The sequence below is a fragment of the Primulina eburnea genome, chromosome 6 (genome assembly GCF_022965805.1).
Source record: "Primulina eburnea isolate SZY01 chromosome 6, ASM2296580v1, whole genome shotgun sequence".
NCBI classification, from domain to species: Eukaryota; Viridiplantae; Streptophyta; class Magnoliopsida; order Lamiales; family Gesneriaceae; genus Primulina; species Primulina eburnea.
The window spans coordinates 38,194,158-38,328,398 of record NC_133106.1 but is presented as its reverse complement, the minus strand read 5'-3'; the positions used below and the strand labels follow the sequence as shown (position 1 = coordinate 38,328,398).

The window sequence follows — 134,241 nt, the reverse complement described above, 5'->3', positions numbered from 1 at the left end:
TCCGGTCTTGTACATATCATGGCGAACATCAAACTTCCCACTGCTGATGCATACGGTACTCGAGACATCTCCATCCTCTCTGCTTCACTGCTAGGACACATCTCGGAGGATAACTTGAAGTTAACAGGAAGAGGGGTCGAAATTGGCTTACTATCTTGCATGTTGAAGCGTTGCAAGATTTTCTTCAAATAATTTTTCTGGGAAAGCCAAATCTTTCTGTTACTTCTATCTCGGTGAACTTGCATCCCTAGAATCTTGTTTGCTGGTCCCAAGTCCTTCATATCAAATTCCCTAGCCAACTGTGCCTTCAATCCTTGGACCTGATCTTTGTTGGGGCCTGCTACCAACATGTCGTCCACATACAACAGCAAAATGATATAATCATCACCAGACCTCTTGAAATACGTACAAGGGTCTGCACTCAGTCTGTTGTATCTAAGGCTCATGATATAGGAATCAAATCTCTTGTACCAACACCTCGGCGCCTGTTTGAGACCGTACAGAGATTTCTTCAACCTGCAAACCAAGTTCTCTTTGGTTTTTTTCGCAAAACCTTCTGGCTGGAGCATATGGATTTCTTCTTCAAGATCTCCATGAAGAAATGCCGTTTTTACATCTAGTTGTTCTAGATGTAGGTCAAACACCGCACACAATGCCAGCACCACTCTGACTGTTGTAAGCCGAACCACAGGAGAAAATATCTCATTGAAGTCAATGCCTTCTTTCTGAGCATACCCTTTTACCACCAATCTAGCACGATACCGCTCCACTTGGTTATTGCCATCACCTTTGATCTTATAGACCCATCTGTTTCCAATGGCTTTCCTTCCTCGTGGTAGTGTAACAAGATCCCAAGTTTTATTCCTGTCTAAAGCCTCCAACTCTTCTTGCATTGCTATCATCCATAAGGATACATCCGAGCTTTGAGTAGTCTCGTGGAAACTCGATGGATCACCATCCTCTGATAATAGACAATATGCAATGTTGCTTTCAGTGACATAATCTGAAAGCCAACCTGGTGGTCTTCTGTCTCGAGTTGACTGCCTCACATTGGAAACCTCAGACTCAAGATGTTCTTGTTCTTCGTGCTCTGGTACTGCTTCACAAGAAACTTGACTTTCGTCCGTCTTATTTTCCACCTGAAAAATAGTAGTTTCTGAATTCGGTGTGCCTTTGTCTCCCTTTACTTTATCTTCCTCGAAGATAACATCCCTGCTGATGGCAAGCTTGTGAACAGTAGGATCCCACAAGCGAAACCCCTTTACTCCATCAGCATATCCCAAGAAGATACATTTTCTGGATTTCGAATCCAACTTTGATCTTTCTTGATCATTGTACAAAACGTACACCGGACTTCCAAATGTATGCAAATGAGAATAATCTGTCGGCTTCCCGATCCACGTCTCCATCGGAGTCTTCAGATCAATCGCCACTGAAGGAGAACGATTGATAATATAACAAGCGGTTTTGACTGCTTCAGCCCAAAATGACTTTTCCAGACCTGCAGTCCTCAACATAGCTCTTGTTCTGTCCAACAAGGTCCTGTTCATCCGCTCTGCCACTCCATTCTGTTGGGGTGTGTAAGCCGTCGTGAATTGTCTTTTGATGCCCTCATGTTGACAAAATGCATCAAACTCGTCACTGGTATATTCTCCTCCATTGTCAGTCCTCAGACACTTGATTTTCTTTTCAGAATCAAGTTCAACCCGTGCTTTGAAATCTTTGAAGACCTGGAAAACCTCTGATTTCTTCTTGATTGGATACACCCAACATCTCCTAGAGAAATCATCAATGAACGAGACAAAGTATCTCGCTCCTCCTAGGGATACAACCGGTGCTTGCCAAACATCCGAATGAATCAGCTCCAATATAATTTTGCTCCTGGCAGTAGAAGTGCCAAACTTTAATCTGTGTTGTTTACTGGTAACACAATGCTCACAAAAGGGTAGTGACACTTTTGTAAGTCCTGGCAGCAGCTTCCGTTCTGAGAGAATTTTCAACCCTCGTTCTGACATATGCCCGAGCTTTCTATGCCATAACACCGTTAATTCTTCTCTTGAACCAATTGATGCAACAGCTAGTTCTGCCTCTTTGTGTGTTTCTCCCAAAAGAACATACAGATTTGCAGCAACTTTTTCCGCCTTCATAACCACAAGCGCGCCTTTCACTATTTTCATGATCCCGTTCTCGATCCGAGTTTTGCACCCGATGTCATCCAATTGCCCCAAGGACAAAAGATTTTTCGTCAGTCCTTTCACATGTCGTACCTCCTGTATGGTGCGAATGGTGCCATCAAACATTTTAATTTTTATAGTACCGATCCCAGCGATTTCCAAGGCATGATCATTTCCCATGAATACAGATCCTCCTGAGATTGGTTCATAATGATCAAACCATTCTCTCCGAGACGTCATACGCCACGTCGCTCCTGAATCCATTATCCATGTGTCACAAAATTTGTGCCTGCCTTCCGCAACTGTTGCTGCTTCGCTGAATAATATTTCACCACTGCCTGAAGTACTGGCCACATTTCCTTGAGAACTTTTATCGATACTCGTACACTCTCTCTTGAAGTGCCCTTTACCGCCACATTTAAAGCAGTAAATATTTTTCTTCTTACTTCTCGACTCTGATCTACCTCGCCTTTGGCTCCCACTGGAGTCACGGTCCATAAATCTTCCTCTTATCATCGGCAAAGCCTCTGCCTGCTTTGAAGTTACCAACATGTCTTCCTTATTCTTGCGCCGGCTTTCTTTTCCGAGAACCGCCGTTAAGACATCGTCGAATCTTAGAAAGCCCATAAGAATATTGTTGGTAATATTGATGATAAGTTGATCATATGAATCTGGTAGACTTTGAAGTAGAAGCTCCGCACGTTCATTTTCCCCTATTTTATGCCCCATGGAAGTGAGTTGGGCAAATAGAGTATTTAGTGTATTGATATGGTCGGTCATCGATGAGGATTCCGCCATCCGAAGAGTATAAAGCCTTCTCTTTAGGAAAATCATGTTGTGTAGCGACTTGACCTCGTACATCTTTGTCAGAGTATCCCAGATAACTTTGGCTGTTTTTATCTCAGAGATACTTGACAAAACTTCGTCAGCTATAGCCAAGTGTAAATTGGCAACAGCATTGTCATTCATCTCATTCCATTTTCCATCATCCGCAATCTCCACCGGTCTATCTCCAATAGCCGCCAAGCAATTTTCCTTTCTTAAAACTGCTTGTATCTTTATTTTCCACAACATAAAATTGCTTCCGTTGAACTTTGCTATCTCGTACCTTCCCGCCATTATGTCTACAACAATTTTAGTAGACCGGACAAAATAATCCCGCCTTAAATAAAAAATCTCGAAAAATCTTTTCTGATGTGGAAGATCAGTCTAGGCTGCAACCACAGATCATACTAAGAATTTTAAGAAATTTTAAACCAAGGCTCTGATACCACTTGTTGGTCCCACGTGCGGAATTTGAGATAATAAAAGCCGAAAATAAAGAATAAACTGGACACCGAGATTTACGTGGAAAACCCCTAAAAATAATTAGGGTAAAAACCACGGACAAGATGAAAAGAATTTCCACTATAATATTTTGTGGTGTACAACTCACTCACTGTGTTTCCAAAGAGAACACACACTCTCTTAATACAGGATAACAAACACCTCACAAATATTATAGAACTAAACACTCAAATGCTTATAAGATGAGAGAAAACTCGAAGAGGAGATGAATTCAGAATGAAAGGAGGAGCTCTATTTATAGAGCCCCTGGACCGTGTGAACAAAGAAATTGCCTCGCAATTTCATCACGCAATTTCATCTGAAATTCTTCTGCGGCTGCAAATTAATACACGTTTTAATTTTTTTTCCTTTGACAATTCAATAGTCTGCCAAGCCCCACATATTAAAAATTCTTGTCGACAGCAATCCCTGTTCTTATGATAGTTTTTTAAAATCCGGGTTCACTTTTTATGACTGAGAACCATATGGTAAATATTAGCCGAAGGTGATTAAAAACTTTGCAAGTATGTAAAACTTATATCTTGAAAGATTTTACTAAAAACAAAGATCATAAAATCGCAGAAGGTATTTATTTTTTATTAACAATTATTGGGTCTTATAATTTAAAAATAATTTTGTTAGATGATAGCATTGATGCGTTACAAGTGTCAAAAGAAATAATATAAATCCTTGTTTTTTAATGATTTAAATCGGATCTAACATGATTCGCAGTCACACTAAACATGCATTATCAATCACTTTTTATACTAGTTGGACAATAATTATTGCTCTAAGTGTCCATTTGATTGAAAAGTTATGGGTTCTATACTAACAATATGTCCTTTATTTTTGCATTACGCCACCTAACCTTTTCTTTTCTTTTATTTTTCATTTATTTCCTTTCTTCTTCTTCTTCCTTTTTTTCATGGATCATTTAATTGCACAAAGCCTTTAAAACTTTGAAATTTTTTATTCTTAATTACATATTAAACTATAATATAGTGAATCAATCAGTCCCATCCCCACAGGAAGATTTGGAGTGGGCCTTGAAGTGTCCACAACTAGGCATGGTACATGGAGTTAATACTCGATGACCACTTTCTACACGTACCACAACACAATCCACTGCGTAATATAAGTTTCAAAACAACAAAACGGACAAATATTAAAGGTGCAATAAAAGCTGCGATAAAAGGTTCAATAGACCCCAAAATGACAGTTCATAGACTCGCTCAAATCAATATATCTATCACAAATATAGGTTGTACTCCCACTGACAACACAAAGAGAGGGTGGCGGGGGGGGGTGGGGTGGAGGAAAAAGAAGCAATAATAGCGATAATATGATGGAGATGATCAAGATTCATGCATCAAGCACCACCATCATGGTGATGATTAGATGCAACAAAATCTTGATTCTCATTGGTGCAATGAGTTTGATGGTGTTTTTGGGAAGATCCTTTGCAAAGTTGAATCGGGTACTTCAATCCGTTTAGTTCCAACTTTCGAAGTGCAGCTTTACCCAGATCAATGCCACATATATCTGATAGTCGAACAAGATAAAGCAAAACATCAGAAAGCTCTTCTCCCAAATGTTGCTTCTCCTTTTCTTGCCAATCTGGCAGCCCTCTTGGGACCTCGCCTTTCCACTGAAATATCTCAGATAATTCTCCCACTTCCCCCACCTGATTTGATGCACGTCAAAAGGTTACAAATATTTCATAATTTTTTGTTTTGGTGATGGATGGAGTTGAAAAATACAAAATAAAAGATAAATGGGAAAAAAATTAGTTTAAATGATAAAAGAAAACAACCAGGAAATCCTCTCCAGACCACAAGACTACTAGAAGGTAGATTACCAATTACCCAAAGTTAGCAGCAAAATTTTGGCAAAGAAATTAGCTGCCTCATTTTGGCCATTACCAATTTACCATCGCTTGAGGGTGAGAACATGTTCTCTTCTAGAAGGAGAAATAAGATGTTGGGTAATTTACCCTCAAAGTGATGCCAACCACGATGATAATATAGTGCCGAAAAATTGCGGAATAAAACAACCAACAAGAACACAAAGATTTACGTGGTTCACCCAATATAGGCTACGTCCACGGAGCTACTGCAGATCTTTTATAACAGGAGAAATATTACAACAAGTGTATATAACAATACACTAAATATCTCACACTCCCAACCCGAGTATAACCGAAAAAATATTTTCTCTAACTCACACAAGAGAACACTCAACACTCAAATGCTCTCTCTATTCTTCCAAGCTTTGTTAATGCTTCTGTTTTTGGGATGATTTTGAAGTGCAAATGATGCACTTATTTATAGCTGCAATCCTCCCGTGTGAACAAAGCGAATGAATTGCTGCCGTGTGAACAAAGCGAATGAATTTCTTCTTTTGCCGGCCACCAATCAATCCTTTCAAATTGACACGTTTATTTGACAATTCCATGTGCAGACTAATAAAGACAAAGGTGACCCACTCACCTAACATTTCTCCCACTTGAAGACTTGATTTTAATCACGTCTTCACATCATCATTGCAGCAGCTCATGTATCCCTTTTATACTTGCAGTCCAACTGAAGTTGAACACAACTTCAGTTTGTCCATTGTTACCGTCTTTGTGAGCATATCAGCTGGATTTTTGCTTCCAGGAATCTTCTCAAGCATCAAGACTTCATTTTCCAGTACTGATCTGATGAAATGGTACCTAACCTGTATATGCTTTGTCCTAGCATGATAAACAGGATTTTTTGCTAAATGAATAGCACTCTGACTGTCACAGTGTAACGTGCTATCTTCAAGCTTCTGACCCAATTCTTCCAGAAAGGATCTCAACCATATCATCTCCTTGCTAGCTTCTGTAATTGCAACATACTCAGCCTCAGTAGTCGAAAGCGCAACAATCTTTTGCAGCTTAGACACCCAGCTTACAACCGTACCACCTAATGTGAATACATATCCAGTAGTACTTTTCCTGCCATCCAGGTCACCACCCATATCGGCATCGACAAAACCCTGTAAGCCCAATTTTGACCTCCTGAAGCATAAAGAACAACTAGCAGTACCTTTCAAATACCTGAGAATCCACTTAACTGCTTCCCAGTGTTGCTTTCCTGGATTACTCATAAACCTGCTCACGACTCCCACTGCATGTGCTATGTCTGGTCTTGTACACACCATTGCATACATGAGGCTTCCGACAGCAGAAGCATAAGGAACCTTATTCATATAAGCCTGCTCCTGCTCCGTCGATGGTGATTGTGCTTTGGTTAGTTTGAAATGACTAGCCAAAGGAGTACTCACAGATTTAGCTTCATCCATATTAAATCTGCTAACCACCTTTTTCACGTACTCTTCTTGAGATAACTTCAAGATTCCATTCACCCGGTCTCTAAAGATCCTCATTCCAAGGATTTGCTTTGCAGCACCCAAATCCTTCATGGCAAATTCCTTTGATAAATCTTTCTTGAGTTTATCAATTTCTTCCAGACAAGCTCCAGCTATCAGCATATCATCTACATATAGCAGTAGTATGATATAAGAACCGTCAAACTTTTTCACATAACAGCAGTGATCAGCTTGACACCTTAGGAAACCATTTTCACTCATGAATCCATCAAACTTCTTGTACCACTGTCTTGGAGCTTGTTTGAGACCGTACAAGCTCTTCTGAAGTTTGCACACCATTCTCTCTTTTCCCCGTACTTCAAAACCCTGTGGCTGCTTCATATAAATTTCTTCATCCAGGTCACCATGAAGAAACGCAGTCTTTACATCCAACTGCTCCAAATGTAAGTCTTCCTTCGCCACTAGTCCAAGTACCGTCCTGATAGTGGTTAATTTAACCACCGGAGAGAAAATCTCGGTGTAATCAATTCCTTCCCGTTGTTGGAAGCCTTTTACAACAAGTCTTGCCTTGTACCGCTTGCTACCATCATGCTCTTCTTTTAACCGGTACACCCACTTGTTATGTAACGCCTTGTTGCCTTGTGGAAGTTCTGTCAACTCCCACGTCTGATTGGATGACAGTGAATCCATCTCATCCTCCATGGCCAACTCCCACTTGGTTGAATCATCATTTTGCATTGCCTCTTCATAGGTCTCCGGTTCACCTTTGTCTGTCAGCAAAATATAGTGAAGAGCAGGGGAGTATCTTTCAGGTGGTCTAATGGTTCTCAAAGATCTCCTGAGTTCAATCACCGGAGTTTGTGGGTCATCATCTTGTGCAGTTTCTTCTTCATTTTCATGGTTACTGCTTTTCGATTCATTCACAGGAATATGTGTCAATGGCACTTCATCAGTCTTCTTGACTTCAGGACATTCATCTCCAGCTCCAATGTCTGACTTATCCTTGTACAAAAGTTTCTCATTAAATATTACATCCCTGCTCCGAATGATCTTCCGATTTTGGTCATCCCAGAAACGATAACCAAACTCATTATCTCCATAACCAATAAAGAAGCACTTCTTTGATTTCGGATCAAGTTTTGTTCTGCTTGCTGAATCAATATGAACATAGGATAGACATCCAAACACTTTCAAGAAAGAAAGGTTTATTTCTTTGCCGCTCCATACCTCTTCGGGTATTCTGCAGTGAAGCGGTATCGAAGGTCCTCTGTTGATCAGATATGCTGCAGTGTTAACAGCATCAGCCCAGAATGATTTTGGCAATCCAGAATGCAATCTCATGCTCCTTGCGCGTTCATTCAGGGTCCTGTTCATCCTTTCAGCTACACCATTCTGTTGAGGTGTACCAGGAATGGTTTTCTCCATCTTGATCCCGTTCTGTGCACAATATTTCTTGAACTCGTCATCTTCATATTCTCCACCATTGTCAGACCGTAAGCACTTCACCTTCAAGTTGGTCTCATTTTCCACCATGGCTTTCCACCTTTTAAAGGTCTCGTAAACATCGGATTTATTTTTCAGAAAATAAACCCAAACTTTTCTACTCGAATCGTCAATGAATGTGACATAGTATCTCGAGCCTCCAAGGGATGTGACAGGAGATGGTCCCCATACATCAGTATGAACCAGCTCCAACTTTGCTGCTTTTGGTTCTCTACCGCCTTTTGAAAAACTCACCTTCTTCTGCTTTCCAAAGATACAGCTCTCACATAGTTGGTGTTCAACAGTCTTTAATTCTGGTAGCTTTCCTTTTGACACCAACATCTTCATTCTCTTCTCACTCATATGTCCAAGTCTATAATGCCATAGACTTGAATTGGCTCCAGCATCCACAGCTGCTAATGTATCTCTGCAACTGGAAGTCATATACAGTGTTCCAGTTTTCTTTCCTCGAGCAACGATCATGGCTCCTTTGTTTACTTTCCAGGAACCATCACCGAAGGTCACATTGTGGCCTTCATCATCGAGCTGTCCCACCGAGATCAGATTGCGTGTCAATTTTGGTACATGCCTGACTTTGTTTATTTTCCAGACAGATCCATTTGACATCTTCATACGTACATCACCCATACCAACAATTTCCAAGGGTTTTCCATCAGCCAGGAAAACTTTTCCGTAATCGCCAGCGATGTAATTGTCAAACACATCGCGATCACCAGTGGTATGAAACGAAGCTCCCGAGTCCATAACCCAAGAATCAACAGGGCTTTCCATGGATAATAGCAGAGCATCATGTACTTCCTCAGTGACTGCATTGGCATTATTCTTTGTTGATCTGCAGTTCTTTTTCAGGTGACCAGTCTCACCACAGCTCCAGCACTTCAAATTCTTTTCAAAGTTACTTTTGTCTTTTCCATTTCTTGACTTGGACCTACCGCGCCATCGGTTAGAATTCTTTTCGCTACTCCTGCCCCTTTCTCTGTTCTCGAGATTTAGAGCAGATCTCGATGATGTTCCTTCACCCGAATCCATCCTGCGAACTTCTTCAGCAAGAATTTGATCCCTGACATCATTGAATTGTAGCTTTCTTTTTCCAACAGAGTTGCTAACCGCTGCCCGCATTGGTTCCCAAATATTTGGTAAAGACGCCAAAAGAATAAGTGCACGAATCTCATCATCAAAATTAATTTCAACCGATGTTAGTTGAGAAACAATCGTGTTGAATTCATTGATGTGTTTAGCCACCGAAGCACCTTCTCCCATCTTCAAGTTGAATAACTTCTTCATGAGATGCACTTTGTTGTTAGCTGATGGCTTCTCGTACATGTCCGATAAAATGGACATCATCTCTTCCGTGGTTTTGGCCTCCGCCACGTTATGTGCCACATTCTTTGTTAGGGTCAATCGTATGACACCTAAAACCTGTCGGTCAAGGAGCTCCCAATCATCATCCTCCATCTTTTCCGGTTTCTTTCCTGATAGAGGTTGATGCAGCTTCTTACTGTACAGATAATCTCTTATCTGTAACCGCCAGAACGAAAAATCTGTTCCGTCGAACTTGTTGATTCCCGGTCCAGATCCATCATCTCCGGCCATCACTTCTTTAACCTTAGCAAAAAATCTAAAAAATCTTTTCTGATGTGGAAGATCAGACAAAGCTGCAACCACAGAGCATACTCAGAATTTTTAAGAATTTTCACAACAAGGCTCTGATACCAGTTGTTGGGTAATTTACCCTCAAAGTGATGCCAACCACGATGATAATATAGTGCCGAAAAATTGCGGAATAAAACAACCAACAAGAACACAAAGATTTACGTGGTTCACCCAATATAGGCTACGTCCACGGAGCTACTGCAGATCTTTTATAACAGGAGAAATATTACAACAAGTGTATATAACAATACACTAAATATCTCACACTCCCAACCCGAGTATAACCGAAAAAATATTTTCTCTAACTCACACAAGAGAACACTCAACACTCAAATGCTCTCTCTATTCTTCCAAGCTTTGTTAATGCTTCTGTTTTTGGGATGATTTTGAAGTGCAAATGATGCACTTATTTATAGCTGCAATCCTCCCGTGTGAACAAAGCGAATGAATTGCTGCCGTGTGAACAAAGCGAATGAATTTCTTCTTTTGCCGGCCACCAATCAATCCTTTCAAATTGACACGTTTATTTGACAATTCCATGTGCAGACTAATAAAGACAAAGGTGACCCACTCACCTAACATAAGAACATTAATAAACTAAAACAATTCGGTATATGGATTATAATGATAGAGAGTCGACTAGGGGCGAGCCGATTGAAAATTGCTTTCTTGGTAAAACATAATTAACAGCTAGCCAGTAACATGTCATAAAAATTGGCGACGCCAAAAATTCTTGAAATTTGAGTCAGCACTGGGTATAAAACATCATTATTCTCACTACTTCCCTGTCCATGTATTATATTATACACTAGAAAAACAAGGCATGCAAGGATATAGCATTTAACTAAAAGACACGATATGATAGTGCCAAAGCAACTGCACTTTTGGAAAACTTTATTTTTTTTAGTCACACTCTCGGATAAATTAAGTGTGGCTAAGCAGAAACATATTATTGTTGGTGGCAGTTCTGATGTTGCTTCAGACAGTGTTTTCTGACAATAGTGCTATAATGATATTGTGGGAAACATAAAAATCACACAATACTAGCCAGTTTTAGGTACTATGAAAGCTGTTGAAAATAAAGGGGTTTTCAGGTTTTTCCTTTTAGATATGATGTCTTTGAAAAATTGAGCTGATTAAACTTATATCAAGAGCTAAACATTTACGGCCAAAACAAAAAATGGCGGAACTTTTTAAGGATATACACGCCAAAAGAGAGAGAGAACTTTCGAGGAAATTTTTCGGAAAAAGGCCTGTCTTTTTTATGGGCAACCAAGAAACAAACTTTACACTTCTTCAAGAATTCCCAAGAAATAGATTCAAGTAAATGTTAAAGTCTGTCAAATTAGACCCTTTTCGTTTATCACATCACTTTTGTTCTCAACAGAAGGACCCACGAATAAATTTGAAGTGCAATATTTAAAAATGTAAATTCTATCAAAAAATTATTGAGTTAGCTTTTATCCTGGCCCGTCCCAATTCTCGACTCAGACCCTAATGATAATAAAAGCTACATCTCCATCAAAAAAAAAAAAAACAACTACATATAGATACATACCATAAATGATATAAAACATAGGAGAAAACAATATAATCTTGTTGAAAGGATTGTAGAAAAGAAAAACAATTTATTCAATATTTCAATGGGATTTCACAAGGGATAAACTCGGAAAACATAGAGAATGATTATCAAGAATCAGAAGTGAACAATAGCAAGATCAAATGAGAAGCGAAAACCGTGAATAGAGAAGACCGAGAAACCTACAGTCTCGTATGTGCATGGTAATGGTGTTCACAAATTAAAGAACAGAAGGAAAGATAGGTGTATCACCATGTTAACTTGTACTAGCTAGCATTCAACCAAGAACCAACACGAACCCCTACCATCCCGGTGAATCAGTTACCGACCATGTAAAGGAAGAGAAGAAACAACAGAAAAGTTTATTCAAAATAACTCGAAAAGAAAAGATTTTTCCCCCCGAGAGATTGATCTGATGAATAGCCCCCAAAAAACCCACGTTGAAGATAAAACCAAAAACAAAGAAACGTATCAAAATGGACGCCGACACGAGATTGGAGGCAAGATTCTGAAAATTTTAATGGCTTGAAAAGGGTACAGAGTGAGGTTCAAACCAGGGCCAAAAGCAGATTTCTTGGGCTATGAAACTGATCCCAGTCTCTTTCCTTGGCGAAATTCGCCATCTTGGTCTTCAGATCATCGAGGGTCACCCCCCGTTGCTCCGATTCTCCCTTGTTCATATTGATATCGTTTTCAAACCAGATGCAACTTGCTTTTTGTTTGTTGGGTCGGATTATATGCGTCTGTAAATGATTTTTAGGGTATATAAATAAATATATATATATATATATACACACACATATATTCAATTTTGCCCCTCAATCGAATCTTTTTTTAAAAAAAAAAGACAGTTAAATGTCAAAAAAAAAAAAAATTGAAGTAATTAGATTTCAATTTTAATTATGTATCATTGACATTATATTTTCAATAATGTATTTTTGTTGAATCAGCTATAATTAATTATATATTTTTTTTTATCAATTTTATTTTTTCATCAAAATCATACGACTAACTTGCTAATATCTTTGTTTAAATTTATAATTTATATGTTGTTAAACACATGTGCATATCATCAGAAATTTTTTAGCCACATATTTACAAAAAAGTGACAATAAAATTTAGTCATTTAATTTGGACATAATGACTAAAATTGGTCAAAATAATATAATTATAATTAATTCAACGAAAATATATATAATTAAAAATATCAAATATCAATATATACGACCAAACTGATATTTAGCCGAAAATTAATTCCAACTTCTGTTATAAAAATTCGATCCTATGAAAAATAGATTCCATGATATCTTGACGAATAAGACATTCCTTGCCCATGGTCTTTCGGTCAAATATATTTTTAAGGATTTATATTATATTATAATAAGATTTCAATGTTTTAAAAATCAACTTCAAAATATTTCATAGGTAGGATACATTTAATAAATTTTATCTATTCGAATTCTACAAAAGTATTTATCTATTTTAGTTTATCTATAATCTTTTGATGAAACTATTGCATATATCCAAGATTTTACCCGATACATCGTGTGGACACGACCAAAAGAGTATGAGTATTCAATGGTTCGATTTTCATAAATAAATACTTGGTTATATTTCTTCGTTCTAGTTTTATTTTGATTTTTAAAAAATGTTTCAATTGTTACATACCCAAAAAAAATTTATTTTTTAACATAATAAATTAATTTATTAAGTTAAATATGTGGGAATTTAGTTTCTTCAAAATAGTTTTTTCTGATTGTAATATCCCAAGGCAAATTGAGGAGTGAAAATGTAAAAGGAGCATATTTTTTATTAGGGCAAATGAGTGTGTGCGTAGAGTAAGGGAGGGGCCCAATTGGAATTTTGTAATAAGGGAGTGGTTTTTCGTGGGAACCATGGTTGTCATATGATTGCATATCCGTACGATTGATTCTCGTCCCACGTTCGGGGGCAGGCTGCCTACGACTCCTCAGCTTCTAATTTTTTTTTATTATTATTATTATTTAAAATCTTAGTAGATATCTCAATTTTTTTGCCTGAAAATTTAGAATGATCGTCAGCTTTTTGTTTTATAATTATTGATAATTACTTATCATATTCAGATAATTATGTGCATTTAATTATTAACTGTGTAATATTTTATATTTAATAAAAACATTATATAGAATCTTCTGTAAAAATTAATCTATCGCCTCCAATTTCCTGGGGATGGCTCTGCTCATGTTCAATCCTTTCATTGAGTGTGCCTTGATTTTTATCTTTAATAATAAACTTTATCAATTATACTTCTACTTACTCCATAAAGAATGGGTCTTATGTGAGACCGTCTCACGGATAATAATCTGTGAGATGGGTCAACCTACCTATATTTACAATAAAAAATAATACTCTTAGCATAAAAAATAATACTTTTTCATGGGTGACCCAAATAAGAGATCCGTCTCACAAATACGACCCGTGAAACCGTCTCACACAAGTTTTTGTCCTCCATAAAAATCTAGTATATATTCAAAATAGACTTTCATAAAGTTTTAAAAAGTCAAATGATATTCAACAGCAACTTTTAAAAACTCTATAAAAATATATATGTATTCAAAATTTCAATAGATTTTTAATAATTTCGTGAAATTTAATAATATACCAACATTAAAGCCTAATATTCAATATAAAATGTCAAAAATTGTCTTTGATTCAACTTTAAGTATTTTGATAGATTTTTAAAACTTCTGACTCATGCACAAACTTTTTCTCTTTCTCTCATCTCATCTCACATCACTTCTCTTCTCTTTGTATATTTTCTTCTCTCATTTATCTTTATCACTATTTAATTTTCAAAATTCATCGTTACATACATTTTCTTTTTTCTTTTCAGATTTTTCATTTTTTATTGATTGCTCATTTAATAATTGTTTATTTTAATATCATATAAAATTTTGAATTCTATAATTGATTTTTAATACAAGATTTATACAAATGATGTGATATTCGATACTAACAAAAGTTGATCCAAAAACATAATGTTATTTAATTCTTAATAGTTAAATAATCTCACAACATGCATGACAAAAAAAATAAAATAAAATTAAGATTTTATGATATAATTGATAAAATAATTTATTTCTTTTTTCGTTTAAAAATGACAATTTTTTTCTTTATTTGTTGATTATTAATCTTGAAGTTCTACCACATTTAACATTATAATTATGAATTTTTAATAAAATTATTACACTAGTTATAAAAATTAAAAAATCATAAAATTTTATTGGTTCATAGAATTGAAATTAATATTAATTTTTTAATAAATAAATTTTAAAATAATTTATATTTTTTTTACTAAAAATATATTTTTTAAACAACGAGCATTTTTTAAAATTTACAAACATACGCACAAATCCACATACATATAAAATTAAATGATTTAACTTTTAAATAAGTAATTTTTTTTTAAAAAAAAACATTTTCAAGTAAATATCTTGTTTATGTCAATTAATTATTAGTTCAAAAAATTAATATATGATATTCTGTAAAAAAAAAAAAAAGTCTACAAAAATTCATATAAATTTGTTTTTAAATATACGAGATTCTGTAAAAGTCAATAAAAATTTATAAAATTCACAAAAGTCCATCATTTAGAAACTTTGGATTGAGTACACAGCATTTAATTAATCGCATAGTTAAAAGCGCTCCTTGATATTTTTAATAAAAATTTATTATTATTAATTATTCGAATTTATTCATTATCCGAAAAATCTCGAACAAATAAATGCTTTGCAATATATTGTCGTGTGTATGTATACATCTCGCTATAATCATACTGGTAACTCTTGCACATTATATTTTATCACAAAAATATATATACTTTTTTTATAAACTAATAGAACTCATGTATATATTTTATTATTATTTTCCTAGCATTTCTAAAATTTGGATCACATGTTCATAATTGGGCTGGGAGACTGATCTTTTATTGTGATTGTTGGGGTCCAATACAGAGAGCTATACAATTAAAGTGGAGGCCCAAACTAGAACCATTGTGTACAGGCCCATTGAGATAAAACAAAGTCTGGCAAATAGGGAGGTTTAAGCTCATTAGCCAGATAAAAAAAAAGTAGTTTAATCTTCTCTTTAAAAAAAAAACAGAATTATAACCTATTCTTTTTAAATTTAGTAATGATATATTATGTTAGTTTAATAGTACCTCGTAAGATTTAAACTCTCTTTCTTTTATTTTTATTTATGAGTATGTATCTTGTGAGACGATAAGATCAACTTTACCAATATTCATAATAAAAAATAATATTTTTTCATGGATAACTCAAATAAGAAATATATCTCACAAAATACGATCGGTGAAAATAAGTGGAATTTTCACAAAAACGAAATCATAACAGGAATTAAATTATATTATTTGTATGAATTGATTTAATAATAATAATGACGATGATGAACGATCCACCGTCACTCGGAAGCCTCCACGAATCACGATCGGTGAAAATAAGTGGAATTTTCACAAAAACGAAATCATAACAGGAATTAAATTATATTATTTGTATCATTGATTTAATAATAATAATGACGATGATGAACGATCCACCGTCACTCGGAAGCCTCCCTTTGTACCTAACCACGTGAGACGCGGAAAAGCATATGCATGTCTCAGCAGATCTTCGGACAATTTTGCAGTACGAATTTTTCTGCGTGCATGTTATTTTTGGGATTGGATTTGTAGTCCCATTTATACGCTGATTTATTTCATGCTTGCTTGTTTCATCTCGCTTTTTCTGTTGTTTTATGTGTATGTACATTTGTATGGGTTTATACGCAACCATTTCCCCCTGTCCCTTTGTTCTCTTTAGCGTTTGTGTCCCGAGAGAGCCTTTTTAGGGTTCATATCAAACACCCATTTGGCAGGTTCACCAGAGGAAAGCAATCATGTTTGTGGAAACTTTGAGCTGCCTATTTGATAGCGTTTTACTTCATTTGGGATTTGATTGGCAATTTCGTTGTTTTAAGGAGCCTTTAGAAGTAAAAGTATTGGGTTCTGGAGCTTTTTGAGATATTTTTAGTAATGGATAAGTCTCACCATAGTAGTGAAAGCTTACTACCACCTTCGTGGAGGTATTCTGCTTTTTCACCATCTGGTAGTCTTTATAATGTGAAAACGGAGGTATCAGGATCTTCAAATTTACCTCCTTTTGGAGTTTGGACCAGACAATTCACTAGAAACGGGTCCTTTTCGTCACGGGTCACTACCTGATTCTAGCCCTTTTAGTTATGATATAAGCCGGATGCCTGATAACCCACTAAGAAATTGGGGCATCGACGAGCTCACTCAGAGATTCTTACCCTCCCAGATGATATAAGCTTTGATAGTGATCTTGGGGTCGTGGGCGGATTTGATGGACCATCTTTTTCTGATGATACGGAGGAGGACTTACTCTCCATGTATCTTGATATGGATAAATTCAATTCACCTTCGGTGACTTCCGAATTCCAAGTAGGCGAAGCTTCTGCTTCTATAGTAACTGAATCACATGTTCGTCTTGCTCGGGCATCGGCATCAGGCAGCGTGTCAACCGATATTTTGGCTTCTGGTTTCAATGATAAGCCAAGAGTTAGGCATCAGCATAGTCAGTCCATGGATGGATCGCCTACTGTCAAATCTGAGATGCTAATGTCTGGTTCGGAAGACTTAGCTTTAACTGAATCCAAGAAATGTCTGCTGCTAAGCTTGCTGAACTTGCTCTCACTGATCCAAAGCGTGCTAAGAGGTAATATTTTCAGTGCTAACACATTGTTAACTTTGAAACCAAGTTAGTTCTTTTGCTCTTTAGTTGTATTTACCAAAGCATTGGTTGATCAATAAGTATGGTTTGACTCATTGGGGCATTGTGATGATTTTCTACTTTATTTGTAGTTTGCAATAGCAGGATGCATTGAATGCATACTGGTTGATCATCATTTAATTTTTTCGAGGATTTCGAGGAATGCCATAAAAGGATGCATTGAAATGCGAGGAATTAACGCCATTTTGTCAAGATCCAAATCTTGAGTTGTCTCTGTGTTTATGTTTTTAATCAGTAGTAGAAAGATCTTCTTTCTTCTCATGCAGTGCTTTTAAATTTTTATTTGCGTGCTGCTCTAAAAATTTTCATAGATTCCTCAATTTGAGCGGGATTGCTTAATTTTATTCTGGGAAACTGTCGTAAAATCAAGAATTATGTATTTCGGTAGTTTCTGGGGTTCTTCACTTATTCCAGTATGATTTTATGGTTATTTCATTCTTAACAGTTGACAAACAACTCTTCAAGATACCTTTTATATTTTCTATTTTCAATATTTGATTCTATTCTTATCACTTTTAGAATTAGCAAGTTTCTTGGAAGCGGCTGAACTCAACTGATGGCAATTTATTCTTTGATGCCAGCTATTCGAATAATGTCTATTTAGCAGTGGTATTGCTGAAGAGTTTGTGTTTAGAATGTTAGTTATCAGGCATGATTTTTTTTCCTGGCTCATGTGTAGAAACTTGCACATCATGTCTTGACACTTGGGTGTTTTCCTTTTATCAAGCCCCTGTATCCAATATTTGGCTGAAGGTACTTGACTTGATGATGTCTTTCTACTTTCAGATTTCAGAAGGTTCAGAAGTGTTTCTACGTAATTTTTTACCAGATAACATAAAATCCATTTAAAAAATTTAAAATATTATGTTAAATACTGGTAATATTCTGTTGTAGTTCTTGGGTTTCTGGTAGTAAAAGCTATGTATATATCTTTATCTATTGCCAAGACATATTATCTATCAATGTCTCTGTATGTCATTCTTCGGATTGCTATATTGTTTGTCTCCTCCATGCATGCACAGTCACATTCTATTTAGGCCATGATTCTTTTAGAAGATTTACTCCACTGAATTTAAAATTATAATTATATCCTCTATTTCTTTCTTGTTGTTATTCGAGTTTTAATTTCTGGGTAATATGATTTAGAATTATTTGCCTTTTTTAACTTGAATATGTACTCTTAACCGTCTTTTATTCTCTTGCTGCTTTTACTAAAATTTCTCTGAACATTTAGCTTGTCTTATTCCTGTTTAGATTATTGTCGAGAGAGAGGGCACATCATTAACTTTTTTTATTTCTCATATGTATGTTGCACATCTTGAACAGGATTTGAGCAAATAGGCAGTCCGCAGCAAGGTCAAAGGAACGGAAAATGAGGTATATATTCGAGCTTGAAAGGAAAGTCCAGACCATGCAAACGGAAGCTACTTCCTTATCTGCACAGTTGACCTTGTTACAGGTTCTTGTAAACCTTAACTTGAAGTGATAATAATTGTTATTGTTGGATGGATGCCATAAACAACACTTGCCCTCCATCCAATTCCATACTTTGACAAAAGAACTAAAGAAAATCATGCATACCTTCCAAAAGACTTACAAGTATAACGTGCCTCAGGGTCTTTAGGGGAAAGTAAATTAGAATTAGTTGAATGAAAATGAAGTGCAAATGATGAAAAAAGAAACCTAGTAAAATGAAGAATTTTTTGTGTTTCTTTGCTAGTTTTCGCAATTGAATTGAGGTTCTCAACTTTTTGGGAGTTCGGTGCAAGCTGAGAAATTACGGACCCCATCCCTGTGTATTTTACTTAAACATTGTCCACCCATGTGGTATGTAGGCATTTTATTTTCTTCAAGAAACAGGACGAACATGATTTGGCTTTGCTAAGCTAACAAAATGGCATAGTTTATGGGGCAGTTGTGACATAATTATCTATTTCTGCTTTCTGAACTACTTCCATATCTTTTAGCTACATTGTACCAAGATCGAGACAGCTTTATGCGGACTTCATCCTTTTCTTTTTAACCAACAGAGAGATACAAATGGTCTTACTGCCGATAACAGTGAACTCAAACTTCAGTTGCAAACAACAGAACAACAAGTACACTTGCAAGATGGTAAGACTGCTTCGTTGGCAGGAACTTTCAGCCATTTCTTTTCTGTTTACTTCCTAGTAAATAGTCTGTGGGGAATACCGGGATAATTAACTAGAATGATGTGAAACTGATACTGGAATTTACGTTATATCATTGCTCTTGATTGATGATTAAGTGGATTAACTAGTGCCATTTGCTACCATTTCAAAAAACTAATAGAGGTTAGGATCATTTAGTTATTCTTATTCTCTTGAATGATATGAGGATCAGAGCAGCATTCTCACTTCCATTGAATTCCTCAGAATAAAACTTCACATTGTCATTGAAGGATATTTTTCTTATTACATTGGATGACTTTTTTCGTACTTAAAAGTGAGGTATTTTTAACATAGTTTAATATTTATTATCGATTTACTTCGTAAATTTAACACAGATTTTCTTCTGTCATCATGATATTTCATCTACCATTCCCCCAACATCACCGAATACTGATCAAATTACATGTTTTAGTGCCTAATAAATAATATCCAAATCCAGAATTCGTTACCTCAAAACTCGATGCAAATAATTAAAGGGGTGAGGGTAAAATTTGTATATACAGATTTCCTTCAGCTTCATTTAAGCTATGTTATCATCTTTGATTCTGTCGTGGAAAACATTTTTTTTTGTGTTCATTCAAAAGAAAATTAAAGAAAACAATGTAAACTAATTCACGTGCTATTTGCTATTCTTTTTAGTTATACCTGTATAATTTTATTTTATTTTTTAAAAACAGTTATTATTATATTTAATGCAAAGGAAAATGCAATATAATTTCATTTTCATTCATCTGATTTTCTTTTTCACTTCCCTTTACTAACTTCTGTTCAAACGAGGCGTTAAAAGCTTTAAATCTGATGTTCCTCCTGTTTAAACCAGCTTTGAACGATGCATTGAAGGAAGAGATCCAGCATCTGAAAATGCTGACAGGTCAAACTATTTTTAATGGTGGAGCTAAAATGAGTTTTCCTGCGTCCTATGGTGCAAACCAGCAATATTACTCCAACAACCATGAGGCACAAACGTTTTTAACTGCTCAACAATTGCAGCAGCTCCAGATACAACAGGGTCAGCAACAGCCACACCTGACTCAGCATGTGCAATCCTTGATGCAGCAGAAGCAGCAGACGAGAAATTCTGCACCATCTTCTGTTCTTAAGGACCTTGCTCCCAATGCATTATCAAAGGATTAGAAGTGGGAAAGGTGGGTGTATTGTTTTCGATGTTGGAGATCTATATACGCATGAAATCTTGGTTATCACAAAGTTCGGAAACTCGCGATCAGTATGTTTAGATATTGTATTAACGCGATATGTGATTTTTTGTCTTGGTAATATGAAATTTAGGTGAATGACTTGTCAAGGTATTTGTTCAGTTGCTGCCTCCGGAGCATGAGGTTCCTTGGTTTAATCAGTTACTTTAGTATTACTAAATGATACTTTAGTTTGTCGTTGTTTCTGTGTTTTGGTGAGTTATAAAATATTTTTTTATTTATTTCAGTGAACAGTTGTGAGTAAAATAGTCATTTCGAATATTGCATCTGATTTTTTTGGGGCAGATTGCACCTACCCACTTGTGTAATCGCTTAAGATATGCAATATTTATTGTTTATTTAACCATTGCGTTTTCTAATAAGGTGCATTTCCCCTGTCGTGATTGTTCATGCGCCTAAAGTGCATGTATTTAAGTATATTTTGTACCTTTTTCTCCTTAAATGTATTTAGGCACAGAATTTTATATATTTATATCTTTTGGGTTTGTCATATGAAAATTAATATCATATGAAAATTAATATAGCAGAATGAATTTCTTTTCAGATTTTCTGGATATGATTTATTTTTTAGTTTTCTAATGCATTTATGTTATTTTCTTATTTCAGATTTTTAATAAATAAATTTATTATAACGCTTGTTTACTCCACAATTTTTAATGGAGGATGATAAGAAAAATACTCTATGTGCTGATCAAATAAAATCAATCATTAGATAATTTAAGAGTTTCATTAAAATCATTATATAAAAACCAGTTATTGTCACATTGTAATTTATAAAATAATAAAAAAATAAATTAATAATCTAATGATATGAAAATCAAAGAACGAATTATAAAGTAAGATTGACAGAATAAGGAGATACAATGCCATATTTTCTCTAGTAATGGTCACCAATCTTGGATCAAAATTAATACATATAGCTAAATTTGTAGAGGATAAGGAAGAGTTGTAATATGGTTGTGAGCCACAGTTCCAATCCACAACTTCCCATTTACCTCTTTCACTTCGCTCACTAACTTCATCACCGCACCTTTCTTGTCTTCAAGAACATCCAGAACGTCCCCTTCATCATTCAACTTTGATATCACAGTATACATTCTCATTCCTGCCATTCTAGCCAGATATCTCATCGGGATCGGTAGCCGAAAGTACACACTTCTCAGCCATGGGTTGTGGACGAGAATCTCTTGTGCACGAGTCCTGCAGCAATCTATGGCCACCCAAAACTCGTTTTTATCGTTTATTCTCACGTTATCAGGGAATCCTGGTAGATTTGCAACGAGTTGTGTCGTGCCCGTTTTCGGACCCTTTAAGAAGTATTTCATGATCCTGTAACATGGTTAGAAGTCAGATCACATCATGTTTATGTACAAGACCACACCATATATCATAATAACAAAGAACTTGATTATACTAAGTACAGTGCTTGCCTGCAATTTGTAGTCTCCGTGTAGAGTAGAAAAGATTGGTCTTTTGAGAATTGGACTCCATTAGGAAATGCTAATCCTTCCAATACAACATGTGTTGTTTTTGTCGGAGGGTCATATCTAAGAAGTCTCCCACTTGCTTCCCCTTCCAACAAGATGAAGAAATGGTTCCTGCTTCAAGATTTTGGTTACTCGTAAAACTTGAGGTACCAAATCCGTCTAAGTGGTGAACTTTAGGGTCATATATATAATTCAAACATCTTATAAATTGTATATGGAATATGTAAATGATCGAACGGTTCCATTTACATGAACTTACACTCTATTGTACTTCTTGCTAGTATCTGTGAAGAAGATGGATCCATTGCTATGAATATCAAGGTCGTTTGCAAAAAGAATAGGTGTGCCATCATTGACTTGCGTCGCCAAAGGCGTGGCCAGGCCTCCTTCGGGACCTACCACAAGTAGTCCATAATAAGCATCTGCAATATACAGGTTTCCGCTTTTGGTGTCGAACCTCAGGCCAAGGGGACGCCCACAATCTGACTCGAACTTCCATTGCTTCGCTGTTGTTGAATCGACACCTTTTGCACACAGTTTCTCAGACCTGCGACGTGGTTGCATAAAAATGGTAACTTAATTGTCCATGCTTTTTGTGCTTATATTTGATACATTGTTCCCCAAAAATGAGCTTACCAATTAGGTGTAACTAGTGCAAATGTTTCCCACCCAGCACCTTCCCCCATCCACCTAACCACACGACCATCAGCTAGACCAGCATATGGACCACGACCCCGAGAATCAAATTCCAATGATTCGGGCCCAAAAACGTCGTCCTTAAACTCCAATCTCCCAAGTCCAAGCCGGCTCCGGTTATCCCCTGGCCAACTCTCCATGACTTGGTGGTAATGTGCGATGTCATTCTTTACGGGCCTAAAGTTTTTCCCACCGACCGGACTCAGTCCGAACGGGTCCATAACCACAAAGCTTAAAGCTAACACAAATAGTACTAGATAAGGATGCTGCAACAGAATCCCATCTTTTATTTGCAATGCTCTTGTCTCCATTTGGGAGGAAGGAAAGTGTGTTTTGTGCAGCAATTCATGTCGAGTAATGTAGTGAAATGGTATTATAGGATTCGGACTCTTTAAATTCACGTGAGAATTGTGAGGCATTTTGTGGTTTGGGAGTAGATTCTTCATGGATTTGGTGTTATTTTGGTTTTGTTGAGAATTTGACATACGACGTGACAAAAATATATATATTTAGGATGACCAACTAAGGATGGGTTTTGGCCAATTTCAGTACTACTCGTCTAGCCAAGGATCCGTCCCACTCCACCCAAAATTCAATTCGGGTTGGCTTGACTTCATTTAAGCCAAAAATTAGAGAAGTAAATAACTTTTTAAAAATATTAGATAAACTAATGAAAATATTGTAATTTCATTCTATTTATTATTTACAAATTAAAATAAAATAAAATACTCCCTTATTCTTTACTTTATGATTGGTATGACACTGTAATAAGAATGATAATTCTAATATTCATGGAAATAGTCAGCCCATTTCATTCAAACTACTCGTTTACTCATCTTATTTCTATGTTTATAATTTTCTTCCTTATTTAGCTTAACTAAGTATGAATATATGTCTTCATAATAATAATAATAATAAAAGGGAGTTAATATTTACAGTCTTAACTTTTTTTATTTGAACTCTATTTGTGAATAAATTTGACATATTTCACACATAAAATAAAATATAGAAAATGCGAAATAGAGTATAAATATCAACTTTCATAATAATAATAATATATTATTATAATTATAATTATTATAATAATTAAAAACCAACATAATATATATATATATAAATGTAACTCTTCTCGAGAATCCATATAATCATTATATGAACATCTATTTCTCGAGCACAAGTTCGACGACAATGAAAAAAAAATGACACGCCTAATAATGCATCTTCACATATCAAGAGTCATGAGATGGAATAATTTTATGATAGCTGATAAAATATCAATATTTATAATATATTATTTTTTTAATAATAATAATAATGATAAACAACATTTTTGAGTACTTATTATTTTGAAATTTCATTTTATTTTATTCATATTTCATTTTTGACATCAATCAAATAATCTTTATCATTATGTTAATCTAAAATTAATTTTATTCCAACTTTATTTCTTTCTAATTTTAGGTCTAGTATGTATGTATGCATATCGTGTTTGCTGAGTACAAGTCTGAATGTGTGATCCACTTTGCGTGATGATGTCAACTTATGTTTGATAATTCAAAGAAATTAAGAAACATCGCCTAACATATTGCAATCTCACGCACGAATCAAACCAAGAATTCGGTCCCTGCATCGATCCCGACGTGGCTATTTGATTTCAGTGATCGGAACCCTAATCTCGAGAATCAGTTTTTTCCCAGCTGGATTAAGGTTTAGTCTCGCAAGTTGGTCTCCGTCCCTCTATTTTTTTTATCATGTAATTATTTACGTGATTAATTTTATTCTTTGCAATTTCGCTGTTTGGGCCTGTGATTTTTTGCCAATTTTCCCACGCAGATCATTTATGGGTTTGTGTCGTGTTATTTTTGCTTTCCTGGGGTTCAGGTGTTTTGCTTGAATCGTGTATGTGAATGAATGATTGGATTTTTTGGTATGTTTTCACCCTCCCTGAAATATAGTGTCTGTTCGACTAGCGTCCCTTGATGGCCTGACTAAAGAAGCGGATTGAAAGTTCAGTTAAAATTTATTTCTTATCCCATTTTTTTGTATGCTGTTTGTATTTTCAATTGAGAGTGAACAGGTTATAATGAATGCCTATAAGGATCGTGCAATCACTGTCAAGTTCAAGTGATAATTAGGCTTGAATTTGATTATAATGCTGCATGAATTTGTGAAAAGTTTTGATTCTCTATTTCCCCCTTTTTTTGGTTCATGGTATGCACGTTTGTTTTTGGATTGATGTCCTTGAAAATTTATATTCCTTCTTTTTTTTCCTTGCTACCACTTTTCGATTTCTCCCTCCATAACAATTTCCTGAAAGGTGATTTATCTTAGCATGGGGTATTCTGAAAAGAACCAGGATCAGGAATGGATTGAGAGAGTTAAATCAGAAGGTGATATCCCTCTTCTCGAGCCAGATAACTGTTCTAATGGCTGGGCTTCTCCTCCTGGAGACATTTTCTTGGTTAGAGGACCAGAATACCTGAAGACGAAGGCTAAGATCCCTGGTGGGGATTATTTGCTGAAGCCTATAGGTTTTGACTGGATCAAAGGAACGGCAAAAGTTACTGAGCTGTTAAGAAATCCCAAAAATCGTGTTAGAAGAATTCTTGATGTGGAGTTTTCAAAGGGTAATAAGCCTTTTGTTTGGGCTTTCAACTTACAAGTTCCGAGTAAAGACAACTATAGCGCTGTTGCATATTTTGTGGACAGTGAGCCTAGACCAGAAGACTCGCTAATTACCCGATTCATTAACGGTGATGATGGATTTAGAAATTCAAGATTAAAATTGATAGCAAATATTGTCCAAGGCCCTTGGATTGTCAGAAAAGCTGTTGGCGAGCAGGCTATCTGCATTATTGGTCGGGCTCTTACTTGCATGTATAGTACTGGAGAGAACTTCATGGAAGTTGACATTGATATTGGGTCTTCAATGGTTGCAAATGCAATTGTTCATCTAGCATTTGGGTACTTGACCACCCTTACAGTTGATTTAGCTTTCCTTATTGAAGGTCAAACTGAATCAGAGCTCCCAGAGCGAATATTAGGAGCTGTAAGATTCTCTGAGCTGAATACTGCATCAGCCAGGTCAGTTGAACTGCCTTCTGAAGAAAGCGCTGGAAATTTGCAGTCATCTCTGCCTACCAGTTTCTGGAAATCAGTTGGGCAGGGATTTTCACAACTTCTGAATCCTAGTGGTCAAGGGAGTGATTCCAATTCAATTGCATCGTATGTCAGTGGGGTCATTGATCATGACAAAAATAGTGAAGATCTTAAGAACCAATAGGTACAAATCTTCAATCTCTAACGTAAATTACTGTCATAAGTCGTATACTTCTAAATCTGTGTTTGGTGATTACCCTTGTAAAATTTTGATCACTGTGACATGTTTCACGGCGTCGGTCCTTTTTGGATAAGTTTCCCTTGTTTTCATATGTTTTTTATGGGCTATTGTTGTCTAGGTCCGTACCAGGATAAATACTGACCATTGTTCCTTTTTAACCAAATGATGTTTTATGGTATTTGATCCTGGGAAAATGTGTCTCAAACTCTCAATGTGTTTTTTATTTTTGGCGCCAGCAAATCAGGTCTACAAGGAAGCCCTTGATAAAACATTATATTCATTTTGTGAAACCCTTGATAAAACATTATATTTCATATTGAGAAACAATTTTGGAGTGGAGTGGAGTGGAGTGGAGGAGTGGAGTGAGAATGAATAGTACCCGAATGACTTCTTATCGCTGTAGCAATGATGTCAGTTTTTTGGATTTGATTATTTGAATGTTGAAAAGGCATTCCTTTTTCTACCACGACCTTCAAAATAACTACTGCTATTTCATCTTGGCCATTGTCCTCTAATCTATCAGTGTTTTCATGTATATGCCATCCATGAAGCTGATGCTACATAAACTCCTGTTGATGCTATTTTTGCAAGTATAGATTCTGATATCAAAATGTCAACTAACTTGTAAACTATTTTTATGCATGCTAAAGATTTGAAGTCATCTTGATGTGTCAGTATATTTTATTTGGTAAATTAACAATGGCTAATTATTTTGGCCGTTGCAGATTGGATTTTTCATTAAACACAGGGTGAATTTCGTTGCAATTCAATGAAGCATTTGAGCTGGATGGTCCTCGGTGGTTTTGGTCCTCTTTCGTGCTTTCTTCTTCCTTTTTCGTATTTGTTGCTGTATATGATAAAGAAATGCACTGCCGTGTTGTTAAAAGTTCATTCCTTTAGCATTTGACGCCAGCTTTACCTTGATTACAATGATTCATAATTCTTTCATATGTCAATAGAAACAACCTTGCTTTTTCGGAGAACAATTTGCGCGATCAACGTTTTTGGGCACCTAGTCGCAGTATAATGATCGAATTGGAACTAAAATTGATAGAATAACCAAGTTCATGATTCAACTCCCAAAGAGTTGTGGGAATAATGGGGAAGGAATATTGTTGGATTACAATACATTAGAATCAACTTTATTCACGTCCTATATGGTTGCCTCTGTGTCACAGTCAAGTCGTCACATTTATTATGTTTCCCAATTTTAAAAAATTAATTTTATTATAGAATCGGCAACAGTTCATAACGTAGTATCTACATTCAAATCACCTTTGAAATCCTCAAGACTGCACGTTATTATTAGTCTAAAATGCCTTTAGCTTATTTATCAGTACTCTATTCGTTCTGGTACGAGATTCATAAAAAAAATCATGCACATCATATGTAAGAGTAAATATATTTGGAACAGTAGGCTCAACCTATGAGGGTTATAACAATGTCAGAGTAATGAGCAAAAGTTGAAAAACATATGGTAAACTGCGGTATAAGAAAATCATGGACATCATATGTAAGAATAAATGTTAATTATTGGATATATATTTGAGTAAGTTTTCATCGACATTCATATCAAACGTGTACATTTTTTGACTTGATTATGATCTAAAAGAGACTAGATAATCCACCACAATATACTACAAACTTGGAAGCCTACACTCATGCAAAGATCATAGTGACCGAGCTATGCAAAAATTCGACCTCGGAAAGTTCAGGAGGTACTAATGCCATCAACAACAAAAATTATATGTTGGTGTATGCATAACTATAGTCAATCCATTTGTCATTCAACCAATGGCGTTATACCAAATAATATGTATACGTATGAATATATATTTGCTCGTGCTCAAAGACCTTATTTTCCCTCGAACCACATTTAACTGGGAAAAAATATCAAATACAAATGAATCCTCACCTTATTTTCCTCTCGCCAAATTCATTTTCTAACTAGTAGAAGAAAGAAAATCATTTCATATGAAACATAAATATTGTCTCAGGAAATGAAAAGATGCCATGAGAAAATGACCTGTTTTCCATTGATCATTGTTGAATCGATATATATATCAAAGCAAAGATTATTGGCATTATTGTATTTCCTGAGGAATCAATCTTAGCTGCATAATATCATGCGAAATTCGTTGCATAAGCTACACAAGATTGGCACCAACAACAGGCGACGAGCTCATCTGCAAGGTTCTACCATTTCCAGAAGCAGGAAATCGCACAGAAGGCAATGAAGGATCTGTTACTGATTCAATCACAAGAAAGTTGAAATCATATGTACCAGACTTCTTCAAACTATAAACAAATACAAGAACAACCCATCCAAACATAGATATTGCCCAATAATTATTCATCCCGTGTATCAAACCCCAGGCGATAGAGTACCCAACAATGATTCCCGATAAATGGCCAATAAAACTAGCTTGCGGGACAATTATAGATGTGAAAATCAGCGACTCAAATGGCGCAAAACTGATAGGAAGTGACAGAAACCCAAAAAGTTCCAACTTTGAAGAGGGTTGCTTTGCAGACAAAATAGTCATCCACCCAAAAACAACACAAGAGTACCCAACAGCAGTTACTCTCCTAAAATAGTCCAGCTTGAATTTCTGAATCAAGACATGGTAGATCCCAAGAACCAGCAATCCAGATAGAACAACCAACAGCAACGAATAGTGTAGATAATATTCTACCCCAAGACCGATGTCTCCTAATTTTTCAATAATCCCCAAGCTCCAAAGTGCGCTCATATTGAAAACAAGATGAAGGATGCTAATATGAGAAAATGCAGAAGTTATTATCCTCCAATGATGACTGTCTAACGCAGTTTCATAACTCAAACCAACATGTGAATACCCAATATTCTTCTTCTGAATATAGAACCAAATCAAACTACATATCCCTATTACGCAACTTGTAGCTGGCTTATCCCAAATCTCATAAAACAATGGCTTCCCCATCCCAATAGCCTCAATATATCAACTAAAAAGACTTTAACTTCCGATAAATTAAGTATACTCGGAATAAAGCGGCCCAAAATTGTTCGACCAATAAGCTCGTCTACTAATAAACCAATACAACTTCAAGAATCTTCGCAGAAACCCACCAACGCCGGCAGATACGACGCAATAGAGCAAATTTACCCGCACAAAATACCAGCAAATGCGAAATATGGAAAGACCTAAATATCACAATCCGGTATGCTTTATACAAGGAGAAAAATAACACCTTCAAAGGCTCTACAGGACACAAAATACTACAAAAAAATGGAAACTTTAACACCGAAGAGGAAAGAACGATAGTAGCCGAGATTCAGAAGGGAAATTGATTATACCTAGTTTGACGGCAGAGTGACGATTTCTCTTTCGCCCCTAAAAGAGTCTTTCTCTGAATATCAAAGCCTTGGAATATTTATTAATTACATTTTTTGTTATTTTTAAATTAAAGAATTTTTTTATCAAGATTGATAAATTATTTAAAAAATTTAAAATATAAATTTAAAAGTAATTGAATTTAAAAATAAAACTAAAATAAAATAAAATTAAAGATGTTAAAAGAAAAGATATTTTAGAAAAAATTCATCAAAAATGTTATAAATTGAAGCTATAATTGTAGTTTAAACAAACCTCCATAAATTTATTTATAACATTATCTCGATGCATCACCACGACGAACTGAACTAGTATCTAAACTTTATCACGATGCAGAGAAACGACAGAGAGACAGCAGCCGGTAGGAACAGCAGCAGCCGAGAGAACAGAAAAAGCAAGGCTTCGAAAATAGCAGAATGTAGGAGAATGTGCTAGATGTCTTTGAAAGACTTGAGACTGCCTCTCTTCATAGGCACTCGTTAGACAGTTACGGCTGACCATCTAAAAGGCCAAAGGACAGCCCAACTGGAGCATCAAAGATCGTTTCAGTTTCGAATCAGCTGAAGCACCAAGATATTCCAAACAAGATGTAGGAAATCTGATATACAATCAGTTTTCCAGAGCTGAAGCTCTCAAAGAAAGATGTCCCAGAACTGCGACAACAGGGAAAGATTGGTAGGAGCGGTGTTCCGCAGGACCCAAAGCAACAGCAGTTCCCAATCATCGAGTCCGAGTTTTAGCTCAAGTCCTCCACAGATTAAAAAATCATCATTTGAATAATAGAACTTGTGGGATTTCCTAGTACTCCATGTTGAGTAACTCTAACGTCAGCACATTATGGGATGGTACATACGTTAGAAGAGAAATAAACATTGATTAATGGTACGATAAAGTTTCATATATTTATCTTGTTTTTGTATACGATAGTGGCGAGAAACGAAAACAACAAGTTGGCTATAGAATCTGTATGCGTCCATATCATCCAATTTTGATAAAAGTTTGTGTTTCATCGGAACAAGTTGGAGGCACTTTGGTATTGAACTGGCTCATCCGACTATTGACAGAACGATTTCCAAGACGAGAATTCGAAGAAATGTCGGTGGCTGGAGCAAAGGAACTTCAAATTGAATGGGGAAATGACTCGAGTTACTGGAACTGGACATCTCATGCTTATTCCAGGTCCATCATATGTCTTTGACTATCCTCTATCATCGTTACACAAGCAAAAACTGAATTTTTTACTTCTTTTTTATGTATGTATATATGTTTGCAGATTCCCTGAGGTTGCAGAGCTGAAGTCAGTATTGTGGTTTGATATTATAGGCAATATCAAAACAAGATTTCTGTCTCCAGAAACTACTTGCGCGGCTTTTCTGGTGTTTAAATTAGTTGAGGGCATCAGGGCCTAGAGGTAGCTAATACAGAGGTTAAATTTGTAGAGGATGAACGAGGCAAACAAGTTGAGCCAGAAGAAGTTCGACCTATGGTGGTTCACCTTCAACCAACGAAGGAAACTATTAGAAAGGTTGCGGTACACAGAACGGATGGATGGAGGTGGATATTGGAAACTTCATTTTTCAAAACGGATATGAAGGAGAGGTGAATGTACGGTTGCGTGATACGATGCCCCGGATGAAGACTGGCCCGATCATTGATGGCATCGAGTTTCGGCCAGTGTACACCGAGGTTAAATTTCTTCCAAACACGGTTTTGAGAAACAGAAGAGGAAGGGGAGGAGGAAACTTTTCAAGGTTTACTAGTTCTCAGATCAATGAATCATTTGCAGTAGATTGGGAGAAGTTTGTAATGCCGGATTATCAAGAAATAGCATCGTCATCGGCTTATTGGGCAAGTCCAGCCTATTCAAGGAATTCCTTGTTTAATATATTTTTGTATAACAGTGCTTTTACTGATGCAATTTGATAACCTGACAGGGATTTTCCCTGGATGGAAGGAATAGAAAGATATGTTATATGCTTGGACCAAGGCGTCTTTATATTGCAGGGGGCGATAACCCAATAAAATGGGAGTGGAGACCACACGCAGATTCAAGGTCCATCATCATATTAACCCATTATTTCAAATTTTGACTGAAATTTTTTTTCGGGATATTCAGATATGAGGAATCTCTCCCTCTCTTTTTCTTTTTCTTCGTAGTGTTTGCAGATTATCTCATGAGATAGCAGAGCTAAATGATGTTTGGTGTCTTGAAATCCAATGCAAAATCGACATAAAATGTTGTCTCCAAGAGCTATTTATGCAGCATATCTAGTTTTTGGATTACGAAAGTGATTTAGGAGGCTTAATGTAGGCAACACAACAATCAGATTTGTAGGTGATGACTCGGAAGAAGATGCCGATAAAAGAGCGAGAGTTGTTCACCTTCACACGACGGAGAATAGACACGGAGATAAGGCCATCACCAGAGATGATGGATGGGTGAAGGTAGAAATGGGAAACTTCTACTTGACCGATGCCGAACAACTAACAAGGAGAGGTTGAGGCACAGTTGTTCGAGAAGACGTCCAAGTCCGGCTTAATTGTTGAAGGCATCAAGTTTCGACCTATTTGTATTGAGATTTCTGATACTATAAGCTTGGATAAGAAAGCAGTCCTTCCAAAGAATAGGATTCAAGGGTGACAAAAGAAAACAAGTTCATACCTTCATGTGTGTATTTGTTTCTTTAATAAATTTTGATTTTACTGGAGAACGGTATTTTCAAAAGCTAACAATGCCACCGTGGAGTAACCATTAAAAAGCTAGATAAAACCAAACATTTAATTCACTAGTCAACTCATGCTGATTATTTTACATGTCTGTATAAAAGAAGTTTCTTTAATTAAATGCATTATTTTGGCCAACCAGGGTGCTTCGACCTTGCGGTGGGAGTACTACACCGTCCCGGCCAACCAGAGGGCAGAGGATTGGTAAATTCATAATTCAATCCATCAAATAAAATATGAAGCTGTGGGTTTTTTTAATAAAATAAGATAAAAAAAATTACAAGTTGGTAGGTAACGAGTTACCGGTCACAGGAGAATAGATCAAAAAAATTTACATGTTGGTAGGTAACGGGTTACCTAGTCACAGGAAAATATATATACGGCCTTCATAATTAATTCCTCGCGAGTCACGGGCAACGCACATGTGGTTGAGTCCACAGATTATGTGTTGTCTTAATTCTGGCCAAGCATTTGATTCTCAAATCGTCCGCCAGCCACTTCTCTGTCTCGTCCTTGGCAGATTCTTCTTTTTTCTTCCAACTGCTGTGCTTTTCGTCTCGTTTTCTTACATTATTGGCCTCATTTTTCATTCATAAAGACATTTGTCCTGGTTCATTCGAATTACAATCAAGTGTTTGTGTCAGATATTTTATTCAACAAATCGCGTATTTTGACAAGGACCCTTCATACCAAAATTTGATTTTGTGGTGTATTTCTTGAATCTTGAAAAAAAAACCAAGATAATTGTTTTCTGATAAGGGTTATGGGATCTGATATTATTGGTAGCTGATTTTCGCTGTACGTTATTCTTGGTAGTGAAAAGAATTGAGACTATTATCATCATCATCATAAAATGAAGATTCAGTGCGATGTGTGTGAGAAGGCAGAAGCAAGCGTGATATGCTGCGCAGATGAGGCGGCACTGTGTGCGAAATGTGATGTTGAAGTTCATGCGGCAAACAAGCTTGCCAGCAAACACCAGAGGCTGCATCTCCAATCCCTCTCCAGCAAGCTCCCTCCCTGTGACATTTGCCAAGTACGTGTTTCCCCTTCTTTTGTTTAACGATAGTTGTTGCATTTTAAGCTCATCGAGTGGGACTAAAAGGATTTTGGATCACCATACTCTAGCCATATCCTTTAGCCTGTTTGAGAGGAATAAAACTTGCATCGTCTTTTATGTTTGAAGCCTTAAGTTTATTTACTTGCTCATCCCCACTGGGATCCTCTCGACTTTGGTGCTTGAATTTTGATGATTACTTTGTTTTGTGGTCATTGATCGTGTATAGGAGAAAGCAGCTTTCATTTTCTGTGTGGAGGACAGAGCACTCTTCTGTAAGGACTGTGATGAACCTATTCATGCAGCTAATACCCTTGCTGCAAACCACCAGAGGTTTTTAGCCACCGGAATACGTGTGGCGTTGAGCAGCTCCAACTGTAACAAAGAAAACTTGAAAAATTCGATTGAGCCGAAGCCCCCTCGATCAAATTCACAGCAGAATGTTACAAAAATACCGGCACATCAGGTTCCGGGCATAACATCACCACCATCTTGGGCTGTTGATGACTTGCTACAATTTTCTGATTATGATTCATCCAACAGGGTAAAATATTAACTCTTGTATGTATACATATCTTCATTTGATGCATAGATTCTTGTCTTCCAAGAAAGATTCAAGGATGAGAAGGCAAAACTAGGGAGTTTCAAGGTGGAAATCATGGAGCTTTATAAATTGAACATGAATATCTGGCTCTTGTTGCCAAAATTCACCGAGATCAATTCTTGTAGCATAGCTTTTTGTTTGATGCTTTTTTTCTCTGAAAAATTCGAGTTTTGGTCTTCAAACTAAGTTTTTCATCACAATGGGTATCGTATAGTTTTTACAACATATCATTAACCTCCTAGACAATGTTTTTTGTTTCTGCTTATTTTCAAACTATTCTAAAGCATGCGTACATCTGTGCAGAAGGAGCACCTCGAGTTTGATGATCTTGACTGGTTGACAGAGATGAATCTGTTCGGTGAACAAATACGGCATGAGGCACATGCTGCAGCCGAAGTCCCTCAGCTGCGCATGTCTCAGCCAAGTTACACAACTTCTCACCGATCAGGCAAATGTCACATGCCTAACAAGAGGCCTAGAATCGAAATCCCCGATGATGATGAAGAGTTCTTCACAGTTCCTGATCTGGGTTGAATCTTGATAATCACATGTGAGAGAAACACCTAGCAGTTCCAAAACTAAAATTGCTTACTAAATTAAAGTGGCTAGTTAAACGTTTGGGAGTTTGACTGCAGTAGTTAGTTTACTGATATTTGTTGCTTGATAATTACAAATTTGGCAGGTCTAAATTTTCGTGAATGTTTTCTTTCCCATGTAGTTGATTTCTGTCCCTTTCCCCCTTGAATTGAAATGTTGGATTTCAAGTACGCAAGAAAGGATTGGTATATCAGATGCACCAGGAAAAAAAAAAATTATCGGACTGCAAGTCTTTTCTATTACAATTACTCGATCCTCTTCTTTTTTTTCAAATAAAAAACGTTCATCAGTGGAAGGTTATTGCGGTTTTCAGGGCACTGAATTCAAACATGTCGAGCTTCGATGCAAGTCGTACCTTTTCCTGCTAAAACCTTATAAAAGCATATAAATATATGTAGACATTAAACCCATATCTCTATTATCATCCACACTTGAGGAAAATAGGTGTTGCATTATTCAGTTCTACCAACACTTGGGGGGAAACTCGAAAATCTCAACACGAGAGATTGGAAAGTGCCATCTCGCATTGCAAAGATTAAAAAAAAAAAAGAAAAAAAAAAGAAAAGAAAAGAAAAGCAAATCGAATTTGTCTTTGCAATATGTTGTCATTAATTAAGCTCCCCTGATATAAGATTGACGACATCCGTGTGCCTAGGAAGAGCCGGAATTGCTCCCTTCTTGGTGGTCGTTATAGCACCACATGCGCAAGCGTACTTGAGCACTTCCTTCAGTCTCCCTTCATCCTGACACGTAATTAATCAAACAATATCATCAGTAACAAGACAGATTCAGAAGGGAGTCGAATTCCCTCGGACAAAGAACATCCAAGATTATAAATTGTTACATGGATAATGGAATGGTCATCGACAATCTTGCACAGAAGGGCACCCACAAAAGAATCTCCAGCTCCAGTTGTGTCCACTGTATTCACACGGTATGCATCCACTGATCCGCGAAAAGTCTACAAAGAATTTTAATATGAGTCATGCTTTTCAGAAAATATTTTTCCCACCCACTGTTTGCGAAGATTTAATTTAATACGTGACAAAATCCCTTTTTTTTTCCCGGGTCCATTGCCTTTTTCTCTAGAATAATGCATGCTTCATTCAGAAACGGGGGAACTAATCAGTTGACCGCCCGCCTCGTTTTAATATTATCTCTGCTTAAAAAATCCCACCACCTACCGAATTACTCGCATATTAAAATATATTTTTAAGATGAATTAACTTTTTACTTTTCACTGCTAAATAATATTCAAATGAACTATTATTAAAACTTTAGATCAATTACCTTGGTGTAGTATCGGCATCCCTTTTCTCCAAGGGTGACTAAGAGAAGCTTCAAATCATCGTGCCATAAAGACAAGGCGGATTCATCGTCGATCTTATCGCAGCCAGTGAGGAATTCCAGTTCAACATCACTAACTTTGATCACATCTGCCTTGTTCCATATGCTCATTATTTGAACTCGTGCCTCCTTCTCCGAGGACCAGAGCGGCAGCCGGAGGTTCGGGTCGTACGAGAGCAAAGCCCCGGCTTGCTTCGCCACTTCCATTGCCTTCAGATGAGCCGATCGGCATGGCTCAACGATTAAGCTTATTGATCCATAATGGAACACCTTAGCCTATGTACATAAACAAAAAACTTTAAGAATAATGAATTACTTGATCGATCAATATTAGGATACCCGTCAAAAATCGAAATGTAAAATTGATTTCAACACATTCATAGGCTTCAAGAATCAGACAAACCAAACTTGGCAAAACTATATCTAGTTGATGTACACGTATTACATCTTCACCGTGTTTTTTTCCTCACCTAAACTATCCTACTATGATAGTATATGAGAAATAATAATTTCAAGTAAGTTCAATATATCGAATCTAACATTAAAACTGTGCAGTAAGTTAATTGAACTGTTACCTAAAATAAAAGTTTGGTGGACGCTGATTGCTGGGAGTAGGTAGGCTGTCAAAAAACCTCAGTGAACCCACGATTTGACTTTTATTCTCTCTCACACACAAATACACACAAAAATATGTGCACCATGTCGTACGTTATATAGTCTAAAGTAAGAAACTCGACTAGATTCGAACGCCACACTGGGATTCCCGCGTGTTATACACGTCAAGTGTGGGACTCACCTCTTCAGCGTCAACTTGTCCCACAATTTTTTAATGTAAGAACATGATATTTCAAGACATTAGTTCGATCCCGACGAATAAATCTAGAAAATAGGAGGTGGGTAGATTTGGTTTAATGGACGTAATTTCCAGTAAATCCACGCTTTACAGTGGTATCAACATAGTCCAGACAGGAACTTTTCGAATCCTCACTCCTATAACTCTCTTTACATGAATAACTCTGTATTATTATGCGTGATTAAACAGAATCTAACTAATCTTTTTGTTCAAACAAATCACCCCATTTCAGATGTTAATTTTCTATGTTAATACCCTTAATTTCCAATCATATCCGGTTTAATGTTGTAGCAAGTTTTAAGGAAAAAATCCCGTCATGGGTCCACCTCCAGCTAATTTACTTATTACCCATTATTCAGTGCCTATCTACAAAATTTAATTTTTATTAATTAGCATCGTTTATGTCACGCCAATCCAAATAAAAGTGGAAAACTAACGAAACAGAACAAATAGCAGATGCGTGCTTCCATTTGGAGGTCAAAACTAATGAAGTGAATTTTTTTTTATAAAAGTAAAAGCTTTGAATCAAATCAAACAAAAAAATTGGACCAAAATTGCCCATGTAGAGAATTAATTTGGATTTTGGTCTATGAAAAAAAAATGCGCGCGTGAGATGCACCAAAAAATAATTCAGAGTGAATACTGACAGATCTAATAAGGTCGAGGTTCAACTCATCGGGGGTTAGCAGCATATCAGCACTGGGATTCCTATAGAACATGAACTCACGCTCCCCGTCGGCGCGTAGGGTCACGAAGGCCAACGCTGTGCGTGCTCCCTTATCGAAACTCACTCCCTCCGCCGTCACTCCGTTCTCCGTCAGGATCCCGGCGAGCATGTGACCGAACTCGTCGTCTCCGAGCTTCCCAACGAAGGCAGCTCTCCCTCCCAGCCTCGCCACCGCGATCGCCACGTTGGCGGGGGCTCCCCCGGGTGCCTTCAGAAACCCCGGCGCATCCGCCAGAGACACTCCGGAGACTGTCGGAACAAAGTCTATCAACATCTCACCAAAACTCACGATCAAACCACCGCCGGGACCGCTGTTGACCGCTCCTGTCATCGATGCAGTCGAAAAGTAATATACAAAAGGGAAAATTGGAGGGATGAGGTATAAATAATAGTGATCTGAATCTGTGTGCGCAGAGAAGAACGGTAATGCAGTTTATATAGAGAGAGAGATGAAGGTGGTGGGGACTATTTAAGTAGAATTAGAATGGGAAAAAAAGTATTTTTATCAAAGATAATAATATTAATCGGATTTTAATTAATTATCCAAAAAGTAATAGATGGAATGATATTTGTTGGTGATTTTATGGTTGGTAACTCAACCAATCAAAATTAAGGGAAAAAATTTAATTGGTCAATGATTAATTCACAAGTAAAGTAAACATAATTTTCCTTACCAAAGATTTGGATATCTTCACGTGTGATTCTTAAATAATAAGACTTGCGGATCGAGCATAAAAACCGTGTTGTTTCGTAAAAAAATAAAATAAAAATATTATTTTTAAAAACTTTAAAATAAAAGTTAAATTTTTTTAATATAAATAGTAAGAGATAAAATAAAATAATATAATAAAATCATGTAGACAGTGCGATAATATGAGTGTTTTAGGCAAATCTAAACTTACATTGTGATTATATATAATTAATGCACAAAGACTCACGACAATTTTACGAGATAATTTTTTGAGGCAGATATTTAATCCGACATGATTCATGAAAAAATATTACATGTTACGCTATTACTTTTCATTTTAAATATGAGTCGACTTGATTTGTCACCGTCTCATAAGAGACATACTTTTAGTAATATATGGTGCTTCTCTTAGTAGTATGGGGTGCTCTTGTGTTACATATAGTAAAATATTATTAAGGTTAAGAATAAGGAAAATGTTATTGAAATTCAAAAAAATTCATTCTCACACTCCACTTTTACCCACACAGAAAAAAAAAAGCATAAAAACTGAGTGTGAGAATAAATTTTGGAGTGTCCCGAAAAATAATTACCTATCATTTTAAATTACTAAAATATTATTATTCATCTACACTTTTGAATTTGTGAAAATATATTATATATTAATTTCAATTTTAATAATTAATTTATTCTAAAAAATAGTTCACGCAATTAGAAAAAATATATATGTCAAACAAGCAAATACGCAATATAATTGAAGCAATTGTTTATCTACCACCAACAACAAAAAAAGTGAAAATTGACTTCCCAAGAATTCCATCATCCACGATATTTGACTATAACTTTGCTTTTGAAATTAACATTTTATTTGTATGGCCAGTGTTCCAAAAAAAAAAAAAAAATTAGTTGACAATAATCATTCAAAAATACGAGCCCACAAAAAAATTGAGTACTACTGAAATAAAGTTAGAGGATAATTTGAAATATTAAGATAAGTATCAATTTATTTTGAATAAAAATGGAATTATCATTGAAAAAACACAAATTGGCACTCTTTTTAAAAAAATACTTTTACACGATATAGGCATTGTAGTTTTAAACACTATAATTTTTTTTTTGAAAATACAATCTCTTGTCAGATAGAGTTGAGCCGAACATTCTCGTGTCACATAAAGTTTGTTCAAGACATTTTACTTAACTAACGTGATTTACAAGGTATTGTGTAATCTCAACTTCATAATTAAAAAAAGGTTAATAATTTTTAGATCTTTACACTAATTTGTGAGATCTTCTACCTTGATTTTCGGGGTTTAGCATAAATTGATGATTGAGCAGACTTTGTCTAAAGGGCTGTATTTCGTGCTGCGCTTTGCATTCATATATCATCCTTCTAAAGACTGGATAAGTAAAGCACAAGGCCTAGTGAAAGCCCATTTAAGACAATGCGGAGCAAAAGAGAATAAAGTAATCGAGAGAAAATGCAAAGAGAATAAAATAAAGCAGATTCGTACTATTTTTGTGAGGGAAATTATCCGATCTTACCTGTCGAATTTATCAAGTTGCCTTAAAACAATACTGTTCAATTAAGTTTTTAAAATAAAGTCCAGGTCCTCGATGAGCATATCATCATCCTCGTAATCTGAAGAGTCGTTATTGTCTATGTTAATATCCTCAACTTCAGAAAGTTCTTGATCAACAAAATCAGACACTGATGATGAACATCGTTCTAAACCATCTCCAGCAGCAGAGATGTTATTTTTCACCGGGTAATTTTTATTACGTGGTTCGTCTTTCGTCCTTGGTTGATTGAGTATTGATTTGGGATCCCTGTCGTTTGGATCGCCATAAAGTGCAACGTGCCGGAGATATAGTTCCAGCTCCTTCTCTGCTATGGCAATGAAGCGTCTTACAGAGTCGAGGGATTGTTCGTATTTGGATTTTTCCAGTGCCTTCAAGAAACTTGAATAAGTTAACGCGAGATGAACTAATTTTAAAGCGAAAATCAAAAGCTAACTGGTGATATTCAATCAAGATGATCATCTGTAGCAGAGTACTAACAACTCTTGAACAAGAAACAGTAAAAGAATGATTAAGATAATGAAATTGATGCAAGGAAACCACAAACTAAAGACAGACACAAACTGTCGATGAACTGATTTACACTTTTGTGATCACGTCTTTCATGAAATATTTAGCAGCACTTTATAAGTTCCATCCAGTTCTCACCACCATATCATGGCAAGATTGGTCGTACATATTAATAATTAAATGATACATGTCTTTATACATGATATCAAATTCATCAAATACTGCTAAACGGAGAGACGTACCCGTTTCTTCGATAATGTATCAATTGGTGACATAACCTTTGGCTGCACATAGTTCTTTCCTCGATAGAAAACTATGGTATCATCTCCGATAATTTGGATTGGAATTCCACCACTTAACCTAGCAATGTCATCGGCATATTCTTGTACTTGGCCAGGCTTGCAAGGTTTGCAGATGACCTTGACCGTTTCATGTTTCTTCCAGTGCAAATGCATATTAAGGATAACACCACCAAAGATCCCTCTTCTGCCAACCGGACAATAATTGGAACTTTTTTGGGCCATCTTCTTCATATAAAATCGCTCCTCGCCGGATAATACACAGGGTTCAACTACAGGACCCTGAGCTTTGGATACTTCATACCGTTTCAGCCTTTCTATCAGTAAATTTTCCTTGATTCTGGCCTGGAAGTGAATTAGAAAATGAAATCAACAACTATATTTAAGAGGCAGTAAATACAACTTTTGTAGATTGGCATATACATTTTCAAGCTTGTAATTTATCCTGTCCTCAGCATTAGAAAATCTCTGCCTCTTTTTCTTCCCTTTGACCCCAAGCCACCTGGGGTCTCTCTTATTGGCAGCCTTTCTCATTTGTTTCTCTCTCTTCCTCTGTAGCTTCAGCCTTTTCTTTGTCTTCCATTTCTCCTTCTTTGGAGGATCAATTTCGTGAGTCTCAAACTTGGGCTTTCCCTCTGGTGATATGACCAGATTCACTGACCCGTGACTCAAGCTTCTCCTCTGCAATAGTGGAACCACCTGCCCACAATTTTGTGGGTTTCGAGGCAAGTGTGATAAAGGCCTAGGGAGAATGAAAATGGGTCCTTGAGCAACAAGAATTTGCCTGCCAAATGAAGGAAATAGTAGATACAAATCTGAATAGGAAGTCTGGGGGAGCCAAATCTGAATAGGAAACTTAACCGCCTCATTCAAATTAGTATTACTATAATCGCTACATATGAACATGTATAAACCCAAATCCGGAACAAAAGAAAATAAGGAGTTACCTGAAAGGAAGGGCGAAGCTAAGAACTGAAGGCAGTGAGACTCTGCGCAGACCTCGGAGCAGTTTATTCGCCATTTGAAAGAAAATGTTGTTCTTTTTCCTTGTAAGGCAACCCTGAACATGGTTCTAATGCACTATCGTCGCTTGCACATGTTGTATATGTTTGTATGTCTCCTACCTGCAAGTATTCAAAAAAAATTAATAACCAAATAAATTGTTACGATAGGAACTCAAATTTCAACTTTTTGCAGAAATAATCATTGACAAATCAACAAAATTATAAATGAAAACACCCTTTCGCACAAAGTAATCAGACTGCTTCAATTTTAGCACCAATGATCACTACTATATGTAGAGATTGTAGTGGCGCGACCGAAAAGAAGATATTGTAGCTGCACTTGAATCTTCCGTAAACGGATTCAGCTCAAAACCCAGTCAGCAGAGCAAGTAGTAATAAGTACATAAATAAACCAGAAGTAAGCAGAGGGCCAACATGCTATACAAACATTTAGCACCATAGTGTGAAGCAGACGATAACAATTACTAACAAAGGTGAAACGTCTGGCTTCCAACTTCAATGGACTTGTTTTTAAACAGAAATGCAAAAAACGGTAGGCGTGTCCAAGAAAATATATTTTAGAAAGAGCAGAGATTGAAATGAAACTACCACAAAAACTGATACAGACACTATAACAAACACCTTGCAAGCACGGATCTCATTACACCAAAAACGATAGCGACTTCAACCACACCCACGAGTAATGAAAAAGGATCAACTGAAAAATTCTATCGTGAAACGAAGAAAAGTTATCCCGCCTTAAAATTTTGTTCCCTCACCTGAAAATTCAGACGAGAAAACACCCAAAATCTATATACCTATAAAAGTGTGGATGAAGGGCATTATTTTCCAATTGTGCAATGATATAATTAAACTTCTATGCACACTTCAAGATTAGAATGTAACTCCTACATTAATTTTATCAAATAACTCATCTTTATACTACATTTAAATATTTTATCTTTTTAATTCTCTTTACATGTTTTTCCAATGATTTTATTGTAATTTTGTAATTATATTTTTATTGAAATTTATAATTAAGTAATAAATTATAGTATCACAAAAATATATATGAACGTCTACTTCTTTTGTTATATTTCAAATTTTAATGTTTAAAATCATATAGTTTCAATTCTATATTTAATAATTATTATATGAGTTTATTTGATATTTACCATATAATCTTATTTGAATGTGCGTTTTTTTACATATATTGATTTATTTATTATCTTAAAACTTATTTAACAAGAAATTAACAGTCATCTTAGTCTACGAAAGATCGATATATAGAATTTATTATCCATTATATATAGAATTGTAAAAATAAAAAGTAAAAAAAAATTTAAGAGGTTAAATTAATATACGGGGTGCATACTAGAAAATCATACTAATAGTTTAAAATCTATATCTAATAATTATTAAATGATTTTATTTGATATTTACCATATAATCTTATTTGAATGTGCATTTCTTTACATATGTTGATTTATTTATTATTTTAAAACTTATTTAACAAGAAAATAATAGTCATCAATATTAGTCTACTAAAGATCGATATATAGAATTTATTATCCATGATATATAATTGTACAAATAAAAAGTAAAAAAATTCTTTAGGAGGTTAGATTAAATATTATGAATTATATTTTGCAATCAATATTAATATTTCATTTGTTTTAATATTGTTTTTATGAGTTAATCACGGTGATTTTAAATTTATAATTGGAAAATTTTTCTATCTTCCACACATTTATATGTATATAGAATGAAATAATTTTTTTTAAATGAAATATGACATAATTAAATATTATATGAAAAATTGATAAGGGAAAAAAGTCATCTTTACATATATTGATTTATTAATTATTTTAAAATTTATTTAACAAAAATTAATAGTCATCAATGTTAGTCTACGAAAGATCGATATATAAAATTTATAATCCATGATATAGAATTATAAAAATAAAAAGTAAAAAAAAAATTTAAGAGGTTAAATTAAATATTATGAGTTATATTTTACTATCAATATTACTATTTCATTTGTATTAATATTTTTTTTTAAGAGTTAGTCATGTTGATTTTAAATTGATAATTATTTGTCTTTAGTACGCTTCGTTTTTTTAGATTATGATTTATACATTGGTAAAATACATAATTTGGTTGATTTTTAGGTTATTATGATTTATACGTTGTGTATGAATATATAATTTTTTAAAAAAAATTTGTTTCAATTCATTTTGTTATATATATTATGTTCATTACAATTTATTATATAACATAAAATTAACTGCTTGAATTTTAATTTGGGAAACAATTTTGAAAGTAAGTTATATAAGTGCTTATAAATCGTCTAATATGATAAAAAATTAAGCCCAGATAAATAACAAAATGATTCAAATTATTTTTAGAAAATCATATTTTTTTAATTTTTATAATATAATTGAAATTACGTGCAACGCACGTGCATCATGCTAGTACCTATAAAAGTGTGGATGAAGGGCATTGTTTTCCAATTGTGCAATGACATAATTAACCTTCTATGCACACTTCAAGATTAGAATGTAACTCCTAAATTAATATTATCAAATAACTCATCTTTATACTACATTTAAATATTTTATCCTTTTAATTCTCTTTACATGTTTTTCCAATGATTTTATTGTAATTTTGTAATTATATTTTTATTGAAATTTATAATTAAGTAATAAATTATAGTATCACAAAAATATATATGAACGTCTACTTCTTTTGTTATATTTCAAATTTTAATATTTAAAATCATATAGTTTCAATTCTATATTTAATAATTATTATATGAGTTTATTTGATATTTACCATATAATCTTATTTGAATGTGCGTTTTTTTTACATATATTGATTTATTTATTATCTTAAAATTTATTTAACAAGAAATTAACATTCATCTTATTCTACGAAAGATCGATATATAGAATTTATTATCCATTATATATAGAATTGTAAAAATAAAAAGTAAAAAAAAATTTAAGAGGTTAAATTAATATACGTGGTGCATACTAGAAAATCATACTAATAGTTTAAAATCTATATCTAATAATTATTAAATGATTTTATTTGATATTTACCATATAATCTTATTTGAATGTGCATTTCTTTACATATGTTGATTTATTTATTATTTTAAAACTTATTTAACAAGAAAATAATAGTCATCAATATTAGTCTACTAAAGATCGATATATAGAATTTATTATCCATGATATATAATTGTACAAATAAAAAGTAAAAAAATTCTTTAGGAGGTTAGATTAAATATTATGAATTATATTTTGCTATCAATATTAATATTTCATTTGTTTTAATATTGTTTTTATGAGTTAATCACGGTGATTTTAAATTTATAATTGGAAAATTTTTCTATCTTCCACACATTTATATGTATATAGAATGAAATAATTTTTTTTAAATGAAATATGACATAATTAAATATTATATGAAAAATTGATAAGGGAAAAAAGTCATCTTTACATATATTGATTTATTAATTATTTTAAAATTTATTTAACAAAAATTAATAGTCATCAATGTTAGTCTACGAAAGATCGATATATAAAATTTATAATCCATGATATAGAATTATAAAAATAAAAAGTAAAAAAAAAATTTAAGAGGTTAAATTAAATATTATGAGTTATATTTTACTATCAATATTACTATTTCATTTGTATTAATATTTTTTTTTAAGAGTTAGTCATGTTGATTTTAAATTGATAATTATTTGTCTTTAGTACGCTTCGTTTTTTTAGATTATGATTTATACATTGGTAAAATACATAATTTGGTTGATTTTTAGGTTATTATGATTTATACGTTGTGTATGAATATATAATTTTTTAAAAAAAATTTGTTTCAATTCATTTTGTTATATATATTATGTTCATTACAATTTATTATATAACATAAAATTAACTGCTTGAATTTTAATTTGGGAAACAATTTTGAAAGTAAGTTATATAAGTTCTTATAAATCGTCTAATATGATAAAAAATTAAGCTCAGATAAATAACAAAATGATTCAAATTATTTTTAGAAAATCATATTTTTTTAATTTTTATAATATAATTGAAATTACGTGCAACGCACGTGCATCATGCTAGTATATAATAAATTAACCAAAATATCAAATTAATTTTTTTGTAGGGCCCTTTTAATAATTAATTAATAAACTTTCGAATTTTTTAATACTCCAAAGCTAGAAAACACGAATAATTATCTAAAGAATTATTTGGATATATAACTTGAATATCATTACATGCTTCCTTTTCAAACGAGTCTCGTCAAATGTTAAGCAGCCGCTGTCGTAATTATTACACTATTATATATACAAGATATAGAGATAGGTGATGGACAACACGATTTATGGAGGAAAACAGCCCATCCATCTAATGTTAGTATGCACTAAACAATCAGAAAACAATGGGATTGCTAATCTTTGGATTCCAACTTCTTCACATTGTTTAAAGCAGTTTGAATCTTCTTTGACAACGACTGATTATGCTCTTCGATATGCTCACAAATCATATCCAGTTGCCTCTTGTAGGTCGCCGCTTGCCTTTCAAATGTTTCTGCTTGACTCTTCACATTCGCCAGCTGCAAGGACAGCTCCCGGATTTTTTCGGCTTCACTCTGCACACAAATGTGAAAGACGAAGAAACTGAAAGGACAAATTATCTGAAATTTGAGGCAAGTTAGTCTTTATAGCACAGCACGGATTCAGTGAAAATATACAATAAATATCATGATTGTTCTTCCTATAACTCAGATAAATTATAGCATAATTTTTCGAACCAATGCACTTTATCATCTAATGATGAAATAAGAAAATTTTGAATGTATGACTATTGAATCATTATGGGACTTCATCAGATGCAATCACAAATAAATGATGGCATTTGAACAACCCGACCAAGCATCAATAGATAAATAAGCTTTCGAGCATGGGATGGGACATTGGCAGTGGAACCTACATAGTGAGGCAACAATTTAACAAATCTACAGCAGACAAAAAAGATTCATCTTTTGGAAGAATTTTCTTCTTTGTATTCTTATATACGATCACCAAACAACTGATATCTGAACACCAAGATATAATAGATTCAACTGTGTTCAACTTCAACATAATTTGACAAATACTCGATACGATTTTGATCCTTGCCAGAGGCCGCAGTGAGTTAGTTCCAAATATTGGTTGAAAAAACAATATCCAACGTGAAATACTCACTTGATTTACAAGAAATTGTCGAGCTTTAGTCCTACACCCAAGGAAGCATCTCATAAAATCCATTTTTCTAAATCTTGGTAACTTTAGTTATAGCGGAACCTTATCCACATGTATAGCATTAGATTTATTACAAAATGGATCGTATACACTTCATTGAATTTTGAAATGTAGTGCCAGTATAGTACCTCTTAACAATTTTTATACTCCAACACGTTTATTTCAACAAGAGTTTAAATTTAAGTATGCAAGTATGAGTAAGCGAGATATTTACCAGTGAATCTAATGCACCACCACTTCCATAAGCATTTGAAGCCAAAATTGCTTGTCCAGATTTCTTTGAGGGCTTAACATATGGCGGGGCCATTTCATGATTATGCTCCTTCTCAAATCTCGAGACCTTCCATTGGCCACTACCATCACACAAGAAAGATATTGTTGCTTTGCATCCTGTTCGAGTTTCCGCCTTTTTATAACCCAAACCATTGGCATCTGCTTTGTCATCTTTGACCCCTTCTTTCGAACAACAATACGTCTTTGATCTAATCCGTCGAGTTCCCATAAAATAGTACTGCTTTCCTCTACGAACATTAAAACCCATAGCTTGGGCATAGTCGCAATATAACATGTATGCCTCTTCCTCACAATAAACAACTTGTTCTGACAATTTTTTTTCTAGTTCAAGAATACGAGATTCACGTGATCCCTCGTTCATATCAACCACTTCTCCACCAGATCGCGGATTCATGGCCACCTCTTCATCACTGTCTCTGCACACCGCTTCATGCACTTGCAACAATCGTCCAGACATTTCTGATAATTCCTACGAACCAAAATCCTAAAACCAACTGCGAACAGAATTCAGCAAAAATTTCACTTGGAACAAACAAATCCACACTTTGAATTTCAGAGATACGAAAAAAACTCCAAATATATTATGGATAACAAGCTCCCTACCGTGATCCAGTTGGAGTAGCACCGTGCAAAGATGGAGTAGTCCTGCGACAAATTAGACAATAAAACAATGTAAGTGGCTGCTATGATTTGCAGCAGAAAGTGATGACGTTGAGCAGAGCTGCACATTCATTTTACTTAAAAAATAAATAAAAAAAAATCCTCCACCTCTATTTTCCATGAAAATGTGGAAGAGAGCCAACAGTTCTATTTATTTCTTCTCTTACATTTCAATAGTAAAGGCATAGAATCTGAATAAACAGTGGCGGTTACAGATTAAATACGAGACTTCGGAAGATTCAAATTTTTACGGGTATCCGAAATTATGACTCTCACTCCGAAACAGAGAAAATTACCCCAATTTCCCTAGCCCCATCATTGGCTCCCCAATTCAATTCCTGACTGCCTCTACGTACAGGCCTCCGCTTAAATGATAGGTATGACAAGCATGTGAAATTACAGAGATAGAAATAACATCGAATTACCAAAATAATCGGAATACTAATCGTCTTCCGGCATTTCGAGACCGAGTCTCGCTTCTCCTTAAACCCAGATTTTGTGCAATAATTCAGTCGTCGATAGAAAAAACACACATAAATGAATTCAATCATAAAAATACATGGATAGAAAAGAAAAGGGAGACAAACCTTTAACCTGAAGAGAAATTTGACGTGCGTAAAGGCTCAATTGTTGAAGCTAGCACCGCAACGGCGGTGGCGGAGGAGTTAGCGGTGGTGGAAGTAGCGAAACGATCAATGAAATGAGGTGGCGTCTCCTGATTCGCGAGATCCAAAGGTCCGGCTTTGTAGACCGGTTCCACCTAGGAAAGTTTTTGTTTTTTAAAAAAATAATAAATAATAAACTTTATAAAAAGAATTGTAATAGAACCAGAGCCGGGATTTGAAAATCGGGGGTGAATGAATCAAATCGTTAGTAACTTATATCTCACCCGGCTCGATAAAAAGTTCGTTTAAGTACATTTGTTAATCATATGAAGCTAAGCTCAATCTCGACAATTTATTCAAATCAAACTCAAGCCTAACAATGTGTTTGGCAACCAGAATTTGGGAGGATTTCATGGGATTTGGAATTGGATTTGGAATTAAATTTGAAAATTCAAGTATTTGAAATTCTATTTGCTGTTTGGTTTAAAATTTTAAAATGATATTTACAAATACATTTTTTGTATGTGGAAGAAAATATTCGAATTTGGAATTTTAAAATTTTACTGAGCTACTTTTATAAATCATATAAACATAAATAACCCAAAAAAATTTACAAATTAATAATTAATCTCTATTATTTGTGTTTGTAAATTCAAAAATTAATTATTATTTATTAATCATAGTGCACATAAAATATTAATTAAAAACCATCAAACAACTTCAAACTGTAACACAAAATTAATTATTAAACGTAAAAAGAGGTTTTGGTAATTACTATAATTTTTATTATATTAATCAGTAAATCACACACGAAACTTATAAAATTTAAACGAAATCTTTCAACTTCTAAAAAAAGTTAAAAAGAAAAAAAAGCCTTAACTTTGTAGAAACTTTTTGTGGAGAATGATTTGTTGATGAGAATGATGTATTGGATAAAAAATTAATTTTATATTTTTAAAATCCAAATCTTATCAAATTCGATACGATTTGGATATACTCATGGAAATCCCATGAAATCCCATAAAATTATAAACAAATCTGAATCTTTTTTTTGAATCGCCTTGCCAAACAGTAAAAATAGGATTTTGAAATCTAAATCCCATGAAATCTTGGTTGCCAAACACACTGTAAGGATATTTCGGGGCTCGTGAGCTCGCTAACATGTTCGTTAATAGGTTCGTGAGCTCGAGCTCGGCTTGTTTAGATGGCTCGTAAGCTCGAGCTGTAGCTTGATTCATTAATATATTTTTAATTATGTTTTTCGTTTTGATTATTTATAAATAGATTTACACTTTTGTGTTTGGTTTAAAATTAGTATATATATATATATAAACAAGCTCAAATTGTATGTTTTACAGGCTCGAAAACGAGTCGAGCTCAAGCCAAGCTTGTTAAACAGATAAACGAGTTATTAATGAATCAAACTGGAGCCTCGCTTGATTAACATGATAAACGAGCTTTTAACGAGCCGAGCTCGAGTTTATCGCGAGCTTAGTAATTTCAAGCCAAATTGAGCTCGAGCATGATAATAAGAACTCGAATCGAGTTCGAGCCTCTATCAATTTTAAACGAGCCAAGATTTGAGCCAAGTTCGAACCTGATACTGTTTAGCTTGTATTGGATCATTCACATCTCTAACCCCAACTCCTTTGATTTATTTTAAAAATATTAATATTTTCCATTGTTTAAATAGTATAACATACTAACGCTAATAAAAGGAATATTAATAAATCATATTAAATAAATTAATAATCATTTAAAAATTAGCTTTTTAAATATTAATTTTTTAAAATGATTTAAATATTAATTCGTGTTTAGGTAAAATAGTAAAAGAGTTCTTTGTGATTTTAAATTGTATTGAATATATATATATATATATATATATATATATATATATATATATATATATATATATTATTATTGATATGCTGTACACCTACCGTGCATACCCTTTGTGAGCACCGATGATGTGTCACTCACCCATTGGATGCACAATTTTTCTATATTTCATCACATCCAATAGGTGAGTGACACCTCATTGGTGCTCACATAGGTGTGTACGGTAGGTGTGCAGGATATCAAAACTGATATATATAACATAATAATTTATAAATTTAATTTTTTTTATAAAATTCCAAATCAAATATTAAATAAAATTAAAATATATTTATACATGTAATTGGAGTGAAAATGATAGATGTCGTTGAATTTTTCTCATTAAATAAATTTCAAAAGTAACACTTCCGAATTAAAATAAAAGCGAAATATATAACTTTCATACTAAAACGCAAAATATATACAAGCGCAGTCTTCATCTTCCGGACCATTGCATCTAGCTCCGCCGAAGCTCTCGCAGGTACAACGTGATTGCTTTGTGTTGAATAATCAACGGGATATACGTAATCATCTGAAGTTCAAGAGTTTTTTAGATATTTCTTCAATACGAATCCTGCCGAGGATGACATGAAATCCACAGATTTCTGCTGAATTATTTGAATTTAGCTGCTGTAAGTTTGCTATGATTGGATTTTTATTCGTTTTCTGGATTATTAATGTGACATCCAATTGTCAGGTTACTTGCTCCAATTTTGTTTTCCTTATTTCTGTGTTCTGACTGAATTTATTTCCAAATCGAAGTTGTTGTTCGTTCTGCCGTAGGTTAGCCTTTTCCAATAAACAATACGAGGAAAATTTAAGCTTTTGAATTCTACAGGAGTCAAGTGTAATATTTAGTTCTTGTAGCTAGATCTATAAATTTTTTATCCATACATATACTCGTTTTCCACGTATATGGTTATGTCAGTATGTGGTTGTGTAATTGACTCGATCTGGTAATGAATAGAGTATTTGATGTCAGTACGGAAATTTTCTATGTTTAGTGACAAACTTCTGTCATACAAGAAGCTACAGATGGCTTTTATTGCTGATACTTTCTTTATGTAGTCTGCTTTTTAAATGATTTTATGTAACTTTTCAATTCTTTTGGGTAACGATTAGATGTGTTTTTGTTGTCGCAACTTCTTGAAATTTTTCCTAAAACGACACGTTCTTTCTTTCTTTATTTACATTGCTGGCCATTTCTATGTGGATTATTGTTCAGGCTTCTCTGCACGAAATCTGTCAACATACAAGGTTGGTCCCAAAGCTGTCTTTTCTCATTTTATAGACAGAGGTTGTATTATTTATGCTTGTCTTTAATAGTGCTTTTGGGAGTGAACAGGAGTAATTTCGGAATATATTTATTGCAGGCAGAAGGGTCTGCAGTAGTTTTAATCCAATGAGTAGATTATATAACATCGGGGCCAAAGGGCTACAGACAAGATAGAGTTTTTTGGGGAATGTTCAAAAGAGTAAACTAAATTTCATCTGTTCCAGAGCAGTCAGTTTGGCTAGTTGGTTTTAGTTTTTGGCTTGTTGTTTAAGTGGAGTACCCGTTTTTGGGTACGGAAAAGGGCCACAAAAGTTTAGCTCTTTCAAAGGGTCGTATGGAGGGTAAGCATGCAGAATTGATGGACAATGGTATGCGGAGCTTAAAGTGGGAGGAAACATTCGGTAATGTTGCAGAACTGATGAATATTGATACGTATGCTGGGTGGTATGATGGCCACAATGGGTTTTCTGAACAGATGCTTCCCCATTTTGCCTTCTCTGCTGGCTTGGCATCCACAAATTTTCCATCCTTCGATGGATTGAATTTTGTGGATCAGTATACTTCGGAAATTTCAATGGTGGGAGGTGATGCTATGGGAAATTCATTCATAAGCGATGGTAGATTTCATGATACAAAAGGTCATTTTGCGATACCTATTAATCCTGCTGATGGTGGGGTTAATTTCACTGAGAAGGTCGAGAAAAGCTCAAGGCAGCATAATGTAGTGGGTGATGAACGGAACAGTGTGATCCCAAGGCTTCCTTTGCAATCCCTGGCTGAGAAAATGCTCAGAGCTTTATATATATTTAAGGAATGGTCTGAAGTGGGTATTTTAGCCCAAGTCTGGGTTCCAATGAAGAATGAGGATCGTTACATCTTAAGCACTTTTGAGCAACCTTATTTACTAGATCAAACACTTAGCGGATACCGCGAAGTTTCTAGATTTTTTACATTTTCCTCGGAATCAAAACCTGGATCTGTCCTTGGGCTTATAGGTCGTGTATTTACTTCAAAGATTCCCGAGTGGACCTCAAATGTAAAATTCTACAATAAAGCTGAATATTTACGGATACAATATGCCATTGATCATAAAGTCCAGGGCTCTATTGCTCTACCTATATTCGAGGATGATTCCCTTCAAAGGACATGTTGTGCAGTACTAGAACTAGTTACCACAAAGGAAAAATCTAATTTTGATTTGGAGATGGAAAATGTTTGTCGTGCACTACAGGTTGGTTGGTGGTTTCTTAATTAGTGTTATTTCTATTCTTATTTTGTGGCATTTTTCCTCATCTCTTGCTAAAAAGCAAAAAAATGCCCTTTAGTAGCAACTAACAAGTGTTTCTAGGTTATGGAGAAATATTTCTCTGTTTCCAAATTGTCCTTCCTTTTCCTTTGATGTGGTTGAGTATGATATGCTACGTGTAGAAACGGAAGAAACAACTGAGAAAGCAATCACGTGATATAGCAATTAATAAAGTTCCATTCAGATATACTGACTGTATGAGCAAAAATCGTGTATATGATTCTCAATTATCTCTTTGTTTAACTCCAGTGTTTTCAATTTTATTTTATTTTTTTTATCTTATGATTGCAATGAGACAGAGAAATAATATAAGAGAAATTATCTCTTTGTTATTTTTCTTGGTTGTAGAGTCGTTTAACCCGAAGTTCTGCGACTTCTTGTTTTTTTCATTACCCAATCACGAATAATATTTTGTTAATTACATGGGAGATTTTATTCACTGTTTGTCATGAACATTTCAGGCTGTGAATTTAAGGAGCATTGTACCTCCTAGACATTATCTCCAGGTTGTCCTCAAAATTTTTTATAACTTGATTTATCTTGTCCTTTAATTTATGTCGATTCCATGGTTACCATAACACTATTTAAATTCAATTTTTCTGCAGACTCTCTATAAGGATCAGGGGCTAGCTTTAGCTGAGATAACAGATGTTTTACGTGCCGTTTGTCATGCACATCGACTGCCAGTTGCTTTAGTATGGATTCCATGTATTTACATAGAAGGTTCTGGTAGTGAAACCATGCAAGCATCTGCTACAGGACCTAGTATGAGTGCGAATAAAAAGTGCGTGCTGCAGATCCATGATACAGCATGTTATGTGAATGACAAAGATATACAGGGTTTTGTGCATGCTTGCGCACAACATCATCTTGAGGCTGGACAGGGTGTTGCTGGGAAAGCTCTTGAATCGAATCACCCATTCTTCTTCTCAGATGTGAAGGAATACCATGTACATGAATATCCACTTGTACATCATGCCCGTAAATTTGGACTACAGGCAGCTGTTGCAATCAGACTAAGAAGTACTTTCACTGGGGATGATGACTATGTACTTGAGTTTTTCCTTCCTCTCAATATGAGAGGAAGTACAGAACAGCAACTCTTGCTTAACAATCTCTCAGGTACCATGCAGAGGATCTGCAAGAGTTTGAGGACAGTGTCGGATGCTAAATATCTTGGGACGGAAGATACAAATGATAAATTACACGGTGCCGGTGGGGAAGGGAAAAGCACACCGCCATTATCACGGAGGAGTTCTGAGCATTCTCTTGTCAGTGGGAATTCAAACTCCCCTGAACATGTTACTCAAAATATACCGGATTCAGTTACTATGAAAATAGAAACGGATGGTCCTCATGGACAGGTACTTCTGCATTTTCTTATTCACGTTCGCTATTAAATATATATATATATACTAGCACACGTGTTGCATGTATGAGATAGTGGCCAAACCAAAGCTCTAGACATTTAGTCTTTAAAATCCAATCTATAGGCAAGAAATAACTTAACGATAAGATGAGTATTAACAGTAAGTAAAAAAAAAATAAAAGGGGTGGAAGAGGGTTCAATATAGGAAAAGCCATTTTTTTTTTCAAGAGACCAAAGTGTCATTCCATTATAAATAGGTACAGATGTGTGTGTGTGTGTGTGTGATTATATACATGAGGTAACTGATCATGTTCAAATAATAAAACTCGAATTGTGATTTTTGTGGTGACTTTAGTAAATACTAACTGCCTCTGCTTCTTTTGCGTGATTAACTATACCGTAACGATCTTTTAGAAATATAGGCTCTCTTTCCCTATCAGGCCTTTGACATCTCCGTTAGGTCTTATTACATTGAATAAGACACTAATACAGAAACAATCTTACCAAGTATGGATGTATCACAGGTTTTTACTGAGTCAACGGACAATTTCTCTGGTATTGTACATACAAAATTTAGGAATGATAACTTTTCCGTGATAATGGCTTAACAAATAGGACTCTGAGCCCTCTTATGTTTGTTTTAGGTGATAGTTGGATCTAAGAAACTGGTGGAAAAGAAGCGAAGAACTGCTGAGAAGCATGTTAGTTTACACGTTCTTCAGCAATATTTCTCCGGTAGCCTCAAGGATGCTGCAAAAAGCATTGGCGGTGAGTTTCATGCCCACACATGGCTGAAAATGTTTTCCTGTTGATCACTTCTCACACACAAACATGCGAATAGATCTAATTATGGGGAATGGGGAAGTTATGTTCTAGATGACTGAAATGTGGCAGAGATGAACATATTGAAACATTTCCATACAAGGGAAAATGACTTTCATTCCACGTTTCTTGTTTTTATAGTGTGCCCAACAACTCTCAAAAGGATATGCAGGCAACATGGCATTTCGAGATGGCCTTCTAGGAAAATAAACAAAGTGAACCGTTCTTTGAGAAAAATACAAAGCGTGATAGATTCAGTTGAGGGGGTTGAAGGAGGATTAAAGTTTGATCCAACCACAGGGGAAATTGTGGCTACTGGCTCAATCCTCCAAGAATTTGATCCTAAAAAAAGTGTTGTTTTACCATATAATAATCCCTTGGCAAAAGCTTCAGATTTAGTTATCCAGAACACAAAAACAGTGCCCCAATCAGCTTATATCGACATTGAGACCACCATTGAAAAAATGGAAGAGAAGTGCTGTTTAAATGGAAATGATTTGACAGGTTTTAATTTGATTGACAGAAATTTCTACAGGGGAGATTGTAAAATAAATGCTCCTTCCGGAAAGCACGAAGAATTACAGTTGGCCGCGTCAGATGTGAGGCTTTCATGTCCTGCTGGTCTAAACACCATGCCTTTGACAACTTATACGAAATTTCCTCCAAATAATTTTCTTGCAAGAGAAGAATGCAGTAGATGGGCATTGGAAAATGACTATGCGAATCCAGAGCCTTCCGAATCTCGTTTCCTTTCTGGAATCTCGAGTTCTATGGCAGCTGACTATAAGATAGACTCCAAATCAAAGGGTAATATAGAGACTGTCAGAGATGACGGAGCTGTTGAACACAACCAACTTACATCCTCTGGCATGACAGATTCGTCAAATGGGTCAGGTTCAGGGTCATTGATGAATGGAAGTTCATCAAGCATGAAAAGTTATGATAATATGCATAATTCAAAAACCGAGGCAGCCTCTGGTGATAATCATAGTAAACTTATAGTTAAAGCTGCATATAAAGAAGATACCGTTCGATTCAAATTCGACCCTATAGCGGGTTGTTTTCAACTGTATGAAGAAGTGGCCATGAGGTTCAAAATACAAAATGGGCAATTCCAGCTCAAGTATCTTGATGACGAAGGAGAATGGGTGTTGATGGTAAGTGATTCAGATTTCCACGAATGCCTCGAAATATTGGATAATCTTGGCACTTGCATTGTGAAGTTCCAAGTTCGTGATGCACCAAGTACTTTTGGAAGCTCAGGCAGCAGCAACTGCTTCTTGGGAGGCGGCTCCTGATGATAGATATCCACTTGGGTACTGCCAAAATCACCAGTATTTTGTTTAATTATGTTGGTGATTGATTTACCCTTGGTTGATCTCATAAAAATAACGAGAAGGTCGGCTTCCAGGAGATGCGATAATGTTCTTTGTTTCCTATTTTTGGCTTCTCTGGAACGAGGATCAACTTGGGGTCTTTTTCGAATAACGATGTCTTCTGCCACTCGTAGTGTACATGTTGGAAGAATTTGTGAAGGTTTTAGCGGTTAGAAGAAAGTAACGTTCTGTGTATAGTGAGTGCCTCATGCTAGTTTCAGTTTGTACAGTAAAATGTAGTAATTATGGGAACAGGATTAGAATTTTGAAAGCGTAGAAGTTGTTTTACCTATGCTGTCAGGTTCAATGTTTGCTTTTATCATGAAATTCAACAGTTTGGCCCAAATTTTAATCAGGGCATCCTTTGTTTTACTTGGCAATTTTGTTGTAAACACTTTTCCTCAATCTATGCAAAAAGAAAAACCATTCTGCGTCCACCACAGTTGTTATATTTTTCCTAATTTTTACATATTAGGAAAATAAAATTTACTCTGTTTTTTTTATTTGTTCCACTCCATCATTATTTATGCGAAACATTTGTCAAATTTTTATTTTTTTACTTTATTATATTTTAATATATGTTTTCTTTTCAAAGTTTTCAAAATATGATATTACCGTTATTATTTAATACTTTCACTTTGATAAATAAAATCTCATCTTAATTGTACGTCTTAGGCGTGCTATTTTAAAATGAGATTAAAACTAAATAAAAATATTATTTTTATTAGTATAAAAAGCATTTGATATTTGTAATTTTTAAGAATTTTAAGAATTAATTATATTTTAAAACTTCGTAAAATAATGACTGTATGAAAACTTTTATTTTGAGTTTTTTTTAATAATTTCATAAATAGGTAATAGAAATACTTTCTTGCTCAGTCACTCCAAGCTGATCTTATTTTTGTGAATTGTGAAATTAATTTTCACGAGAAGTGTATGGTTTCTGAATCCCTCGGTCGTAACAGTAAATACCCACGATTGTTTCTCTTCAGATGCACAATTTATTTGGGAAAAAAAAGACAAGAAAATTCGAAATCGGGCTGGGATTCCAAATTTTGGAGTGGAGAAATTGCAGAGCGCTAGCACCCACAGTTCGTACTGTAGAACCCCCTTCTATTTTCTTGTGTATGAATGTGTTTGTGTGTGGATGTGCGTATTTATGTAGCTCAGTTTATTAAATTTGAATTACTCGGTTGATTGATCCATTCTCTTTCAACTTTGCTAAGAGATACTTGTGATTGTTAGCACGTATGGAGAAATCGCGAGAAGCTATCAACTTCTTTATTAGAGGAGTTGACTTCTTCTGAAGCTAACATCAGTGGTTTTGTTTCTCTCCGTACAAGAAAGCTAAAATGTTATTGGGGTGATATTTTTGTGCCATGTTTCATTAGTTTATCACTCTGTCTGTGGGTTTTGTTTCTCTTCTTGCAAGAAAGTTTAGATATGGATCTTCGAATGAATCCCTTTCTGCTTATAATTATGTGAAAGTGTGATACAATTTGAAGTAATTATCAGTTATCTTTTGGGCTCGTGCATATTAACAAATGACAATCATCATACTAGACTGATATAGTGCAACATTTTTTCTCAGTGGATGTGGAACAAATTTTGGATGTAGGCAACGAAAGGATCGAAGCATCTGTACTTGAGGATTTAACTACTTGTGAAGCTGACTTAAGTGGGGAACCCTATGAAGGTATGATCTTTGATTCAGAAGACGCTGCTAGAATGTTCTACGACGAATATGCTGGGCGCATAGGTTTTTGGACCCGCATTTTATCGTCCCGTAAATCAGAACGTGATGGGTCAATCATATCACGTGGACTAGGGTGTAGAGGCAATCGAGATGTACAAAGTCCAGGTAAACTATCCAATGACATGGGGCAAAAACGAAGGGAAGGTTGTACTTCAATGCTTATAGTGAAGAGAGAGAATATAGGGAGGTGGGTTGTTAGGAAATTTGTGAGAGACCACAATCATCCGTTGGTGGTTTCATCGCCTAAGAAGCGTCAGACTTTTGTAAGTTTCTTTTAATCCTTTACTACATAGGCTCCTTCTTTATAATGTAAGTCTTGAGCCTTTTCTCGTTCTTCCTTTTTTTTTTTGTGTCCATTGCTTCAGTTTTCGATCCCTATTGCATTTGTTGCAAAGAAAAACTCACTAGATAGAGGAAAAACTGAACTAATTTGGTGAGAGAATGCCATTTCTTTTGTTCAATTTCTTGGGTTCGATTGAAGGCACTTTGAAAAACGCAATTTCTTTGTTAAAAAAAAGATGCAATTTCTAATCTGGACCTCCATATGATCCTTGTGCTTTAAGGATGACATTATTTATGCATTTTTGTAGTTCAACATCTCTGATCAAATTATTCAATTGTTGTAGGATGAGAAAGATAAAAAGATTCAAGATTTGACTGCAGAACTCCGGCTGAAGAAACGTCTAAGTGCAGCATATCGAGAGCAGCTGCTTACTCTCGTGAAAGATGTTGAGAACCATAATGATAATTTAACAACTAAATTGCAAACCATCCGTAGCAATTTAAAGGAAATTGAAGCGAAAAGGCACGAGCTTTCAAATCACTAGACCAAGCTCATTGGATTAGCATGACCTTCTTTCTCTCAAATGATTTATTATGCCTTTTACTTTCACATTGATGGTTACATTTCCAACTTGTTACTGAGGTTATTTATCCATTAAGAAATCTTGAATTTCTTGACTTTTGTTTCTAGGCAGGCTCCTCGCTGTTAATCTGTTTGCCAGAACTACATTTAAAATCATAATCTCATTTTCCCAAAATCAGCTGGAGCCTTCAATTTGTCTCGTTTTTGACCTTGTAGATGTCTTTAAAGGATGGGCCATTTGCTGAATTGTCTAAATCATGGCCTTGCAATAATCATTTATATCAACTTTGAGTTCCATTTTTGGCAAAGAGATGATTAAAGCAAATAGTTGCTGAAGGAATTCGTTGTTCTTGGAGTTTACTGTCCGTATAAAAATGATGCATGTACTTTTTGGATCCAATGGAGGAGCATTTGAAGGAAATTAGGCTGTGAATTCGACCCGTGATCTCCCAAGTATTATGCTCCGAAATGGAGGGTTGTCCCCATGGCCATTGACATGGGAAGAAATCAACAATTCTGCAGCTGTAGATTAGCTTGTATCTTTTTCTTTTGTTACCATCAGTTCGATAACATTATCGAGGAATAAATTGTTGTATGAGTTTTTGTATAATTGTGCTATCTCGTAATATGTGATAAAATGAATCTGAACTGAAACATTGATCATAGATTTGATTATTTAACTATGCTGCTTCTACTGTTATACAAAAAAAGAAAGTTAAAGAAGTCAAAATTCAGTGGAAGGCTGTTCAGTAACGTTAAAACCAATATGGAGGAGCATTCGGAGAAAAGTAGGCTCTGAATTCTAGAACAAGTGAAAATTCGGAAAATGAAATACAACGAAAGGCAGAAAAGTAGCCATCTTTTCACCCGCTTCCATTTCGTTAAGAATGAGAATTAGTTCTAATTGAATCTCAAAAGTTAATTAGATGGAGAGTATTGTTTGAGTACATATATTATGCAACTCTCATTAATTTTATCTAATTGATGTGGACAATTAACATAACTCCTACGTCCATGAATATTTGGTGTGTGAAGTTTACAGGTAGTCCAACTATTGGCAGTTTGGTAGGCTTGAGCTTAAAATTAAGACTTGAACATATCTCAATCTCAAAAATTAACTCAAACGGGAGGATTATCTAAGTCCATATATGCAATTCTCATGAATTTTATTTAATCGATGTGAGACACTATCACAACCTCTCACGCGCAAGAATCAACATATGAAGCGTGAAGTTTACAGATACTCAACTATCGACAATCCAACACATAACGGTACTGGATGTAATTGGACCACCGGTAAACTTTACGACACTAATTGGGCCACCAGTAAACCAAGTTCCAATTTTTTAATACATATCATCAAAAAATTCTTCTTTCCATCTTTTACATAAAAATCTCGGAAGAGTTCCTACGATGATAATCAACCGTGGAAATGCAGCAATCTTCTTTGAAACAAAGCTTATTTACAACAGCAATCTTCTTTGAAACAAAATAATAGACAGCACGATTGACTCAACCAAAATATTCCTTGGAAAGAAGAATTCAAATTTCAGTAATATGCTCACAAAAATCCAATCTTTGCCCGAAAATACATCGAATGGTGTCCACCCCTTCTGTTCCACCGACTGGATCCTTGATCCAACGCAGTAAAGATTAATGAATAAATCAATTGATGATTCAAAGGAATCCTCCCCCTTTCATCATCATCTGAAACTCCTTAAAATCGACCAAACCATCTCCATCCACATCCACCTTCATTATCATCTTCTTGCAATCCTCGACACCCCCTCCTTGCTTCAATCCAAGGGATCCCAAAACGTATTTCAGCTCATCAACGCTGATAAAACCATCTCGATCCCTGTCGAAAACGTCGAACGCCTCTCTCATATCTTCCTCCTCATGCCTCTCATCCACAATGTTTTGATACAAATTCCCAAACTCATCAATATCAACACATCCATCTAAGTTTACATCGATCTTCTCAATCATCAGGCTTAGCTCCTTATCCGGGATCAAGATTCCCATGTTCTCCAATGACTCGTTCAGCTCCTCCTTCGTGATCCTCCCGTCCCCGTTCCGATCAAACATTTGGAACACCCTCTTGAGCTCACTCGCTTCCATCCGACGTGAAACGTTAGCCAACGGTGACACCGGGCTTTTCTTGGTATATTGTTGTTGCTCCTGCTGCTTTTGAAGCGAGAACAGGTGCCAAGAAAAGGGGAAGCAGGCCCTCAATTTCTTGGGTATCAAGTACAAGATAACTGTGTTCAAGAGCTTGTATACGAGGAAAATCCACAACAAAATGGTTGGCATTGCTGAAAGATTTTATTTTTAGCTTGGGAAAAGAAACCAATCCTATGGGTTTGTTGAGGAAAAATTGGAGAGCTAGGAACTTGGGGAAGATGGATGGAGTAGTGAGAATGATATGTGTAGAAAAACAGACAAAAGGGTAAAATTTTCAAAGTTGTTCCTTGGACAAGAGGGATCCCTATATATATGGTTTCCCTATATTATATATGGTTTAGGATTGGAGTGGAGCAAATTGGATCTACGCGCTATTGGTAGAGGAGTGGAAGTGGTGATATTTTTTTAATCAAAAGCGCGTTGTTATAATTGCTCCTTTTGGTGATATTTAATAACGGCAACTTTCCAACAACGGGTGGGAGAGGGCGACTTTTAATCTTACTCTTAAAATAAAGAAAGAACTAGCCGTTGACAGCGGAAGACACGGCCAAGCCAAAGGCCGGCCGACGGGAAACAAAGAACAACAAAAACGCGTGATTACATGGGAAGAAATGATTTTATATTACTATATGTAGTAGTCAGCAAACTAAGCATGAGCCGAGGATTCAAGAATTAAGTATGATGATAATTAATTAATTACAATATTGGTCTCACGAGTTTATTTTGTGAGACAGATCTCTTATTTTGGTAATCAATAAAAAAAATATTACTTTTTATTGTGAATATAAGTAGAGTTGACCCGTCTTACTAATAAAGATTCGTGAGACCATCTCACAAAAAACCTACTCTAAAAAAATTGAGTTAAATGAGTAAGTAAACATAATGTAAAATAGTTAAATGAGTAATTAAGCATAATGTAAAATATTGTTATGGGCAAAGTCCAAGCTCCCAGCCGAAGTAGACAGGTATAATAATATTTAAACATATAAAGAAAAGGTCTTTAGTCATAGAGTTGATTTGGTCTAGAATATTATATTATATTGTCTAAATTGGGTTTTGAATTAAATCCAAATTTTTAAGTCGGCCCAATTTCATTTCAATTGAAATAAAGCCCATATCGAATAGAAATCCAATCCCGGCTTGGAACCGGGCTAACTACTTTGTCCCTAGATTTATTAAACAATTGGAAATTTTACCAAAGAATTTTTTTTTGGAAGGCAGTAATCAACAAGTTCTTAATTTTGATCACGCGATTATATGATTCCCGAAAAACTCATTTTCGCTTTGGATCTCTGCCTCCAAAATCATGTTTGCGTTTCGAAATCATTTGAATCTCGATCTTTTGATCATCCCCATACTCATTCTACACTTGTCTTCCCCAGCATCAGCAATTAGGTATATCAGAGTTTCATGGGTTTTTCTTATTTGGTTGTTATTTGTGGTTTACAATTTACTTTTAGTCGCCCGTGTGTGGAACTTTGATTATTTATCAGTATATTTGATTGTGCATAACTTTATTCGAGTTTTATGGCGATCTGTTAATGATCTTGGTTCATTGTTTATGCTTTTACTCCTGGAAGGATGGATGTGAGCTATCCGGAGAAGCGTCACTGTAGAACTACTGTCCCAGGAAGATTCCTTCTCACAGACGATAATGGTATTGTATTTTGTCTGATTGAATCTAGATTGCGATGATTCTTTCTTTTTCTTGTCGCGAATTTTTTAAATTTAGATTGATATCTATCCTGTGACAACGAGGTTTCATTCTTGCAGGCCTTGTATGCGATTCACTATCAGTTGACCCACTGTCTCGCTGCTGCACAAAAAAAGGAGATCAATTTTCTTGTCAGTGAGTTAGCTCTTTAAGTTCTTTAATAGGCAATTTATACTCCTTACTTATTGCCAGCGAGTGTGAAATGCTGAATTCCAAATAGTAGCTATTGATTGGAATATAATCTATACATTTTTTATTGCATATAATCTGTACATTTTTTTTATCACAGCACGTGCTAAAGGTTGGTCATTGTAGTTCTGTGGGTGAGCTTTTTACGAGAATGAATTTTTTTTAATGATATGAATTTATTGATTATTAAACAAAGCAAATCTATTCATTATATTCACATTTAGAGAATCTTATTTTTGTCTGTTGAAAAGAAAGATGATAGTGTGTATAATTCTCATGTGGTTCTCGTAACATTGTCTAATAATTATGTTAAAATGTATAAATTGTCCAAAAGTGATATAAAAGCACATTTAAGCTTGTAAAACGAAGAACATAAACACCTTACATAGAAATGGCAGTACCTTTTTTTAAAAATTTCTAGGTTGATTCTGTTTATTTCTTCTTCTGAAACTAGTGTTTCCAAATTGAAATGCACGTCTTGTTTATTGTTTTTGAAGAAACGATTAAACTGAAATAACATGTTTATGGTTCTCAATTGGCACAATCATCATTTGCTTGAAGCTTTTTATAATGATCTATTTCTCTCTTATTCTCAACAAGCAGTGGATGCAATCTTCTTTCACAGTGTTGCAACTCATATGAGTATTGTGTTTCATGCTGCTTGAATCCGGCCTCGGTACTTTTTACTCTTCTTTTTTTTCTTTTACTCTGCTTTAGTAACATGCTTTTAGAACAATTGTAATTTGCATTCTACTTGTTCTTCAGACTGATAAAGAATCAGCCCTAAAAGTCAAAATAGCCAAGCCTGTGACTGCTGGTAAATCTGAATTCAGATTGACATTGACTATAACTATTGGTTGATATGCTAAATCAGCTGCTCTTTTCAAGATTTACTTTAGCTTAACAAGGTTTTTTGAGTTAACATTCATATCTTTTGGAATATTCTCAATCGGGCGAGCCTTGGCTCATATTTGATTCACATTCATTCTGAATGTACCTAAAGTCAGCTATTGCTGCCCTTTGACCGTGTGAATGCATTGTTGTAAGTTGTAACAAACATTGCAGGCTTCTTATAGTGTGTATAAATGATTATCTTTTTTTTTTTTGAAATTGAGTTATGAGAAGATTTTGACTTTGATTTCTGCCTCGCAGGATTCTATGGAAGTGTTTTTGACTTTTGTGCTGGGAGATGTCGCCATAATTCTGAGAGTGTGGTATGCTTTCATTTTAGATTGTTTGGTCTAGTTAACCATGTTAACCACCTTATTCAAGGCATTTAAAGAAGTGATAATTGTATTTGACTATCTCATCCTGATGTACTGAGATTGGCCTTAGTCAAACCATTCCTGAAAGCAGTGTCTTTGGATGGTGCGGTAATAGTTACTGTGAAAAGGGCGATGCCTTTGAATCTTGATGTTTTTGTTCCACCCAAAATGTATTTTTTTCTTTTTCATTCATACATGCTTCTTCCTTTATCTTCTACTTACTTTTTGACAATTAATTCACCATTTCATTCTTCATTTTTAAAAATGTATCTAATCAATCTAAAATGGCATTTGATATTCTTTTGTGATATTTCAGGTGCATGAAAATGCTTATTTGAGTGAATACCATCATTGTTTTACCATTCCATCAAATTCATCAGGTTTGTGCATATATAGTTTAACATATAAGGAACTGAAGTTTTCAAGTACCTCTTTCTGATGGTTGACAATTAATTTGTCTCCCCCATTTAGGTTCTTACATGTGATTTGTTTCTTTTCCTGGTTCTAAGTTAACACAAATCCGCTGTATTTTTTTCCTGTACTAAGTTCAGAATGCAATGTGCCAAAAAGGGTATTTTTAGCCCTGGTTTTCAACATCGTCCTCCAGTGGATCAATTTTAGGTTTCTTTTAATTTTACCATACTTGGTTGTGTCTGATTTTAAGACTTTACGAGGGGATTTTTTTTTCAGATTTTACATTTATGCAATTGATTATTTCTGGTAGTGTTAATTTTATAGCTTTGATTGGGGGGATGTTATGTGATTTTTGTGCTCTTTTTGGGGTGTTGGTGTACTTTCTAAAGTCAAGCATGAGATTGGGATTATTATGTATCTTGTATTTGGGGCATTAAATTGCTAAGCCAATAAGCTTCCATTTTATTTTGAAAGATGAAAATGCCTTGTGTAGCTTTGGTCCAGAACTCTACAGATTTTCTTCAAATCTGCTAGGATTGTACGGAGTAGATGCTAATATTTTGAGGACACAAGTCAGTGCTACTGGCCAAAATCTTTCTCATGGCAAGAGTGTTTGAGATGATAACCAAAGCTGCTATTTTTGTCCGCCTATGGTTTACTACAGTACCTGTTTTTCTTCTTAGATTTCATTTATTTCTTTGAGCCATGTCGTGTTTTGTGCTACTTCAAGTTGCTTTATGTTCAAGGAAAGCTTTTGTGGGATGCTTGGGGTAATTTCAGTATCGGAATATTTTGAAGTTTTGTCTATTTCAATGTTTGGCTCTGCTCCTTCATCCAATTCCTTTATGTGTTTATCACCAAGCTATTGTGTTCGAAAAAATTATTGCATGCGAGGTTCTACCTAATCCTGAACTATTCATACTAAAGGACACTTTTAATCACAGGATCTTCTGGTACACAAGTAGAAGCAAGACTGGTTGGGATCAATATCATTATAGGAAGGTAAGATAATGCGTTTTTAGAGTAAGGAAATGACCTTAAAGATAGCTTATCCTAACCTGTTATTTTTTCTCCACGTCATAGTCAAGGGGAATCATGTGATTCAGTTTGCAAGTCTAATGGACAATCTTGTGTGCCCAACAAATTGGCGCTGCTTAATCAGTGTGAAATGTAAGCTTAATCCTTATAAATCTTGTTACTTGAACTCAGAAGTTTATCTTGGTATGATGATTGTTGTTCATGAATCTTTATTTCATTAACGACTTAATTGTTTCTATCTCAGTTAAATACTTGTAACTCTATGATATCCTTTTTGACAAGTAGCATTCAAAAGTATATGAGCTGCAAAGGTTCCTGTTTGTCAAGCGTTGGAGCTGATCAACCGGCTGAAGTTGTAGATGATGCTCCAAAACATCTGGTACCATTGTTATTTTTTTATGTCCACGAATCAGTCCTTGACAACTAGCATATTTTAGAATTTGAGTCCAGTAAGGTTATCTTCAGATTTGAGTGGCAAAAAAATTATTTGTAATTACTCGTTTTACTTGTTTATTTAATTTAGAGTTGCTTCAAGAATCTGGGGGACATGAGAAAGCAACATCTATCTTTAAAAATTCAGTTGCGAAACTAATATTTCGTGCATTATTTAACTCTGACAAAATTTTTATTTTTCCTAATTGGTTTCCCGCATATCCAGAATCCAGGAGCTTGCTTGTACACAAAGACACCATCTGTGCTTTCTTGCAATGGTTCACATAGGCATACAAAGAGGCTTTGCCCTTGTGCATAACGAGTCTAGCAAAGTAATTTTCCCTCTCCACCATAATCCAAGTTATTTGTTTTCTCGAAGTCTATACCATTTGCGAGCATGCTTGGTAAAACTCTCAAGTATTTTTGTCCCCTAACATTTCATGGTTTTTGTTCTATCAGGCGACATCACTTTTCTTTTCTTTTCTGTTTTCAGTTGATTTGAGGAATGAATCCATTAACAAAGGGGCTAGAAATCAACCATGGCAGAGAACACGAAGGCCCAAGGTGATGGTTGACCCTATCACCATAAAGTTCCTTTAATATTTTTATAATTTTGGTTAGGAAACAACGCATTTTTTTCAACTTCATATGCTTTAACAACGCATTTTTTTCAACTTCATATGCTTTAACATCTTAGTTTCGAATCTGATCACATTACAAAAAAAACGGAATATCTTCGAACAAGTCTGTGTGAACAGTGACGAAGATGCTTATGAAAGAGTCGGAGGAGGGGTACTGTACTATGAATACATTAAAATATTTGATAAATATATTTGTTCGGTTTACATTCTAATTTAACAAATTAAATTTTAAATAATAGACTCGGATTACTGCGTTACAACTTAGATGTTCTGGGAGATTCTATCCATGTAGTATAAAATTTCCAGATGTTGTGGTTTGTAAAGCCAACAATGTTTTTGTTCGATAACAAGAAATACCATCCTATGCTTACTAATCATCCTAGTACGAAGCTAATATTCATACTATATATTGTCCATTTCGTATGATGATAGATTGGGAACTGGGATTAAAAACAAAAAACTTAATTAATTGAGTTAGGAGTTTGGGATTCTAAGAAAGAAGTTAAACAAGAAATTATAATATATTAATTAAAAAAAATATGTGAAAAAAGGATCACGACCCGAGAAATGAAAATATATATATTAATATATAGGCGTGGATGTAATTAAAATACTTTATCGAATAAAACGCGAAAAAACAATGTTAAAAAAATTACAATGTAATATATAGTGTTTGTTCGTTCCTTTGCAGCAGATTCTCTTCTTTCTTAAAAAGAGTAGCTTGTCTTAAATGTTCTGCCCAACGGTTTGCTGCTAAGTCTCTCTTCTTCTTCTTCTTCCTCCTCCTCCTCGTTTTCTTCGTCTTCAAAAGCTTTGTGATTCAGAATACAGTTCAGAAGCTGCGTTCCTCTGAGTGCATTCGTTAATGGCAGATGACCCTCCACCACATTTTCATCCATGTCCCACATGAATTCTGTAGGAAAAGACCTGTAATTGTACTGTTCAACTTCAGTTTCAAGCTTCTTCATCCACACCACTTTGATGAAGAACTTAGTGAAGTCTTTATTCACTTTCTTCCATATCTTCTTCTGGACACTGTATCCGAATTTGTTGTCGCTGTACTTCCTCCAGAGCTCGTCGATGGTCTTGAGGTCGGACTCTGGGATGAACTGTACCTCAGAGAAGAAGACATAGCCTCGCTTCTGCGCTGATTCTCCTGCGAGGACGATCAGCAAGCGGCGGGTCTCCTCGTCAGCTTGCCGGAAGTTTTGGTCGGAGAGGTGTTGTTGGAGGAGGTCGAATGAAATGTTCTGGGAGGTGGAGGGGTCGGTGGTGGGTGTGGAATAGGTGACGGAGGAGATGGGGAAAGTGGTGGCGCGTGATAGGGTGGTGGTGGTGGTTGGTTTAAGGAAGAAACAAATGTTGGCGTCGGCGGTGGGGAAGGAGTCTGTGGAGGAGTGGCGCCGGCATGGAGAAGTGTGGTGGTAAATGGACTTGAAAAGATTGGTGGCCATCAGAGGTGGGATCAAGATTTTGAGGGAGAAACTAAAACTGTTGGATTTGAGAGAAGAACAGAGGGAGGGAATGAAGTGAAATGAAACGAGGAAAGATAGATAAGAAAGGAGTGAAAATTGTAATGTCATCAAGAAAAATAAGAAGGAACAATGTGATTGGCTAGAGATGGGTGAGGTTGGATACTTCCCAGTTCCCACTAGCATAATATATATATATATCATATTACAAATTCATGTCTTTTTCTATTGTGTTTAAATCCAAAACAAATGGACCTTACAATTTATAACAATGGCTTTCATTATTATATTAGGTAAAAGAAATTAACTAAAGTACATAATCTTGTATTCGTTTTGAGTTTGGTTCAAGGTACCCTTTTGTTCAACGTGTCTTTTTTTTTTTGCACAATGCTTCATTAGGAGCACCATTTATATTTCCCCTTCAAAAGAACTATGTTATTTATTTTCACTTATTTTTCAAGTTTTAAATCAATACAGAAAATCTTTAATGAAACATTTACGAGCTGAACGTATATTATTCATTGATGACCAACCCTGATGTTTGACTCCACTACAAAGTGTTAATTTCAGTTGGAAAAAAAAAAAACAAATCAAGTATGGTTCCAACACTTTTCCCTGCTGTATTCTAATTTTATTTATTGCGTGCATAAAAAAACCTTCATATGTGGCATAAATGATAAAGAAATCCCAATCCCAGGAAAAATTTCATTGTACATCAATGAACAATGGTTATTAAAAAAACAAAATTAACCGTAACTTCACTAATATTTTTCCCTTGTATATATCCCAAAAATATGAGCTCGAAAACAAACGAGATCAGGGTTTGAATTGGAAGGACTTGTCCTTGAAGAGTTTCATACTTAGTGCATTGAACATAGCTCTAGAGTACTGTCGAGAAGCCATCTTCCAATCTATTCCTGTTGTCATCATGACCTTGAACTCTGGAAAACTTATGCGCCCATCCTGTACTTGAATACATACATTAATGTTAAGTTTCAATCACAATGAACACGAACTACTGTACGTCTATGGTGAACTGCATGTGCTGCCTAATGGGTGAACTTTCATGATCCAACATTGGACTCCGCTTATTGGCAGGAATATGTAGATGAACTTACATCATTTCTTTAAAATTGAATCAAGAACACATATTAGTTACTGAAGTACATACAGAACACGATGGAATAGCATTGTGAAAAAGATCCAACAATATATTGAAAATCAAAGAAACACCATAACGTGTGGAAAAACGAATTAAGTTTACCTTGTCTACATCAGCATCAAAGATAATGTCTTGAACAACTTGGTCATTGCTAGGGCCAAGATGCTCATCTTTCAAAGATTGTTGCAACTCCTCGAACTCGATGTATCCGCTCTCATTCTTGTCAAAGAACACAAAGGCTTGCTTGAGATGTTCGTCGTTACTAATCCTTTTCATATGAACAGCTAGTGCCAAAAATTCCTCACAATTAAGCGTACCGTTCCCGTCAAAATCAGCCTACATTCACATATAAAGAAAAGATTCAATTTCATTTGAAACAAGGAAATTGAAGCAGTGCATCAGTGTTATGACAAAATAATTAATAAATATACCTACAGCATCGAAAAGTAGTTGCACATCAGGATCAGGAACTGGTTGTCCAATCATATTCAGACCATCTTTCAGTTCTTCAAAATTAAGGTTTCCATTTTTATCCTTGTCCATCATATGAAACATTTGTTTGATTCCAAATACTTTGTCATCAGGCAAGTTGTCTGCTACAACCTATACGTATAAAAATGCAAAACACAAACACAAGTCCTGTGTTATACATGAACTCGTCCTTTATCTGACCACTAATCAATTTACAATAGAAATCATGCAGAAGTTCGTATTGTTCCGTGAGATGTTTGGGAGTTTTCTAAAATATTTGTTAATTATTTGTCAAAATAAGTATGACTCAAATATTTTAAAGCATTTAGACGGTTCGTCAAATCGATCAGAGGAGGCTTCGAGGAGGAGAGGAGCATTTTATATATAACTTGGGTGTTTGGAACTTGTATTTAGAGAAACTTATCTATAAAATCTAAATGGCTATGGAATGGATTACTTACTCGGAGAACCCTTTTCTTGAATTTATTCATCAATGAGAACTGCTTGATTCTTGTTCTGACACGTTCTCCCAAAGGAGTATTTGAGACCTTGTCAGCGTTTTGTATCCACTGGTTTTCTTCATAAAATATACAAAATTTTAGAATTATCTCAGACCCATATATAAATTATTGCATAATGAGTTACATTATTATCTACTACTCAATACTCAAAAATCGATATCAAAGTTTCTACTATATTAAATACATTAATATGGTATCCAAGAGTCTCACACATTGCTTAGATGTCTCACAATTAAATTTGTGTGCCTACCAAGGACTTCTTCAACTGTGAGCCGTGAGTAGGGGTTTGGCTCCAGCATCCCTTTCACCAAATTCTTAGCATCTTCAGAAACTTCTGGCCATGGATCCCTTTCAAACACTAACCCACCTTTCACTATTGCATGTGCAATCCCTTCTTCTGTTTCTGCACTAGACAATTAATCCAACCCCCTCTTTTATTTTAGAATAACAATTATATATATTGGAGCAATATATGAGATAATATCCATCCTGTTTGGTGCCATGTGATCGAGCGAGTTTACGGAAAAAAAACACCATGTATACCATCAAAAAATATATCATCTCTGATATGATTTAATTATCTCATAAATTCTTGACATCGTGACTTCTACAGTAAGATAATATCTCCTCTATGAAATAAAACCCAACGAAACATGCTCCGATACATTTTCCAGGAACAATTTTCTATAAAATATTTTTGAGAAAACATTGAAACAAATCCAAACATCGGCTTGGTAACTTAGTTCTTACACATTAGACAAAACTAAAAACTTCACATTAAGTGCACATGTATCACATAATAATATGAATTTAAAGTGACAAAGATATTTGATTCAATTACCTGCCCAAAATGGAGGAACACCACATAACAAGATGTAAAGAATAACACCTGCACTCCAGATATCAATTTGCTGCCCATAGTTGCGCCTAAGTACTTCAGGGGCCATGTAATATGGGCTTCCGACAATTTCACTGAATCTTTGATCTGATGTATTCATATAAAGAACAAAATCATATCTGTTAATGAAAAAAAAAATATATTTTATTTTCATAATCGTGTTGATGCAGTTTGGTGGGATGAAATTAAAGAGCTTGTTAATCGACCTTAAAACAAATGCATATGAGTATCAGCGTACACCAACCATTCTTAACCCAGATCGGTGATATACCACTGCTCAGGCACAAGATTTATTTATTTTTCCCCCACCCTAATTGCAAGTCCATATCACAATAATGCTGTATTCGATATAATAATGATGGGATTTTAATTAACTCACAAACACAACAGCAGAAGAACTTGATTAGCATGAAACAGAAATTTGAATCTGCAGATGCTAATGTGAAAATTGCAGAATTGAATCACCTGGCTCAAAAAATGTAGAAAGCCCAAAATCAATAGCCTTGATTGCTGCGTTTTCACCATCGTTGGCGTATAAAAAGTTCTCAGGTTTAAGATCTCTGTGTATGACTCCGTGTTCGTGGCATACCTGGGAAAACCACAAGCAATCCAGGGAACATTTTCTTATTATTTCATATTTTTAAATTTTTTTAAAAATGAAATATCGACCTCATATTTTTACCTTTTTAAAATTAATTATTTTCGCAGTGCATTCTTAGTTTTTGATATAAATACTGAGGAAAAAAAAACTTTTATGATATTTTTTGAAGTATAGAAGTACCCACAAATAAACCTCAAAATTATACATAAAAGCACTCAAATTTATGAAAAAGAAAGTTAAAAATGGACGTCAAAACTTATGGATGAAAACAAAAATTAAATAGAGAAAATTATACATGTAGAGAGAGACCTTGACAACTTCAAGAATAGTCCTGGTGACAAGAGCTGCAGCCCTCTCGGTATAATGCCCCTTCGCAATGATTCTGTCAAATAATTCCCCTCCCTCGCACAACTCCATCACAAGATAAATAGCATCTTTATCCTCGTACACATCCTTGTAATTCACTATATTCGGATGTTTAGGCAAATGTCTCATTATCTCCACTTCCCTTCTTACATCCTCGACATCAATCTCTGTTCTTAGCTTGTTCTTTGATATCTTCTTGCATGCTACATTCTCCCCATTCTCATTATCCATGCATTGATAAGTTATCCCGAACTCCCCCCTACCGAGCTCTTTCCCGAATTTATATCTCTTGAATATGTCGTCCCCCGAAGGATCTCTCAACACTTGGATGGGACGTGACATCTTGTGGGATAAAGGAACCAGTTTACCGCTGTATTTCTCGTTTTCCTGGGCATTTGGGATTGGTTTTCCATGTTTGGATCTTTTGGAAAAGCTTTTGTTTGCTTGGAGGGACATACAAGTTCCCATGGGATTGATCGGTAAATGGTTTTTTGTGTTTGATTAGTTTTTCAACCCTACTTCATTTTTATTTTTTTGTGTTTTTGAGATCTCAAGGAAACCAAAAAATCAAGGTGCAAAGTTTTACACAAAAAAAAAAAGAAAGAAAGAGGGAGATCCCTTGTTTCTTGGATATAGAACCTACCTCTTGTATAAGGTGGTTTTGATGATTGGATCTGCTTGTGTTCTCCGGCTTTGGCTCACATCCCTTGAATCTTTTTTTTTTTCCTTTTTACTTACCTCTCATTAATAGATAAATATATATATGTACGTATTTATTTATATAACAATAACAATATAACAGAAAACACACACATATACACACACAAACTTCTGTTTTATATAGTTTTTTGAGAGGTCTGTTCTCACTTTTTTGTCCTTTTATCTATTCACCCCTGATTGACTAATCATAATTTTACACCCAAAAAAATAATAATTATAAAGACGAACATAAAGAACTGGAAAGAAAGAATACACACTTACACTGGCATGTCCTACCTACCCTCACAGCCTCCATATGTACACACTCGGTCTACATGCTTTACGGTTGTTTTTATTCTTTTTCATAGGATGTATTATGCTTTTAAACCAACCAATTGTTGTATTATGTTGTCTAGATCTCTATATCGGACTACGGAATCTGTACCCTTGTTACTTACTACAGCCATATTATAGCATACATACAGAAGCCCAATCGAGATTATTACAATCAAATATTAGATTTAACGTTTCATCATGGCAAGCTTAAGAAAAGCAAGTCAAGTCAACATCCAGCTCTGATTTCTTATGATTTTTTTTTGCGTATCAATTCACATTTAAAGTACAATTTTGAGAAAGGTGACTCACTGACTCCACGAATAACTTATTTACAAATATTTTGGACCAGGAAATGCCCGATACACAAACCCTCCGCCCCCACAGAAACAATTAGAAATGATCGTCCGTTGCTCTCTCATCTTTCAGTGCCTGTAGCACCTCCACAGCATAGCAAACTGGGCAGAAAGATCTGCTGTTTCACACCGTCGAGGCTTGTTTCAACGGCTATGATGACACATATGGCACGTCGTGGCAGATCGTGTGTTCAAGATCGTACACTGATCACATGCCCAATTACCTGAATCGTCAGTGTTCCTAGTTGATGTGCTTGTTTTGGAGGAGCCCTTGCCCCTTCCCCCTTTTGCCTTGCTGCTGCTTCCTGCTACATTTTTTGAGCTCGTCTTGTTACCTAGTGTCTGCGAATCGACATCTGAAAGACCATTCTCTAATGCTCTGACCAAGTTTTCAAAGTAATTTCGTGTCACGCTGTTACAAAGAATGAGAATACATTTCACTCCCGCTGAATAAAACTACAGGTTCAGGTTTTAACATATTGATGTTATGATGTACTGCATACTAAGATGCAACCCAGATGAATCATCACCAACAGTAAATATTTAATCTTCTTCTCCATACTCAAAGAACCAAAATCAGGGAACAGCATTCTGGACCCAAAATGCATGTTCTAAACTTCTAAACATCTTATGTCAACTGAAATACAGGTAACAAGACAACGTCCATCCTTCTTTCGATGTATAGGATGCATCAATCAAACTTCAACCAAACCACACAATTTTTATCCTTTCCAACAAAGAGAGGGATAGAAGTTTTTTTTTAAAAAAGACCAGAACTAAAAACAAATTAAATTTTGGACAAGTAAAACCAGTAAACCGGAGTCCAGATATATGTTAATAATTTATCCAACCAGAAACTACCTGGTCAGGCCGGCAAGTTTTGTGCGAAAATCATCAAAATCTTTTGATGCCGCATCTGAATTGATGTAATTCATTAGCTCTTTCTCAGCACATTGATGAAGCCTCTCCAGACCAGCTTCTGCATCACCTAAAATTCAAATATTCCGATGGTTTAACCAATACAGATAAAAATAAATCTGAAAAATTCCTTCAGCAATTTCTAAGGCTAGAAGAGAAATGATACCTTGCAAATATTCAAAAAACTGTCTTTTAGCATGCTCCTTTTCAGGTAAGTAATAGCCGTATGCATAGGTCCACTTTAGAACCCTCCGACATTCACCTATCTGCAATTGTCTCATTATTCAACAACAATACAAAAAATAAACATTGATCAACATATACGACTTGGTTTAATAATAGTCTGGACTCAGGAGACAATCCTAGCATTAAGAAAAACGAATTAAATATGTACTTCATCAATGAAATCGGAGGCAAGTCCAGCTAGATCAAATAGCAATGGAAAACAAAGAATATTTCTATCAATCCAGATTAAGTAGCAAACCGAACAAATGCAAGGCAGTTTTAAATAACTAACAAACAGTAGAATAACTTTTCCATCCAGTTATAGATAAAGGGACCATAAATTTTAGGCAATTTGCAAACCGTATTCTTGATATGGAAATAATAGGCATCCTTCAATAAGCTTATTCACAGTTATCAAAGTATATTCACAAAAATACCTCATGCCAAATTCATTTATTCGTCGATGCAATTGGATATTGAAAAGACTTACAGAATCAGTCACAGTATTTACCTGTTGCCAAGCTTCTATGATGAATTTCAATTGTGACTCAGGTTGTGATTGAACTTCGCTAAGCTTCTCAAGCTGGGGAGGAAAAAATGATTTTAGGATTAAGAAATCACATACAAAAAGTTTGGCAGTCGTGTCATGTATAATATACTCCATTTGTTTGTCCAAAATCCAAATCCTATAGACTTTTCAAGTTTCAAAATTCAAATTGCCAAACTTCATACTGTAATTGGTGATTGATGTTCAATATAGCAGTGTGGTTTCAATTCAAAACCCAAGCCATAATTTTGCAAATGGATTGACGCATCAGAATCACAAAGTGTGGATTGAGCCAAATCAACACACTATAAATGGTTCATTCCATCGTTTACTGCAAACTACAACCTCAGCATGCTCCTCAAAGTACAACTTTTGAGGAGAAAAGGATTGGATAGAATTTTGGGAAGGATCGTAACTTGTATGTTGTAAAACAACCTTTAAGTTCATTTTCTCAGACCATTTCGTCCCAAATGAAATATTGCAGTGGAATAGTATAAAATAAAATAAAATAAAATAAAATAAGCCTCATTTCAAACAAAGTACTTCATGTTTTTGCACTCCAACATAAATAAATCAAACGGTAATCATAGGTATCTCCAATCCACCCATATTTGCCAAAAAAGACAAGTGACCTTTTAGGTTGAAACCCTCTGCAAAAACAGAGTTCTACAAGACTAGTGCTCTCAAATTCTAAAGCATGTTCACCGTCAGAAACAGTACTAGAAAAGGAAACTATAATTATGCACAGATCTATCTATAGATCCATCTTGTAAACATTCTGCGATAAAAAAGAAGTGACCTTTTAGGTTGAAACCCTCTGCAAAAACAGAGTTCTACAAGACTAGTGCTCTCAAATTCTAAAGCATGTTCACCATCAGAAACAGTACTAGAAAAGGAAACTATAATTATGCACAGATCTATCTATAGATCCATCTTGTAAACATTCTGCATCGCAACAATTACATTCACATTTGAAGGCACGGACAAAATCCTTACATGTATAGATTGCATTTGCTGTAGATCTGCCAGAGCTTTTTGCCTTGACTGCATTGAATAGGCAAACGGTTGCATGTTATGAATAAAAAGAGGAAAAATGACCCATTTCTAAAATGTCAGAATGCAGTTATATTTCAAAATTCAAATTGTATTTAAGCATAGCCTGTCATTAGTTAAGGAAAAAACAAAAGAAACAAAAAGTAACGCATACATGAACCAATAAAGTCAAGTCAATAACGAATGGAACAAAAAATGTATCATTGACAAAGAAATACACTCCAAATGAAGATAATTTGCTATCCAAAAGAGTCATCAATAAAACAGCCCTTCACAAGCATGTGGGTATACATTTTTCTTTTGAAGCCTAAAACATAAAAGTAATTTCATAAATTTTCCATTCGCAGTGAACATGGATCATGATTCTTGGGTCTAATTTATATGGATGTTTGAAATTTAATCAAAGTGACCTGGACCAGTCGTTCACACAAAGGTTTAAAGTGACTTCCCTTGAGGAGAATTTGGATGTCCATGCATGCTTTGGTGTTCTTAAAAAATCAAGAGAGTTTACAATTACTGAGTAATGCTTTTATAGATTTTTTGTAATTAGTTTAATTTATATTCCCAAGATACAATATTTGTTTCTATTATCCAAATTCTTAATAATAGTAATCCACATACTTCACATGTTTACACGATATAATATAATGTAATCCAACAATAACTAAACAATCTGACTACTAGAGCATACCGATTGATTGGAAGCCCACCGCTCGTAATAATGGGTGTATCTTTCCAAAGAGTTCTTTGCCATCTCTCTTCTCCTCTCATCATCATCATACTGCGCATACAATGAAATAAATTCAGGTAAAATTTATATTTATTACAGGAATAATGAACAAGAACTTAGACAATCATATGCAACAGGTAACATTAAACAAAGATGAATTCCCTTATTTACATACCACCCCCTCTTGCTTTGCTGCTTCATAACGATTGCAAGCATAGAAACCTCCTGTTCTCTCACCATGGTCAGACCATGCACCAAGACACAACCTGCAAATCAGCAAGAATACCACATTCAGTTGAAGATAACCTAGGGTTACAGTTGAGAATGTAATCCACATTGAAATTACGCCAGGTGATAGGAATTTCAAATTCCAATAAAGGAATTCCACCAATGCGTGTGAATGACAAGAAAATCATGTGACATTGAAGTTGTTTAACTTGAAAGTATCGAAGTATAAAACTCACCAGCAAAATTCAAACTTGCAGGGTGGTGTGCAGGTCATGTGCATACAACCTTGGTTCTTTTCGATTGGACGCTTGCACTTGGGACAAGGTTTCGAGTTGGCCAGTATCCTAAAAGCAACAAAATTGGTATAAGAATCGTTCTGCATTTAAGACAAAAGACCAACATAACCCTGATAATAAATACATAGACAACCTTCTAATTAAAATAAACATCACGTCGTCAAACCATACATACCACAATTAATGAACAGACCTTGACTTGCCTTACCTTATCACTATGACAGTCATAGAACCTAAACTTTAGCTCATTTTAAGGAAGAATGGGACCTGACCTTATCTGTTCGTGGAAATAGAAAAGGAGGGGAGAATAAAAAAATTGAATTATAAGATAATTTTACATAAAGAGGAAGAAACTTATAGATGTAACAAGACACCGGGCATTTGCTCCTTATTACAAAAAGATCAATACCGCAGCAACTTCAAAATAGTATTGACTTATATGAACAGTTTGAAAGCAGAAATCCGTGGTGAAAGAGTGGTTCTACTGCAGGGCTTTGCAGAATGAGAACAGCTCAACATCAATGATTCAATGTTAAGAAAAACTACATAAAATCATGTCAAAATCATTTCTTTTTTGCAAATATAAGCCTGACTCGGGAACTAAAATAAAGCTTTACATTTTCACGTGCACCACTTGTAAAATAAATTCTTTCCATTCGAAAAAAACTGTTACAACTGTACAAAAACATCAATAGTTCAATACCGAAAATTGTAACATTTTTACACGAGAATTTGCAATTGAGAGTTTCCAATATCCAGTTCTGATGAAATCTACTATTATAATTTATAGCCACCAAATGTGACACATTGCGTCTTCAATTAGAACAAATAATTGTGCTACACTCTTGAAGTCTTTTCGGTGACTAGTTGTACAAAAAAAATTCACCAAGCAAATAGCGAGCCATGCACACAAATAACGTATGTTGGGGGAAAAAAACAAGTATTCTACCAATTCATGTTTTCTGACTCTGCACTGTTTTTCAGAATCCACTTTGCCACAGTTTCACAGTCCACTGGCCGATGAGCTTCCTCTGTACACTGTTCGAAGCAATTCGTTATGCTTTATATAAGAAATCTTCATCAGGTAAACAAGACGATAAAATATCATACAGCTCAACTTACGTTCCAACAGAAGCCGTATGAACAACTGCAATTGACATCATAGTTTCCACTACCGACAACATATTCCACAGCAGAATCACAACCAGGAGCAGGACACCACTTGATCTGAGAAAGAATAATAATAATAACAATTAATTATCATGTCCTAAAATCCAGAAAATTAAAGAACGAGACAAGCAAGCCAAAGCACAAGTCATGTAGCACAGACACTCCTAATATTTTTTTTCATATCGGTGATGGATACAGATATGACACACGTGTCATATACGGCAAAATCGGTGTCGTTGACTTTTTGCATGTTTGACTAGTCGGATACGCCATGGACACGGCGGAGACACGTTTTTTGATACGTTTCGGTTGACATTTTCTTTTTAAATCATTGCTCTGAAGTTGTACATTGTATATATTTACATAAATATGTACATATATTTCTATAAAATATCTATTACCTATATAAAAGAGCCAATCTTTTTAGAATTGTGATTTGTCTTTTAAGCCCTTCATTAATTTATAGATTTTAATTAATTATTAATAATAATATAGTATTTTTATTATTAACTATATATTATTATTATTATTATTATTATTACTTATATAAAAGAGTCAATATTTTTATAATTATGATTTGTTTTTAAGTCCTTCATTAATTTGTAGATTTTAATTAATTATTAATATTAATCTATTATTATTATTACCTATATAATCTATTATCTATTACCTATATAAAAGAGCCAATCTTTTTAGAATCTTTTTAAAATTATGATTTGTCTTTTAGGCCCTTCAATAATTTATAGATTTTAATTAATTATTAATATCAATATATTATTATGATTATCTATTACTTATATAAAAGAGTCAATACTTCATTAATTTATAGATGATTTATCTTTTAAGTCTTTCATTAATTTAAATTGTGATTTGTCTTTTAAGTTCTTCATTAATTTATAGAGTTTAATTTAATTATCTATTATCTATTTATATTATTATTATATTACGTTATATTATATCTATTATAAAAGAGCCAATCTTTTTAGAAGTGTGATTTGTCTTTTAAGTCCTTCATTAATTTCTAGATTTTAATTAATTATTAATATTAATCTCTTATTACATACATATATATCTATTATCTATCTATCTATCTATCTATTATTATTATTATTATTATTATTATTATTATTATTACCATATAAAAGAGTCAATCTTTTTAGAATTGTGATTTGTCTTTTAAGTTCTTCATTAATTTAATTGTGATTTGTCTTTTATGAATTGTTGTTTTGAACCAAAACATTTTGATGATGTTGTATATTCCTTTATGGCTTTGTGATGGCATGAGATGATTTATCCGGAATTAAATTTGTTCACTCTTATAACATTACATGTAGACAATTATTATTACATCAAAGCAAGGTTTAAAAAATTGAAAATAAATCAATAAAAAGCATGTTGCAACTGTTTCAATTATGTTACCAAAATTACCAATAGGTTTGATTGCACCAATTGTGTGAAGCTAAATATCGAGATCGTCTTAAGGTATTGCAACTATAATTAACTTTATATGCTTAAAAACATTTAATTATTTTTTATACTTTGTTGGGTGTAATAATTGTCCTTGCTTGGTAGAGCGATCGAACCGTGGTGCTTGAGCTGCTGTGCGGTTTAAAAGATTTGAGTTGCACCATTACTACTAGCTATAGATTTTGGTAAAAGCGTTAAGCACTCGGTCCTACAATTGGTATCAGAGCCAATGTCACGGATTCGATTCCCATTGATTGCAAGGAGTGCAATTATTAGGAGGAAAATTGTTAGGTGCAATAATTGTCCCTATTTGGTAGAGCGATCGAATCGTGGTGCTTGAGATGTTGTGCGGTTTAAAAGATTTGAGTTGCACCATTACCACTAGCTATAGCTTTTGGTAAAGCGGTAAGCACTCGATCTTACATACTTTCTCACAATTAATTTTTCAAGTACCACGTAACAATGCTGGTCCAATATGAAAATGAAATAGCTAAGGTGACATTGTTCGAAGAGGTTGCTGAGACATTTATTGGTTGCTCCATCAAAAAATAATTGATATGCATACTAAGGTGAATTAAAATATTTATTTGAATAATATTATAATAATCTAATACATATTGCCAATAACTACAAATTTTATATTGCATAAAAAAAGTAATTTGGAGCATGTAACAATACTTGATCAACAAAGAAAATAAGATCACAATTTTCTTTTCAAATTAGACAAGTCTGTCTCAACTAAAAATGGAATAACATCAATAATTGTGGATGGATTGGAGAAACGATAACTCAAGAGAAATACTGATAAGAAAACAAAGAACTGAAGCATCAATGAAATATTAAGAAAAGAATGAATGCAAAGGAAAGGGCAAAACAAATACAACATGAAGATAAGATGACACGAAATAATAAAGAAATGACAAAACCACTGAACAATAAACAAAATTCATCATGTTCCAAAGGAAAAACCATAAAATTCAAGATAATAAAAAAATAGATGATTTCAGTAAAATGATGAGGAAACTTAGACAAAACAGTCACACAGAGATGACCCAAAAATTGAAAATTAAACAAGAAAAAAATTGATAATGCTTTTTATATTATAATATTCAATAGAAAATGGTTCTTTCGATTTCACTCAATATAAGTGTTTTATGTTCACTTATTCGTTACAACGTTTATTCACCACGTGCAACGCACGTGTTACTTGCTAGTTTATATAAATACGTATATCTTTACAATTTTTAATAGTAAATTTGTATATATATATATGTGTGTGTGTGTGTTTATAATAATTTTTCATATCGTCATATCCGTATCGTATTTGATACAATACTCATACCCGTATCCATGCACCATAGAGGACAAGTGATCCGCTAGATGAGACCGTCATAATATGCTCTTTGAAGTTTGAAGCAGTTGGAAAAATATCGCATCAAACAGATGCTACATCACCACCAAACCCAGCTTTTTCCCAAAAGTTTATCTCGAGGAGCACAAAGACCTTAAAAGGCACTGGAAGGATTTCAAATAAATAGTAGACAAAAGGAACTATCTCGATCACATCATCCGCTAGATTAGACCATCATAGATAATATGCCCTCCGAGGCTTGGAGCAGTTGGAAAAATACCGCATCATACAGATGCTAAATCCCCATCACCTCCAGAATTATTCTAAAAGTTGATCAGAGCACAAAGACCTTAAAAGGCCCTTCAAGGATTTCAAATAAATAGTAGACTAAAGAAATTATCTCAATCTCATCATCCAGCCACCTCGAGGGAGCTGGCTCACTACTCTCTAACAGAAAATTCAACGTTGCATCTTGTTTGCAATAGTAATTGTAGCAATTGTACAAGTGATGTCAGCAGAAGTGGCCGCATTTGTAGTGAAGGGGAATGAACAAGAACAAGAGAGATCTACTTAAGAAGATCCTTCTCCATATTATCTATGACATTCAAAATTATTTGTTAGCCAGACAACCCTCCCTCCTAAGCTCTCAAACTGGATTATAATGCGAAAGCTTGATAAATCATATGAATGGGAGAGTGGTATATTTAAAATATCGAGAAAGTTAAACTTCCATCCAAAATGATGAGTTATAAAGATGTTTCACAAAGAATAGCGAGTGGTAAAAAAAAGGCTACCTTGCGGCTGTCCTCAACATAAGATCTAAGAAGATAACGGTGATACTTCTCCTTATCTGCATCAGTTGCCAGCTTATCAATCATATCTTGCCCAACAGCAGCAACACAGGATAGATCAGGACACCTCAATGTCAAGCAACCAGGGCCATCATGGATGGATGTGCTAATGTAAGCTAAAGAGTAAACAGGGAAACAATATCAACATTATTTGAAGATAAGCTCCTAGTATGATAAAGTCGCAGTTTTGAGAATAAAGGATGTATAACGAATCTTTCAGGTTCAAGGCATGACACAAACTTTAGAAAAGCAAAGTACACTCAGAATCACTTTTCTATCATTATAGAGGAAATTTAGTCCTTTTGTGAATCATGCTCCTTAGAAATTAAGCTATTTTTTTTTTTTTTTTTTTTTTTGATACGAAACATTATTTTTATTTAACTTTTTGAAAGAAAAAAAAAAAAAAAAAAAGTTACAAAGGAAGTGGATGAGACATCCACCGGTTTTTTGAAGCTAAAATAAAGATAAAAAAGTCAACTTAGAATGAAACGCCAATCCCTAACAAGATCAGATATAAATAAATGATGAAAAGCTTGAACTCTGGTAGTCCAAGTCGCCACTCTGAATCTAATCTTCTCCCATAAACACTCCGTCGACTCTTCTTTGTCACTGAAAATTCTGCTATTGCGCTCCGTCCATATCGACCAAAAAATGCAATGCACAATAATATCTCATGATAGTTGCTTTGGAAAAATTGCAAACTTGTGACAAGCTTCAAAAGAGACAGCCGAATAATGTACTGTCCCCTCAATGGTGCACCTTGTGTAGAAAAAATGACGAGATTGTTTGTGACAAATAATATTTGTTTACCACATTTAGAAACCGTTGGACTACAAGAATAACAAATATCATCCACAGATCCATCTAAACATCATTTTCAGGTGTTCCACCCACTAAAATCTAATCAAACATAAAAGGTTGAGGAGGAATTTCAGATATACATCCGACAAAAGGCAACTATCAGTCTCTCTTAGCCATTCAACCCCTCAAATTTTACGAATCAATTCTAAGATGGAAGAATCACAAAATCCAAATCATTCGCTAAGAAAAGGTCGATAATCTTAGCTCTAAATGGCTTGAGACACTTGAAATTTTATACCATTTCCTTGAGTTATGTTGGGCCGTGATTACAAGCTTAGAAGCCAGTCAGTGTACTATTTAATTTAGGGTAAATAATGAAATCTTCAAACAGGACCCTTTTCCAAGAAAGCCACAAATTACAGCTTAAGTCCTGCCCTGCCTGTTACCTTCTTTTCCCTCTTTGCTGCCACAGAAGAAGATAGGTTACTTGTCCTGTGCTTCACTCTCTTTTCATAGAATTTTCACTGTACCAATATTTGTGCCATTGCTCCACACAGAACAAATCATAAAGTACAAGAGAACGACAGTATATCCAATGCATCAAGTGAAATCGATTCAGTAGGGGGCACATGAAAACCATAGCAGAGAGGAATAAACAAAATCTTCTCTTCACGTAGTATTAAGTTCCACATAAAATTGAGTTTCAATCAGTAGAGATCTCTACAGATAACAATAGCAAAGCAAGAGTAACTTAAGCTATACACTGATCAAAACCACAGTAATTTAAACAATAAGTCAGTCAAACCGTGTCATAGCCAACAAACCTTTCCAGCATGTGTCACAGAAAAGATGACCGCAAGCGACAGAACGCAGATTGTCACGAGAGAAATTCTCAAAACAGATCCCACATGTCACCTACCAGAAAACATTAACAAACATGAATGATCAATAAGAATGAAGTCTGTCCATGGTGATAGGAAGTATCATGGTGCAAAAAGGTAACTTACTTCCTTAGCATTGAAAAGATTCACCACTGGCATCTCCAATATGCCAACAGCATTACGAACCCTATCTTCATCCGCAAACCATTCGTCATGAACATTACTCATGCTCCTTCATAATCAATTTCATGAAAAAAATAGTTAATACATCACCAAAGACATCATAACACAAAAAATAAAACTGCCAAGCATTTAGGGTGTAATAGAACTTTTCACTGGCCAAAAACTCATAATTGTAATTACTTCATGCTCTAACAAAATTATCCAACACAAACACTAAGAAAGCACAAGTTTTTACAAAAACGATCACAAATTTCTAAATTTGAGACAGTGGTATAAGAAGACTACCAGTTATAACGACGCAAGAGAATGCAAGCCGCTTCTCTTGAAATTGAAAGTACGGTAGAAATTCTGGTGATATCTTCCTCTTGACGCTGCTGTACATCTTCCTCCTTTAAGATGGTATAGTTCTTCTGAACATAAACAATGATATATGTTCAAGAATACTTTTATAAGGAATTACAAATAACTGTTCTTGCTCATAGCCTCATTAGTCCAAAGCTCATATGGTAGATCAAGTAAAGAATGCCATTCCTGTAATAAAATGCCCTAGCTAATGTTCCCCTTTAGTAGCTTGGGTGCTTGTTCCACTCAATGAAGATTATATCCACACACTTATGTAAATGGGATACAAATCGCCCTACTGACACTAATTAAGAGAATGTGAAGCTTTCAGGCCGTTAATATAACTTAAATCCAAACTCAATCAGTTAAATCCAAGAGGCTTGAACTTGGAAACAACTAAACACTATTAAAATAACTTTGACCTTACTAAACGCAAAATAAACAAGGATTTCGCCTTGCCTATCCTGAATAAGCAAGATAATTGATTATCCAGTCACATTCCCATGAATTAGCAATCTTAAATTCGCGGGCTCAATTTGCTTCAAATACGCGAACAAGATTTTAAAAGACGGCAGGAGACCCAAAAAATTAATCGAAATCAAGTGCTTTCTCTATCAAATCGATCCCTAGAACTCAATCTTTTGGATATATAAACAAATTAATCTTTAAAAAAAAAAGAGAGCAGGCTGTTACTTTAGTGTACCTGTGAATGCCTGGTGGTAACATCATCGCCGTCATCAGAGTCATTGGTAATAAAGTCGTAATCGTCAATTTCATCATCTTCATCAGCGTAGTCATAGTTGTAGTCGTAATCTTCTTCAGCCTCCATGTCTTCGTCCTCTTCGCCGCCGCTGTAGTAATCGTCTTCTTCCTCCACGGACGCTACATCGTTGGCATCGTGCATATCGTCCTCCGATTCCATCGCAATTACCAATTGATAAGATAAGCAAATCAACACCGAGAGACAAACCCTAGGAAGTAATAATTAAAACAAGAAAAAGAAAGCAAAAGAAAACTAGTAGAGCGATAATGTTCAGTAATTGATTTGATTTGACCGGAGAGGAGCAGAGCAGAGCACAGGAGAGGAGGGGAGGAAGAGGAAAATAAATAGGATATAATAGGGGTAAGTGCTTACACTCTTTTTGTTATTTATCTATGGATTTTTTTCCTTTTCCTTTAACTATTTTCATTTTAGAATCCAATATTACATCACATATTTAAAGTTTTTTTATGATAAGAATTTATATTTAGAGAAAACTGTTTTTTAGTAATATTTAAATTATTATTATAATTTTAAGATTAAGTTTAGAGTGAGTCTCATGTGAGACCGTCTCACGGGTCATAATCCGTGAGACGGGTCAACCCTACCCATATTCACAATAAAAAGTAATACTCTTAGCATAAAAAGTAATACTTTTTCATGGGTGACCCAAATAAGAGATCCGTCTCACAACTACGACCCGTGAGACCGTCTCACATAAGTTTTTGCCTTAAGTTTATGTCTATTTTTTAGGAGTGATGATATTTGTATTTTTCCCAAAAAAAAAAATTTAAAAACATTTGATTGGTGAAATATTTAGAATCTCGGTGTTTTATTATAATATTTTCCTGCTTTATTAAGGCTGAAATTGTTTTGGAGTTATGGAATCTTATTATCGTTAAAAACGTGTTGGATAATTAGAATGGTAATAAATTGATTTTGAACCTTCTATGTGCAATTGGATTTGGATTTGAAGTTAATGGAATTATATTTCATTTCGGTGTTTTGCTAAAATTTAAAATGTAGTTTGGAAATTGATTTGAAAATTTAAAAACATCGCATTGTTTATTTTTCTTGAAAAACTTATTAATAATATTTCTATAAATACTCGTTTATTTTTTTTTTTATCAAAAGCAAAAAAATATTTTTAGCATATAACAAATATTTTTTTAATGAAAAAATATAAAGTTTATCAAAATGAAATTAAAATAAAGTTACTAAATTTTTATAAATCGAGTTTTTAGTATTAAAGAGAATAATCCTTTATCGCATTCATTTTATACCAACTCAGAGTTCCACTTGATTCATTTATTCGCATTCTGTCCAGAATCCCACCAATACCTATTCATAATTTTCTGCCATTTGTCAAGCAAGAAACTAGGCAATAAAAATGAGTCCTACAGTACGAGGGAATAGCTTGCACAACTGATTTCACAAGTATTTCTCGTCCTGCCCGTGAAAGGAATTTACCCCTCCAGGTTCCAGTGTATGTATTCTATTCCACATTCGATCCTTTTATATGGTTAAAAAATGGCTCTCTTCCTTCTACCGATGAGAGAAGGAAGACCCAAATACCTCTGCACGTCTCGTATTTTTCCAACATTACTACTTAACAGCACCCCTGACTCAGAGAAATTCACCACCTGGTCCGATGCTAATTCATAGTCATGTAATAAACCTTTCAAAACCGAGCTATCAATAGATGTGGCATGACAGAACAATATGCTATCGTCCGCAAACATAAGGTGGGATATAGATGGAGCCCTCTGAAAATTTTTACTCCCATGGAGATGGCAATTGGATACTGCAATTTGAAGCAAAGCTGAGAGCCCTTCAGCACATAAAATAAATAGATACAGCGCAAAGGATCACCCAGCCAAAGCCCTCTCCCCGGTGTAATAGGCCCAACATGCCGATCATTGATCACAACTTGATAGTTAACAGAGGACACACACATCATAATAGTGTTAACCCATTGATTAGCAAAACCCATACGCAACATAGTATGCTTAAGAAAATTCCTATCGACTTTGTCATATGTTTTGCTGATATCCACTTTCACCACCACCTCACCACGTCTCATCTCGTCTTTCTCTTCATATGGTGAAACTTCACAGGCTATTAACACATTATCCAATGTACTTTTGCCCCGAAACAAACGCAGATTGGAACTCCAAAATTATGTTCGGTAGACATCTTTTGAGTCTGTGCCAACACTTTTGCCATTATCCTGTGTATCACGTTGCATAAAGAAATATGTCTCCAATCCTTCCTAGAAACCGGCTCATCGCATTTCGGGATGGAAAGCCTGATGATTTAACCAAGAAGAGAAGGCCCAAAAAACCTCATCGCCGATCAAGCTCCAGAACCTCTGATAAAAAGCAAGGTTTAGCAAGGTTAAAACCATCCGGCCCTGGCGATTTATCAGGGAGTATTAGTGATTGCCGGTTGAAACTCATCCATGCAGTAAGGCTGCAGTAACACCTGGTTCATCTCATCTGTTACTCGCGGGGAAATTTTAGATACCAATGGTTCCACCACACATTCATCTCGCCAAAATATTTCGGCAAAATTATCACTCACCACCACAACACAAATTCCATCCTTATCCTCATGCGAGATACCTCTATCATCTTGTAACTTTGCAATCCAATTCTTCTTTTTCCTTCTCGAGGTAGTCACATGAAAAAAAGGGTATTGTTATCACCTTCCTTAAACCAGAAATTTTTTGCTCGTTGTTTCCGATACGTCTCCTCTAACATTAGCAGTTGAGCCAGATTACTTTTCACCTCACCTAGCTCAACGACAGAAATCGGATAATCCTTCTGTTGTTGCTTCTCGATGCGCTCATTATAGTATTTAATCATCTTTTGATTCTCTTTATTCATGTTGTTACCCCAATTCTCCAACTCATCAGCACACAGTATAAGCCTACTAATAAGAACCGATCAGGAATACCGATTCCAAAACAAACGCACCTTATCCTCCAAACCCTGCTCTTGAAACCAACGGTTCTCAAAACGGAAATGAGTTCGAAAATAATGACTTTCGGTAACCTCAGTTTCAAGCACCAAAGGCAAGTGATCTGATATTGGGGCCGTCACATTTCATAATCGAGCATTTGGAAAAATTTGCAGCCAAGAACCAGAAACCAACGCCCGAACAAGCTTTTCCTCATCAATCGCATGATGCCCGTCTGTTACATCTCTCAGGCATACGATAGAAACTCGTAAGCCTCCACTGTCCGACCCCCTGTTCGAGGATCTCTACATCGATATGATTTTTTGAAAAACTGCTCAATGAAACATTACAGTCACTTTTCCATAGAATACAAATCCCAACACTCATGCCCCTCTCTATCAACCACAAATGTACTTTTGGAATGCAGGAACTGCCTGAGGATGGCCGAACCCTCGACAGTGTTATTGTGAGCCAATGTCTCATACAAGAAAATCATTCCCGACCTGTGAGACCTAACTAGCTCACGTATCACCAGAACTGCCTGAGGATGGCCGAACCCTCGACAGTTCCAACTGAGGACGATCATGGTTCCCAACAAGTCTGGGAACCAGAACATGCAGTTAAAAAAGATTTGTTGGAGGATTTTACAACCAGTCTCAATTATGAATTTAGAGAATTCTTATTCCTGTTAGTTCCATAACACCCACGTATCCAAATGGATGGATGGTAATGGTACTCGAAAAATAGTATAAACAACATATGAAAGCAAGGACCGTACGTTAAATGTCCATTTCAAAGAAATTGGAGTGTATCCATGGAGTAGAAAGTTATCTTGGACACAGCACACAATAAATACCTATTTACACTCGCCAAAAACATTTCCACGTGTTACAGTCATCTTGGCTCGCTTTGCATACATCTTGCGGAATTCTTGCAGGAAATTGTACATTTACAAGATAAGGGGGCTTAATTTGTGAGATATTACCAATTGTTATGAGGTCGCAATCTTGTAGTTTTCTGCTGAAGGAAATCATGCACGTAAAGTAAACTCATTGCATTACAGAAAGGGGAATCCCTACATCTAAGTTATAGGTAAGAATGACAATCCATAAGAGTAAAAACTGAATGGGCCGAAATTGAAATAATCTCCATTCAGAAAATATATTCAAAAATATTTCAAAACCGAATGAACCCACTACGAATCCTCCTAAATTTGTCACATATACATTATATAATGTAAGTCCGTATTACCCCACGGCATAACACCCAAAAAAATCGCATTTGCAGTCAGAAAACTGCCACTGTATTAGTAGCATTTGCATTTTATTGTTGCCTTCATGTAATTTGTTCAAAACCACCTGCAATAAATTCAATATCAAGTGTTTTATTTACTGATACAAGTCTTTGCCCAATCAATATCAACTGCCAAATGTTCAGTATAGAATAGCACAATTGATTCAAGGCCGTCTTAATTATCTCGTGGTAACATGCGTGAAAATATATTCTTGCACTCAGCTGGCTTGAGTTTTGGTGATTTCTCAAGCACAATTACTGGTGGATTCTTAATATTATATTTTTGCAACAGTGAAACAAATCCCTGCTCCGAAGTGAAAAATGGCCGACTCACTCAGATCAAACGTGTCCAAGTATAAAATGTCACGGGATTTTTTATCAGTAAGGTTGAGCAACTTTATAAAATTTGTAAGAGTTACAAACTTATTCATATTGAGTTAAGCTTCATAAGGAAAAACTGTGGTTAACATAGCTACAAATCCTCGCATATCAAGTTATGTATTCACAATGAATAGTAGAAAAAGTATAAGCATCACAAATATAGATATAAAAACATCACATTTCATCTTCAAAACAAAAAAAAAACATCGCATTTCAGAAGCATACCATCAAATTAACTTTAGGTAGGAAGCAGAGGTTGTCTTTCATCAGGTACACGGTGGCTAGCCTGAATAAAGCAAAACGAAAATGATGAATTGTGCAGTTAAAAAAACATACACAAATGCATGTTTAAGAGTGATGGCAAAGTACCTCCTCATTTGCGCCAGCAGCCATATTTATAAAGGATGACTCCCTTGACCTGACAGGAACCAGAAAAATAAGGATCCGTTACGATAATATGTCGATGATGCCAAAAAAATGTAACAGGAAAAACTGTAAGAAATTTAAGAGCTATTATATCATGAAATTCTGTAAATTCAAAATCACAACTCAAAATTATGAGAAGTGACAAAAGCACGATTCCATTAATCAAGTCGCTGGATCAAACCATCCTTGAATCAAAATCCATATTTTTGCTTCAGGGAATTGACAACAGTATATCAAATTAACGCAGATGTAATGACATCCATAAAATCAATAGGAAACCAAGCTTAATCAAAAATTAATTAACTCATTAAATTTGGAACTAGAGAGAGGCTGTAAAGTTATTTATAATCGGAGAAACTATGAAATAGTGTGTATCTATTGTCGTAAATTATGACACTCGAAATCAGATGATCTTTGAATCCTGTTGAAAGTGTTCTGACTTCTAAATTAATAAGGAAAAGGTAATGAAGAATAAATAGTATTTTATGCGTGCAGTAATGTCATAAAAGACACAATTACCTATGGTTGTCCTGAATGTCCAATTTCTCGTGCATCCCATTCTGTTGGTCCTCCTTGGCCTTTGAAAGAGGCGAGAAAAACTGACAAACATAAGAAACCAGGTGGTAAGCACCGATATACTTCTACAATAAACAGATGCTTCTCTGAGTGATGATACCTGGTGCATTGAGATGAAAACCACCGAAATACCCAACATAAAGTTTATTGTCAAAGTATGGCCAAACATAACAGCAGATGCTAAGCCGGTAAATATTGTAGCTACAGTTGACGAATACTTCTTCAAAATTGTATCTGTTAACATTTTGCAACAGGAATTGACTTATCATATGAGATTCTGACAACAGGAAGCCGAATGGGAAAATCGTACATAGTACAAGTCCATGATAAAGAAACTAAATCGTCAATTCTCATAATTAAATTCTTATTCTCACCAGCATATTTAAAGAAAAATGAGGATAAAATTCCTTGTGCGGCATTGTTACATATTAAAAGCATGGTAGCTTTTGAATGTCCCTCAAATATATCTATGCTGTTGGGACCTGAAATAGGAAAAAAATATTCATCAAGCAAACTCTGTCATCACCTTAATTCAAGTGGCAAGCACAATGCGAACAATTTATATGCCATGTAAGCTTGTGGTTATGCCATAATATGACAACAAAACTCAGAATTTGATAAATGGTTGAAAAGAAAAGGCAAGAATGAAAAATGTAGAATTTTGCACCTAGTACCTTTAAAAATTGCAGATCCAAGGATAGCAAGGAAGTTGAATATAGCTCCATACCCATACAAAAACAAATTCTGCAAATCAAATAAATCATAAGCACTGACAAAAATAACTCAGCAAGTGTGTTTCTACGACCAAGATAAAAAAATCCTCAACCAGGAAATGTAAGAGGTTAACTAATTAGAGTTGTAACAGGCTAATTAATTAGTCAACTTTTCTAAGTACCATACAAAAAATAGCAAAAACCAGTTACGTTCAACTACACCATCCAAACAAAATAACAAGCAAAACAAATTTCTTCCCATTTACAGACATTGTCAAAAAGTGCAGAATCATTTTCAACACTTTACTATTGTGCACTGATGGTTGCATTGGGCGTGACACAGCAAGTGGCTATTGGGAAAGAAGCAACCGATTTGTCACTTCGAAGAACACAACTCTGCTCACACTTTGAGCACCCAAAGTAAAAAAGAAAGGAAAGTGGACTGAGGGTGGTGGCCAACACGTGCATAAAAAGAGGAAAGAAAGGGGGCATATGAAGAATAGAATCATAAACAGCAAGTTTAAGTGATACAACACAAAAACTTGCCAAATTGGTGCAGTCAAATCACCTGAAGATAAATGCTGGTATCATATTGGCTTTTCAAGGCATATTCATTGAACACTGAGGCCATGGAAGGAACTGTCACCTGCAAACTTGCAATGTTCAGCTTCTATTGTAGAAAACTAATCTATTGATAGCCCAAAGGAATAAACATTCAAAGACAATTAAACTGCACGGATACATATCTAGCATTTCATAAATGCATATACACCATAAATCACTTACAAAAATCAGAGTATATACATATGCAACAGTTGTAACTGGAACACCCAAGGCAGCGGCTCCCTCAGGTGAGGTTCGAAGTTGATTTATGGTGATCCCAATGAGCAACAGAGCAAGAGCCTCCCACTGTTATATAACAATATATTAGCACCAAGAAATTCACATGTAATTAAACAAACCCACAAAATGACAAAGAAATAAAACTTATCATGTGGTGGTCAAGTGTCAGCGAACACAAACAGGGACACAGAGATAAAAAAGAGGTTTTACGTATCCACGTAATATATTCAAATTCACTATGTTATATCAATATAAATTCAAGCCTCGACTATGGAACTAACCTGAATAACTGAAAATCGACGTTTCATTACAATCTTCAGAAGAACAGCAATTACCAAAACCTATGAAACAACAATAAAAATGTTATTAAACACTAACAGCAAACATGAGATATGAAAAGAAATTAACAGCACCAACAGCTTCCCGCTGTGGCACCACCCCCCATACACGAGAGAGGAACAAAATTAGAGTCCCTGTCCTCCCAATGTATCAAAAGACAAGATATCATAAACAGTAAAAATTATATATCAAAATGACGATAAAAATATGCACTGGTGTGTAGCGTCAGTAAGAACAATTGTTATGATGGTTATCTGATCGGCAAAGAGGAGGGAAAAGGCCACAAAACAAAAATTCCAGCAGCCACCTACTGACAGCAATTAAGACAACAGGGGAACAAAGCTTTGGAAAAATAGCCAAGTTGTAATTTTTTAGAGGCTGGGATCAAACATGAGACGATAAATGATCAGTAACATCTTCTCTCCTGAATCCTGATATGATATTTTCCCCCATGAACTGTGGTAATAGCTAAAAAAAGATCGAAATGAATTTCCTGCCAACAGTGACTTAAGTATTCAAGAGGACAAATTCACACACGTGATTCTGACGCATAGAATGCAAAAAAGATGAAGGATTTCACACACAATAAGAAACAAGATATAAATATGCATATAAGCTGGAATAGTAATACCTTTAGATTGCTCAGCATTTTTACAGTTGCAGGGTTGAAATATAACTGGGAAAACCAAACAAAAAATCATCAGTTTCACAATATTAGAATCGTAAGGATGTCTAATAACACCAACAAAATCATGTCATAACTCAGAAGGAGCGGTTAAACTCAGGGAAGCTCTTAAACAGTCAGTGATTGGACATGCTTATCAGATATCAATTTGGAAAAATATAGCCCGGTCGTTATATGACTGCAAGAACAAAAGGTTGCTTTCAAGTGTGATTTCATCCTGAAGGTCTCGAAATGTATAGTTCCTCGTTAAATTTTGCATCCATGGACTTTAAATTTATTGCCGAATGCCGATCACTAGCTGTACTCTAACTTGGTGTCCATATTATATAATTGTCAAGGGTTGAGCGCACATATCTTTCCGTCAAGATAGTATTGAAAGCAGAATTACACAAATCAATAGACTTGGAGGAATTGACCTTAGAATGGACCTGTTTTATAATGTTAAGATGAAAGAAAGGCACTTACACACAGAATGGAAAGATACACATTTGAAGGCCTGGTCATGTACATGTATTTGAAAATATAATGATTTTATTCAGAAGGAACTCCTAATATTAGGTTACTAGTCAGATGCATCCACTAGATGACAGACCTTGTCAACGTGACCAGAACTCCACAAAACCCTCAGTAAGTCCCTTCAGATCTAAACTCATTTTCCCAAATAAATCTTAATTATAGGTACACATATCATCACATCACTTTTAACCAGACTAAAATATAAATACAGTAAGTTATGTGTCAGCACCGTTATTATATTTCAAAGCTCGCCATTTTATTGGTATTCAATAATTTAAGCAGCTAGCCTAATAAGTTTATGAAAATTAAATATACAAATCATACCTGCATAATGAACTTCAGATAGTTATTTATAGCATAAAGAAATGCTGGAACTGCAAGAAGCACATTGCTGCGAGCAGCCTGCAGAAATGATAAAAATTATTCCATCAACAAGAGGAAGAATTATGATAGAGGTAAATCCCTTACCTACTGGCACTACATTATCCTCCATTCAAATACGGAACATATATAATTATCGGACAGCATTCAAACCAATTCCTTAAAACAATTAAGTTCCAAATGCAGGACCAAAATGGAAAGACATTTTCCGTGATTGACACAGTATTACCTCATGGATGTTTCTAATTAAGCACCCCTACACAACAAACCTCTGAAACCAAACACAAACAGAACTTTGACAAACAGGATCGCTACACAGGATTCAAATTTCAAACGAATGCATTCAAATACTGCAGGTCAAACAGCAGGACTAAAAAGGGGAGACAATAGACACAAAATTACTGCATGAACGCTGATACTTAAGCAATCTATTACCGAATTTAAGAAAACAAACATGAGTAGATAAATTGATGCCTGGAACTTATTTCAATGGGATAACCAAATGTAGAGCAAAACAATAGCTTTGATCATCCAAAACGGAAGGATGAAGTCAAAACAATTTTTCTGATGACTAGGAAAAAATTGATCAATTTTCAGAGGTCATATATGTAATACTATTGTTGATGGAGAAACCATGAATGCTTTAATCAAGTAGTGAGGAGATTGATATACTGGGCACCACTAAGTCTCGTTTTGCAAGCCCGTGAATAGGACCATTTTGCTTCAAATATTTAGTTACACAGATTTACCATTACCTAGAGAGAACAGCTTAAAAGTCATAGACATTAGCAACTGAACCCAAAACAAAAGCAATGGTAAAAATGAAGATCAGAGATTAAATGAACTGCTCAGAAAATTGAACAACGAAAATTTACCAAAACTTAACTGAGATGTCACTCTTTTCTGATAAAATAAAATTCGATGCCATTATTAGTCAGAAGAAAATGCCTATATCGGCATATAAAGGCACCTGAATAAACGTGGAAATTGAAAGAAGTGGTTTCTCACCAACCTTCTGCCGCCTAGCCTGCAGGAAAAAATTCATGATATTCCTTTTTAAGTGTAAGTTTTGCTTCTCACGAAACATTAAATCATCCCTTTACACACTACTGTCCCCAATCTACCTCTAATTCTACTGAATATCGTTGGAAGATATGGTAACTAAGCAAAAAAACAAAATTTGCCATCCTAAAAAGGGAATGAGAACTGAAAAGTCTCACTCAAAGGGGGAAAAACTATTAAATTCTCTCTATGAATTAATTGAGATATGTTGAAAGAAAAAGATCCACGCTAAAAAGTTCAGTATGTTTTTTCAAACTTAAAACTCTTGCCTTTCTACAGTGATCTTAATTGCAAAACACCAGAGCCTTAGCTTATCAAAAATTTCAAGCACCATGACTTATCGTCCTAAGTGTTCAAGTGTTCATCGTCTGGAAGAGGGTGAGAAGCGGTGGTAGTGTCTGGAAAAGCAACATTTTTTGCTTTCCCATTTAAATGAGTATTGTTGAATGTACGAGATCAGTGTAAACAAGTGAATGTAACAAAACAGCGCCAAATATAGGTAGCAATCGAGTTGGGCACATGGGGTAGGACTGTGAGAGACCCCAATTCATGATTGATGCAATTTTTCTCTTCTCTAAACATTCCAACCAAATTGATGCCCAACTTGGGTTTACTCAGCTCATAACCTCGTTCATGCAATTGCAATACAACATTGAATTCTTCTCACTCTTTTACTAAGCACATAATATAAATGTTCCCCTGTACGAGTCACTGATGTGGGAGGACATATGAAAGGAGTCAAAATTTCATCAACAGAAAATGAAGGAAAGAAAGTACCTGTAATACAAGCATTAGAATTGCAAAGATAACTTTTGCAATCTCCGTCAAAAAATTGACACTAATAGGGCTAAACAAGAACTTTCCATCCACCTTTGACATATAAACCAAAATGGGCTGGAAGAAATGAAGACCGATCAGAATAAAAACAATAAGAACATGGTATGTTTCTTCATAGTAATATTAGTAAAGGAAAGCACCCAAAATTTTCTATAGACTAATAAATTATTAGAACCAAATCAACTATGTCTGCTAAATGCATGACTTATTTAGACTCTCCGTTAGATATTTTTTCACAATAAGCTGAACAAATAGAGAAACTCCATAAGCCCATACCTGGAAACCAACGAGAACACAATCCCCACCAACCAATAGGATATTAAGCACACGTTGCTTTGACGAAACCTTGATCCTGTGTTTATCATAGGCTCGTGAAACAGACTTGGTGGACGGAGAGACCAGCTTGGAATGACAGACACTGCACTCTATCATCCCGTTTTTCATCGGCCAAAACCCCCAGCAGTATCAGGCTGTGCAAAATTTATCTATAAAACAAAATACAAAAGAAAACGTCAAAATCTTATCCTCGTCATGCACATTTTTCCTTGATATAATCTAACAGAGCAGTAGGGCACAAACTTGATTGGTATGGGTAAAATTCAATTTTTCCCCCCGAAAAGGTAAGGTGGCGAGCATCTGTATAACAATATAAGCAAGGACTGTACAAAACCTGTGTGGGTTCAAACCACGACTCAAAGGTACGCAAATATAGGCAGACAATAAGTATCCGATTTTGCAATCAAACTCCTGAATCATTAGTCATCATGACAAAGCATTCCGATATACATAAAGAAATAGAAGAACTAACATTGGCTACATTAGCCAGGTGGCAATACATTACACGGCATTGAAACAAAACCAGATCTTACCAGGAAATTCAAAGTTGCAGTTTTTCTAGCTCGAAGCAATAGTTGAACGTCGAGTGAAATAAAATTTTGACAGAAGAACAATTGAAATCACCAAAGCAGAAGCAAATGTGTAATAGTAGTAACTGATACCAATCGATCTGTCAACAATTGGGGGGTCGGTCATTGAAAATCGTGATACTAGTCAAACATATATACACCACATAACCTAGTAGGCAGCAACAATACCTGCGACACGAAAATTGAAACGTCGGGATGAGCAGTGATTTCCGACGTGGAGGCAGCCGTAATGACAACCAGATCCGGCGGAGGAGATCTCAGAGGTCCAAACGCAGAGAATTCAGGAGGTGATGGAACACGTTTTGGTATTTGAAGAGGATCAACCACTCCCAATGGAATGGGCTGGATCTTAGATTCACAGCATTATTTTTAATTTTTTATATTCATTAGTTACTTGATTTCTTAATAAGATAATACTAATTATTGTTATTATTATTAATTAATATTATAATAAGGATCCATTTGTTACACCTGAATTCTCTGGGTAAAAAATTAATTCATACGTCGTTGGTTTCAGATAAATAAAAATATATATTAATTATCTAAATTCAAGTTATGTTTGCAGCATACTATTTAAAAATTAATTGTTTAATAAACAATTTTATTAAATTATATATTGCAATTTAATAGTTACTTCACCAAATGAAGTTTGGAAAAAGATACTTGTCTTTAAATTAATAATGTTTTTGTTTGAAAAAACCTCAGACATTGTTTTCGTCATTTAATAAGTTTTTTTTCAATAGTGATGAGTTATTAATTAATCAATAAATATCAGAAAGTTAAAATCTTATAAATATTAATGTTTGAAATACTTTTTAACGTCGTTTTATCTGTAATATTTCAACCGTATATCAAAGAGTCAATATCTTATTAGTGAAAGTTTAACTAATGGATGGTGGTGTTGTTCAAATCATGGATTATTAGATCAAATATATGATAACGACGGTATGATCTCAATTGTTTCCCCATTTGTTTTTTCATCGGCAAATCAAAAATTTCCACTTTGAATTTCGGACCTCAACAAGAATTTCCTTTTCATTTTCCGGTTATTTCATAAGAAGAGGTAAAGAGATAAAGATTATTGATCTCCATGTCGTGTCCCGAAAGGGCTTACAGGAAAAAACTCTATCTGAGAGCTTGAACTGGCCTTTGGACGGAAGAGAAATTGAATCTTAAAATAAAAAGGCAAAGGTTCGTAGCCTGGGGAGTGCATTTTATTTTCTTTGCATTTCATTTACAAACAATAATAAATTATATATATACACATTTATAGATATACATGTTTACTATAGATGGCGGATTTAGCGTAGGGCGAATGGGGGAAGATGTTTTATTTTTTAAAATATATATTAATTAACGAGATATTTGATATATAATTAAACGATTCCTCCAAATAATTGAAAATATTGTGTATCTCAATGATTGATAAACTTTATACATGTATGTATAAACCCAAATTTTAATATCTTTTATAACACCCCAAAAGTTTTAAGGTATTTATTCAAAATTTAATTAAAGAATTTAAAAAATAAAATATAAACAATATATATATATATATATATATATGTATAATAATACGAATTATAAAAAGTATTAAATATTTCTTCAAAAAAAAAGTATTAAATATAAATAAATAATAATAATATAATAATAATAATAATAATAAGTACTAAAATTCATGAAATATCACAATTATTGGTTATCATATTATTTTGTGGACGGTGCTTTCTCTCTTCTAGTATATTTAAAACTACAAAAAAATTAATTCAAAAATCGAGAAATGTTTTTATAATTGTGTACATTATTAATCTTTGGACAATATTTTTATTTTTCCATATATCCAAAAATACATTGAAATACACTAAAAGACACAAAATATCTCTTATTTGATGTATAAGCTATTGATATTGAGTGAGTCTCATGTGAGACTGTCTCACGGACTTTAATATGTGAGACGGGTCAACCCTACTCATATTCACAATAAAAAGTAATACTCTTAACATAAAAAGTAATATTTTTTTATGGATGACCCAAATAAGAGATCCGTCTCACAAATACGACCCGTGAGACCGTCTCACACAAATTTTTGTTTTTGATATTTACGTCTGGGACAAAAGAAGATAAAAATGACTTATTTTAAAAATTAAAAAAAAAATTGTCACATGGACTCCAGACTCATAAGTAGCCCACGGCTATAAATATCAGATTCATTCACCCATTCACCAAAACAGAAAGCTCGAAGAAAGAAGGAAAGGAAAAAAGAAAATAGGGAAAAATAAATTTAAAAAAAACCTAGAATATTTCCGGGAAAAAAACCCAATAAATGACCAAATATTCTCCTCATATCCTAAAACAACTTGGAAAAGAATGTGAGACAAAAGGAAGGAACTAGAACAAATAAATCAAACCGATATCTTGAAAAACGGTGACGTAATCTTCTTTCAAGTAGATTAATCTAAGCTCGTATCTTATATAGCTACACAACTATTTAGAAGTTGACTTAACACAAAAGTTGTGCATGCATAGATAAGATATGTATAGAGTGATGCTCCAAAATAGTGTTAAAAGTAATATTTTTGGGATGTCGTGTAACTCGGTTCACCAAAACACAGTTTTTAAATATAACACAAATCGGTTGAGCATTGAGAAAACTTGTTAACATAAAGTTGTAGATCTCGTCAAAATACATATGTATGAAAAAGCCCGAATGCATGTAATTGTCAAAACCGCCGATCATGCGCTGGAACATTAGGCGAGTGTGGTATACACACCACCAGAAGGGAGCGATTTCGGCTACCATCAATTTCTGCAATGATTTCTGATCGTTTGGCCAACTTTCGTAACTTTTGGAAATATATATATTGATCATAGATAATAATCTAAGGTTGAATCAAAATTTCCTAGACCAAAATATATACAAAAATGACTACAATATGATTAAACCTCTTATTATGACTCTAATATATGAAATATCAATTTTGTTGTATTGTTAGGAGTTCATTTAATTTCTACATTATCAATCGAGATCTGAATGCAAGTTACATGCTGAGTTTCTACAATGATGATTTATATCGATTTATTAAAATAATAAAGTTTTGGCATTTTGCTTGAATGAAATTTACAGTAAAGTTTCAAAAAATAATATTTATTTATATATTACATTATGCTGTGAATTTCACTAACTTATTGGTCATATTATATTGAATTTTTGATTTTCTGAATTGCTATTGACTCTGAATGATTACCGGTCGAATACTTATTGGCTGAATGATTGGAGTCCAGGATAACGATCTATGTACAAAATTAATAGTCCACTGGACAACGCGGCTTTGTGAGTCCAGTGAACGAGTTTAAACTCGGGTATATGGTTCATTTGAATAACGTGATTACGGTCCGAAAATGTTAGTTCACCTTGATCTGTAAATGATCGATTATACATAATCTTATTTGAATACGTAGGGAAAAGTGTTACACTGAACGTTGGTGAGAGTCACATCTTTAGCGAACGTTGGTGAGAGTCATATCTTTAGTTAGAATATCGCTTCAGAGTCTTGAATAATTAATGCATTTCACTTGACAAAATATTTTACAACAATACGTTACATTTTATCTCATATTGAATATTTGCGTTGAGATATTACTGTTGACCTCTTATAACTATATACAAGTCCAATGTATTCTTTCACCAAGTCATCAAAAACTTAACTCTCTATTTTCTTATGATTTATTGTAAATTTAAATATATTATTTCAGGACGCCAAATAAAATAAAAAATTGAGAAAATGAAAACGTTGGCTTGGCAAAACTCTAAAATTTCTTCCCTAAGAAATAAATAACTAAAATAAATTTATTTTGTTTTATATATATATATATATATATATATATATATATATATATATAAATTTTAAAACAGCAAGGATAATCAAAATTGTAAAATAGAAAACAATCATTAATATATAAATATAATATATATATATATATATATTATAAAACAGTAAGGATAATCAAAATTGTAAAATAGAAAACAATCATTAATATATAAATATAAATTATTTGTTTATATATTTTTTTTTAAAAAAATGTCCATTATTTGTTGTAAGGTGGGTGTCGGTGAACTTGACCTGCACCTAAGTCATTGGCTTGCTTGATTCCAAATCCAGCTAGCAGCTCAACATCCTGACCATCCATTTAAACGCATCTCCACCGTCCATTCCAACATTTCATTATTATACTTCTATTTTCAAGAAAGAGACACCTCTCCAAACTCTACCAGTCTTCAAAAACCACTTCAAGCTTCATCTCCTCGATCGGGGAGAAGAATTCGATTGTTTTTCGCTGCATTGAGGATGGGTAAAAGAGGGTTTGCAGCGATCTTGGTTGCGTTGATGGTGGTTCATTGTGCTTGCATGGTGAGTGCGGAAGATGAGATTATAGTGAAGAAGATCGGCGGGAAGAGAGTGTGCCGCCAGGGATGGGAATGTGAGGGCTTCTCGGAGCACTGTTGCAATGAAACCATTTCCAAGTTCTTCCAGACCTACCAGTTCGAGAATCTCTTCTCCAAGAGGAATTCTCCCGTCGCTCACGCAGTTGGGTTCTGGGACTACAAATCTTTCATCCTGGCTTCCTCCGTTTATCAGCCGTTAGGGTTTGGCACCACTGGTGGGAAGCTTATGCAAATGAAGGAAGTCGCTGCTTTTCTTGGCCACGTCGGCGCTAAGACTACCTGTGAGCTATCGCTATTCTCTCATTTATTTTTACTATGCCGATTTAGTTTCTTCGGCTGGATCGGTTTAGTTTCTACCTATATTTAGTTTTTCCATCTGGCATTTTACTCAATTTTTCATATGTTGCCGTGCTTGCTGTTGATTGGGGTGACTTAAAAATCTTTTTTTTCCCTTGCTTTGTGTGTGTGTGTGTGTTGAGTGAAAATTTCACCTTGGTTCTGGTGTGCTTTTCAAAAGAAACAGTATTCCAGATCTTGCCTAGGAAACTGATCTGGAAACTTAGTGTAAGCTTAATTTTCGCCATCAAAATTAATTCAAGTTATTGAATTCTTTTGAGTAAGATGGGTAAAACTGAAATTGAAGTAATGTTTCCTCTAATGCAACCCGGATCCAAACATTCTCGAAGCTTTTTATTGTCCCAAAAATTAGTGGTAACGCAATGTCCAAAATAAAGAATGATAGCAGCGGACTGATGGGATGGATCAGGAGCAGTGAGTTTTTATATGTTGGTTTAGTTTTTGATTGCGTTAATGATAATTTTTAGAATTTGTTGACATATATATGTGTAACATAAAATAAAAAGCTTCCTCTATGTAGTGGCCATACTTACTCATGGCTAAGCACATTAAGTAACTGAACCTGAAAACTGATAACATAACAGATATGCATCTCAGGACGTTCGAGTTCACTGGAAATGATAATGGATAAATACGACTATGGATGTCTGAATTGATGGCTGTCCTAGTTTCTTGTATTTCAGTGAAAAATATAAAAAATAAGCACATTGGATGCAACTCATATTGTATAAAAGGATATACTCTTGTTTACTCAATGTAAATATCTTTTTGATGCATTACCTTTGTATGGTAATAGTCATGAAAATTATGATGCAGGTGGTTATGGAGTGGCCACGGGTGGACCACTGGCCTGGGGCCTATGCTACAACAAGGAAATGAGTCCTAGTCAAGATTACTGTGACGAGTTCTTTAAATATGAGTATCCGTGTGCTCCTGGAGCACAATACCATGGTCGTGGTGCTATTCCAGTCTACTGGTATGGTATCTTTTCATTTTCTTCATTCGTTAAATAATTCTTGAAGCTGACAACCGGCTTAATGGCTTTGTTTTTTATGTGGCTGTTGGATTTTGTCACACCTAAATGATGACAGTATTGTTGCTACAACTGCCATGCTAAGCTTATTCCGAACAATCATGTTTCGGAAGCTTATTTAAACATGAGCTTTAGAATTTTGGTTGGAAAAGGCATAAATATATGAACAAACACGATCACTTATTTAATGGAAAACACAAACAACTATTTATTGGAAATATTGTTATTTACATGTGAAAAAATAACTTGAGGTTAGTTTTATTCTGGATTCTAGAAGAGCTCTTGAGCTGCTGACACCTAATTTTAAAGCCGATCAAAATTATCATACACTTTATATATTTTACAACCTCATTTTTTATCGTCGTTCGAAATGTTTAAAGGGATTATGAACTTTGCGTCTTTGCCTGACAATTAGGAGTTGAACCTACGACTTCCTCATCGTTGAGCCAATGAACACGGGAGATTAACTCTTCGAGTCGCCGACTCTCTTTCTTAGCCTGTGACCAATATTAACACGAATAGTCATGGTTGTCAGGTCCTGGGCCCACATGCATGCCTGAGCCTGCAGAATGGGCTCTATTAGCAATGGTTGCAGATGCATCTTTGCTTTGCAAATGACTGATTCAAAATAAGAAAGGAGTATGTTGCGTGGTTTAAGTCATTTGTGTATCTTTCACAATCAGAAGGAGCGGTTATTGCAGTAGCTCCCATCCATACCTCATTTGGAATGGAATACATAATTTGCAGTTGCCCTTTTGGTCCTTGTTTTTATTTTTGTATCTAATGCGGGTTTCAGAACTCTCTCCAGCATGACTTTAAATATATTTTAAATTCTGTTTAAAAGATCATGTAAATGATAGTTAATAAGAAGTGCATCTTTTCTTGTTTTCAGGAACTATAATTATGGAAAGCTAGGTAAGGATATCAAGGTAGATTTGTTGAACCATCCAGAATACCTCGAACAAAATGCTACAACAGCCTTCATGGCTGCGATGTCGATGTGGATGACCTCGAAGAAAAAGGGACAACCTTCAGCACATGATGTCTTTGTCGGAAACTGGAAACCAACCAAAAATGATACAATGGAGAAACGAGTTCCTGGGTTTGGCGCAACGATGAATATTTTGTATGGTGATCTTGTCTGTGGGCAAGGTGAGATTGATCCGATGAATGTTTGCATATCTCACTACCAATATTACCTCGACTTGATGGGAGTTGGACGAGAGGAGGCAGGCCCCCACGAAGTACTTTCTTGTGGCGAGCAGACCGCCTTTAACCCAACCTACAAGTCATCTTCTTGAATGAAGTTTATATTGTTCGTCTGTAAGTAAGTTGAGCAACATGTTCCTGTAAGTTGCTGTTTGGTTTTTTACAGGTATTGAAAATGCAAGTCTGTTATTTGTTGCATTTGTTTTTGAGTTAAAGATTTGTTTATTGAAATGTATCTTTTGATATGTATACCTTCCAGACATTGGCGAATAATCAATTTATATTTGTTTTACGTCTGCTATATTCCTGGCATTTCAAAAAATACCCACGACACTTCAATCAAATTTGTTGAAGATTTGCAAAAAAATTATTCAGGTTATAACATAGCCCGAATAAAGTTGTATTGATTTACAACTATAAGGAATTGTTGCTGGAAGAATTGTTGATGTCAGAACTCGGAATCAAGATAACCCCCACCCCCCACGATGTAATATATCTACGGTGTATGTTGGCCACGTTAATTGTATAAATTCTTTTACCAATCCTTTTTTCGGATAAACTTGTAGGTTTGTCGGTGCTATTTAACTGACTTTGATGATTGGTTTGAAGGTTATATTATGAGTCCAAGAACTTACCTGCGATTTTCCACATAAGAATAGCTACCGTCGGAGAGTTTCATCGTCGTTAAAAAAACAATATTTATTGAATATAAATGTATGCCGACACTTGAATTATACCAAATACTGTAAAATACACGTATTGATGCAATCGAGTATGAATATTAATGAATTTGGATTTTACTAGTGAATATTTGCATGGGTAGTTCAGGCGTCGGTGGAGTTGTTTTCATGGTTGCTTCATTCCAAATCAAACGACCTACCCGCAATCTTCTTCATTTACCAGAGCCCATCTCCACCGTTCAATCACAATGTCTCCATTTCATGACAGCAATATAACATCTAACGCCACGCCTAAAGATACTTTGTACATATTATAACAATTAATCATCGGTTGTGCCTTCTTTTTCCGTTTCTTTCTTCCAAAAAAATCCTCGATAAAATACTTATATACCCAGAATATTGTTGGTTTATTTCACTTGTTTGAGCAGCAATGATGATGGGCAACAGGAGAATTATGGTGGCATTGTTGATTCCGGCAATGGTGGTTTATTGTGCTTGCATGGTGAGTGGGGACGATGAGATCAAGGAGAAGAAAGTTGGTGGGAAGAGGATGTGTGATCAGGGATGGGAATGCAAGGGATTCTCAGCATACTGTTGCAATCAAACCATTTCCAAATTCTTTCAGACTTACCAGTTTGAGAATATCTTCTCCAAGAGGAATTCTCCCGTTGCTCACGCGGTTGGCTTTTGGGACTATAGATCTTTCATCTTGTCTTCCGCCGTTTATCAGCCGTTGGGCTTTGGAACCACTGGTGGCAAGCTCATGCAGATGAAGGAACTTGCCGCTTTTCTTGGCCATGTCGGCGCTAAAACTTCATGTTAGTCTTTTTTTGGTGAATCCAATTAGCAATTAGTTTAACATTTTCATGCTGGGGGTAGACTCATAAACTTATGATTTACATGGTTAGAAAAAGGAAATTTCATATTTAGAAAATAATAATAATTTTTTTTATATGAGCTCACCTTCTGTTCTTGGCTCGATCTTGTATTGAACTACGAGTGAATTGTCGTTGGAGTTACTTGGGAACAGAGTGATTCCAGGGTTTGCCGTCCTGGCCGCTTCGCACGGGAACGGCCACTGTCGCGTCAAAGTTCCGGGCAAAAACGTTTGTTGTAGGTTATATGCTACATCCGTTGATTACACAGCCCTTGGCTATTATATCTTTCCTGTTGCCTGTAGGTCAATCGACTGAAATATCAGGCTTCGCTACTTTACTGTTTGAAAAACCATGAATAGCTTCTTTACTGCGAAATATAATTTTTTTTTAGTTGCCCCGAACTATGAATTTTGGTACGAAATGAGACAATCAATCAAAATCAACATTCTCCCGAGATTGTATTGATGGTTTATATAAAATTTTTTGTCTAGTATCAATCTATAAGATCAAAGTAAGAACAATTCTTGCTATGTAGTATCAAAATTCAGTCATAACTAGGCAGATGAAGTGACAACATCCTTTGAACTATACCCGGGATCAACTCCCTGCAAATGCGTGTGTACAACTTTTAAATGGTATAGACTGGATAGATTTGAAAAAAAAAAGTATATAGCAAAGCCAACACGTAATAATATCATAGAGAGGATACGACTTTTGTTTCTCCTGCACTTAAAATTTATTTTGGACGAATGGCCTTTTGATTGCATTTTGCTTGTCCGTGAGTTGTGTATTGTAATTGGTGTAAACACCGTGATGCAGGTGGGTATGGAGTGGCCACGGGTGGACCTTTATCATGGGGGCTATGCTACAACAAGGAAATGAGTCCTAGTCAAGATTATTGTGACGACTTCTTCAAATATGAGTATCCGTGTTCTCCTGGAGCACAATACTATGGTCGGGGTGCTATTCCAGTCTACTGGTATTGGATATTTTCATTTTCTTGATTTTTCTCGTTCTCATGAAAGTCCTATTAGGATATTTAGTTTCATCACCTGCAATTAGACTTTAAATTATTCCAAGATTATCTGATTTTTTGGTTTCTAGTTGCTATGACCATGAGGACTTCTGGCTGAGCTCATTTTCTACTTTTATTTATTTAAATAAGCTTTCAATATGTTTAAGAAATATATCTATGCTGAATGTTTAACGGAAATCTTGTAGTTTATAAATAAAATGAGAGATGCTGATGGTTTACTCCTCATTTAGCTAAAACCATCTCCTCCAAGACCCATGTGTTATTTACATAATACACAAGGATCGTGTAAATGATAGTTGAGCTGAGTACATCATTGAAAACTACTACATCTTTTCTTGTTTCAGGAACCATAACTATGGCAAAATAGGTAACGATATCAAGGTAGATTTGTTGAACCATCCTGAGTACCTCGAACAAAATGCCACAATAGCCTTCATGTCTGCAATGTCGATGTGGATGACCCCGAAGAAAAAAGGGCAGCCTTCAGCCCACGACGCTTTTGTAGGAAACTGGAAACCCACAAAAAATGACACCATGGAGAAACGAGTTCCAGGGTTTGGCACAACGATGAATATTTTGTATGGTGATCTTATTTGTGGGCAAGGTGAGATTGATCCAATGAATGTATTGATATCTCATTACCTATATTACCTCGACTTGATGGGAGTTGGGCGTGAGGAGGCAGGACCCCATGAAGTGCTTTCATGTGGCGAGCAGATTGCTTTCAACCCATCCTATAAGTCGTCCTCTTGAATGGGTCTCTGTGATTCTGCTATGTATGTTGTAAGAAGGGGAGCACCAGCTGATACAATTGTGTGTGGTTATCGTCTAGAGACAAGTATTTATGTTGCTCTGATTGTCTGTTTTACCTCTTATGAAAATACAAGTTTGGTCTTCGATGGATGTGTGTTCGAAGGGTAATATTTGTTTATTGGAATCTGTCATGACTCATGTAATCAGTCTTTTTGAGTTGGTTCTTTTGGAACTCAATGGAATTATTGGCGTTGTATGCTTCTTATAATAATTGTCAATAAAGAGGTAGGTATGTTGTTGGTATGAAGGATGAATATAACCAATGTTCGTATTGTGTCCACATTTTACGACTTACCGTGCCATTTTCCAATCATAAAACTGGATCGTTTCATAAGAATTCGAAACCCGTAGTTTCCAACAAATTTAAGGTGCCATTCAGACGCATGAAAATAGCTTTATTATTCTAGGTTAATCTTATAGAGTTGATTCTAAAACATTTAGCTAGGATTTTACGCAGCCAGTGAATCATATAATTTTTGAGTAAGAGATTTACATCGAGACTTCAGTTGTTGAGCGAAAAAGTTCAGTCGGGAGACACATCTCAAGTGTGAAAGCCGGGGAAGAAATTATCACCAAAGTACATTTTTTCAAAATATGTTTCTTGGGAACTATAAAATATTTCCTCCCAATAATTAAGTGTAAACTACAAAATTCAAAGGCATTGTCCTTCTCCTTCAGCAGAAGCACAATTGATCACCTAAAAAAACATGGGAAAAGGAAATGAAAAGGTCTGTATCCCATCCACAAGCCGATCACCTCTGCTCAATAACGAAAGGCAAAATGTTTTAAAAAACGGAGGGATGTAGCTTCAGCCAAAAAGACTAGACGAGTCTTTCTTGCGGGTATATCATAGAGAATCCAGGGAAACTGATTAAAAGCCAGCCCATTATACCTTCACTTCTCTGACTGTCCAAAGTACCTGCCGGAAATTGTTGCAAGAATATTTAGCATGACAACTTCATCATCAGCGTTTGCTTTCACAGCTCGTAAACTCGCACATTTTCTGAGTAAAGACCGAAGAGATGCACTTGTGTCAGCATCAAGAGGACTATCAACAGCGACACAGAGAGCAAAGAGCCATAAACAATCTTCGCGTGATAATGTGCTTACGTTCTCAATTAAACTTATACGTTTTTTTAACTTTGATGTTCGAGCTGCTGAGTCCATTTCTAAAATTGAAGATAAGGCAAGACTGTCACTTGTTGTACTGGGTTCTTCCAGTGTATGTGGGGAGGAAGAAGCTTCAGATGGGCAGGAATCATATCCAGATAAGAAACTGTTGAAATATTCAAATATAACCGACTGAAATTCAATAGAATTTTCTGTATTAGATCCCTGAAGGTCGAGCTGTGAAAAACCCTGCAGGAAGGGAATAAACTGATTCAGGTCAATGACATGTATGAGTTTCACAGAAAGCTTGGTGTGGAAGACCGCTCAATATTTCGGTGAGGGTTTTTTCTGTTTTGTTTTAGGGGCTGAAGTATGGCTCCAGTCCTAGAACACTGAACAAAACAATCGGAGATGGCATTGCAGAAATTTTTGCATACGTATATAAATTTTTGGGAGGTCAAAAGAGAGAAGTATGAGCTAACTCTAAGCTAACATCTTTACGAGCCAAATGTTATGCCTGATTCTACAAAATTGCAGTTGGTTGTCAACTTGGCACTGAAACTATGATGGTAAGTTATGCGTATTCGGTTTAACTAGTTCAAGTGGAACAACAAATCAGTTTTATTAAGTTCTCTGTTTATCTTTCATATTTATATGTAAATGTGAAACTTCTACTGTCCTTTTCCCAAAATAAGTAGCCTAAAGAAATTATCAAGAGAAATTGTTGTGCAAAAATGAAAAAAGTAAACGAATACTAAATAGATCACTTTTAATAATTTTAATAATCATACAGACGCTCTTGCAGATTTCTAACTGATTACTGCAGGTCTGTAAGACTTACAACTTCAAGTTCAAATTTCAGTCGTTCAAGTATTGTTTCTTTCAATTTGCCAAGACACTCCAACGGAGGTGCAAACTTAAAAGTGAAATGCTATCTAAAGTTTGAGCAGTACTATAAGTGTTATCTTGCATGAGTTCAAGATATGAAGAAACCAATGCACAGGAGTCATTCACATCTGATTCTCATAGAACAAATGTAAAAATGTACAAACCTAGGCAAAGACAAGATAAAGGGACAAATGAAATATACCAGTCTAAGTTCGGAAAAATAAGCAAGAAAGCAGTCTTCCCACTGTTTGAGTGGCAAGAAATTCTCTGGACAATCCATAATTTCAGGAATTTGCGGCATATATATAGTCTGTTCTTTTCCAAGTTCACTTTTTTCAATCTTGGCAATCGCCACATCCGGAATGTGCGAAGCTTCCCACCTAAATGAAAAGGCACCTCATGAGTTAGATCCCAGAACTTTGATGCTTCACTGGCAGTTGTCAGTTCATTAAATGGGTCAAGTCTTTCTTTGGATATAATCAATAATTATTTATGCAATTAAGAACCATTTTCAAGTCTTTCGTGTTCCAGGTAATGTTAGGCTAGCTAGGTCTAAGTAAGAGTAACCTACATTTCCGATAGTAGTCTAATTTGGGTAAATTAATGGTATGGTCCTTGCACTGTGGGGTTTTCTTCAATTTATTTCCTGTATTACTCATTGATTCGCTTGGGTTTTAGTTCAATACAAATTTTGCAATGACAAAAATTTTCTCCATCTCCAACAAAAATGTGCTTGATAAATCATGTGGCATGCATGTTACCTTTGGCAACATTTTCACCAACAAGAAATGTACAAATCATCATAGAGAGGGTTTTATGTCAGAAAAGACATATATGCACCCCTACGACAAGACCACTCCAAGCAACTATGACCTTCCATAGCAGACACCTAAAATCCCTCAAAATATAAGATCAAATAAAAATTATAAGAGTTAAAAATCACACCTTACACGCCTAAGGTATTCCAGTCCATCTTGTGGAGGGCCAGAATCAAAATCAGGTTCTCCCGTTACCAAAAAGGCAGGCTTCTGAATGCTACTGTAATCTTCATCACTAGTATAATCAGGGCTGTACTCTCCTTCTGCACCCAAGCAGCTTATTTCATCGTTGACAGGGGGACGGTATGTAGGGTTTAAAAGATCAAAACGTTCACTGCTATTGTCTGGAGGATGGCAGCAGTTTTCACCTGAAACAAATAAAGATTTCAAGAAACTTCATCGAATTTTCACGAAGAAATGAAGAAAGATAGATCATTTTAAAATAACAGTAATCTTCCACGGTGTTCATTGCCACCACCAAATGCCAATTCATTAATGCAACAACTAATCAGCATTCAAACCAATCCTGTGTACCGTCACTTATTTTGTTCAGTTTCACAATTGAAGTCATCAAGGACCTCTTGAGTTACGAAATACTTTCAAGGAAGTCAAACTGAATATACTGTAACTAAGGAATGTTCAATTAACAACTCGTCAAATGTCCAATCCAACTACGCCCCCAAAATTAATTTTTTAAGCACAACACAAGAAAAAAAACTCCAACTTCGCCCCCAAAATTAACAAGAACGACCGCGTAGCATCTTCTCCCTTCCCCATTCAATTTCTGGTGGGCCAGGAGTAAAATTACATGAATCACGGAAGAGTTGCAAGCAATAGAAGCCACAACAAGCTCACTTGAGCGTAGAGCAGCATACCCATAGACGCAGGGGGAGTAGGAGCCATTTGGAACTGTGGCCGAGGATCGAAATCAAAGGAAATGGCAGGCTCGAGATTATTATCAGAATTAACAAGATCATCGTACTCCAGAGCCACCGATGGACAGAGCCCACAATAAACCTCAAGCCACTTCTTCTTTTGGCCGTGCAAATCCTCAAACCTCAGTGCTTCCATCTCCATCCTGGAATAGACAAGTCCCTTCTTCTCTTTCTTTTCAAAGGTCATAATACCGTTAATTGTGTCCTTGTTCTTCCTATGCTTCGCTCGTGGCTTCTTCCTCCTTTTCTTCGCTGTTTCCAGAATATTCTCCTCTGTATCATCGTCAACGAATTTACCACTTATAATAAGGGGAGGAGGTCCAATCAACCCAGCATCTTCTTCAATCGGTTCTTGAATTTCTGAAACACCAATCTCAGACATGGTATTCAGCTTGCTTACTTCTGCCATCAGCGTCAGAGAAGAGAGCCTAATTTAATTTGGTGTTACAGAAAATCTCCTTTATTCGGCAGGCAGGCATTCACCACGGAAACTGTACGAGAGTTCGGTAGGTTTTTTAGTAAATCAGTCCATCCGAAATCCAAACACCTTAATTCCAATTCTAGCCTTTACCCTACCCAAAAAAAAAAAAACTCAACATCGACGTTTCGTTTCACAAGGTCGGAAACATAAGAAACCGGAATAGTCGGCTCGATAAAAAATTCGTTTGAGTTTGTTTGTCGATTATACAACTCAAGCTCAATTTCGAGCTCGAAAAATTAATCAAATAAAGCTCAAACTTAATGATATTCGACTCATGAGTTCACAAACATGTTATATAATAGGTTCGTGAGCTCGAGCTTGACTTGTTTAGGTGGTTCGTAATCTCGAGCTCGAGCTCGACTCATTTATGTGGCTTGTTAGCTCAAACTTGGCTCATTTGTTGAGTTGACATATAAAAATATTGCTACTAATGTCAATGGAAGGAATTGAAGTATTAAAAGAGTGAAATTATTGCAATGTTATTTGAGTGGGTCTCATGTGACCGTAAGACGGGTCACCCTACCCATATTCACAATAAAAAGTAATACTTTTGGCATAAAAAGTAATACTTTTTGATAGATGCCCCAAATAAGAGATCCGTCTCACAAATACGACCCGTGAGATCTTCTTACACAAGTTTTTGCCATGTTATTTATATGTTTTTTTTTTTAATGATAAATTCATTAAAAAGTAGGTAAAAGTTTATACGGATACAAATACACTGGGCATCCCCAGGGACAATCTAAGAAAAAGACAATCAGTATTACAATTTGAACAACTCAAATACCACTACCGAAATTAAATCATATGAATAGCATTTGGCACACTTCTTAGGACATGAATCTTGATCTTCACTATCACTCCTTCGATCTCCGGTTCCTCATTCTCGAAAATTTTCCTATTTCTGATAGTCCATATTTGGTACACCGTCGATGCAAGAGCAACACAACGCATCTTGTTGAGGGCCGAACTTCCTCTGTACACACCTCGAAATGCCGCTAGCATAGCATTTGGAGATCCCATGAGTTTCCGCATTCCAAGCCAATCTCGAATACAACCCCAAATTCCACGAGTAGTATGACGAATATTTGTTATCTCATATCTGAATGCTAGATGTATTATTTTAGGATGTTTAATAATATACTGAGTTTATGTTTTTTTAATTGTTATTTTTGTCGTTTTGGTTATTTATAAATAAATTTACATTTTTATGTTTGATTTAAAATTAGATCATAGATATATTTAATTTTTAACAAGCTCGAATTAAGCTCAAACTCGAGCTCAATTCTATGCTTTACGAGCTGAAAAAAGAGCCGAACTCAAACCAGACTTGTTAAAATGGTAAACGGGCTATTAATGAATCAAGCTCGAGCTCGGCTTGATTAACATGATAAACGAGTTTTTAATGAGCCGATCTCGAGCTTTTCTCGAGCTTAGTAATTTCAAGACAAACCGAGCTCGAGTCTGATAATAAAAACACGAACCTCAAACAATCTTAAACGAGTCAAGCACAAATCTGATACAGTTTATTTTGGTTTAATTTGTTGGATCTTTTGCATCTCTAAGTGGGTGGTTAAAGTTTAGAATATCTGTCCCAACTTTTTTGGGAGCCGATGCAGTTTTTTTGGGTTGATTCCATACTATATGTAGGGGCATTATCCCATGATAGAATCAAAGGTCCACATTTAATCACACATATATGAAGTCCACTATTTTTTTTTTAAAATCACATATGTAAGAGCACTACCCCATGTGTAGCATCCAAACAACCGTTTTTTTTGGGAGTTGCTGCTGTTTCGCTCGGTAGATTAGCAGACGAGGGAAGATAAATTAGGGTGGTAATTTTTTTAATATATTTGAAGGATATTTAGTCTAAAAATAAATTCTTAATTTACAAAAATCATATAAAACATATATCAATTTATAATCATATATTACATTTCTAGACCATAATTTGCGGTCACACCAAATGGAATCATTCGGAAAGGAAAAAGAATTCAATAGGCAAATAATAATAAAAACAGAGTGTCTCTATATTTAAAATCTGAAAGCAAAACGGTATCTTTAGTCTCGGGAGAACATCCAATTCCATATTCCGTCGGAGGATTTACAAGACATCACGGCCATAATGCAATACCGGCAGACCACAGCACTAAACAAACCCAACCAAATCACTTAATGTGTCAAATCCAGGAAAATAACGAACTCATAATTTTCAAGAACTTTCATACCAACAGCTCTGTGCAAAATTCACAAGAATTCAAACACAACAAAAGCAGCACTACTAAATCTCCGGAGCAGGGGCAGGCGACTTCAACATTGGCTGCATAGCCTTCACAACGATGCTCATATTTGGTCGAAACTCAGCTTCATACTGCACACATAATGCTGCCACAGCGGCAAGCTGGATGGCCAAAAAAAATCATGATACTTAAATTTTTGCATTTCTTTTTTTATTTGTTTAACTGACAAACCATACAAGAAGGGAGGGGGGAGGGGGCACCTTTGCAACTCCTTTTGGAGGATATTCACCCTTGAGTTTTGGATCAACACATTGTTTCACTTTGTCTTCGCTCAATCTTGGAGTGGCCTAAAAGTAAAAGAAAATACATTTTAAACGTGTACGATTACGTTAGAAACTTGGGACGGGGAGAACAGAATAAGCTTAGAGGAATCACCCAAGTAACGAGACTCTGCTGTCCACGAGGCATCGTGTGGTCAACAGGCTTCCTTCCAGTCAGAAGCTCTAGCAGAACAACACCAAAACTATATACGTCGCTCTTTTGAGTCAACTGCCCTGTCATTGCATATCTTCAAAAGGTTCAAGAAAAAACCATTAAATTATATTCCCTCAAATGAACTAATATCCTCGATGATATATGAGATGAAGAGGTTGTTTGATTCAAGTGGATTGAAGTCTTCAAAAACAGAACCGGAGTTTTTACAAGAAAAGTAACAAGTTCTTAGTTCTTACACATCACCATCAATTTTAGCCTCTATATGAACATAACTAGAATATTTCAGTTGACAGCTTAGCATGCATCGCTACACCTGGTGCTTCTGATACCATCAACTATAAGCAGCTGGTACTAGTTTTTTTAAGATACAGCTGTTGTGCAGTAGGCCTAAAGAGCTTGCAAATCAAACAAATGTCCATTGCTAGAACAATTGTTCGGATTAGTTTGAAAATGACAACGAGCAAAGGGCATCACATAAAATCAGGTGGACATTGTCAATAGAGTGATAGACCAAATGAAACAAGTTTTTCCAGCGCAACCACATAGAATCGATAGTTTAAGCATGACGGTCCATCAGTATCATTGGATTTCAAGATATGCATGTTAGTTAATACATGCCTACATGTAAGAATCACCAAATGATAAAAAATGAGTGAGGAAAGATTACTCTGGTGCATGGTAGCCAAAGGTTCCAAGAACTCTAGTAGAATGAAGGCGAGCAGCCATGTCAGGAGCCTGATTTGAAAGGTTAAAATCTGCAATCTTGGCTTTGTAGTCTTCGAACAGAAGCACATTGCTGGATCTGATATCTCTATGAATTATAGAAGGATGTGCTTTCTCATGCAAATATGCCAGTCCCCTTGCAGCATCAACAGCAATTCTTACTCGTTGCATCCAGTCAAGTACAGGACCAGGTTGCGCCCCCTGTACCCCTTTCCTCCCTGTATGCAAACATGATAAAAAAAAATTGCTCTTAGTTCTCACACCACGTCCAAAACCAAATCAAGAGCAATCTGATTTACATACCATGCAATATGTCATGAAGAGATCCCATAGTTGCGAATTCATAAGCCAAGACACGAAGATTGCCATCAACACAGTAACCAAGCAATTCAACAAGATTTTCGTTCTTCAATCTTGACACCATGGAAACCTAGGGAGATATTAGTTGCAACATACTGGTCAACACACACCATGCAGATAAGAGAGAAACAGAACTTCTGAGGTGCATCAAATTCCCAAATTTCCAGTATACCTGAGTCAAGAACTCATTATTTGAATCGGGCTCAGAAGACACGTCAAGCTTCTTGACAGCAACTTCCTTGCCATTGTCTAACTGTGCAAAGTACACTCTTCCATAAGATCCTTCACCAATTAAGGCCTTTGATCCAAAATTGTCAGTTTTCTCTTTTAATTCCTCTATAGACAGTTCAGGAACCTCAATAGGAGGTACAGACTTCTGAACTTCAGGCTTCACAGGAGCTGATGCCCTCAAGCCTCTTTGATTTCCTGTTGTTTGCACAACATAGATGGAGTAGTCAATGCCAGATGCCACCAAGCGATAAATGTTACAGAGAAGATAATTAACCATTAGTGAATAGGTGCACGATTCAATTTTATAAAACCACTACTCGATTCATCCCTTTGAGTGCAGCTATCGACATTTTCATCAACAGCAATAACAAGCAGCTTCTCTATTTTGGTATCATCAGAAAAATAAATAAAGTATTTTCATTCCATTTGTAGTAGGAAATAAGGGTGAAAAGATAAGAACTTACCATCAGCGCGAGTCCTTGGGCTCTTAAGGTGCTCATTTTCATGTGAGTCATATGATTCCTCGACGTGACACCTGCAACACAACCACTTACGCATCCTTGTTCTTTTTCTCAAATAAATATCGTCTTCAGCACTCCTGCTCTCCAAGTGTACAAAGTAACCAGGAGGAGGTGCATGAGCCTAAAATGTTAGGAAACTAAGGCTAATATTACTAGGTGAACGGACCAACATCATAATGTAAAATCCATACTAGTGCAGGCAAAAACATGTCCCACAGGAACCTCATCGCAAGTTAAAATTCTTATCAAGATTTATTGCCAGACAACGGTGTCAATTCAGCAACAGCATCAGTTGTTTTTAAAAGTTCTTTGAAGATTTTATCACAAACTTTCTCTATTAAGACATTAGAATTAATTTCCCATTCACACTTCTATCAACACAGATATATACAGAATCAATGACCAGTAGATGGAAAAATCAAATTTATGCTAAATTTATCTGAATAGAAATAGATATAAGTTCACCAAAAACACATTGAGTCGCCCTTAGATTTAAAATATATTCATGGGTCCTGGGTAAACGAAGATTTCCAGGTCTAAGATAATCAGAATCCACAAACTGAAACAAAACCATCGCCCCAAATAATTCCTCAAACAAATGAAAAAAAACCCCACAATCCCAGAAAACCCATTAGATGATTTCAATCAACAATCTTACCACCAAACCCCGCCCTCAAATATAATTATCATCCATAAACACAATCACCAAAATGGGTAGGTCAACTATATCAAAATGACGATAATTGAAAGAACCCAAAAACAATCACCGCAGACGAACAGAAACAGAGATCTAGTCTTAAATAAACAACCAGCGTCACAAAGATAAGAGAGAGAAAGGGCAGGGGGGTTTTGAAAATCAGATTACAATAACAAGAGAGGCGAAGAAAGATAATCAAACCCACCGAAATTTATGGGCCTATTTCTTTCGTTTTTCCCCTCCCTCCCCACTGGCTCTAATCTAAGCGTGTACGAAACCGGAATATAAGAAAATGGGCGTGGCGCACGATTTTTCAAGATCAGTTCAGGAAGATCGAAGAAAAAGTGAGGTGGAGATACATGCAAGCAAGCGTACAGGCAGGCAAAGGAACCAAAGGAATGGATTCAGCCACGGGTCCGGGTTTGGGTGGGTTTGGCACCTCATGCCTTTTTTAGACCAGCTCCGTCCCGCGAACCGATCTGGATAGGATTCCTTTAACTTGTCAAAAATATATAATTTTATATTTATTTAATAAATATTTTAAATTAGTAAATCATTAAATTTATATATCTAAACTTCTATTAATAATATTCAAGACGAAAAAAATATTATAATAAGTTAAAAATACATAGATTTGTATTCAATTGATAATAAAAAAAATTATAATTTTATATTTTCATATTAAACATATAATAATAAAAAATAATAATTTCAATCAAAAAATTTTAAAAATTAAAATTATATATGAGGTATTAATTATTTAGTCTAAAAAAATAATTATATCGATAATAATATATATACATATATATTTTAAATTTTCAATATATAAGCATATTTTGACGAGACAGATATGAGGTGAGTTTGATCAAATCCGATACACATCCGAACTTGTTTGTAAACCAGTAAAGCCGTGTCTAAACTCGCCCAGCCATCCCTAGGATTCAATGGGAGAGAGAAGAAACAAACTAGAGAGGTGAAATTTATTTTTTCCCTATTTTATTACGAGAATTGTTAATTATGCATGTATATTTATAGTATTTTATATTCTAAATTTAATGTAAATATTTTAGTTGAAATTTCATATAGTTAAAATATAAATTGTATTCATGTGTGCGTCACATTTGTAGTCATATTAGTTGAATCAATTATATTCATGTAATTGTGTGTCGTTAATCCATTTAATTTATTATCGTTTAAATATAGTTACATAATTACAATCGATTCAACAAAATAAATATAACTAAAAATGTCACAGTTCAGTACATACATGATTAAAATTATAACTAAATATAATATAAGAGAAATTGAGAAATAATTTTAGTGAGGGTGATGATATATTATTATTATTATTATTATTATTATCATGACATAGTGTGAATGATAATTCAACTCTTCTGCGGACGTTGTCGTGCTGTAGAGATGCCACGTGTTGGCCACCGTTTCCGTTGCTGGCAGTCTCTTTCCATTGATGTCTTCAATGCCTATTGAGTGATGTGCAGCTCCGGCTGTGCATTGCCGATGAACCCTGCTAGACGATAGCGTTTTGATCCGTGTGGGATCGGTTATCTGCATTTGAAGTGATCAGGTGCGCCGGTTCTCACAAATTATATAAAGCTTATGCTGTCAAAAAAACGAAATTACCTTAATTCTCGATATCCGAGTGACAAAATCTTAACAATTGACAATAAATACGGCTTGAAAATTTTATTCTTTTCCAACTCATCTGAGAATTTTATGAATTTAGATTATTAAATACAACTCGAAAATTTCATTTTTTTTTTGTCAACATACATAATTCAGTTTGATCCAACAATGAATAATTGATCAAAATTAATAAATCAAATTTTAATTATTCAATAATTATGATTTTTAATACCTTAAATCCAATCATGAACAACATAGGTCGAGTGTAATATTTAAAAATTAATATGAAACAAAAGAGATCAAGTGTTCGTATTTGTACACTTGAGAGTCCGAAGTCAGGAGACTGAATTTTACCGAGAAATATTAGAGAAACGACACGTATGCAAAGACAATTTTTACAGCATATTAATTATTATTTTGACCCTTAAATAGATATGGTACATCTACAGAGAAGATACATGTCCCAGATCACCTACGTATATGGTCACCTATGTCACGAAAATATGTCGGACACGTTGAAAAGTGTAATTGTATATTATATTTGACAATTGAAAGATGAGACATATTAGTATATCATAGAAAAAATATAATTAGTATCGTAAATGTCGACAAAATTATTTTACCGCGAATTTAACCCACCAACGAATTCTCATACCGTGGAGGTATTTCTAGGGGTTCTGAAAACACAAGCAAAAATGAGAACTACACCTTCATCTTCTCATAGTGTTTTAGATCAGTGTAACGTGGAATTCAACTACATGGAATCCAAGTCTCCTGCTTTTGTTTATTTTATGAATCCGGCTTTTGATGAACCTCGTTAAACTCGTGAAATTGTTCTGACGCTAAAACTTTGGTTAAACTCGTCCACCACAGTTTTGTCATTTTCCTGTAGGCAGGCCAGCCACCGGATGAGTATCAAACCGTCGGTGCAGCTCGTGAATGCGGACAAATGAGATGGTGGTCTCAGAGATTTCTTTGAACTTAAACATCACGTCTCGATACAAAATAAAACATTTTAACATTCAGCACCAAACGAACGAACGAACAATACCAACGAAGATTTATTTTCAGACAGATACTATTTTATATATATATATATATATATATATATATATATATATATATATATATATATATATATATAATTTTGCAGGAATTGAAGAAAATTATCATCCTCGCCAACTCCATCCCATCCTCGCCAACTCCATCGTCTGCCAAGACAATTGCGACAGGTTTTCTTAAGAAATAAATCATTTTATATGTACTTGCAACGCCTTCTTTTCATTGACATCATCTACTTTCAAGCGATTTTTTACCCCGAGCAACTTGTTCAGTGCACCAACATAGGCTCGAACGCTAGAGATCACGATATCCATATCTGCTCCAGTTCCACTGTCGATAAAAGTTGCAAAAGAAATGAATCTTGACGTACAACACAAAAGGAACATTGTGATTATTTAACTTGAGAACAAGTGGAATTAAATTTTGGCTCATACCTGAATGCTCGATTAACAGTTTGTCCAGTCGAAGCATGGGTTGCAGGCACACTATCTACTCCTTGAATTAGAACCCTTGTCGTTGCAATAGCATCTATACCTTCTGTGACTGAATTCATGGAATACTCCAGAAGTTTGACAGGAACCTACAAACAGAAGAAAGGAGTGACAAGGTCATTCAGATCTCAGAAAAGAACTGTGCACAATAATACAGCTTTAAAACACCCATAGCTTCATTTCCATTGCCAGATGACATTAAGTACAGTAGCAGTAAAAATGATTAAATACTACCAAGTATTGGAATTTGGATGATACATCACCAATTTACCATTTATATTTACAAAATCTACTGAGTGCATTAGCGTAAGAATAACAATAATAAATACAGTGTCCAGCTGAAATTCTAAACCTTCACAATGAGATCAATGGCCTTATAAGCTGCATCAACAGGTCCAGTCCCAACTGAACAAGCAATGAGTTCAGTTCCGCTAGCATCAGTAAGTTTAACTGTTGCAGTCGAAAGGCCAAGAGTACCACATGTAACCTATTCACGAGGGACATTGATCACAAATTGACTGAACTATTCAAGAAAGCAAACTGCAATGAAATTTAAGACGACGCTAGTTGCTGTACCTGTACATCTTCAAACTTCCAAATCACTAGTGGTTGGAAAACTTCATCGGAAACTAGAGCAATTAGGTCATCATCGGTGATAAGCTGGAAAAAAAATACTCCCATGAATACAAGAACGCCAACAACAACGAAATCTAACAGGCAAATTCAATACATCAAGAATAGTCTCAAAGGGTGAATCATGCACAATCCTAAGCATGTTTTCGCTTTTATGATTCGTCGGCAATTGAACTAAAGAATGAATACTCTGTTCTAATCAGAATTTTACAGATATAACTAGACCTTCGATATCAGAGAATTCAGGTACCTTTTTATTTCCAGCAACAGATTTGAAACGTGAGAATAGATCATCAAGTTCCTTGCCATCAATATCATATCCAAGCTGCAATCACATTCATAAAAGTCAAGTTCGTACAATATAACAATAATTCACAAACTATATAGATCACTATTAACTAAGCTTGAATTTGTAACTTACCTCCAACATTTTGGCTTTCAAAGCATGGCGTCCACTGTTCAAAAAATTATGCAAACAAACAGTATTACAAAAGGTACTCCCTCGATATAAAAATCCACAATGTGACGACCGTTTTCTTGATAGCAGTTACATCAATAAACTCATACGAAAACTATCCATACAAAGAAGCAAGAACAAACAAATTTCATATTCAGATACAGGAAGATGGATAAATGACCTAATTTCTGGACACTTGCTCTTTACTCCTGAACGAATGAACGACAAATGCCGCTGATGAGCAAAAACAACGTATGGTATGAAAATGTCACTAATGAAATAACTTGTTTTTTCAGCAGTAAAATATAAAAGGGGTCAACACCTGCAAACCCACAAATCCATCTTTTGCCTACACATCTTCATTTTGTTTCAAAAAGCTGTTACTGATCGTGTTGCTTTATTCTAAATAGCATCTTAAAGAAAATCTGAACATACAGAATATGTTGCAAACTTGCAGTTTCAACTATCCACAATTTTTCTATGCTGCCAGTGAAATACACCAAGTACATTTAATATCAATGGGGTATATGAGCTCATATGGATTTCACAGCCATCTCAAGTATGTTGCACACAATCCAAGGTAGTTATCTCATAAACTGAGCCTTACCTGGTGAAACACAAGATTCTCCCGTGCTTTTGGTAAACTGTTTTTTACTAGACAATAGATGAAATGAAAAATACAGTTGGATATCTTAATGCTCCAGGCTAAATTCGTGTACGAAAACCAGTTTCAAATGGACAATATAAAAAAGCACAAAGTGAAGGACCTGCTGAGTAAATCATAATCCTTCATGATGAGTTTGGTGCGTTGGTTTGACCAACATTTAAACGTTGCAATAGAAAAAAAATTGAAAGAAAAAAACAGACACAAAAGAAAAGAAACCATATTGGGCTTTCCATCACACCTGAGTTTTCCCAGCACTATACCCGATTCATTAGAGCGAAGAAGTCCAATATCTTCAGGAGACATAATTTCATATGTATTTTTATTTTTAAGCATTCCATCCTACAAAAAAAATTGAAAAACCTGCTATAAAGAGGATTTACAACAATGAATTGGAATAAATGCGTGGATTTAAACTTGCATGAGTTCCACAAAATAGAAATGACCATATTGCTCAGGAAGGAATTCAATGCGTGCTAGAAACAAGAAAATGTAAGAGAGGAAAAAAGATTGATACATGATATCATGAATAAAGAACTCCCTTTAAAAATAAAAGTTGTCCTTTCACTAAATAAGAGTTACAGAATATATTTTCCCTGTCAAACTAAAATGAAGAAGCATGAACGAGTAAAACTGAGTAATTTTCGGGCATTCAGTGCGTTCAACACCAACCTGATGGATGCCACTTTCATGAGCAAAAGCATTAGCTCCAACAATCGCTTTGTGTGGTTGAACACGCAGCCCACTATATTCTTCTACCTATGAATGAAGTGTGACACAAACTTACAAAGAGAAGAAATAAACTAAAAAGAAGCTGAGGACAGCATACCATCTTGCTCGCCATGACAATATGCTGAGTATTAATCCCTGTATAAAGACCATCCAATGCTTCCTCTCCACGGCACTTCAAGATCATTACTACCTGCAGGAAAGCAAAATAATCTAGAAAAGTTATTGCACCCTGATCTTACAATAGGGTAATTTGCATTAAACTCCCACGCACTTTATGCTTTTGGTTCACCTCCCTTGCATGTTATAATTTTTACATTTGATAAGGAAGGTGACTGCATAAAATGTAAGGGAATGTGGGGGGTGTAAATGCAAATGACCCTCTTACAAAATATGCATAAACTCAAACTAGTGTACAAAATTGTATAATAGTAGTAGCGGAAAGAACCTGTAAAATATACTGAGAGGTTTCTTAACTAAAAAAAGACAGGTTTTCAAAAGTAAAACCAAACGTAAAAGATTTATAGATAGAAGAGGACGCACCTCCTCTAATGAAGCATTACCAGCTCTTTCCCCGATTCCATTAATAGTGACCTCAACTTGCCTTGCACCAGCACGTACCCCCTGTTGTAAGATGAGCTTCCACCTAAATGCAGAATGAACTTGGGGATATAAATCATACGATAAAGGGCAAGAAATTTCATACCTCTACAGTGTTAGCTGTTGAAAGTCCAAGGTCATTCTGACAGTGTGTGGAAATTATTACATTTTCAATTCCAGGGGTATTCGCTTTTATATCAGCGATCATTTGCCCGAATTCGCCAGGCAAATTGAAGCCAACTGTATCTGGAATGTTAAGGGTTGTCGCTCCCGCCTTAATAACTTCTCCCAGAATCTGATAAAGAAACTCCCTGTCTGATCTGTAAGAAACAAAAAATAAAAATTAAAAAAAAAAATCGATTACAAACTATAAATCCTAATAAAGAAAGTTATGGAAAAACCTTCCAGCATCCTCAGGACTGAATTCAACATCATTACATCCCAAACTTCTGGCATAAGTGACCATACTCCTAGCTTTATCAATCACCTGTTCTGGTGTCATTTTCAACTTTTCTTTCATGTGAATCTCACTAGTAGCAATAAACGCGTGAATCCTAGGCTTCTTCGCATATTTCACTGCTTCCCACGACTTGTCAATGTCCCTCTTGTTACACCTCGCCAATCCACAGATAACCGGAACGTAATCTGAACCATCGCCGTTCCCAACCTCGAGGGCAATTTTTTTAACGGCCTCGAAATCCGCCTCGGAAGAGGCTGGGAATCCAGCTTCAATGATGTCGACACCAAGCCTAGCAAGCTGGCGTGCGATGTCCAGCTTCTCCTCGGTGGTCATGGTGGCTCCGGGGGACTGCTCGCCGTCGCGAAGAGTGGTGTCGAATACGCGCACGTATCTAGGGTCCAAGATACGATTGGGGACGTACTCGGGGCGACGGAGCGAGCAGCGAATGACGGCGGCAGCGGAAGCATCCCTGTGTTTACAGAAGTATAAGGAACGGAAGGGGGTTGAGGTTTTAGGGATTGCATGCGTTATTCGTGACGGCCTGCAAATGGAGGAAGAAGAAGAAGAGGCAGCAGCCGCCATTGATTTTTCTGAGCCTGTTGAGTTAATTTTTTCTTATAAATATATTACAGCAATATAAATATAAATATATAGAAAATAGAAAATAAGTGAACCCTATAGTATTCTCTGCATTTTGGGCTGAAGTTGACGACTAGACTGATAATTAAACACGTCTGTCTCTCTCTATGGCAGAGGATAATGACTTCTCGGTCATTGCATCTAAGGATGTTTATCGGTCGGTTTGGTTCGATTTTCGGTTTTTTATTTCGATTTTTTCGGTTTTCGGTTTTACAAATATATAATCCGATATCTGAACCATTTTTCTCCGGTTCGATTCGGTTTTCTACCGAAATGATTCGATTATTTCGATCGATTATTTCGGTTTGATACAATTATTTAAATTAACAATATAAATATATTATAAAATATAATATATTATCTTTTTAAATGATTTCTTAGTAAAATATTTAAATATAAAGTATAAATGAATTACATAAACAATAATCAACTAACTATTATTCAAAATAATTCTTCATTCATTAATATCATCTCAATAAATAATATAAAATAAAAATAATATTATTAATTTAATTAAATTTCGGTTTTTTCGGTCGGTTCGGTTTTGACATTTATAATCCGAAATCGAACCAAATTAATTTCGGTTTTAACATTTATATCCGAATTATAAAATTCGGTTTTCGGTTCGGTTTTTTCGGTTTGAATTTTCGATTTTTTCGGTTTTATCCGAAGTTTGAACACCTCTAAATTTTCATCTGCCCAAAAAATAAAAGGATGCTTGAACACTGTTTTTAAATGTTCAAAAAATATGAAGAAATTTTTTTTAAAAAAACAAAGTTTTGCAATTTTTTAAAAGATAAATTAATTTTTAAAAATTATTTATTTTAAAAATTACGTTATTCTTTTCTCATATGTTGAAATATTAGATATCTTGTTATAAGAATTTATGTCTATATTTATAATAATAAATAATATTTTCATTATAAAATTAATTTTTTATAAACTATCGAAATAGGTAAAAATTTGTGTGAGACGGTGTCACAGGTCGTATTTTGTTAGACGAATCTCTTATTTGGGTCATCCATGAAAAAGTAAAAAGTATTATTTTTTATTGTTAATATCGATAGAGTTGACCCGTCTCACAGATAAAGATTCGTAAAATCGTCTCACAAAAGATCTACTAATGAAAATAATATGAGTGAGTCTCATGTGAGACCGTCTCACGGATCTTAATGCGAGATGGGTCAACCCTACCCATATTCACGATAAAAAGTAATACGCTTTGCATAAAAAGTAATACTTTTTCATGGATAACTCAAATAAGATATTCGTCTCACAAATACAACATGTGAGACCGTCTCACACAAGTTTTGCAAGGCCATGAGTCCCTAGTTGTCATCCACTACCCTCATTTCATTTCAACGGGTAAGATCTTGCCACACATACAATTGTTTTTAAAAAAGTGGGTCTTATATATGCATGGGCAAATCTTGGCCATTCATCCTATCATGGAGGAAATGCCCACATGGATAAGATGAAATAAACCTCCAAGAATGTGGTTATTCCTCTCACACTCGTCCATTCGATGACTCGATATATCTCAACAAAATCAACATATATCATTATCAAATGAGTCATGACTCAATATGCTATGACAACACAATAAATTCATGAATACATCAGATAAACATTCAATGCACATAAAAAAAACATACACTGGATATTCTTACACGACTATATAATTTACCAACTAACATGCGATTTAACATATAATACCACATAAATAAAAAAAATAACAGATAAAAGTCATATACGTAGGATCATCACGTGGCTTTGTCAAACATCGAGAAAATAACCGATTTCTATGTAACTCAGATAATTTATCAAACACCATATAATTTATACGTAGCCTTTGAAGCTCCTGAAAACTCCGTCATGTGACAAATAATTTAATTTTTATCCATTTTCTTAAATTTATTCAATCAAGTGATTTAAGTCATTTTATTTCCAATAATCACAATTGACATGAATCATTAGGCTCAAATGTTAGATTTACCTTACGATCCACGATTTCTTTAATCTATTCAAGATCAAATCATCAAAGTGGTGCCTAATTTCAATTCGACGCTACAGCTTAAAGAGTGTAGGGCCAATGCTAATACCACTAATATATACGGTTAGAATCAAAATTTTCAATGCATACTAATTAATGTTCAGACTAGTGATTCTTCAATGCATGCTAATTAAATAAACTAATAAAGATTCGGCCCTCGCACAAACTAAATAAAGTAATTTGGTTCTTATGTATTGTTCTTCACGGTTGATTTCATCTTACATGTAGGGGACACTACCCCATGATAGAATCAATGACTAAAATTTAGCCACACAAACATGAGGTCCATTAATTTTTTTAAACATGTGTGTGAATCTTGTTCATCCAAACCATGTGGGACAGTACCCCACATGTAGCGTCGAAGCAGCAATTGTTCACCGAAATAACATCAAATTCATTAAATGTTTACTTCATCTAAAAAAATATATATTATGATTCGCAACGGACATGCAGATTCCTACTGTAATAAATTATCGAGCTAATCAGACCAAATTCTAGTTTGAATTAATTATTAAAGTTTGTGTTTTGATATAGAAATATATCGGGTGTTGAACAACCTTTCTTTTATGTTTTGTTTGTTGGTGGGTCAAAATTCAAAGCGAAATGGAATAAGCATATGCAGCTTGATTACCACTCAACTATATAATCTTTATGATGAGAATCAAGTAATCACCTAAAGTATTTTTGCTTATGGGCACGTCTGGTGGTGGAATCCCTCCGAACACTATAAAATCAGATATTTTTCCCGTTATCGAGTATCTAAGTTTGTCCAGTTTTGAGTAAGCGGTTTGCAAGATTTTTTTGCATATATTCGAGATTTATCCGATGTAAATTCGAAATATTATACTGACTATAAGACTTCGTTATACAAAAATAATAAAACCATATATTTTAGGCAAAAATTTGTGTGAGACGGTCTCACGGGTCGTATTTGTGAGACAGATCTCTTATTTGGATTATCCATAAAAGAATATTATTTTTTACGCTAAGTATATTACTTTTTATTGTGAATATGGGTAGGATTGACCCATCTCACAGATTATGATCCGTGAGACGGTATCACATAAGACCCACTTTATATTTTATCATCAAATTCTTTAATCTAATTATTATCTAACAAAAACCATAGTTTGTTATCATCAAACGAAGACCTAAATTCTCATATAATTGTTCTTTTCCGAATATGGTGCAGCATCAATTCTCGCCTCAATTCCCAATGAAAGTAATCTTCCTTATTAATATTCCCACTCATGTGAGAATAATAAACACATCTATCCGCTTTTTTAGGTTATATATTATTAAAAATATTTTGAATATCTTTATTCGTGTAATGATTCAATCTTATTTATATTTATAATAAAAAAATAATATTTTTGAATATTTTTTTATATAAAAAATAATATTTCTTAATTGTTAACTGAATAGAATAATTATCTCACAAAACCATATCACAATAATTTTTATATTAAAAAAGATATACACTTATTTCTTTGAAAGTGAATTTAGATTAAATAGTTCAAAAAATTGGTCAATCTCTAGCACAAAGTTCATATTGAAAAGCACTATCATTCATTTTTGTTTTTTCCCACAACAGTTTTTTTTTTTCTCTTAAAATTCAAAATTAAGGTTGCATGGACTTGTATTGATATTTGAAATTCAATATCAAGTGAAACAAACAAATCGATTTATTATCGTTAATTTGAAATTTTCAACTTCAAGTATATCTATCTAAATACAACCTAAACTTTTTCTTTTTTATTATTTATCACATAATCAACTACATTTGACTAATATTTTTGTCATTTCCAATAGCATAATTTAACAAAAAAAACTTTTGTGAGTTGTTTTCACGAGTCAGTTTTGTAAGACATATATCTTATTTGGGTCATCCATAAAAAAATATTTTTTTTTATGCAAAAAGTACTACTTATTATTATACATACATGCAGAGCTGATACAGATACATAAAAATGTCTCACAAGAGACATACTAATAATCTAATTATTATATTATTCTTTTAAAAAGATATTAACCAAAAATATTTGAGGTCATTTGTTAGATAAAATAATCATATTTTCCTTAAACAACTTAAATTAATCACCATACTAATGATAACAATAAACTTACAGATAACAGATATATTTTATATGAGATAGTTTCACTTATCTATAATCGCAAGATATATCAACTCGATTTATATCTAAAGATAAAATAATAATTTTGACATAAAAAACATATATTTGTTCATGAATATGATCAAGTAAAATAGTTATCTCACAAAATTGATTAATAATACAGTCAAATTATTTTAAACCAATTTACATTATATTTATATTTTAAAGTTTGATACATTTTTTAAATTTTCTTAAAATATATTTATTTCAACGAATATATATAAAGCATTGTTGACCCCTACAACTCGAAAAACTTTTTTGATTTGATAAATCGAACCCGCAGCAAAATAAACCTAAAAGCCCCCCATAAAGTGGTGAATAAATATATTATTTTTGATTTGATAAATCGAAACCGCAGCAAAATTAACCTAAAAGCCTCCGATAAAGTGGTGAATAAATATATATATATATATATATATATATATATATATATATATATATATATATATCAATCTCAACTCGACGAAACAGAATTGTGATTGGCAAGAGTCACTGGGCGGCTGGGAATTTGTCACAGCCGTTCCTTGGGACTCACTATTCCATAATCACGTCGACTCCAATACATAAAATCCGTGTTGTAAACACCATTGATTTTAATTCATGAGTGAATGAATAAATTTTTCAAGGATCAATATAGGATTTGGTCCCTTTTATATCTGAATTTCCTTTTCTTTTTGAAAGGGAACCCTTTGAGCTTCTGTTGCGTTTGATCTAGTTTTCCCCCCCTAAATTTGGTGAATAATCATTGTGTTCCCACGTAAACTGAGTAATTATGGTGAATTGGAAGGATGTTTGGACGAAGAATACATTGTTGGGTCTTGCCTTGGGACAATTTCTCTCTCTTCTCGTCACTTCAACTGGATTTGCATCTTCTGAACTCGCCAAAAAAGGTTTTTGTTTTCTTTTTGTTAGTTTCAAATTCACGATCAAGACATTGATTTCTTTTTCTTAAAAAAGTATGTTATTTATTTTTATGGGCTTGAGTTGAGTCTGCAGTTAACTGTTATCTAGTAGAAACTATGTTTCTGCCTCTTCTGTATACCTATGGTCATTGTTAGAATAACAGTTTTGTTTTGTACGCTTCCTGGGGAAAGCAGTCACTTTTTCCTGCTAACGAAAAAATATTATGTAAATATGTTATTTTTTTAAAAAAATAGATGACCAGGTTATGGCTTAACCTACATCCATTCCAGCAACTCTGGTTAAACATAGAGGCTCTGGAACAAGGGTCTTTGTATTTACGGCATATTTCATCAATGTAACGTGAAACATTTGTTTGGTCTCCGAATGCAGGTATTAATGCACCCACGTCGCAGTCTTTCTTGAATTATGTACTCTTGGCATTGATATACGGTGGCACTATGCTCTACAGAAGGCAACCTCTCAAGGTAAGCTTGTAGCTTTCACTTTGAATTTTATTGTTGAGTCTCACCAAGAAATTCAGATGTTCCGGAACAAACAGCTTAACTTCGACTGCGTATCAAAACTTGAGTTGATTATACATTACACAGCATTTTTGTAGATGACAAAAACAAAGCCTGAGTCTTTATTCATTGAATATTATGTTTCTCATCTATGGTATTGTTTTGATGCTTGCTTATAAACTACACAGCATTTTTCTAGATGATAAAAACAAAGCTCGAGTCTTTATGCATTGGATATCATCTCTCTCATATATGGTATTGTTTTGTTGCTTCGTTGAGTATATCGTGTGTGGGATGCTTGATTTTAGCATCCTTGATTGTCTTCTCCTGCATAATTTTTGGATATTGCAAGTGATTTAAGGGATGAGTTTTTGCCATTATAAATATTCCCTATGCGTTTTTTTCTCTGTAAGCAGGCCAAATGGTATTACTACCTTGCGCTTGGATTGGTTGATGTGGAAGCTAATTTTCTTGGTAAGTTTATACTAACTATATGCCTAATGAGTCCTATAAACTTTATGTTAGACCATCAATGATGACGGATAGTTAATTTATAGTGCTTCATGTTAATGCCTTATTATCCTGCTAGCTGAGGATCCAAAGGGTGAAAGGGTGTTCGAGTAACTACCTGGAACCATTCGTCCAATTTTATGATTAGCCAGGGATCTTTAAAATTTTCTGACTAGTTAAAAATGCACATAAGAAGCATGTATATGGTAAAATGTATTTTAAAAAATAGTATATCTTTAGTACAATTTGTCGTATCAGTTCGTATGTATGCATAATAAATTATAATTTTTGACTAATTTATTTGAATAATGATAAAATAAAGTTATAATAATCTCTATTGTATTAATTTATATCCTGATCATTATTGTATGATAATAATAGATAATATATAATTTGAATATAAAAAATTCCACTTTAGTATTCTTTGCTCAATATATAGCGTAAATGTATAGTATGTGAATATTTTCGACATCTGTTTTATATTTTCAGAAAAATTATACTGGTTATTAATTATCAATAGTTACCACTCGAAGCTATGTTGGGTTTATTGTGGGAACCCAGCAAGTGATATACGTTTTTTGTGATTCTTTGATTAATCTGTAACATCATCTGACTGTAGGCCTGTAGCTATTTTTTTATATATATTTTATGATTCATTTTGTTTATTTTTATTGTAAGCTTAAAGCATGATTTTGTTTTGAAGATTCTCTGATTAATCTATAACATCCTGTAGTTTTTTTTTAATATATAGTGTGATTTTATTTTTGATTATTTTTTTGTAAATTTTACTTTTATTTTTTTGATGCCCGCAAAATCATAAGTTTCATGTATGCTTTATCTTATGTGGTTTTGTTTGAGGGAGTTGTTAGCTATTCCGAGAATATCTACCAACTTATAAATAGTGATTGCAGGATTCTATATTGTAAACTTTTTTAGCTACAAAATGCAATTTCCTCATAAAACATGATAGTAGGAGGAAGTGCGTCTTCATCACATTGTACATCACAAAGCTTCAAAAGCTTTAATTTATCACAAGAATCATTATACATTGGACTGGACCAGATCAGACCAAGGCATACATTTTACACTGTATACTGCAACTCATGATATTTACTCTCAAGTGTATGCTTTAATCTAATTTTCTGGAAACAGTTGTTTGCAGAGAAATAATGCAAAGCAGAATGTAAATATAAAGGAAACTGACATTTTTTATGTGTCTGATTGTGTGAGATTACAGAAGCTAATATCATTTTGGCATAACAGTTGTGAAGGCATACCAGTACACATCAATTACGAGTGTCATGCTCCTGGATTGTTGGACAATACCATGTGTGCTGTTTCTTACCTGGTTCTTTTTGAAGACTAAGTATGAATTTAAAAAGTTTGCTGGTGTAGTCGTTTGTGTTGCTGGCCTTGTAATTGTTGTCTTCTCAGACGTTCATTCTGCAGACAGAGCTAGTAAGAAAATTTTTTCAGTGTGCACCAGTTAACAGTTACCACTTACCACAGTTATTTTTATTTAATCTAACTCCTTTGGAGCTGTACTTGAACGATTTTACTATTTCCTTCTCGTCAACCTAGCCACTCTTACCAAATTCATTCAGTTTTATTAATACGAAGACAGTGGAACCCCGTAATCTAGTAATCACGGCTTCAATGACACACTTTTCTTCTTTTCTTTCATGTTTTTTTATCATTTTCAGTTTCTGATGCTATAATTTTTTTAACCATAATTTATGACGCTATCATTATCATCGTTATAGGTGGTAGCAACCCAATAAAAGGTGATCTGCTTGTGATTGCCGGGGCCACACTTTATGGTGTTAGCAACGTCAGCGAGGTAGGTCGCTTTTGAATATTGCTGCTTAGAATTTTTAAATTTGAACTTCATGTCTGGAATGTGAATCTCCATTGTTGGAAAATTTTGCCTGCATCACATGATGTATAATTCAAGTTTCTTTTTCTGTTTATTAGACACGATTTTATTTGCTGCTCCTAATTCCAGTTTCTTTAAATTACTCAATTACTCACACAACCTCTAGCTTCTGTATTTACTTTCTCCACCACTTGTGATTTTGTTGTGTTTCATGTGCTTAGTTTTATCCTTAATTTGTTCCTTGGACTTTTCATTTCTCCTTTTTCCTTCGTTTTTCTTTCTTTTTTCATAATTTCTTTTAATATTGATCACCCCCAGCCTTCCTCCCCTTTCAACATTTTCGAACTACCTGCCAATAGTCTTAAATTTCTAGTTCAATGATAATCATTTTTGCCGCCCTTAGTGATATTTTGTGGCTCGACGCCTTCTATTTTAAAAAGATGGCTTCAGATCAATCTTTTTTGGTATTCTTGTACTTTTAAGATTTGAAGATTAATGAATCATTGTGTTTTTGGTCTATGCAGGAGTTTTTCGTTAAGAGTGCTGATAGGGTTGAACTTATGGCCTTTTTAGGAACCTTTGGTGCCATTATCAGTGCTATACAGATGTATCCTATTCTGTATGCTTTGTAGTTATTTTTCATATTATGGGTTGTCATGATGAACACAGTTTAGCTTATCATATTGTTATCTTTAACCAAGTGTACAGAAGCATACTTGAACGGAATGAACTCAAATCCATTCACTGGTCAGCTGGGGCGGTATGTCTCTTGTTCTCTTCCTCACTTTCTCTCACCCACCCATTTACTTTATCTTCCTCCTTGCCATATTTCTTGTTTGTGTAACAAATATACTAACGAGGATGTAGGTTCCCTCCTTATTATTTTGTGTTGTAGTGCAAATTTCCTGGTCTTTTTGTACGTGGGAAATTTGCAGTCCATATTAGCATTATGATAAGCTTATGACCACTGATTTAATTGGGGAGGTACCCCCATTGAGGGAAAAAAATGTTAGTTTTTATGTGTATTTTTGAAAATTTATCTAGTTCGCCCCTTCCTCCAATTCCATTGAGTTGCCCTGTGTAGCCCCACGATCAGAATTTCTTTGTCACTCCTTGCCTGTGTTTTTC

At 34.9% G+C, this 134,241-nt stretch overlaps 23 protein-coding genes, 1 long non-coding RNA gene and 1 pseudogene across 47 annotated transcripts in view; 11 read left to right on the top strand and 14 right to left on the bottom strand.

The window, feature by feature from the left end:
- Positions 1-4,677: 4,677 nt before the first annotated feature.
- Positions 4,678-12,335, bottom strand: LOC140835133 (uncharacterized). Its single transcript, XM_073200528.1, has 2 exons — positions 12,144-12,335; positions 4,678-5,184 (listed from the first exon to the last, which is right to left on the bottom strand). Exons 1-2 carry the CDS (start codon positions 12,267-12,269, stop codon positions 4,870-4,872), a joined length of 441 nt encoding a protein of 146 aa, XP_073056629.1. The 5' UTR covers positions 12,270-12,335; the 3' UTR covers positions 4,678-4,869.
- A 3,945-nt stretch (positions 12,336-16,280) lies between these two features.
- Positions 16,281-20,761, top strand: LOC140835132 (probable transcription factor PosF21; annotated as a pseudogene).
- A 934-nt stretch (positions 20,762-21,695) lies between these two features.
- LOC140833617 (protein STRICTOSIDINE SYNTHASE-LIKE 13) lies at positions 21,696-23,440 on the bottom strand. Its single transcript, XM_073197948.1, has 4 exons — positions 22,965-23,440; positions 22,588-22,875; positions 22,272-22,439; positions 21,696-22,170 (listed from the first exon to the last, which is right to left on the bottom strand). Exons 1-4 carry the CDS (start codon positions 23,333-23,335, stop codon positions 21,762-21,764), a joined length of 1,236 nt encoding a protein of 411 aa, XP_073054049.1. The 5' UTR covers positions 23,336-23,440; the 3' UTR covers positions 21,696-21,761.
- Positions 23,441-24,490: 1,050 nt separating this feature from the next.
- LOC140835131 (protein ENHANCED DISEASE RESISTANCE 2) lies at positions 24,491-27,355 on the top strand. Of its 3 annotated transcripts, none has more exons than XM_073200527.1 (2): positions 24,491-24,731; positions 25,356-27,019. In XM_073200527.1, the coding sequence occupies exon 2, from the start codon at positions 25,357-25,359 to the stop codon at positions 26,305-26,307; it is 951 nt and encodes a 316-aa protein (XP_073056628.1). In that variant the 5' UTR covers positions 24,491-24,731; position 25,356; the 3' UTR covers positions 26,308-27,019. The 3 variants fall into 3 exon arrangements, with proteins under 3 accessions (XP_073056628.1, XP_073056627.1, XP_073056626.1); XM_073200526.1 differs by having other exon boundaries at positions 24,491-24,745; positions 25,356-27,018; XM_073200525.1 differs by lacking the exon at positions 24,491-24,731 and adding an exon at positions 27,090-27,355 and having other exon boundaries at positions 24,746-26,307.
- Positions 27,356-28,365: 1,010 nt separating this feature from the next.
- On the bottom strand, positions 28,366-29,774 carry LOC140835130 (RHOMBOID-like protein 13). The gene has a single exon (XM_073200523.1). The coding sequence runs from the start codon at positions 29,325-29,327 to the stop codon at positions 28,512-28,514; it is 816 nt and encodes a 271-aa protein (XP_073056624.1). The 5' UTR covers positions 29,328-29,774; the 3' UTR covers positions 28,366-28,511.
- Positions 29,775-30,311: 537 nt separating this feature from the next.
- LOC140835553 (uncharacterized) lies at positions 30,312-32,796 on the top strand. The gene is made up of 7 exons (XM_073201038.1): positions 30,312-30,917; positions 31,012-31,039; positions 31,141-31,269; positions 31,377-31,586; positions 31,673-31,745; positions 32,231-32,375; positions 32,605-32,796. Exons 1-7 carry the CDS (start codon positions 30,706-30,708, stop codon positions 32,693-32,695), a joined length of 888 nt encoding a protein of 295 aa, XP_073057139.1. The 5' UTR covers positions 30,312-30,705; the 3' UTR covers positions 32,696-32,796.
- A 294-nt stretch (positions 32,797-33,090) lies between these two features.
- On the top strand, positions 33,091-35,300 carry LOC140835128 (B-box zinc finger protein 25-like). Its single transcript, XM_073200521.1, has 3 exons — positions 33,091-33,498; positions 33,749-34,063; positions 34,427-35,300. The coding sequence occupies exons 1-3, from the start codon at positions 33,316-33,318 to the stop codon at positions 34,655-34,657; spliced, it is 729 nt and encodes a 242-aa protein (XP_073056622.1). The 5' UTR covers positions 33,091-33,315; the 3' UTR covers positions 34,658-35,300.
- LOC140835127 (probable fructokinase-4) lies at positions 35,114-38,092 on the bottom strand. The gene is made up of 4 exons (XM_073200520.1): positions 37,568-38,092; positions 36,011-36,343; positions 35,565-35,681; positions 35,114-35,463 (listed from the first exon to the last, which is right to left on the bottom strand). Exons 1-4 carry the CDS (start codon positions 37,976-37,978, stop codon positions 35,329-35,331), a joined length of 996 nt encoding a protein of 331 aa, XP_073056621.1. The 5' UTR covers positions 37,979-38,092; the 3' UTR covers positions 35,114-35,328.
- Positions 38,093-39,612: 1,520 nt separating this feature from the next.
- LOC140835126 (uncharacterized) lies at positions 39,613-42,528 on the bottom strand. Of its 5 annotated transcripts, none has more exons than XM_073200519.1 (5): positions 42,369-42,497; positions 41,670-41,846; positions 41,146-41,464; positions 40,666-41,067; positions 39,613-40,284 (listed from the first exon to the last, which is right to left on the bottom strand). In XM_073200519.1, exons 2-5 carry the CDS (start codon positions 41,741-41,743, stop codon positions 39,919-39,921), a joined length of 1,161 nt encoding a protein of 386 aa, XP_073056620.1. In that variant the 5' UTR covers positions 41,744-41,846; positions 42,369-42,497; the 3' UTR covers positions 39,613-39,918. The 5 variants fall into 5 exon arrangements, with proteins under 5 accessions (XP_073056620.1, XP_073056618.1, XP_073056615.1 ...); XM_073200517.1 differs by lacking the exon at positions 42,369-42,497 and adding an exon at positions 42,506-42,528 and having other exon boundaries at positions 39,616-40,284; positions 41,146-41,506; XM_073200514.1 differs by having other exon boundaries at positions 39,616-40,284; positions 41,146-41,506.
- A 3,610-nt stretch (positions 42,529-46,138) lies between these two features.
- Positions 46,139-48,479, bottom strand: LOC140835129 (uncharacterized). Its single transcript, XM_073200522.1, has 4 exons — positions 48,423-48,479; positions 47,941-47,982; positions 47,258-47,806; positions 46,139-46,391 (listed from the first exon to the last, which is right to left on the bottom strand). Exons 3-4 carry the CDS (start codon positions 47,792-47,794, stop codon positions 46,191-46,193), a joined length of 738 nt encoding a protein of 245 aa, XP_073056623.1. The 5' UTR covers positions 47,795-47,806; positions 47,941-47,982; positions 48,423-48,479; the 3' UTR covers positions 46,139-46,190.
- A 2,417-nt stretch (positions 48,480-50,896) lies between these two features.
- LOC140835125 (protein NLP9) lies at positions 50,897-57,000 on the top strand. 8 transcript variants are annotated; one of them, XM_073200509.1, is made up of 8 exons: positions 50,897-50,958; positions 51,032-51,109; positions 51,703-51,734; positions 51,851-52,984; positions 53,521-53,565; positions 53,665-54,423; positions 55,073-55,196; positions 55,392-57,000. In XM_073200509.1, the coding sequence occupies exons 4-8, from the start codon at positions 52,088-52,090 to the stop codon at positions 56,546-56,548; spliced, it is 2,982 nt and encodes a 993-aa protein (XP_073056610.1). In that variant the 5' UTR covers positions 50,897-50,958; positions 51,032-51,109; positions 51,703-51,734; positions 51,851-52,087; the 3' UTR covers positions 56,549-57,000. The 8 variants fall into 8 exon arrangements, with proteins under 8 accessions (XP_073056610.1, XP_073056609.1, XP_073056613.1 ...); XM_073200508.1 differs by having other exon boundaries at positions 51,703-52,984; XM_073200512.1 differs by lacking the exon at positions 51,703-51,734 and having other exon boundaries at positions 50,898-50,958.
- A 490-nt stretch (positions 57,001-57,490) lies between these two features.
- On the top strand, positions 57,491-59,914 carry LOC140835124 (protein FAR1-RELATED SEQUENCE 2-like). Of its 4 annotated transcripts, XM_073200503.1 has the most exons (4): positions 57,491-57,751; positions 58,218-58,645; positions 59,009-59,187; positions 59,464-59,913. In XM_073200503.1, the coding sequence occupies exons 1-4, from the start codon at positions 57,619-57,621 to the stop codon at positions 59,471-59,473; spliced, it is 750 nt and encodes a 249-aa protein (XP_073056604.1). In that variant the 5' UTR covers positions 57,491-57,618; the 3' UTR covers positions 59,474-59,913. The 4 variants fall into 4 exon arrangements, 3 of the variants coding, with proteins under 3 accessions (XP_073056604.1, XP_073056603.1, XP_073056605.1); XM_073200502.1 differs by having other exon boundaries at positions 59,009-59,914; XM_073200504.1 differs by having other exon boundaries at positions 57,492-57,717; positions 59,009-59,911.
- Positions 59,915-60,667: 753 nt separating this feature from the next.
- LOC140835123 (calmodulin-like protein 3) lies at positions 60,668-61,771 on the bottom strand. Its single transcript, XM_073200501.1, has one exon. It carries the CDS (start codon positions 61,558-61,560, stop codon positions 60,925-60,927), a length of 636 nt encoding a protein of 211 aa, XP_073056602.1. The 5' UTR covers positions 61,561-61,771; the 3' UTR covers positions 60,668-60,924.
- Positions 61,772-62,638: 867 nt separating this feature from the next.
- Positions 62,639-67,341, top strand: LOC140835122 (uncharacterized). Of its 2 annotated transcripts, none has more exons than XR_012118847.1 (12): positions 62,639-62,826; positions 63,012-63,088; positions 63,205-63,280; positions 63,938-64,010; positions 64,100-64,151; positions 64,487-64,548; positions 64,916-64,979; positions 65,958-66,015; positions 66,097-66,183; positions 66,337-66,430; positions 66,710-66,887; positions 66,977-67,341. XR_012118847.1 is itself a non-coding variant. In XM_073200500.1 (12 exons), exons 1-11 carry the CDS (start codon positions 62,738-62,740, stop codon positions 66,800-66,802), a joined length of 825 nt encoding a protein of 274 aa, XP_073056601.1. In that variant the 5' UTR covers positions 62,639-62,737; the 3' UTR covers positions 66,803-66,815; positions 66,977-67,341. The 2 variants fall into 2 exon arrangements, 1 of the variants encoding a protein (XP_073056601.1); XM_073200500.1 differs by having other exon boundaries at positions 66,710-66,815.
- Positions 67,342-67,666: 325 nt separating this feature from the next.
- On the bottom strand, positions 67,667-68,741 carry LOC140835121 (tetrapyrrole-binding protein, chloroplastic-like). The gene has a single exon (XM_073200499.1). The coding sequence runs from the start codon at positions 68,705-68,707 to the stop codon at positions 67,832-67,834; it is 876 nt and encodes a 291-aa protein (XP_073056600.1). The 5' UTR covers positions 68,708-68,741; the 3' UTR covers positions 67,667-67,831.
- Positions 68,742-69,205: 464 nt separating this feature from the next.
- LOC140835120 (calcium-dependent protein kinase 24-like) lies at positions 69,206-73,212 on the bottom strand. The gene is made up of 8 exons (XM_073200498.1): positions 72,559-73,212; positions 72,114-72,237; positions 71,592-71,735; positions 71,001-71,153; positions 70,691-70,806; positions 70,194-70,361; positions 69,861-70,094; positions 69,206-69,559 (listed from the first exon to the last, which is right to left on the bottom strand). The coding sequence occupies exons 1-8, from the start codon at positions 73,081-73,083 to the stop codon at positions 69,413-69,415; spliced, it is 1,611 nt and encodes a 536-aa protein (XP_073056599.1). The 5' UTR covers positions 73,084-73,212; the 3' UTR covers positions 69,206-69,412.
- A 597-nt stretch (positions 73,213-73,809) lies between these two features.
- On the bottom strand, positions 73,810-86,156 carry LOC140835119 (probable E3 ubiquitin-protein ligase ARI8). 2 transcript variants are annotated; one of them, XM_073200496.1, is made up of 15 exons: positions 85,750-86,156; positions 84,990-85,111; positions 84,648-84,753; positions 84,465-84,555; positions 82,783-82,955; positions 79,123-79,227; positions 78,950-79,038; positions 77,941-78,048; positions 77,652-77,742; positions 77,438-77,527; positions 76,690-76,737; positions 75,658-75,729; positions 75,088-75,187; positions 74,865-74,991; positions 73,810-74,415 (listed from the first exon to the last, which is right to left on the bottom strand). In XM_073200496.1, the coding sequence occupies exons 1-15, from the start codon at positions 85,966-85,968 to the stop codon at positions 74,148-74,150; spliced, it is 1,809 nt and encodes a 602-aa protein (XP_073056597.1). In that variant the 5' UTR covers positions 85,969-86,156; the 3' UTR covers positions 73,810-74,147. The 2 variants fall into 2 exon arrangements, with proteins under 2 accessions (XP_073056597.1, XP_073056596.1); XM_073200495.1 differs by having other exon boundaries at positions 84,990-85,114; positions 85,750-86,155.
- A 3,650-nt stretch (positions 86,157-89,806) lies between these two features.
- Positions 89,807-98,114, bottom strand: LOC140835118 (CMP-sialic acid transporter 3-like). 3 transcript variants are annotated; one of them, XM_073200492.1, is made up of 17 exons: positions 97,914-98,109; positions 97,689-97,825; positions 97,096-97,304; positions 96,760-96,876; positions 95,891-95,947; positions 94,864-94,941; positions 93,970-94,014; positions 93,281-93,340; positions 92,943-93,065; positions 92,725-92,802; positions 92,118-92,187; positions 91,818-91,925; positions 91,544-91,677; positions 91,387-91,466; positions 90,811-90,859; positions 90,667-90,727; positions 89,807-90,125 (listed from the first exon to the last, which is right to left on the bottom strand). In XM_073200492.1, the coding sequence occupies exons 3-16, from the start codon at positions 97,261-97,263 to the stop codon at positions 90,680-90,682; spliced, it is 1,215 nt and encodes a 404-aa protein (XP_073056593.1). In that variant the 5' UTR covers positions 97,264-97,304; positions 97,689-97,825; positions 97,914-98,109; the 3' UTR covers positions 89,807-90,125; positions 90,667-90,679. The 3 variants fall into 3 exon arrangements, with proteins under 3 accessions (XP_073056593.1, XP_073056594.1, XP_073056595.1); XM_073200493.1 differs by having other exon boundaries at positions 97,096-97,289; XM_073200494.1 differs by lacking the exon at positions 97,689-97,825 and having other exon boundaries at positions 97,914-98,114.
- A 3,882-nt stretch (positions 98,115-101,996) lies between these two features.
- On the top strand, positions 101,997-105,080 carry LOC140835117 (chitinase-like protein 1). Its single transcript, XM_073200491.1, has 3 exons — positions 101,997-102,470; positions 103,363-103,522; positions 104,472-105,080. The coding sequence occupies exons 1-3, from the start codon at positions 102,092-102,094 to the stop codon at positions 104,878-104,880; spliced, it is 948 nt and encodes a 315-aa protein (XP_073056592.1). The 5' UTR covers positions 101,997-102,091; the 3' UTR covers positions 104,881-105,080.
- Positions 105,081-105,723: 643 nt separating this feature from the next.
- Positions 105,724-108,341, top strand: LOC140835116 (chitinase-like protein 1). Its single transcript, XM_073200490.1, has 3 exons — positions 105,724-106,286; positions 107,166-107,325; positions 107,727-108,341. The coding sequence occupies exons 1-3, from the start codon at positions 105,899-105,901 to the stop codon at positions 108,133-108,135; spliced, it is 957 nt and encodes a 318-aa protein (XP_073056591.1). The 5' UTR covers positions 105,724-105,898; the 3' UTR covers positions 108,136-108,341.
- Positions 108,342-108,741: 400 nt separating this feature from the next.
- On the bottom strand, positions 108,742-112,540 carry LOC140835113 (uncharacterized). Of its 2 annotated transcripts, XM_073200486.1 has the most exons (5): positions 111,887-112,540; positions 111,139-111,379; positions 110,396-110,573; positions 109,306-109,554; positions 108,742-109,198 (listed from the first exon to the last, which is right to left on the bottom strand). In XM_073200486.1, the coding sequence occupies exons 1-5, from the start codon at positions 112,353-112,355 to the stop codon at positions 109,160-109,162; spliced, it is 1,176 nt and encodes a 391-aa protein (XP_073056587.1). In that variant the 5' UTR covers positions 112,356-112,540; the 3' UTR covers positions 108,742-109,159. The 2 variants fall into 2 exon arrangements, with proteins under 2 accessions (XP_073056587.1, XP_073056586.1); XM_073200485.1 differs by having other exon boundaries at positions 108,742-109,554; positions 111,887-112,539.
- LOC140835114 (uncharacterized) lies at positions 111,386-112,059 on the top strand. Its single transcript, XR_012118844.1, has 2 exons — positions 111,386-111,798; positions 111,836-112,059. It is a non-coding gene; the product is annotated as an uncharacterized lncRNA (long non-coding RNA).
- Positions 112,541-114,436: 1,896 nt separating the features above from the next.
- On the bottom strand, positions 114,437-118,123 carry LOC140835115 (PTI1-like tyrosine-protein kinase 3). 3 transcript variants are annotated; one of them, XR_012118845.1, is made up of 9 exons: positions 117,903-118,123; positions 116,944-117,121; positions 116,421-116,674; positions 116,192-116,318; positions 115,833-116,106; positions 115,106-115,238; positions 114,931-115,017; positions 114,659-114,831; positions 114,437-114,579 (listed from the first exon to the last, which is right to left on the bottom strand). XR_012118845.1 is itself a non-coding variant. In XM_073200487.1 (8 exons), the coding sequence occupies exons 2-8, from the start codon at positions 117,035-117,037 to the stop codon at positions 114,712-114,714; spliced, it is 1,089 nt and encodes a 362-aa protein (XP_073056588.1). In that variant the 5' UTR covers positions 117,038-117,121; positions 117,903-118,123; the 3' UTR covers positions 114,437-114,711. The 3 variants fall into 3 exon arrangements, 2 of the variants coding, with proteins under 2 accessions (XP_073056588.1, XP_073056590.1); XM_073200487.1 differs by having other exon boundaries at positions 114,437-114,831; XM_073200489.1 differs by lacking the exon at positions 117,903-118,123 and adding an exon at positions 117,659-117,871 and having other exon boundaries at positions 114,437-114,831.
- A 2,176-nt stretch (positions 118,124-120,299) lies between these two features.
- Positions 120,300-125,060, bottom strand: LOC140835112 (2-isopropylmalate synthase A-like). Its single transcript, XM_073200484.1, has 12 exons — positions 124,379-125,060; positions 124,084-124,297; positions 123,921-124,001; positions 123,478-123,570; positions 123,321-123,407; positions 122,890-122,990; positions 121,949-121,982; positions 121,778-121,852; positions 121,471-121,554; positions 121,247-121,381; positions 120,838-120,983; positions 120,300-120,733 (listed from the first exon to the last, which is right to left on the bottom strand). The coding sequence occupies exons 1-12, from the start codon at positions 125,017-125,019 to the stop codon at positions 120,592-120,594; spliced, it is 1,833 nt and encodes a 610-aa protein (XP_073056585.1). The 5' UTR covers positions 125,020-125,060; the 3' UTR covers positions 120,300-120,591.
- Positions 125,061-129,762: 4,702 nt separating this feature from the next.
- The window catches only part of LOC140835111 (uncharacterized), a 7,108-nt gene continuing 2,629 nt past the window's right edge, over positions 129,763-134,241 (top strand). The window contains exons 1-7 of the mRNA XM_073200483.1: positions 129,763-130,193; positions 130,597-130,691; positions 131,144-131,201; positions 132,501-132,695; positions 133,001-133,077; positions 133,638-133,720; positions 133,822-133,873. Of these exons, the coding sequence (XP_073056584.1) occupies positions 130,076-130,193; positions 130,597-130,691; positions 131,144-131,201; positions 132,501-132,695; positions 133,001-133,077; positions 133,638-133,720; positions 133,822-133,873 (678 nt within the window). The 5' untranslated portion in view covers positions 129,763-130,075. The remainder of the gene's footprint in view (positions 130,194-130,596; positions 130,692-131,143; positions 131,202-132,500; positions 132,696-133,000; positions 133,078-133,637; positions 133,721-133,821; positions 133,874-134,241) is intronic.

Excerpts from the sequence above, each read along its gene's own strand:
- LOC140835113 (XM_073200485.1), bottom strand. The coding sequence starts at position 112,355 with ATGGCAGAAGTAAGCAAGCTGAATACCATGTCTGAGATTGGTGTTTCA. Across the intron at positions 111,380-111,886 it reads TACTCCCCCTGCGTCTATGG|GTGAAAACTGCTGCCATCCT; the intron begins GTATGCTGCTCT and ends TATTTGTTTCAG. Across the intron at positions 110,574-111,138 it reads GAATACCTTAGGCGTGTAAG|GTGGGAAGCTTCGCACATTC; the intron begins GTGTGATTTTTA and ends CTTTTCATTTAG.
- LOC140835131 (XM_073200525.1), top strand. The coding sequence starts at position 25,357 with ATGGGGTATTCTGAAAAGAACCAGGATCAGGAATGGATTGAGAGAGTT.
- LOC140835126 (XM_073200517.1), bottom strand. The coding sequence starts at position 41,743 with ATGGCGAATAAACTGCTCCGAGGTCTGCGCAGAGTCTCACTGCCTTCA. Across the intron at positions 41,507-41,669 it reads AGCTTCGCCCTTCCTTTCAG|GCAAATTCTTGTTGCTCAAG; the intron begins GTAACTCCTTAT and ends TTCATTTGGCAG. Across the intron at positions 40,285-40,665 it reads ATACATTATCGAAGAAACGG|GCACTGGAAAAATCCAAATA; the intron begins GTACGTCTCTCC and ends AGTTTCTTGAAG.
- LOC140835124 (XM_073200502.1), top strand. The coding sequence starts at position 57,619 with ATGCACAATTTATTTGGGAAAAAAAAGACAAGAAAATTCGAAATCGGG. Across the intron at positions 57,752-58,217 it reads ACCCCCTTCTATTTTCTTGT|TGGATGTGGAACAAATTTTG; the intron begins GTATGAATGTGT and ends ATTTTTTCTCAG. Across the intron at positions 58,646-59,008 it reads CTAAGAAGCGTCAGACTTTT|GATGAGAAAGATAAAAAGAT; the intron begins GTAAGTTTCTTT and ends CAATTGTTGTAG.
- LOC140835133 (XM_073200528.1), bottom strand. The coding sequence starts at position 12,269 with ATGAACAAGGGAGAATCGGAGCAACGGGGGGTGACCCTCGATGATCTG. Across the intron at positions 5,185-12,143 it reads GAAATCTGCTTTTGGCCCTG|GTGGGGGAAGTGGGAGAATT; the intron begins GTTTGAACCTCA and ends GCATCAAATCAG.
- LOC140835129 (XM_073200522.1), bottom strand. The coding sequence starts at position 47,794 with ATGTCTGGACGATTGTTGCAAGTGCATGAAGCGGTGTGCAGAGACAGT. Across the intron at positions 46,392-47,257 it reads GTGGTGCATTAGATTCACTG|AGTGAAGCCGAAAAAATCCG; the intron begins GTAAATATCTCG and ends ATTTGTGTGCAG.
- LOC140835117 (XM_073200491.1), top strand. The coding sequence starts at position 102,092 with ATGGGTAAAAGAGGGTTTGCAGCGATCTTGGTTGCGTTGATGGTGGTT. Across the intron at positions 102,471-103,362 it reads CGTCGGCGCTAAGACTACCT|GTGGTTATGGAGTGGCCACG; the intron begins GTGAGCTATCGC and ends ATTATGATGCAG. Across the intron at positions 103,523-104,471 it reads GGTGCTATTCCAGTCTACTG|GAACTATAATTATGGAAAGC; the intron begins GTATGGTATCTT and ends TCTTGTTTTCAG.
- LOC140835125 (XM_073200509.1), top strand. The coding sequence starts at position 52,088 with ATGGAGGGTAAGCATGCAGAATTGATGGACAATGGTATGCGGAGCTTA. Across the intron at positions 52,985-53,520 it reads ATGTTTGTCGTGCACTACAG|GCTGTGAATTTAAGGAGCAT; the intron begins GTTGGTTGGTGG and ends TGAACATTTCAG. Across the intron at positions 54,424-55,072 it reads CGGATGGTCCTCATGGACAG|GTGATAGTTGGATCTAAGAA; the intron begins GTACTTCTGCAT and ends TGTTTGTTTTAG.
- LOC140833617 (XM_073197948.1), bottom strand. The coding sequence starts at position 23,335 with ATGGAGACAAGAGCATTGCAAATAAAAGATGGGATTCTGTTGCAGCAT. Across the intron at positions 22,876-22,964 it reads GCACTAGTTACACCTAATTG|GTCTGAGAAACTGTGTGCAA; the intron begins GTAAGCTCATTT and ends ACCACGTCGCAG. Across the intron at positions 22,440-22,587 it reads AGCAAGAAGTACAATAGAGT|GAACCATTTCTTCATCTTGT; the intron begins GTAAGTTCATGT and ends ATCTTGAAGCAG.
- LOC140835123 (XM_073200501.1), bottom strand. The coding sequence starts at position 61,560 with ATGCCAACCATTTTGTTGTGGATTTTCCTCGTATACAAGCTCTTGAAC.
- LOC140835119 (XM_073200495.1), bottom strand. The coding sequence starts at position 85,968 with ATGGAATCGGAGGACGATATGCACGATGCCAACGATGTAGCGTCCGTG. Across the intron at positions 84,754-84,989 it reads CTCTTGCGTCGTTATAACTG|GAGCATGAGTAATGTTCATG; the intron begins GTAGTCTTCTTA and ends TTGATTATGAAG. Across the intron at positions 79,228-82,782 it reads ATGTTGAGGACAGCCGCAAG|ATCAAGTGGTGTCCTGCTCC; the intron begins GTAGCCTTTTTT and ends ATTCTTTCTCAG.
- LOC140835122 (XM_073200500.1), top strand. The coding sequence starts at position 62,738 with ATGTTTGCGTTTCGAAATCATTTGAATCTCGATCTTTTGATCATCCCC. Across the intron at positions 64,011-64,099 it reads GCTGCTTGAATCCGGCCTCG|ACTGATAAAGAATCAGCCCT; the intron begins GTACTTTTTACT and ends CTTGTTCTTCAG. Across the intron at positions 66,184-66,336 it reads CTGCTTAATCAGTGTGAAAT|CATTCAAAAGTATATGAGCT; the intron begins GTAAGCTTAATC and ends TTTGACAAGTAG.
- LOC140835128 (XM_073200521.1), top strand. The coding sequence starts at position 33,316 with ATGAAGATTCAGTGCGATGTGTGTGAGAAGGCAGAAGCAAGCGTGATA. Across the intron at positions 33,499-33,748 it reads CTCCCTGTGACATTTGCCAA|GAGAAAGCAGCTTTCATTTT; the intron begins GTACGTGTTTCC and ends GATCGTGTATAG. Across the intron at positions 34,064-34,426 it reads ATTATGATTCATCCAACAGG|AAGGAGCACCTCGAGTTTGA; the intron begins GTAAAATATTAA and ends ACATCTGTGCAG.
- LOC140835116 (XM_073200490.1), top strand. The coding sequence starts at position 105,899 with ATGATGATGGGCAACAGGAGAATTATGGTGGCATTGTTGATTCCGGCA. Across the intron at positions 106,287-107,165 it reads TGTCGGCGCTAAAACTTCAT|GTGGGTATGGAGTGGCCACG; the intron begins GTTAGTCTTTTT and ends ACCGTGATGCAG. Across the intron at positions 107,326-107,726 it reads GGTGCTATTCCAGTCTACTG|GAACCATAACTATGGCAAAA; the intron begins GTATTGGATATT and ends TTCTTGTTTCAG.
- LOC140835121 (XM_073200499.1), bottom strand. The coding sequence starts at position 68,707 with ATGACATTACAATTTTCACTCCTTTCTTATCTATCTTTCCTCGTTTCA.
- LOC140835553 (XM_073201038.1), top strand. The coding sequence starts at position 30,706 with ATGCGTCCATATCATCCAATTTTGATAAAAGTTTGTGTTTCATCGGAA. Across the intron at positions 30,918-31,011 it reads ACATCTCATGCTTATTCCAG|ATTCCCTGAGGTTGCAGAGC; the intron begins GTCCATCATATG and ends ATATGTTTGCAG. Across the intron at positions 31,040-31,140 it reads AGGTTGCAGAGCTGAAGTCA|GGCCTAGAGGTAGCTAATAC; the intron begins GTATTGTGGTTT and ends TGAGGGCATCAG.
- LOC140835130 (XM_073200523.1), bottom strand. The coding sequence starts at position 29,327 with ATGGGGAAGCCATTGTTTTATGAGATTTGGGATAAGCCAGCTACAAGT.
- LOC140835115 (XM_073200487.1), bottom strand. The coding sequence starts at position 117,037 with ATGCGTAAGTGGTTGTGTTGCAGGTGTCACGTCGAGGAATCATATGAC. Across the intron at positions 115,018-115,105 it reads AGCAGAGTCTCGTTACTTGG|GCCACTCCAAGATTGAGCGA; the intron begins GTGATTCCTCTA and ends TTTTACTTTTAG. Across the intron at positions 114,832-114,930 it reads CTCCAAAAGGAGTTGCAAAG|CTTGCCGCTGTGGCAGCATT; the intron begins GTGCCCCCTCCC and ends TTGGCCATCCAG.
- LOC140835112 (XM_073200484.1), bottom strand. The coding sequence starts at position 125,019 with ATGGCGGCTGCTGCCTCTTCTTCTTCTTCCTCCATTTGCAGGCCGTCA. Across the intron at positions 124,002-124,083 it reads CAACAGCTAACACTGTAGAG|GGGGTACGTGCTGGTGCAAG; the intron begins GTATGAAATTTC and ends ATCTTACAACAG. Across the intron at positions 120,734-120,837 it reads ACTGTTAATCGAGCATTCAG|TGGAACTGGAGCAGATATGG; the intron begins GTATGAGCCAAA and ends TTTTATCGACAG.
- LOC140835118 (XM_073200494.1), bottom strand. The coding sequence starts at position 97,263 with ATGAAAAACGGGATGATAGAGTGCAGTGTCTGTCATTCCAAGCTGGTC. Across the intron at positions 94,942-95,890 it reads CAATTTCCACGTTTATTCAG|GCTGCTCGCAGCAATGTGCT; the intron begins GTGCCTTTATAT and ends TCATTTCTGCAG. Across the intron at positions 91,678-91,817 it reads ATTTTTCTTTAAATATGCTG|ATACAATTTTGAAGAAGTAT; the intron begins GTGAGAATAAGA and ends AAATGTTAACAG.
- LOC140835127 (XM_073200520.1), bottom strand. The coding sequence starts at position 37,978 with ATGACAGGAGCGGTCAACAGCGGTCCCGGCGGTGGTTTGATCGTGAGT. Across the intron at positions 36,344-37,567 it reads ACCTCGACCTTATTAGATCT|GCTAAGGTGTTCCATTATGG; the intron begins GTCAGTATTCAC and ends TTATGTACATAG. Across the intron at positions 35,682-36,010 it reads GATGCCGATACTACACCAAG|ACTTTTCGCGGATCAGTGGA; the intron begins GTAATTGATCTA and ends AATTCTTTGTAG.
- LOC140835120 (XM_073200498.1), bottom strand. The coding sequence starts at position 73,083 with ATGGGAACTTGTATGTCCCTCCAAGCAAACAAAAGCTTTTCCAAAAGA. Across the intron at positions 70,807-71,000 it reads CACAGTTGAAGAAGTCCTTG|AAAACCAGTGGATACAAAAC; the intron begins GTAGGCACACAA and ends TATTTTATGAAG. Across the intron at positions 70,095-70,193 it reads TGCAACTACTTTTCGATGCT|GCTGATTTTGACGGGAACGG; the intron begins GTAGGTATATTT and ends ATGTGAATGTAG.